This window comes from Dipteris shenzhenensis, chromosome 33 (genome assembly GCF_047967505.1).
Source record: "Dipteris shenzhenensis isolate YYH24624 ecotype China chromosome 33, Dip_SZ_1.0, whole genome shotgun sequence".
NCBI lineage: Eukaryota > Viridiplantae > Streptophyta > Polypodiopsida > Gleicheniales > Dipteridaceae > Dipteris > Dipteris shenzhenensis.
The window spans coordinates 29,703,423-29,847,601 of record NC_141628.1 but is presented as its reverse complement, the minus strand read 5'-3'; the positions used below and the strand labels follow the sequence as shown (position 1 = coordinate 29,847,601).

Below are 144,179 nucleotides of genomic sequence, written 5' to 3'. Positions count from 1 at the left end.
GTCTAGGAAAATCTTCTTCTATCAAAGATTTCTTTAAAGACATGCATCATCTTTAGGGCAAGGAAAAAGGGAAATGCAAGCAAAACCTTGGCACGAATAAAAACAAGGCATCTTCGTGCTCAAGCACAAATGGTTTGTAGATGTCCCTGAGCAAGCTTGACAGAGTATCACTCTACATAAGATGACTTTGATCATCATCTCCACTAGCCTGAACGCTGAAACATGAATGGTACTTTGATGTGACGGAAAGGTGCCTTCAAATTGATTGCCCATGATGTGGTATAGTCTTTGTAGCACCAGAGATAAGTTAAGCGTCACGATGCTTGGAGTTTCCTACGAACAGTGTTTTTTTGTTCAATTACAAATGCCAAAGCTAAGGAGCGTAGGTAGAAGATTAGGCCTTACCTCGAGTATTGGTAGCTTTTTGGAAGCCACAGTTATTGTGATAAAATCACCAGATTGATCAATTAAATAGCGATATCCAAAGCTCACCAGAACAAGTATTTGACACCATTTCCACAGATGCATCACAGGAGCACAAAGAAATGGATCCATCTGTGCCCTCTCAGGAAAATATTGCTCAGAGCCCATTGTTTTGATTGCTCCTGATCTTAGCTAGAAAGGTCAGATGGAACCACATGTGCCTTCTGAAAGCAATGTGGATATTGATCAGGAAGAGCTACTCAAGTCTCCAGAATTAACTGAAATACAAGGGAAGGAAGGCAAGGATTCTCTGGACTGTCCACAAAGCACAGAACGTGAATTTGCCACAACCATCTCATAGGAGAAAGAGGAATTAGAAGATTTAGAGTGTGATCTTTCAACAATTGCAGAGCCAGATTTGGACAGGGACATACAAACAGCTTTGAATGATGTGTCTAACAGCAATTATGAAATAGGGGAGACATCAGAGATTGGGGATATTAAAGATCCTCCAGACAGCAATATTGACGAACAAATTAAACAAAATGAAGAGAAGTGCTGAGCGCTTTCAAGAGCTAGGAACTCAGCCAGAAAGCTTATCAGCTCTTCAGGATGAAGGCGGAAAGCCATTGGTATTGCAAGACAAAACTTTTGAGATGTCACCAAAACAAGTCCAGATGTAAGCACAGTTCCTAAGGAAGCATTGGCAGATTCAGAAGTACAAGAACAACAGTTTCTGAAGCCGTGCCAGACAATGCCATGATCGAGGATTTGAGTTCTGTAGAAGTAGACAACAAGGTTGCTGATGGTAAGGATGATATCGAATTAGCTGCAGTCCAAGAGTTTCCAGATCCGACGAAAATTGCTGAAATGGTTGACCAATCAAGCCAGGTTGAAAATGAGTCAGAAGCAAATATGGATGCACCTACAGAGAAGATCCAGATTGAAGATGACATCGCGTATGATAAACAAAGGGAAGTTGACAATGTTGCTTTGATGGCTGAAAACTCAGAAATGTCTGAAGTAGTGGAAGCTGCTAGTTCAAAAGACTCAGAAGAACAAATTCAAGAGACATCAGCGCCAGAGGTTACAACAGAAATTGCTGAAATGGTTGACTAATCAAAGCAGGTTGAAAACAAGTCAGAAAATCAAGATCCAATTTCAGAAATCTCAAATACGGAAGCACCTACAGAGCAGATCCAGATTGGAGATGCCATCGTGTACAATAAACAAATGGAAATTGACAATGTTGCTTTGATGGCTAAAAATTCATAACTGTCTGAAGTAGTTCAGTGGCAGACAATCTAGAAAACTCCGGACTATCAGATGCTGCTGCAAAAGAATCAGACAAACAAATACAAATGGCACCAGGGCCAGAGATTGAAGAATCTTTTGTGCAAGGAGAACAGGATGGCCAAAACATAACAGATTTGCCTGAGATTCTGAAGGAGAGCAGTGAGGAGGACTATCACAATGCAATTGCAATCGAACCTCAGCAAGCACAGTCTTTGTTGATGAAAGACGACACTTGCATTGAACCTGTCAGAGCAAAAGACCCAGAGCTTGAGGAATCACATGAAATGGAATTGCAAAGTGAAGCTTTATCGAAGCCAAACTTGGTGGAATCTACAATTGAAGGCGGAGAGCTGGTGGAACAAGCCCTAAACGGAACACCCATAAGTGAACAAGATTTGGGTGAAATTATGGAGCAAGATGATACAAGCATGGAATCCAATGGAGGTGACGAAATCAAGATTCCAGAAGAAGACAAAGAAAAAGTTGAAGAAACTTTTGTGCGAGGAGAAGAATTGAAGGAAGAATGCACAGCTGGACTCCATTCAGATGAGCAAGAATCAGAATTTAGTGTCAAGAGTGGCAGCGGAAGATGTAAGCAAACTGAAGCTACAGAATCACACAGAGAATACTAGAGACAACAAGATGTGCCACAAACAGATCTGCTGTAACTTAGCCCATAAACCAGGGCAGCAACTGTAATACAAGGAGTCCTGAACAGGATGAGAAACAGGAGCTGCAGAAGGGGCTGAACTGGAGCAGAGGATCTGGGCACAAGGAGGCTGGAGCCTGAGAGCACGGAGGCTGGAGGAGCCTGGAAGAGCCTGGAGCGAGGAGGCAGAAGCCTGAGGCGAGGAGGCTGGAGCCTAGGAACGACGAGGCTGAAGGAGCCTGGAGCGAGGAGGCTGAAGGAGCGTGGAGCACGGAGGCTGGATGAGCCTGCAGCGAGGAGGCAGGAGAAGCCTGGAGCAAGAAGGCTGGAGGGGCCTGCAACGAGGAGGCAGGAGGAGCCTGGAGCAAGAAGGCTGGAGGGGCCTGCAACGAGGAGGCAGGAGGAGCCTGGAGCAAGAAGGCTGGAGGGGCCTGCAACGAGGAGGCAGGAGGAGCCTGGAGCGAGGAGGCTGGAGGAGCTGCACCAGAAGATCTGCAGAGGGAGCATGGGCAGCCAACAGAACAGCTGAAGGGAGGCTCCGGTGAAGATGGCCAGGAGCAGGCTGAGACAAGAGCCTTGAGGAGCTGCTGGAAGAAGTGATTTTTGAAGTGAAGGGAAGGAGGCCCTTTTATAGGGCAGGCCAGGGGGGGAGTCGGCCAGTCTGGCTGGACCGACCAGCCTGGTCGGTCAGGCCAACTGGGCCGACCAGCAGGGTGGCCAGCCTACCCCCTCTGGCCCCCCTTGCTGCATGGGGGCTGGTCGGCTGGCCACTCCTGGAGATGCTGATTCTCAACACCCCCTCTCAGCTCCAGGGTGTGGCACAAGACCCAGAGAGCTGGTATGACGTTGGAAAAGGGGAGGCAGTATATAAGAGCCCGAAAGTAGAGGTCCCCTTAAGATGGCGGAGGAGACGTCGAGCAACTTGCCAATGAGAAAACGAAGGGGTTTGCATGAAGGTACTGAGGGTGCCGACAGAAAAGCCGAGATCCAGTCGAGTGTTAAGTAGCCAGAGAAGAAGCAAGGAGCTGGGTGAGTCCGCAAGAAGCTGGTACTGTCGATGACGAGCCGGACTGTTGAAGGATGGTGAACGGGAGAGTCCCCCTCGAGAGTATGTTTCCGGTTGGGGCCATGTAAAGAAACTATCCAAGACTCGAAGTGTAGTGCAAATGAGGAAGATTTGTCGGTGAAGAGAATCCGGTAGATGGGAACCTGTACGAGAGAGTAAATGGAGAAGAGGATGTCTGTCCCCCTCTGAAACTGCGGCGATGTTATCCTTCCAGGTGTCATAGTTAGTACCATCAAACTTCTGAGTTTCGGAGAAGTGGGGAAGGATTGGGATCTGTATCTGGGTGTGGAGATCCGTACTTTTTAGATAGGACTTATGATTTCTTGAGTGGCTGAGGTCCCCCATGTGTTTCAATACCAAACAGAGAACAATCGAACCCAAAGATCAAGAGCCAATAAGTTCTGCCAGAAACCCCTGAATAAAGTCGTACGGGTGAAGACGGGAGCCGACCCGATGCGCGATGAAGGAAGGGAGGGAGAGGCTCTTGATGAAGCAGTAGGCTGCTATTGATAGTCCGGGGTACTGGGAGCAAAATTTCAAAATAAATTCACAAAACCGATTTTCAAGATGCCGACTGGTGCCTGGCTTCGGGGTAGGATGGATGCCGACCAAAATTGGTGCACAAGAGGTACTGCCGACCAACAAGACATGTGCCTAGGAAGATGCCGACCAGCAAACTAGGAGCCTGCAGTGATGCCAACCAGAGGGAGAAGTGACCAAGGTGCCGATCTCGGGGCAGGAGAAGAAGGCAACGGGCTGATCACAGAGGCAGGAGGAACATAGGCTGCCGACCAGCAAGAGAGATGCATAGAAGAAATCATCTAGGTGTTGGTGGATGCTACAGTAACCAAGAGGATGGGGAGCACCTAGTGCTCTGATACCATGTCAAGAGTGGCAGCGGAAGATGTAAGCAAACTGAAGCTACAGAATCACACAGAGAATACTAGAGACAACAAGATGTGCCACAAACAGATCTGCTGTAACTTAGCCCATAAACCAGGGCAGCAACTGTAATACAAGGAGTCCTGAACAGGATGAGAAACAGGAGCTGCAGAAGGGGCTGAACTGGAGCAGAGGATCTGGGCACAAGGAGGCTGGAGCCTGAGAGCACGGAGGCTGGAGGAGCCTGGAAGAGCCTGGAGCGAGGAGGCAGAAGCCTGAGGCGAGGAGGCTGGAGCCTAGGAACGACGAGGCTGAAGGAGCCTGGAGCGAGGAGGCTGAAGGAGCGTGGAGCACGGAGGCTGGATGAGCCTGCAGCGAGGAGGCAGGAGAAGCCTGGAGCAAGAAGGCTGGAGGGGCCTGCAACGAGGAGGCAGGAGGAGCCTGGAGCAAGAAGGCTGGAGGGGCCTGCAACGAGGAGGCAGGAGGAGCCTGGAGCGAGGAGGCTGGAGGAGCTGCACCAGAAGATCTGCAGAGGGAGCGTGGGCAGCCAACAGAACAGCTGAAGGGAGGCTCCGGTGAAGATGGCCAGGAGCAGGCTGAGACAAGAGCCTTGAGGAGCTGCTGGAAGAAGTGATTTTTGAAGTGAAGGGAAGGAGGCCCTTTTATAGGGCAGGCCAGGGGGGGAGTCGGCCAGTCTGGCTGGACCGACCAGCCTGGTCGGTCAGGCCAACTGGGCCGACCAGCTGGGCGGCCAGCCTACCCCCTCTGGGCCCCCTTGCTGCATGGGGGCTGGTCGGCTGGCCACTCCTGGAGATGCTGATTCTCAACATTTAGCAGATCCAAATAAGAAAGAATCTACAGGGGAAAGTGGAGAACTGACAGCAAGTCTTAAATCGAACATCTATAACTGAACAAGTTCTAAATGAAACACCACCAATGACCGTACAAGAGTTATCTGGTACAAGCATGGAGTTCGACAGAGGTGACAAAAGCAAGAGTCCACGGGAAGACAAAGACGAGGTGGTTTGTCAGTCGCAGGAATCAGGAATTTCAGAGAGCCAATCCTCTGAAGTGGATCAAGCAGAAAAACCTCTAAATGAGGACTTTAAAGCAGAAGACTCAGCTGATGATGGTGTTCCTTTGGAGGAAACAATGGCCTTACCAGAGGCTGATGTGTAAAGTGCTCAACTTGCTGAAGCAGACCTTGAAGAAGGTGATTCTGTGATAGCTAATGAGGTAGATCCACAATTAGACAGGTTAGTTTCTTTTGAGGACATTAGCTTCGAGAACCCTTCTTCTGATGTTGGTCAAGCAGAAAGACTTATGGTTGAGGAATCTAAAACACAAGATATAAGTGATGACAGAGTTCTTTTGGAGGTAACAACAGCCTTACCAGAAGCTGAATATCCTGAAGCACCTGATGTATCCATTGCTCAAAAAAGTGAACCTGAGCTTGAAGAAGGCAATTCTAGGTCTAATAATGTGGCAGAGCTAGAATTAGATGCTGAATCTCTTGAAAGACAAATCACATATGTATCAAATGCTGAACCAGAGCATGAAGATGGCAATTTTGAGGTAGCTATTGAGGCAGTCCCACAATCCAACAAGCCAAGCACTTCTGATGACTTGAGTTCTGACAAACGTTCCTCTGACATTGGACAAAATGAAGAACCTCTGGATGAGGAATCTTTGGAGGCAAGAATGGCTTTACCAGAAAGTGAACATCATGCACCTGTTCAACCACTCAAAAACTTGAACCTGATTTTGAGGAAAGCAGTTATGGGGTTGCTAATGAGGAAGAGCCACAATCAGAGATGCCAAATGCTCCAGAAGGCTTGATCTCTAGCAACATTTTCTCTGAGGTTGGTCAAGCAGAAGAATCTACGATTGAGGAGTTTAAAACGGAGGGTTTAGCTGATCATGGTCTTCCTTTGGATGGCAGAATGGCATTATCAGAAACTGAAAATGTCGAAAGTCAAACACTTGATGTACCAGATGCCCAAACTGCGAAACCTGAGATTGAAGAGGCAGAAGGCTTCGGCCTGTCTGAAGCCAGAGTGTTTGAAGAGCCTGCAAAATTGAATGCAGACGACTTGCCAAATCCTGAAAGTGGTAAGGTGAATAATTCGAATGAAGTTGCTGTAAGATTTGCAAGAATCAGCTACATCATCAGACAACTGTAATGTGGAAGAACAAACTGTTGCCAATCAGGATATCAAGGCAGCAGAGGATTCCGTCAAAGGAAGATTAGATGAAGACAATGCTGACTTATGTCGTCTGCTGAAAAAGGAACAGATTACGTATCACTAAATCCGGGAAGCAGGCAAAGAAGGTTTCTATCCCTCTCCCAAAACATATTGTGTAGAATCTTTCTCCCCCTTCCCTTCCAAACCTGTGGCGCTTCGAGGAAGTCGAGTGGCTATGGCTATGGCTATGGTGTGTATATGCTCCTCTTACTGATGGTCGCCCCCTATGGTATCTTTGTGGCCATTTTCGTGGCTTCCCACCTCCATTGTTGTCGTCCCAGACTCGCCCACTTGTACCGTAAATCTTGCACCCAATGCACGCTCCAAAAGGCAGAGGTGGAGTCAATGGAGTATTGCTCAGTACTGAAGATGCGTTGATTGAGGCAAGGGAATGGATCAAATATGGGCTATTCAATACAAGTGCAGCTGTTGGTATGGGGACACAGCCAGATTCCATAATCCACAATGAGATGATGCTACAGATGCACGAATCGACATTAGGGTTGGAGCAGGGGGAATTCATTTTTGGAAAAGGTTGTTTGATTTTCTTCCCCCCACGCCTCCCACTAATATATTCCAATTGGTCGTGTAAACTTTGGTTATATAAGCATGTGTCAATCACTCAGCTCTCAGTGACGTTGATGTGTGTCTGAGTTCCACAATGAAGCTATGGACACACTGCCCAATGCGATGAGCAGTGTTGCCCCTCAACAAAGCCATATGTAGGTGGAGTGCACTCGGGTGAGGTTTATAAAAAACAAAAAGTATTCAGCTTTTATGTGGCATTCTCTCCTCTCTCATTACACTTGTCTAAAAGATGCTAATATTGCATTTATATTTAAAGAGGATGTAATGTAATACAATAGAGCAGCTTCACATGCTTGCTTAAGATTTATGCATATCCTAGAACTTCATTGTCCAGGAATAATGCCTTAGTACTTAGCAGCAACATCATTTCCAGCCTGAACCACATGTTCTAAGCTCTTCGTAATCATATTCACATGCCATTATGATAGAACATGAGATTTGGATCCACCATAGAAGCACATATTAGAAAGTAATGCATCTAAATGCATAGAAATTCCAAAGTGTAGGATTTCATCATCCTTAAGCAATAGCTCAATACCATGCATTAATTTGCCACCTTAAAATCTCAACACGAACAATACTTTTCTATTTTGATCAATATAACTTAGTGTTGAATAATGCAACAATGGCATAATGTAGCTTCCTCTTGCATAACACCATAATACATGTTTCATGGGAGTAATTAGAATACTTCATGGAAACAACCCTCATTAAAATGGCCCTAGATGTAGTCCTTACAAGAATTTTGCATCATCGATGCCATGGGATCGAAATAGGAAAGAGTAGGAGAGTGTGTGTCCACTACTTGTCTTTCCGACCACCACCATTTCAATGGAGATTCAGCATTTCAATGAGGACGGGACACTTGCTTGATATTTCTATGAAATTCAACCAAGCTCACCTGTCGAGAATTCAGATTCACAATATGGAAGATTTGGTGGGATGGAAGAGCGCCAGTGCAAGACCCTTATGAGAGATGGGATATGGGAGTAACATAGGTGGTAAAGTTTAATAAAGCCAGTGATAATAAGCAGCTCAGAATTAAGAAAAGGAGCTTGGAGTCGGCACTGTCTCCTACAGTACATGCCCTCAGAGCGGCGGTGGTTGGCTCCAAATCCAGCTGATGAGATTCTACCTACACTCCTTGTGGAAACGCAGACGACACACCAAGATCTAGAGTTACAATCTACGGAAGCAGCTAGAATTAAGAGCAAGCAGCTATGCTTGTCAGTAGGAGACTGCCTATCTAAAGATTTCTTCCAGCTAATCAAAGAGGAAAGAAGCTTGGGAGAACATAGAAAGAGTCATGGATGCACAGGGTAATTTTGTAGTAGAATTTTGGCATGTGGCTCAAAATATTTTGCACACAAGAGTTGTCATATTAAGGCCTATATATAATCCAAACCATATTATCATGGTTTTGGTATGGTGTGCTTCAGCCCATCATTCATTAAGGTTTAATGCGCATCTAACTATAAAGGTACAATTTAATATCAATTAAAATTGTTGTGTGGCTCCAACCAATGAGGATCCACTACCATCAAGTGTGTGGCTCCAACCAATGAGGATCCACTACCATCAAAGTGAGTGGCTCCAACCAATAAGAAGCCACTCACCACCCAAGATGACAAACTGTCAAATCTCTCCACCTCTTTTATACAACCATGACACTCTAGGGGAGCACTTGCTTGCATCTTGCTTTATATTCTCCTTGTCTGATTGCCCTGGGCTTCTTCTCACATATATTCTATTGTATTAAACAAACCACCGCCATTCTTTTTTATGTATGAACTTAAATCTTTTTCTAAAACATTATGTTGCTAATAAATAATGCTAAATAATGTTACCTATCTTTGTCTTGCTTAGGAATGCTCTCACCTACCTCTCTCCCATGGGCCATACGGCATAAATTTTTGTTACACAACCTTAGAATAGTTAATAAATAATGTTTTCTTCCTTAAACTTAATCATAGAGACATGTAAGAGCATATCAAGAGTGAATCTAGCATTGTTGACATTGAAGTAGCATAGGACATGAATTTTTACTAAACAAGACTAGTCCATCGAGCATATCAAGAGTGAACCTAGCATTGTCGAAATTGAAGTAGCACACGACGTCTTGCATAGTAAGAGCAGACCTCCAACTTGGGAGTGTTGATATAAGAGAGCTTCTGGACGAAAACTGTAGTATTTGCTGGAACATTTGTAGGAGTCGACGGAAAGCTTTGACTGCATGCAGGACTGGACGTAGTGTAGGTGGATGGAGTAATTGGTTGTGTGCAAGAAGGTGAAGATGGAGTGTGAATAAGAGTTTTATATTAAGAAAAAAGAAGAAAAGACATACAATTAAACCCTAGAAAGGGCAGCATAAGCTACTCTAAAATCTACTACTAGTTTACTGTAGTAATGCAAACTGAAAGCAATTCATCCAGCACATGACAACAAAAATGCTCAGGAAAGGCAATCTGTCTAAAAACCACAAAATTATGAGTGAGCCAGATCCTATGAATAACCATTGCGTGAAGAACATTCCAAATAAATCTTTGACAATCTGTCATCTTCCCCCAATCACCTGATAGTGCATTCTTCCATCTATTTTCAGTAGACAGATGCCCACAATCCTAAACCATGTGAAAAATGTGTGCCATACAAGTCTTATGATAGCACAACCCGAAAACCAATGCAAGTGTGTTTCAAAAGAAAACCGACAAAGAGGGCAAATACGAGACATATCCTCACCCCAATTAGCAAGCCTATCCCGAGTCAAAAATTCCAATTAAAATTAAACCATCCTCCACAAAGTGAAATTTAGTCAAGCAGAGAAAATAGAAGACAAAGCATGCCTTGAGTGTAATCTCCATATGAGAATGCCATCATGTGAAGCATAAGAGATCAAGCCAAATCAAAAGAATCGTCATTGGAGAAATCCTAGAGTGCAAGATGAGGGATAGACTTAGCACCATCAGTAGCCACCCCAAATCAAAGATCTAAGGATGTGAAGATAAAAGAACTAGTGAACCAGTCATCATGGATTCGAGAAAGAAGGGTTTGCAAAAAGCCCAACTCTGTAGTTGTTGTGCCGATACTACAGTACCAAAGTATCCCAATTATGCCATTATGTAAACCTAGCATCCCAGAGGTCTTTGTTGCTGCCAATGATGGTTTTGTAATCATCTGAACTTGATTCTTAATTTATCTGAAATGTCTCTCTTGTATGAGAACAAACAATCTCATCTAGCTCTGAGCACTGAGTTTGAGATGACAGACTTAAGCTTGATGCACTATTGTTTGGGGATTGAAGTCTGGCAAGAGCAAGGCAAGATCTTCATCTCTCAGCAGAAATATGCAAGGGAGATCTTGAAGGCATTTGGTATGTCCGAGTACAAGGAGATAGCTACACCTATGGAGGTAAATGCAAGGCTGTCTATGGAGGATGCCTCACCACCAACAAACATTGGGAGGTACAAGAAGTTGGTCGGCAGTCTCATCTATCTGTGCAACACCAGACCAGACATCAGTTTTGTTGTTGACGTTTCGAGCAGGTTCTCGAATAAGCCTTGAGAGAATCATTGGAATGCAGGGATGCAGGTGCTCAGGTATGTGAAGGGCACTCTTCATTATGGTATCACCTATGGTACAGGCACTTCCTTGGCTGGTCATTGTGACTCAAATTGGCCTAGGGATGTTGATTCTAGGAAATCAGTTTTTGGATATTGTTTCTCTTTAGGTTCAGGTATCTTCTCTTGGATCAGTAAGAAACAACCAACAGTGGCATTGTCCTCTACTGAGGCTGAGTACAAGGTAGCATGTTTTGCTGCATGTGAAGCAGTGTGGCTGAGGAGGATCTTATGGCACATGGGAGTGCAAGAGGATGAGGCAACTGTGCTGAGACAATCAAAGTTGCATGGCCATTGCTAAAAATCATGTGTTTCATGCGCACACAAAACATATAGAGATTCAATATCACTATGTGCGTGATTTGATCAAGGACGGGATAGTGGAATTAGTCTACTGTCCAACAGAGCAAAATGGAGCGGATATCTTCACCAAGGCACTCGGGAACAATCAGCTTCAGGGTCATCTTCAGAGACTCAGCATTGGGCCGAGAAGGTAGTTCACCTACGGGTGGACATTGAGGGGGGGGTTAGATATGCTCAATGCCCCACCCTCTTGGTATCCACCAATGGTCCAAGGTGCTCAAGTTGTAAGGCCCCCATATGAGGAGAAGCCATGTGTGAGCCCAGGACATTGGATGGATCCTGACTTGCATGTCAGATGAGGTCTATCACAAAGAGACCGTTGATGGTAGTAAAAAGGTGATCTATGTAAGTCTAGCCTATGGGCTAGGTAGGGTAGGTAAGCTGGCAGCACAACGAGGCACATTGTCTTGATTGTGTGGGATCCCCTTGCTCTTGTTGGGGTCTGGGGGCCAGCTGGCCCCCAACTGGGGGGTCCCTGGGGGGCCAGCGGCCCCCCTAGTGGGGGTTCGGGGGCGAGAACCCCGTATAGTGAAGGTATAGGGAATATTCTTAGAATATTCGATGGACGACTAGTTGGTTCCATCGACTAGGTTGACTGGTTGGCTCCACCAACTAGGTTGACTGGTCGACTCCACCGACTGCATTGATCTGACTACCGCCCTTACAGCTATAAAGAGGCAACCCTCCCAGTCCATTGTATCATATCAGATTAGATCAGATCTTCCAGCTAGTAGCTCTTCACCTAGTATCTGTCTAGATCACCATCTAAGCTCCACTGTGGGAGTGCACGAGTGGACGGAGCCATCATTTGTACTACATCAGTATTGAAGGAAAATTTTGTTCGTCTCCAGCTTGCTATGTACTCTCTATTCTTTGTTCAGTTTCTGTTCCATTGCGCCGTGTAATTTAACACTTTCATTTCTCTTGTTTGTTTTGATTACTTTGTTGCTTAACATTGTTGCTTTTTACTCATTGCTTGATTTGTAGCATAATTTTTGGCATTCATGCATAGTGCATGGTAAGAAATTTGAAAATACACTTGCCCAACCATGAAATTGATGCCTGACCCCATCAAACTTTGAAAGGACAAGGGTTTTTATCTATTTGAAGCTATGTAAAGTATCTATTAGCTTAATCAATCTAAATGCTTAGGAACAACACGAGATGAATAATTCATGCAACTCAGAGAATGATAGATTCAAACCGACTCAATAACTTTCATAAGATAATCACGGAATCACTCACACACACTGATACATTTTGACCTTCTTTATGACTCTATTACTGAGATGCCCACCGATTGTGTACCGTCTCATGGTTGCCAGGCTCCTAGCCCTTGACTGTGTGAAGGAGCCAAGGCTCGTGCTCCCTCTCAGGACTTCTGGAGGTCGACCATCATCACCGCCTGTGATGATCCTGAAGCCTCTTCTATGTAGAACTTTCCATCCATGGAGTCCACATGGATAATGCCTAACCACACTTCCTCATGAGGGTGAGTAATTACCAACCCAACAATCCCCCCCTCAGCCAAAATGAGGGAGAAGACAAGACTGTGTAAAAACATGCGACAATGCTCACAAAGAGCAAGTATCTACTACCCATAAAAGACTGCTCACAAAGAGCTAAAAAACACATCAAATATGCTCACAAAGAGCCTAACATTGATTGCTCTCAAAGAGTATGGAAGTCGATACTTCCCTCCATAATTAGAATGCCCAGTCTTGTTCTTTGAGGGAATCCACCTCAACCATCAAAGATGACTCTTCTTTATCATTCACCTCTAATGCTTTGTCCTTCCCTTTATCTTGTTTCAAGATTGCTTCACACTGCTTAGTATAATAGAATCTATCGAGCCAATTGTAGTTGTTAAGATTGCGGTATCATTGCTAGCTTTGAGGGAGCCAATGGAGCCATGAATGATTATTGTGGCATAATCCAAGATATTATTAAGCTTGACTTTTGACACTTCTTTGTGTATGTTTTGGATGTAAAGTGGTTTAAGGACATGGTGGAAAGAGGCCCTAATGCAACAATCAAATGCCATGCAAGTGGCTTTATATCTATTGACTCCACAAAGTTTTGGCAAAGTAAAAAGGACACACTAGTACTACCGCAACAATGTGAACAGGTATTGTACACACATATAAGAATACTCACTTTTAAATATTTGATACCTTCGATGCAAGGAAAATAACATGATTGTATTTGTGTTTGAATAAGGTTGTCTATCAACCAATGCTGGATAATAATAGGTGGTGGCATGTCATACCTATTACGCCACGTTCCAAAGTGCTGTATAGTACATTTACTAATATGGAGCATATGGAGGATGATCATGGCCATGGAGGTGATGATGACTATGATACGAGAGAGGAGGATGATCATGAGATAGGAGATACAAATATTGATGCCATTACCTATGAGAATGAGCCTACCATTGGTGATGCTGATTTCGATGAGCACATGAGTAGCACAAGTAGTAGTGGGTTGAATGTATTTGTAGATCTCAACATTGGTTTGGATTTTGAAGTAGATAGTTTGGCAAGGGTTGATCTCATTGAGGATGAGATTGAACTGTAGCCCACCATCATTGATATTGGCAAAACTATTTTACATATTGTCTCATTCTCCTCACCTCACTTTATTTTTGTATATGTGAGTTTGCCAAAAAGCATTGATATTTTTGTTAAAATTACGTGCTTTGGTAATCATGGGCAATGTTTGAAAAGCAATGATGTACATTTATCAGCCTGTACCAAAATCTCACTTTCTATATTCTCTGTTTTGCATCTAAATCTGCGTCTAATTCACAATGCAAATGCGCTAATAGACGCGCAAATAGATGCGCTATTAGATGCACTATTAGACGGACCCGTATGTTTGCTATTCTAACAATGCCTATAGACACGCCCGCTATTTTGCACATCTATCAAGCATGTTTATAGTTGCTTTGTCTTGTTGTGCCTCTTTCAATCTATATTTGGTAGCCTCTGAAATGCATTGAGTAGCTTCATCTCTGTCTAGGTAGAATGTATTGACTACTAAATAGAAGTCATCCATGACCTCTTGTTCAGCCGCAGGCTACATATTCCAGTACTCAGGGTCCAAAAGATATCCTACACTATGCAACGGACTATGGGAAGATATCCACCTTCGATGGAAATATTTTAACAACACATTGCGTTTTCTCCTAGTCTATGGTATTCTCCATGTGGACACAATCGATTCTTTTAGTATTTCTAGGTCTTGCAGGCTCTATTGCACACCCCACCATGTCATCCATACCTTCCCCACATTAGGCATTTTTGTGTCAAGAGCTCTGATAGCATACATCATAGGCATCATTACATGGTATGCATCTCGCACGTTCTTCCAGAACAAGTCCTTCTCAACTAATTTTTCATTCCAGCACTCTTATTTCGTACGCTCTCCTTTTGAACCTCTTCCCACAAAGGGGCTAGTTGTCTTTGCACTATGTAGTTGTAAGAATCTAGCAACTTAGGTGCAAATGTTCGTCTAGTGTGTTACTTTTTACCGAGTTAATACAAAACGTTTGACAGCATGCAGAATGGAAGAGGTCATGCTTCTGTACGAGAGTCATGTAGAAGCTGCCAGCAATCTCTTAAATGCATGAAGAATGGAAGGGATGCATTATGGTCATGCTAGGAATCCATTAAATGCACAACCACTAAAAATCGGCTTTCTCATATCTTCTCTTATCTAATTGCTTACTATGATGTTTAGTGAGGCATTCAAAGCTTAATTCTAAACCTGACTCTCTAATGTCTAGGAAGGTGTTGGCCATGTAATATTCTTCACTCCAAGAGATGTTTGCTCCTTTATCAAATCCCAATAAAAAGGGTAGGACATGTCCATCTTGATGTTGGTTACATAATTGATATTTGCTATAGAATCACTATAAAAATGCACACATATATAATTGAGACATAGTCGGTATTTTGTTACATAGGGTTTGCTCGAGTCATCTCTATATATTGTGTCTTAGCTTTGTTAGTTTCTTACATCATGAATTTGTTAAGAAATCTTATGAATTGATTGATTTTTCTTGCATGACTATCATGAACCTACTTATCCTTGAGAAATGTCAAAAGAGCATTATACACCTCAAACATTTTATTTGGTGAGGTGTTATTTTGCATGAATTTTGAGATCCATTGTGCGTAAGGCATAGATTTTGGTTTGACAACATTGAGTTCTCCTTCTTTTACAGAGCATTGCTAGCAATTTATGTGCTACAACACTTGTAAGGAATCTTTAAGATTGATCACGTTGCGTTTAAGTTTTTTTTTCTTTGATTATGTTTGACGTAGTACTATTTTTTGGCACTTAGTCATTTAGTCAGCTTTTCGTGTCATTGTAGCTTGCATATAGAATGGATGCATATGATATCTAGTTTAAAATGCTTGGGTAGTATAATTAGGATGTATGAGTTATGATGTCTAAGTTTTAGTAGCATAGCTATTATACGATAGTCTTTAGATATTGATGTAGTGTCGTATTTGGCCATTCAGCACAATACATTGATCGTTTGATTTATCATGTAATATTTGAGTCATCTTTTGGGCCATGCACTTGTATGATGCTTATCTCTCTGCATTGGGTCGTATAATTTCGGTTGTAGGTGCAACTAGATAAGTTTACATTTCGACAATTGGTCGTAATACTCAACTTTTAATGTTGTTATAAGGGCTCCTTTCTCTTGTTCTAAAACTAGCTCAACATTTGGTCGTACCATTCGGCTGTATGTGTTGTTCATGATCCTTATGATCCAATGCTTGGTCGTTTATGTAACTATTGGTGTTGTTTTCTTAGGAATATATCTTGCAAAAAATAACTAGTCTTTGACACTTGGTCATTCATTTCGCTTTCAATGTCATCATGGGCCAATGCTTGGTTGTTTATTTGGCTTGTTTTCTTAAGTATATATTTTGAAAAATAACTAATCTTTAACACTTGGTCATGTATTTGGCTTTTGATGTCGTCGTAGTTTATATCACATAATAATTGTTTAAGCTTCGACACATGGTTAGTTATTTGGCTTTTGGTGTTGTTGTAGCTTGTCACAAAATCTAATAGTCTAAGCTTTAACACTTGGTTATTTATTTGACTTTAAATGTTGTTGTACTTTATATTGTCAAATGTGATTATCTATGTTTTGACACTTAGTCATTTATTCGGCTTTTGGTGTCATCGTAGCTTGCATATAAAATGCTTGCATATGTTGTCTAGTTTAAAATGCGTCTACTATGATTAGGATGTATGTGATTTGATTTCTATACTTCAATCGTAAATTATTTGAAAGGAAAGAGAGAGAGAAAGAGAGAATCAATTTAGAGAGAATCATCTTTATCATAGATGTTGAATTTGAAGGGGCAAATTGATATGTGTGTGTGTGTGTGCCTATGGGCTTGGAGTCCTATGCAAGAAGTGTGTGAGCGTAGATGTGCTAGAAGGTTCTAGTTAGGTGTCTCAGGTTGGTGTGATGAGTGAGTGATCATAGGAGGTGATTGATTGAGATAATCAGGGAGATGATTGTGGACTTGGGATCTACCTACAGGCAGTTGCCTATATATGTAACCACTCTTGGAATAAAGATTTACATTTGTGCCTCATTGCTTCCTCCATGGATTTACATGTGGTATCAGAGCTTGTTGAAGATCCTAGTGCCTTTGAAGAGATTCTTTGAAGATTCCCTCTAGATTCTCTTCTTTCCCAAATGGATTTTTCTTCTTCCTTCCTTCCATGAATTTCCTTAAGCTCATTCTCCTCCTACAAGCCACCATTGCTCCAGCCCTTTCAAGTGTAGATTCCCCTAGCTAGGGCATCCTTCCACCTGAGAGGAATTGAAAGATTATGGCCTCTATAGCCCATGCTTACACATCCTATCCCACACCATTTCTAATGATACAGCCTGCTGGAGCCACTATTTGCAAAATGGTCTAAGGTGCACTTAGGCGACCCTATGGGCTACCTGTTGGTGAATTTTGAGAGCAAATGGACCAAGGAATGAGGAGAAACTATAGAAAAACCAGTCGGGTTTTTCAAGGAGACATGTTTTTGGAGGTGGAGAAGATGCTGCTGCCCTTGGAGGTGTGAAGCTCTTTTTGGTCTAAGACTTGCATTGAGTCTTCTACTCCCAAGGATCATTAATTGCGCAGCAAATTTCCTTTGGTTGATGCCTTGTGGTGTGAGGTAGCAATCCTCCAAAGTTACTCTGTTTCTGTAAGCATTTCTTGACTATTTTTTTAAAAATAGATGCTACACTAAATGCTAAGTTGATGTTTGAGGAGTTAAAATTAAAATCAGAGATTCAAAATTTTCTTTTTCAAATCAGAGAATGCTCTTTGAAGTTCAGTTGATGTTGATTTCTTGGAAAAATGCCAAACTCTCAATCTTCTTCTTCAAGTGCCAAGAAGACTACAAAGACAAAGTACAAGGTAAAGAAGACCCCAGTTAAGATATTGTAGGAGAAGCCAACTGGTTATGAATATGCCAAACAATTAGGATTTTCAAAATTCTTATCTTGGAATTTGCATCTATATGGAGAAGGTGAACTTTTTGTTCAGAAAGATTGACCTTTTGTAAAGGGATTAGACACTACCATTAATTTGGTAAGACCTTCCCAAAATGGCTTCCAAACTAAAAATAGATAAGTTTGAAGGAGAGGGGTTCCATACTTGGCAAACAAAATTGAAGTTTATTCTCATGAAAAAGGGAATATGGAAGGTAGCAAATGGAAAAGAAACTAAACCTACAACTAGAGAAGGAGAAGCTTCACGGCTTCCAAAAGATGAAAAAGCACTTACTATGATTGCTCTTGGTTTGAGTGATTCCTTTATTCATCACATTGATGGATATGAGACTGCTCATGTTGCATGGACTCATCTTGAGCATGTGATTGGAGCACAGGGAAGATGCTCTAAGTTTAGCTTGCTTTATAAGTTCTTTGACTTAAAATTGGATAGAGGTGAGTCCATCTCTTCACATCTAAATTCAATGAAGAGCATTTTGCAGTTATCAAGCATCAAGTTTAATCTTGATGAAGATATTGTAATTGCCATCTTACTTAGAAGTCTCACTAAAGAATATAGCACTATTGTAACCACACTCACTAATATTCCAGAGATAAGTCTGGTAGAAATTGAAGCATCACTCTTGGAAGAGGACAGAAAGATCAAACAAAGAAGTGATTACAAAGAAGGGGCATATTACTATTGGGGTAAAGGGTAGTGTGCCCACCCACTTGTACAGTGCCCATGTATACTCATATATATATGATAGAGGAATAAGCTGGAGTAGCTTTTGCTCCACCACTTTTGGTGTCTCCTTATCCCTTTGTATGTGCTCTCCTCTCCCACAACTGGTATCAGAGCCCATGGCATTCGATCTACGAGGAGCTCGGTGAGAGGAGAACGGGCACTGCTTTGAGAGATCTACCAGGAGCTTGGAGATGGGTGTGGCATTGTATGCGTTGCCTGTTGCATGAAGATGGAGGTAGCTCGACTTGGTGCTTAGTCAGCTAGCGCCTGGGATATGCTATTGCGTATAGGCATTGCTTGACCTCCACTACTGTGTATGGGTGCATCACAACAAGAATGGAGGAGAAGATTGTAAGCTCTGCATGAAGAAGGATAGATGATAGAATTATTTGTTATTCTTAAGGAGCAGCCGCTTCCAACCATGGTGAGATCTTCAAACACATGAAGCTTGCATCGTCTGTTACTGCTGGAGCCGTTTGTTATTTGGCCTACGACGAATCGCCGTCGGTGGGTTTGGAGCAATGGACGTTGAGGTTGAGCATCGAAGTAGAGGCTGTGGCGCTGCTGAAGGGCATCTCGGGCATTGTCCTGAGCAATTTTTTGCTGATTTTCAGAGTGCAAAAGTGTTGCATTTCGAGCCCCCATTTGATGCATTTTTTGGATGCAATTTAATGTCATTTTGGGCCGGTTTGGATGCTGTATGCATTGATCATGCAGTGTAGTGGATTGCAAGGCTAATGCATTTGTTTTCAGATGCTCTTAGCACTGCTTATACTATGGAATTGAGTGGTTTTGGCTAGCAAGTGGTCTTCATCGACACTCTTCTTTTCGAGCATCCTGCATTCATACCATACAATCATCTCCCAAGCCTCTTTCATTCCCTCGTCATAGAGCTTGGATCTCTCTTTCTAGTCAGTGGGTTGCATATCTTTCTTGCAGGTACATCACTTTGGCAGTGGCAGTGACACATGCTTTGACAGTGGTACATGCCTGGTTGAGATGCATTGAAAGTTCGTTGGATGCATGTTTATTTGCCTATGTTGGATACATACGGTGGTACGGTGATGTATTGAGATCCTGTCAGATTAGCATTGTTTGGAGCTGTTTCAGGGCTGGTTTGTCAGCATTTTGGGGTTGATTTGTTACCGTATTCGGGGCTGATTTTATGGCATTGTGTTTGCCATTGGTCAAGACAACAATTGCTGTTGTTGCTGTTTTATATGACAAAAAAGTCATTTTCAGGACTGAATATCTCTTTTCTGGTGCAGAATTGCACTTTGTGTCGAACTGGAAAGTTGTAGTTCACAAAACATACTACAACTTTGCTTTTGGGAGCAAGTTAATCCGGTATAAGCTGCAGGAGTTACAGCCTCTGCAAAACCACAAAAAGTTGCAGTCTATTGTATATTTGTGACCAATGTGCAGGAAGCTGTTTTTCAAGTGAGAATATCTGAGAATCCACAAGGATTTGGCTCTTGAGGTCAACTAATAAGTTGTAGATCTTTTTACAAGCTACAATTTTTCTGTTTACAGCTTTGGCATCCGGTCTTTCAGTGAAAAGATATCGCTGTTCAAAAATAGGGACATCGTGTTATTTTGCCCAAAGTGGTTGTGAGGTATTATTGTAGGAATTTCTCTTGCACAACAGTGAATTGGGAACTCACAGTAAATTACAGAAAGTGATTGGGATCTCACTTCAATCCAAGGGCATTATTGGCATTTTGGCAAGTCACTTTGGCACATTTGGCAAGTGGTGAATGCTTGATTTTGTTGCCAAAGGATTGCACACTTGAGGTGATGCATTGGTGATGCAATAAATGCCATTTCGATGCATTATGGATTTGCATTGGTGGATGCCGTACTGATGTTTATGGATAGTTGAGCTGGGCTCCTATTGCCATTGGTTGAGCAGGCATTGCTTATTTGGTTCAATGCATTTCTTACTTGGATTGCCATGCATTGGCAGGTTACTGGGCTGCATACATTCTTGTTTATGCCTCTTTATGGCTGAGTGCTTTTGAGCATTGGATCAGCCAGTTTATTTGGAGACCTGATTGGTCTGGACAACACTATTGCACTATACTGCTCTTTGGTTGTGAGCTATTGTGCCACAAATATGGCATCTACAGCTGGTAGTGCCCTCTTTGATATTGAGAGGTTGGATGGATCAAACTTTCAGTATTGGAAAGAGCAGATTTATGATGTGTTAGTGCAGAAAAGGCAGCATAAGCCCATTCAATGCAAAGGTGTCAAGCCTAATGGCATTAAATAGAGTGATTGGGATGACATGGATGAGCAAGCATGCTCTATCATTCAGTCATCACTCTCGAAGTCAGTCTACTTGCAGGTACAGGATGGTGTACAGGGTGTAGACTGCCATGCATATGAGTTCTATACTCGTATATGCCGGATGTATGACCATGATAGTGTTATGTTACAGCATGATGGGTTGAAATGCCCTAATGTGCTGAAATACAGCCTTGATATGCACTCTAGAGGTAGATCATGTAAAGACAGTGGGAGAGAGGGAAGGAGTCTCACTTGAGGCTTTCTCACAAGCACAATGGGGGAATACACACAAAGGTGGAGGCTGAAAACAGTTTGCCCTCTCGCCACACCGTGAAGGGCGTCTTAATCTGAGACAGTGCACTCTTGCACTTCCGGCTGTGCTACCTGTAGAGATTTGCTCCCAAACTCGAAAAAGGAAAGCAACACTAGTCCTCTTACCAGGATACTGCGAACTTGGTTTGCTTTCTTGAGCTCCTTACCATGAACAAGGCTCTGATACCATGTAAAGACAATGGGAGAGAGGGAAGGAGTCTCACTTGAGGCTTTCTCACAAGCACAATGGGGGAATACACACAAAGGTGGAGGCTGAAAACAGTTTTCCTCTTCTTAGTTGTGAAAGCCAAAAGAACTCTAGTACAAAGAAATAGAAGAACCCTATATGTGGGTCTCAAACCAAACTCAACTAACTAAGGTGGCATACTAATTGAGCCACGAACTAGTGTAGATAAGGATAGTTGTCATCCAGCTATTATTCGTGGGCGGTGTACCAACCGCATCTGTAGCTAACAAGTTGGTGACATAAATGCACAATGGTCACCCTGGCATATCGCGAGTGGAGCTCGATATCTCAACAGATCAATTGGTAGAAACAGGTCATGTTCAAGGGGGAATTCCAAGAGCAAGTCTAGCTCTCGGACTTGTGTTAGATGTTTCTATTGTGGAAAGTATGGCCACATGAAAAAGTATTGCTGGAAATGGCTAAGAAAATGCAAGAAGAAGAGCAAGGTTAAGAATGATAGGAAGAAGGAGAAGTAGCATGTTGAGCTTCAAGGCATGGATGCCAGGGTTTCCACTGACAGGTTCAGTGATGAAGGCATTCTTTTGTCTATGTCTGACACCTCCTTCTTGGCCACTGATGTACCCATTCTCGGTGATTGGATGTTAGATCCATGTGCTTCATTTCATATGACCCCTCATAGGTCATGGTTCAGTGCATATCAAGAATGCATTGTGGAGAGTGGTTTGATGGGCATTGATCATTCTATGGATGTCTATGGTTATGGGGATATCCACCTTATTATGCCTAGTGGCTCTATTCTTGTTCTACACAGGGTTAGACATATACCAGTTTTTGCTATAAGCAAGATCAGTACTAGACACTTGGTTGAGGCAGGTTATCATGTCTCTTTGGGTGATCATGCATGGAAGATTGCTAGAGGCAATCTGGTTATGGCTAGGGGATCACGAGTTGGATTCTCTTATGCATTGCATGTATCAGGTGTCCAGGATAAGATGCTTATGATTAGTAAGCAGCCATCAGTTAGTTTATGGTATGCCAGACTTGGACATATGTCTACTACTGGTATGGAAGCCCTTACAACATTGAGATACATTCCTGTTATGGATGTCTCTCAAATTTTATGTCATGATTGTGATGATGATCAGCAGTCAGGATCCTCTTTTGTGAGGAAGACAGTCAGTGAGAGGTATGTTGAGCCATTGCAGTTGGTTCATAGTGCAGTTTGTGGGCCTATGCCTACCGTTTCACTGGGTGGTGCTTCTTACTTTGTGACATTTATTGATGCTGTTGGAATGAAACAAGAACTTGTAAGTTTAATAGTTTTCTTTCTTTTCATAATTCATGTTTTTATAGTAGTACTCTTTGATAAATTCGCATGTATGACAAATATTTTAAACATGTAGATCTCTCAACTTCAAATGTCTCCTTCATATTGAGAGGTGTTTTTAGAAGCTCATACCTCAAAAGGATATGGGATGAAAGGAAGAGGAATACTATCTGACTATGCATTGTCTAAAGAGACTAATGCTATTGTTTCATTAGAGGTACTTCATGTTCTCTTTGTTTTATGAATAGAAATTATTAATAAATGAAATATAATATCAATTTGATATATTTCATATTTTTTATTGTGTAGGATCCTAATCCAAATGCCAATGGGGATAATAACATTTCTGGTCCAAATCTGGTTGTACCTACTAAAAAGACTACTTGTGGCAAGAAATTTTTTGCAATCGGTGATTTAGACCAAGTGATACATGAGACAACTGGTGAGTTGTAAAGGAAGCTTCATGAAAAGGATAAGGCTATGGATGCCTTGCAAGAACAACTTAATAATTTGAGGAAAAGCATTTCTACTCTACCTTTGGTAAACTTCATGTCTACTTCATGATAATTTTCACAAAAAAGATGATTCATGCTCACACATACACACATACACACACACGGCGCACGTGCGTGTATTGTAGATATTATTTTGAAAAAGTTTATGGATCTTTGACTAGAGTAGAAAGAATTCACATGAAGCATTATTAAGTATCATATTTACTTTATTTTAAAAAGGTTCATCAATCAACAATTGGAGTAGAAAAGATAGCAGCACAAACAAATGACATACGTGTTTTTCAAGTTGAATTTATTTATTTATGTTAATTAGTATGGCAATGACCATAACGTTTTTGGATATTTTTCATAAAGATATTTTAAACAAATATTCTACTAATGATCTCTTGAATATATCTTTGTAGGTTGATGCTTTTCAAAGAGGACAACGAGTAAAGATCTTACATAAGGACTCAAAAGACATACTTGGAATAGGGACAATAATTAGTTTGGATCCTTCATTTATAGTTCATACTATACCAATAGGAGTTGGTTATGTAGTATTAAATAGAAAAGAATTCGAGACAAGAGGCTAGATGCTAGGCATGGTGACACTCGAGGGCCATATAGGAAAAGGGAATGTGAGGGGAGAAGCATTAACATGGGTGGGAAAAAGGGATTAAGAGGGGTGGGAATGAAGAGGGAGACTATGGCACAAGGGAAGAGGGAGAGGGGAAAGAGGAGCATGTACATAATGGGACGAGGAATGTAGAGATGGAGACACCAAGGGAGGAGGGTCATGCTTTATTTGAAAGGAAGGATGGGGGAAAGAAATCAAAGTACTAGCTAGGTAGCTTTACAAGAATGAGCGTGTTCCATTAAGGAATAGCCCCCTCATTTTATAGGCAAGAGAGGGGGTCTCTCCCAATAAATGCATCCTCCCACATGCATGGTGTGTGTGGAAAAGTCTCCCATGTAGGCTAGGCAGTTACGCACTCTCAATTGTGTGTGACAACCCTTGGCCTCATTTTTCCACATATATCAACCCCCATATCCCAAGTCTAAGATACTCCCCTGATCTCTTCCCAATTTTATAATATGTTCAATCATCTAGGAGGACAAGTGGAGGGTTGGCACAAGGAATCTTGCCACCTCATCCTACTTTCCCATTATTTAACTTGCATTCTTGGACTTTCTATACCCCCCCCCCCACATGGGCCTATCCTACATGGAGGGAATAATCCAATATAATATCCATCTCCACCTATTTTATATTACTTCTCCCATGGTCCTTGGGCCATATCTCACTAAATGCAGGCATGGGACTGCCTAGGTGGAGGGGTGGTACATGGAGGACCCATGCCACCTTATCATTTTATATTATTACTACCATGGATTATGTACAACACACCTTATGGGTCCTCTTATGTGGAAGGGTGGCACATGGTCATGCCCTACCACCTCAACCCTGGGCCTTATGCACACCATATTTTATCATACTATTGCCACACATACAAGCACACACACATATTTATGCCTTTTACTTTGGTCAAATTTATCCATAACAGTTCCCCCCCCAGGTAGGGAATGCATAGCATTTCCATGCCTGGGACCATCACGCACAAAGAAGGGCTTGAGATAACACTTGTTGATCACCTTCTTGCCATATGGCTCATGCAGCTCCTATACTTGTACAGACCCATTGCTACATTCCTTGATGACTTTGTATGGACCGCCGGTCCACAATGGAAGGAACTTTTTATCCATCTGGTGGTCCAATCTATTATCAAAGCATAGCACAACATCCCCCTCAGCAAAGTGTCTTTCCCATCCCTTGCAAATCTTAGCATCCATGCGGGCCTTTTGTCGGTTCTTTTGGATCTCTATTTGATGGAGTGCAAGGCGTCCGGTTTCATCTAGCTTCTCAAGTTGTACCAATCTAGCCTCTACATGTTTATCTTCTGTCATCCTCTGTTCTCATGCTAATCTCAAGGCCGGAATCTCTATCTCTAGTGGTAAAATTGCCTCAGTACCGTACACCAACTCAAAGGGAGTGCAACCTGTAGATGTTTTATGGGTGATGTTGTAAGCCCACACGGCTTCGGTGACCTATCCCACTGGCTCCTGTTCCCTGTGGCCATTTTCACCATGGTTTTACAAAGGAGGCCATTGGTCCACTCCATTTGTCCCCTGGACACTGGATGATAGATGCTAGAAGTGTGATGATCAATACCCATGCGATCCATGAGCAACTCCACTGCTTCATTTAAGAATGGACTCCCATGGTCAGATACTTTTTCCATGGGTGTCCCAAACCTTGTGCAGATACGTTCAAATATGAAATTTGAAACTGCCTTATCATTTGTAGCGGGGAGGGCGATAGCTTTAGCCCACTTAGTGACATACTGAGTGGCTACCAAAAGATACTTCTTTTTGTGAGCAGTCATGGGTAGGGGCCCAAGTTCACAAGTTCTACAATACATAGTGACATCCTTGAACAAGGTCGGCCAATAGTACCCAGCATGTGAAATCTTCTTAGCTGTATAGTCACCGACATAGTGGCCTCCACAAAATCCATCATGATAATGCTTCAATACCTTAGTTACTTCATTTGCATCAATGGCCCATCTTAGTACCCCATCCAGGCCTTGACAGTATAACACCCCATCAAAGAGAGTGTAGCGCCTACTATCTCTACGGATTTTCTTTCTCTCATAGCTAGTACTTTCTGGAGGAAAGGAGAAAGCGGTCAGAAACCTATAGATTCCACCATACCATGGATCCCTAACTTCTATGGCCGCTACAAGGGTTACATCGAGACACTCCTCTAAATCAATTACCATTTGGCCAACCGGCCCATGGGATTTGGTGATTGAAGAACCTGCTTTGCAAGACCATTGCTACAAATTATAATAAAGGACCTTCCAGCAACATAATGCTTAAATTTCTCAATGTAGAATACCAAAGACAAAGCATGCTTGTCAGCCTCAGAGTAGCATCGTTTAGTTTCGAGCAATTGTCGAGAAGCAAATCGAACGAGATACATGAACCGATCCTCCCCTTGCTGGAGAAGAATACCTGCCAGAGTATGCTTACCAAATCCAGGATTGATATAGAAAGTCTTTGATCAATCAGGATTGCATAGAATGGGTTTTGAAGCCAGAGCACTCTTGATTTTTACAAACCCATGATCACAATCCTCATCCCAAGAGAAATCAACTCCATCTTTTAATAGCATAGTCATGGGTCACGTCAAAGCAGCATATTGATCAATGAAGCGGTGATAATATCCTACTAGATTGACAAATGAGTGTACCTAACATTTGGTTGTTGGCAGGGAGAGCTTGAGGATAGCTTCTACCTTCTCGAGGTCAGGCTTGACACCCCCGGATGAGACAATATGTCCCAGTAACCTCCCTTGAGTGGCTCCAATGGCGCATTTATCAGGGTTGAGGCTGCCATTCGCATCATTGACCCTTTGGAAGGCCAACCTAACCTTCATGACGTGCTCCTTACGTGCCAAGAATATACAGAAATCACCTAAAAATACCTCTAAGAAAACCCCCAAATATGGAGCAAACAGCATCTGCATAAATCTTTGAAAGGTAGCAGGAGCATCGGTGAGGCCAAATGGCATTACTTTGAATGCAAACGTCCCCCAAGGTGTGGCAAATGTGGTTTTAAGCACACCCTCCTCAACAATTCTAATTTGATAAAACCCGGAGTAACCATCACAAAAAGTATACATCTCATGACCACTTACCTTCTCAAGAATGAGGTCTTGAAAGGGAAGAGGATGATGGTCCCTCTTGGTGGCCGCATTGAGTTTCTTATAGTCGATGCGGATCCGCCACTTGTTGTTTTTCTTTGGGGTGACTACCACTGGTGAAACCCATTCAGTATTGTGAACTGGAACAATAAACCCAGCTTCTACAAGTTTCTGCAACTCTGAGTGCAAAGCATCGGCCTGTAGGGGCCCTAATCTCCGATACTTCTGAGCCACATGCTTCGCATTAGGCTTCAGCTCTATCTTGTGCTCTATGGCAGTCACATGGCGAAGGTGGCGGTAGCTAGTTGCGAAGAGGTCAAGGAAATCTTTGAACATTTCTAGGAACTCGCCTTTCTCACTTAGCGTAAGGTCTGGGGAAAGCATAGATTCAAGCTATTGAGGACTAGCTGTTACCTTTTCTGCAAGTGGTAGGGTCAAAGACACCCCCATCATGTAAACTTCCTCCTCTAAGAACTCCTCCACTTTAGTAGGAAGATTTTGTGTCTTTCCTGATTATGTCTTGTCTTGCTTAAGCTTCACATTGCCTCCGTGAAGTCTCATTAGTGAGAGTAGTTCTTCAGCTTTTGCAATGCATTGTGCAGATACTTGCTATGGCCTCAAATTCCAAGCATAAACTAGATGGAGATAGAGTGACTTGTCAAAGTATATGCAGTTCAGCATGCAAAGTACACACCTGTACCCACTCCAATGGAATTGGTAGAATGGGGTCCCACTTAGGATCCTTTTTGTGACGATCAGGGGTTGCATGTTGGTTGCAAGAAAGGATGCCATTTTCCTACTGTAGGCTTCCCTTTTGCATCTTCTGAGAGTGGGTGCAATACAAGCATGCCCATTTTGCATCTGCACTTGTATCATAACCATACAAGCACTTGAGCATCTTCAAATCACCAGCTAGATGCCATTCAACTTGAAAACGTTCCATGCCCATCCACTATTAATGTTTGCTCTACCTCTTGTCTTCGAATAATCGATGGGATGCCGGTTCTCTCCAAAACCCACTTCAATGTCTCGTGGCACTCCTTTGGGGTCTCAAAGGCTGCAAGCCACCATATGTCCTTCTCATATTGGACTGAGAAACCATGCTCAACTTCCTCATCCCCTTGAGAAAAATGCAAGGCATCATTCATAATACAAATGCTCACCCTCTCTAGCTTGTGCTCTTTTACCAATTGAGCTTCATCCATTTTTATAACAAATACTAGCTTGTCATGTGTACAATGAAAGAGAAATACAGTAAGGATATAGAAATGAGAAGAAATAAAGTTGAATGCGAAGAGGGAATTTCTCTTACCTTCTTCTCTCATCCCATAGAATTTTACCATGGCTCTCTGCAAATTCTCTATATTCATGTAAACATTATTGAAAGCATTCATCTCAAACGTTTGGATGCCAGATTTCTTTGTACTCTTCTAAGTCATTGTGCCACTTACACAATGGTATCCTCCAAGCTTTTCTCTAGCACATTGGTTTGTTTCTTAACGTGCAAGCCTTATAGACCACGGTGTTGGCAATGGCATTGTAGATATCTTATACTTTTCCTCCCATTGAGTTGGGTGATGATTCTATTGGATTTGGGTGATGATTCTATACCCTTTCTGCTGCAAAGAATAACCAATAAAGGAGCAATAAAGATGTACTTCTCAGCTTTTGGATCCAACTTGGATCTCAACTCATCTGGCACATGAACATAGGCAATGCAACTAAAAACTTTCAAATGAGAAATATCTAGTTTCCTACCAGTATACCTCTGGCATCATGCCATGTATTGCTACAGTGGGAGTCATGTTCATTATGTAGACTACTATAGCAACTACTTCAGCCCAATAATAATCTGGCAAGTCTTTTTCGTTGAGCATGGCACGAGATACCTCTCCAATATGCCTGTTTTTCCTTTCTGCAAGTCCATTTTGCTGTGGGGTATGACTGCATGAATATTACTGCTTTATGCCATGCTCCTGCAGGAAACTTGCAAACTCATTTGAGAGGTACTCTCCCCCTCCATCTGACCTTAGGCATTTTATTTGCAAGCGTGTTTCTTTTTCAACCATAGCTTTAAAAGCTTTGAAATGCCCAAACACTTCACTTTTCTTTTTCATAAAATACACCCAAACTTTTCTACTGTAGTCATCAATAAAAGTGACAAAATAATGATAGCCTCCAATAGATGCAGCTTTAGTAGTCCACACATCAGAGTGGATAATTCCAATGGCCTCTTACTCTCTTGAACATGTCTAAGAAATGGTTTCCTTGCGTGTTTTCCAAATTGACAGGCTTCACATACCTTATGCATTTTTGCAACCCTGAACTTAGGCAATCCTACAACAATATTTTGGGCCTGCATTAATTTAAGTCACTGTACATTAACATGACCAATGCGTTTATGCCAGATATCAATATCTGCAACTACACCGGTCCCATGTGCAAACATTGCTGCATTCAATTCGGCCATGTCTGCATCCAACGTAAACATCCTGCCCTTCTTCTTCCCTTTTGCTATCTAGCGACCTTTATTTTTCATATCCTCAACAAAGCATCCATGAGGATTAAATCTGACCTGCAAGCCCTGCTCAACCATTTGACCAACAGAAACCAGGTTCTTGGTGATATTCGGGACATGAAATACATCAGACAGGTATTTCTTTTTTCCATCCTGCATAGACAAAGGAATTTTACCAATCTGCACAATAGGATGTGCAGTATCATCACTAGTCTCCACAAATCCTGGTCTTTCCATTTTCCTTGCATCCTGCATCCATTCTGCATGACCTGTCATGTGGTTTGATGCACCTGAGTCAACATACTACACATCATTGCTTTCTTCTGCACTTGTCACAAAATTAGTCATGTGCTGCACCATAAACAGATGCTCATTTCTGTCATCACCCTATCTACTAGAGGATGCATAATTGCCTTGCTGTAATTTTCTAGTCATGATGTCATTCTACTTTTTATAGCAGTCTTTAACCATATGACCCATTTTACCACAGTAGTGGCATTCAACATTGTTGTTTGCATTTTGGCCTCTCTACCATCCACCACGACCTCTACGGCTCCCCCTACCTCAAAAGTTATCACGTCCTCCTCCATAGGACTTGTTTTCTTGAATTTGCTGCATATTCTGATTGCTACCACAGCCTTTAAATCGGCCTGCTCTACCTCTGCCTCTACCTCTTCCAGCATTTGAGTAGAAGACGGCTTCTTTTGAAGTTCCTCCTGAAGAAGATGCACCACCATTTCTCTACTCTTCAGAAATTAGAAGAGCAATCAACTCCTCAAAATCAGGAAAATTCTCACGGACGGCAATGGATGTCCGGAATTGTGCATAATCCTTTCCTAGACCATTCAAGGTCATAGAAACTAAATCATCATCTTCCACTAGTGACCCAATAGAAGCAAGTGCATCTGCAATCTTCTTCACCTTCATGTGGTAGTCATTGATGCTCATATTTTCTCTCTACACATTATGCAACTCCTGCTTGAGCTGCATTTTCCTGGCTTTTGTATTTGTGCTATACATTTTTGTCAAAGTATCCCATGCCTCCTTCGGCGTGCTTGCATCCTGAATATGCACAATCATAGAATCTGAAATACTGATAGACAGCCAGTACATAACTTTTCTCGCTCTCTCATGCCAGCCTTTAAATGCATGCAACTCCTGTTGATTGGGAACATTAGGAATAACTGGTTCTTGTTCAACTCTAGTAATGAACTCCCAATAGCCTTTTTTCTTAAGGAAATTCATCATTCTAAACTTCCATGCTTGGAAGTTGTTCTTATCAAGCTTTTCAATGACAATCTGTGAAAGAGCATCAAATGCCATTACAAAACACTGCAAAATATTTTGTCACTGCAAAAAAACACAACTTCTGCCTCACAAGGGCAAATCTGCAAAACTGACGAGAGTGGTATTTGACCACACAGTCACTTCCTAGTGACGATTATGCATCAACAGGAAATAATAATGATTCTGTCACTCCCAATATCTTTGCGCATAGGCATACAATGTAATTTCTATGATAACTTTTAACCGACCTGCAGAACAGTGGTCGCACAACAAAAACAAGGCACTTTCCTTAGTGCCTACACAAAACTTCCGCCACCAAAATGGGCCCGGAAATGGCCTTGAATCAAAAAAATAATTTTACCAAGAGCTTTGCCCTTGGCCATAGCATATACTGCCCTCTTGCCACACCACAAAGGGCATCCCAATCTGAGACAGTGCACTCTTGCACTTTTCGGCTTTGCTACCTGCAGAGATTTGCTCCCAAACTCGAAAAAAAAGGAAAGCAACACTGATCCTCTTACCAAGACACCGCGAACTTGGTTTGCTTTCTTGAGCTCCTTACCACGAATCGAGCTCTGATACCATGTGAAGAGAGTGGGAAAGAAGGAAGGAGTCTCACTTGTAGCTTTCTCACATACACAATGGGGGAATATACACAAAGGTGGAGGCTAAAAACAGTTTTCCTCTTCTTAGTTATGAAAGCCAAAAGAACTCTAAGTATAAAAGAATAGGTGAACCCTATATGTGGGTCTCAAACCAAACTCAGCTAACTAAGGTGGCATACTAACTGAGCCACTAACTAGAGTACATAAAGATAGCTGTCATCCAACTATTATTCATGGGCAGTGTACCAACCGCATATGTAGCTAACAAGTCAGTGACATAAATGCACAATGGTCACCCTGGCATATCATGAGTGGAGCTCGATATCTCAACAAGTCCATCCCATGTGTAGAGAATCCTCAGATAGAACATTTTGAAGTGGGTGAGGTCAGTGGCAATGTTTTATGTGGTACAAAAGGACCCCAAGGAAAAATATAGCTTTTGGTCCCAATCAGTGAAGTTCTCATCAACCACATTTTTCAAAACCTTCTAGAGGAGTTTATCTGTCGACACAGCTTGGTCATTGGAAAGAGAATAGTAAATGGTGCACAATTTGTGAATGATCATGTGCCATTTGGAAATCTTTAACATGATGGCACTAACAAATGCCCGCCTTAGTCACTAGCAATTCCCACTAGATAGCTGAACTAGGTCATGATTTATTCATACAGGAATTTATCCACAAAGTCTGTTGAGTTATAAAACATTTCCTATTCCTCAACCCACTTTGTGCAATAGTCGACGATGACTACAATGTATCGGTTCTAGATGGGCAGCCAATTCGAATAGCTGTATGAAATCAAGGCCTCGTTTCTAGACTCATTTGAGGGGGAGGATAGGGTTGTGTGGCATTCGATCCTGGATGGCTATATGACCCAACTGCTAGCATGGATCCCACTACTTGGCAAAGGAAAAGGTGTTGCTAAGAACTATTGGCCCCCATAGGCCAACGTGGAGGATCTTCCAAACAATAACACTCGGTGATTTATGAGAATGTCAAATTATTGACATACAAGCACAAGGAATGCTTTGGGATTAGGAAAAAATCATCCCAAAGTCTCTTCTTTATAATCATCTCAAATGCTTCTTGAGGGGGAAAAGGTTGATATTTTGTTTTGGTTAGAAGAAGAACTAGGAGTTGGCACATTTATTGGCTATACTGACAATATACTTTGCATGATCAAGAATATTAAGTTGATAAGTGAAGGAATTATTTAAAGTGCAATGGATTATAGAGAATCACAAATATAGGTGCAGAATACTATCACATGGGGGGTAGCATTTGGGAGTTCCCATGTGCTTAAAGAAGTATCTTTCAATGTGATGGATGACACAAGCCTAATGTACTACCAAAATAATAGAGAGATAATAGAAGACAAGATTGAAAGGGCAGCCAATCTAAAAGTAATGTGCTATCAAAGAGCAATGACAATAGTCATGAAGTGCTTACTGGAATAGAGTATATTGATGCTATTTGTGTGGCAAGTGATGCAATAACAAGGGTCAATGATAAATTTAGTGATACTGGTCATGAAGTGCTTACTGAAACAAAGGATATTGATGTTGTTTGTGGGACAAGTGATACAATAACAAGAGTCAATGATAGATTTGTGATACTAGTCATCATGAAGCACTTACAAGAATAGAGGGGATGCCATTTGTGGAATAAGCAATGTAATAACTAGGATTGATGATAATAATGATATTGGCCATGATAGCTCTTACTGGGGTGGAAGACATAAATGCAATTTGTGGGACTCACATTGATTCAGACATTGATGATGATGTTCGCATGAAAATGGATTCGATTCAATGACATACTTTTGAATTCAAACTATTGGCTTCAATGAACTCAATGTCTAAAAGATTGCCATTTCCAGGGTATTACAAATCGTCAAATAGTTCCCAAGGCCATTCAACATTTGACTTTCCAAATGAAGATGCAAGAGAAATGCAATCTAAAATGGACAACGATGTCATGTCCAATAGGAAAAGAAAGTATATAAGTGTTTAGAGGTGACAAATCATGGCACCAATTCCAAAACCCAAGAGGCATGTAATGCTATTCGAATAGAATAAATGAGAAACTATGATGAAAGTTTGTTGTAAGAAATTATGCCTTAGAATAGTTAAAAAGGAAGATTTTGAGGCTATATGTGTGGGTATTTGGAGCAAGACATGGCCAAATAGACATAATCATCTTCTTTAATATTTTTCTTGCTTCCTTTGACAACTTGAAGGTAGCTTAAAGACAACACTATGCAAACCTGGATTGATGCCGATGGTTAATGGACTACACATTGATAAGGTGATTCATAGAGTTCATGGAAATGTATGCAAGTTAAAAGGACAAAGAAGCACCTTGAATGCAGTCGCAACTTTAAAGTGAATCTTTGAAGACAATGCATTTCCACAATCTCATCTTCCACAAACAATGCCAAATGGAAGTATCATGTGCCAACGCCGTCTTCCTCTAGGAATGACAAAGAAGGTTGTGCTATAGTCAGTTAACAAAATATTACAAGATAGAGAAGAGAGAAATTTCTAGAGCTACTTTTTACCCCCCAAAAAAATCTAGCACGGGGAGACTTCTATCAGAACAAGTCATATTGAGATAGAATGGGTGATAGATAAGTCAAAAGAGTTTAGCTCATCTCTTCCTTCTGAGCCATGTGAGTAATAACTCTAGTCAATTTCTACAATGTGAAGATACCATCAAAGAAAAGAATGTCAAAATGCAAAACATGTGATGAATTGAAAAATGCCATTAAGCACAGTAAATGTGAGAAATGTCAAGGAATATATATATATAATATGGAGAGAAAACCATTTACATCATGTGCAAGATGCTACAATGGTGTATGCTTCTTGGAGGAAGGAATTTATTTCAGATATCAAGAAATCTATGTGCATCACCATTGATGGCATGGATTAGAATACAAAAACTTCGCCTACATTTAGACGCCCCCCAGCTCCATTGGAGGGTAAACATGGACTAAAAACACACTTATGTGGAGTATTAGTACATGGATTCTGACTCTTTTGTGATATATGGGATGATAGCTTCCATAAACATGATAATAACCAAGTGGCAACATCCATCATGAAAACATTACCAAAGGTCAAGTATGCATGTGGATGTTTACCTCGCATCTTGCGTAAACAGGCTGATAAATGCTAGAGAGAAAATAAGAATAGATGCATTTTTGCTTTGTGCTCTATGTTGGTTGGTTTGAAAATATTTGAACAAGTGGAAGCCGATTTTCTTCTTGCGGGCCATACACATGAAGACATAGATCAAATATTTAGTGTTAGCTCTGGAGAGTTGAAGTCAAGGGATATTTTGACAATGGATGACATGAAACGTTGAATTGGAAAAAAAATCAAAGGTTGTTGAAAGGAAGAGTCAGAAGTGGCTATCTTGGAGAGGATGGTAGATTGGAGATCATTCATAGAGCCACATTTAAAACGAGGAGATGATGCACTATATGGGCACACAAATCCACACTACTTCCGATTTAGCATGCATGATAACTCTCTAGTGATGAAATGGAAGTACTACTCAGTGGACACAGATCAGTTATGGAGTGGGCCATATGCTTTACTAGAACAAATAATCCCCTTGGAGGAGACTACATTAGTTCTCAAAAAAAACAAAGCACTTGACATGTATGAAATGAAAGGATTGCATGCATTCATTTCTCACGTTAGGAGTATGATGCAAAAATACCCAGAGGAGTCTATGAAAAATATCGAGATAATCATGGCAAATGAATCTCTTGTCAAATATCTAAAAACGAGCATAGAATACTCAGATCTATTTTAGCCACAACAAATTGAGTCAAGAGAAGATTCTACATTTACTAGAGAGTCCATTATATAGCTGAATATATGGAAGAAGCTGGGCAATGCCTTTTTCATCATAAATTTTGTGGTAGGATGAGTGATAAGCTGTTGCCAAAGTTTGTACCATCCGATGAAATCCAAGAGGGCCTTTCTGTTGTTGTTCGTGCAGCAGATCCAAAATCATAGTTGGAGGACCAAGGGAAACCAATTTGGGTCGCAAAGGTTGCTTAGATAGCAAGGGATGAAATGGGAATTCCTAGCACATTCATAGCATTATGGTATGAACCCAAACCATTAAAAAATTGCCCCAGGAGGTGTACAATGAAACAACTATATGAGGGTTGTTTGCAACAGAAATGGGAATGGGTTCCAAATAAAGAGTGCTTGGCTAAAGTGGAAGTGAGTAGCATCATCCATTGTTGGAAATCAAGGACTCAAAATCTTAAAAAGAAGCATGCATACAATGTGGGAAAAAGTATCACGATCCCTGACAGTAGACTCACACATATTAAATATTGTTTGGGTAGACTTGATCCGACTCAAGATGCAGTAACAGAGTCTGATGACTCAGAAAGCGATTTTGAAGCATAAAAGTAGATATGGTCCCCTCTCGGTGATCTTATACATCATTTTCAAAAATGGTGCATCTTTACACCACCTCTATGTTTTATGAACAACTCTTGAATTATATCTATTAATAATTAAGTAATTAAGAAATTATTAATTAATTAATTAAAAAAATAGTTAGTAATACAAGTAATTCATAATATAAGAATTGATACAAAGTAAAAAAAATAAAAAAAATATTTAGTAATAGAAAAGGATTAGTAATAAAAATTACTTAATAATTAAGAAATTAGTAAAAATTAATAGAAATTAATAATTAAGTATTTTATTTAAAAAGTAAAAATGTAATTAAAAATTAGCTAGTAATAGAAGACTCAAGCCTTAGGTGGGCACGTAAGGATCAAGCCCTATGTGGCCACATATTAAGGGTATGTGCCACATGTGGCCCCTTACATTCTCTTTCCCACTCACACTTTACCTCCACTTTTGCTTCTACATATCATCATTTGTGGAGATGGATATATGTAGTGTCACAAAAACACCCTTTTTTGAGTCTACCAAGTGAATATCAAGTGGAGATGATTGGTTTTGGAGAAAAATCCGAAACAAGAAAAAAGTCCAAAAATTATGAATACAATGTTTTTTTGTGTCCTCTATTGTGAACTTCTCCTTTCTGACATAGATGGGGGAGGAGACTAGACTTTGTGAATTCTTAGAGAGGTAGGAGGAGTCAGCACATGTTTCTCAAACTCGTCCTCCGAAGATGAGGCAATAGGGATCATAAAGGGTTCCTCGGGGATCATCTTTAGAGTCTACTGATGTAGGCAAGTCCTGGTGGACCAAGTTTTCCTCAAGAAATTGGCAGTAGGGTTAGGTAATGGACCCTCTCCTACTAAAGTTCATGTCACTTCTACTTCTAACTCCACCGCCGTGCTAGTTTCTATTTGTCTTACTAGACCCGCCCACTTCTATCGAGCCCATCTCTTTCCCAAAACCTATCAAGCTGACCCACTCGGCGTTTGACTGATCATAAGATGAGGAGTTGGCCCTTCTAACTTTGAAGTACCTAGCCATCCAACTACCCTAGACTCTAGTCTATGCCAAATCATGTAGAGGTGAGGCCCCAACTTATAGTGTTCCTGGTTTGCCATGCACACCCCTTCAACTACTTGTCGAACATGTAGGTGAAGATGTCTAGCCAATCAATCTATACTTTTTCTTCATAGGTTGCCAGAGCCTTGGCCACAAACTTTTGAGCTACATGTCTCGGGCTTTTCTTGAGTCCAATGTATTCATCAGTGAGAAACCGGTAGAAGTCAACATCAATAACCTTGCTGATCAGGTAACCCTGTGAGTGATGGAAATTATTCTCTTTGATTTGTCTATTACAATGGGTTGCCATAGCCACCTGCTCCTTCTTGGTAATCCTTCTCCCCAAGACACTAACACTATGAGTGTCCATCTCGTATGGGTTCAGCATCTTCTGTGCAAGGTTTTGAACTCCACATGTCTATCCATGGTAGGTTTGCCAAGTCCAAAATCCTATTCTACTTGAGAATTTTCACTATAAGTATTGGCCGCTCAATAGTGTATTGCCCCTGCAGGTACAAAGCTACACATTACCTCTTGGCAACTTGCTCGCCTTTTTCAAACACAGATGATGCCATAGTTGTGTTGGTACTGGAGAGACAAGGAAGATGAGGAGTACTGGTAAGCTGATTTTGCAAGAGAAAGTGTGAAGATGTGAGTGTGAGAATACAGAATGAGAGAGACAAAGGTTACACAAGGCGATGTCATTCATGAGCCAACGAGTCACTACTGATGACTCATAGCTAATTTAAGTGTCCCATGTGATTTCTCAATCGACAAACCCCACTAGTTGTAATCCTCATGATTAGTGCCCATAGTGGTGAGTTTAAAAGACTTGATCCCACATGCCATTTGATTAAGCCTCTGTCCACTGTCCACTCTCACTAAACTCATTGTAAGATTGTGGTACAGCTTAACTCAAATCCCATTGATTAGCACAAGAATCACCTTGACTTCCAGATCAGCCAATTCAATAGTTCCATTCTCATGAACTTCCACCAATTTATATAGGCCATTCCAACCAAATTTAAAATTGTGCTTCATCTTATCATCTTGTATGTTGTATAACAACACAATCATACCCTTCTTCAAATTTTTAGGCACATTGTACCTATCAGGCCAAGCCTTCCTCCTCCTTTGAATTAACTGTTGTGTCCACACAGCTCATAAACACAATTCATTGATCTTAGTGAGATGTTCGAGTTTGCACTAGATTGACTAAGGTTCACCCAATTTATGTTCTGTATAAATCCATAAACTTGGGACCAAAAACTTGACTGGGATGATAGCTTTCAATCCAAATGCCATGTAAAATGGAGTAAAATTTGATAGGCCCACAATGTTGCATGCAATTGGTATCCCAATCAGTGTGATTAGAATTAACGGTCTTTGTGAGTATCACATTCAAAGTCTTGTTGGTAGACTCCGCTTGTTGGTAGACTCGACATGTCCATTACATCTAGGGTAGCAAGTAGTAGCAACTTGATGAATAATGATGAATTCTTTTGTCGAAATCTCAAACACATCATTCATGAAATGAGTGCCCTAATCACTTGCAAACTCAATTGAAATACCATATTATCTACAAATCATATTCTCAACAAAGAAAAACTTAGCTATAGTGCGAGCCGCGTTATCTTGGATAGCTTTTGCTTCAGCCCACTTAGTACTTAATCTCTTGCAACAATCAAACAATTATTTTGATTTTGATTTTTCTTTAAAGGACCAGTAAAGTCTAAGCCCCATCTCTAAAAGGCTTTTCAGGGCTCACTCAGTTGTTGCAAAGGCATATGATCTGGTGGAAGCATCCTTCCTGTACGTTGATAAGCATCACACTAAACTATAAATGCATGGGCATCCCAAAATATTGTACTCCACCATAGTCCTTCCTACAAAACTTTTTGAGTTGTGAGATCACCTACTGCAAAATGACCTCCAAGAAGACCCTTGTGAGCCTCGGTGAGCAAGGTCGCTCATGGGGTAACACCCATCGGTGTAATATACCATCAAAACATTGGCATTACATATAACCACCAATCAAAGTAAATTTCTAGGATTTAATAGCAATCTGCCTACACTTATCTTTGGACATTTGCTCAAGAAAGGTACCCTGAGACAAATATTGCAAAACAAGTCATCATAATCCATTTCACTGAAATCAACAGCAAATGGATTAGCATCAGGAAGCTTGGGAGAAACTCCTGACTTCAATGTTTGCTGTGGAAGATGAGATAAACCATTTTCTCCTACATGTAATTTACTAGGCTTGTGTATAATTTTGAAATTAAATTCCTGCAACAAAAGCATCCATCTTATCAACCTTCCTTGAATGGCAATTTTGTTGATAAGATATAACAAGGCCTAATGTTCCACATAGACAATGAATAGATTGCCTAACAAATAGTCTCAAAACTTATAAACACTATAAACCCTTCCCAAGGCTTCGCTTTTAGAAGTGCTATAATTGAACTTGGGCTCGGCACTCATCAATCTACTAGCAAATTAAATATGATAATCCATTTTACCATTTGGCTGAGCTAATATGATCCCAAAAGCATAACCATAAGCATCCACATGCACATGGAATATGGCATCCCATCTTGGTTGTTTGATAACTGGTGTCTCAAAAGCCTTTTGCTTCAATTCATGGAAAACTTTGGACAACCTCGGGATTCCACTAGAACTTGACAATCTTCTTAGTAAGCTCATATAATGGAGCAGCAATTTTAGCAAAGTCCTGAATAAAACACTTGTAAGAATTGATGAAGCCAACAAAAGATCAAAGTTGAGTCACACTGGTCAGTTGAGGTATAGATTTAATGGATTTAATCTTACTAGGTTCACTCCTGGTTCCATCTTTGGGTATGACAACTAGTATACCAACTCTAACACAGAAAACACTTTTGGTTGGATTTTGTAGCGTCATAAATACGCACAGACACTATGGAAACAATAGACAAACGATACGCATAACATCCACGAGAATTGAATATCGATATGCAAGAGAATGATAGACGCTGAAGAACACTGTATTCCGGAGCAATAGCTTGCACAACATCTGTGTACACAATGGCTTCGAAATGCTAGTAATAACATGCGTACAGAACCGTCTGACGGTTAGAGAAGCAGTCATTGAAGACTACAACCGCTTAGAGATCTGAACCGTCAACCCTTGCGGCTAACCTACCCTCGCACACCCCTCTAGTTCACTGCTACTATGCTAACCCATATGGTTATGCAATAACACATGGCACTCATGGTGGATTGTGTGAACCACACATGCACATCCCCGAACTGAAGTCAGATGCCTAACACAGTGCAAAGTGTATGTACAACAATCATTTTAGGCATAGCCTCGGCAAAGAACCAGGTGCGGCAAGTTAAATCTCACCCTTCACTCAATACACAAGAATCACAAAGCATCTCATTCCGAAAAAAACATCCACTCACTCTAGTCGCAATGCCTGTCTAAACATCCTTTTTTTATTTCTCCTCCCTGTCCAAAAGCATCCTTGCATTTCAGACATCTTCGATGTTGCCTGTCCAAAAGCAACCACTATAGTGATGTATGCGCTTAGCTGCACAACGACACTTTATTCTACAAGGCTCTTCCACAGCCATCGCCATAGTTCTACTCTTCATTCGAACTAGAAATGTACTAAACAGGTGCAACAATGCCACCCCTCTTGCTCAGTCCTGCATCACTACTCTCAGGCAACTCTGTCGGCAACTGCATCGTCGCTCCACTCGTATTAGCATTCGTAGTCATCTCTAACTATCGCTTCCACATGAACATCTTCAATCTTCAATCTTGCTCCAGATCCATCAGCCATTGCAACGGATGAGGCTTGGATCTATCCACTACCTGCTGTTCAAGCCACTGCTCTATGGGTAATACTTCATCTATCCATGCACCTGGTGGTAATTGTTGCTACCATTGTTCCTGTGCCGTCGCAGGCCTTTGAATCACCATTGGCTCATAGGAAGGGCAATCTAGTAGCCCCAAAAAAGGTGTGTGCTTACTAAAATACTTCCCCAAAAACTTATCTGCCTCTTTCCACCAAGGAGCACGAGGAGGTAATGACAGACTGAGAGAATGGGTGCACAATTCCAACCACAGACAAAGTGAACGCCTTTTCCGCTTCAACGCATCTATTCTTTTGCCATTGTGGAGAATGGCTTCCACAATGCCTTCTGCTAGCTCTTCATATTTGGCTTGCCAACCCTCTTCAATGTGTACTGACTCTGCAACCACTCCTTTTCCCTTATCTGTGTAAGAAGAAGTGCTAGAACCTTTTGGTCCAGAACTAGTCGGCACCTATGGACCAGAACCCGCACCATCTCTAGCATCACCATTTGTCATGGGTTGTTGTTCGTGCAGAACCAACTCCCGACAGGTCTGCAAAACAACCACCGCACTCCATTGTGCCACCTGCCTATCCCATTCTGCCCTCACATCACCCTGAAGAGCTTCCAGGAGTGCCATCTACTCCATGTTAACACTCACATTCCCCAAAAAAGCCTGCAAATACTCCGCCAGTGCATCAGTAGTATGTCGGCGTAGCACTACTCAACACATACTCCGCATGCAGTTGTTGCGTGGCCTCTGAATGTGCTTCCGCCACTTGAACTCTGGCTTCAAGGACTGTCATCTCGTCCTCCAGTTGTCACACCCGCTCTTGCTGACCTCGCAGAGACTAATTTTCCCTACGCAACTGTGCGACTTTCGCCTCCAAACCGGTCACTCTAGCAGGTTCTCCCCCCCCACCAATTTGTGAAGCTATCCACATGAGCAAATGCAAACAAAACTGCAGCTATACGTGCATAGGTTGCGATCAAAAATTGAACCTGGTAGAAGACACTGGAAATACACCTACAGACTCCGAGATCGCCATTAACACTTCTGCCACCGACACCCTCGTTGCATCAGAGACCGCCACTGATGTAGTAGTCATCGCTGTCGGTGTTGCTATACTCTGCTGAAGCTACTCCATCCACCGTTGTGTAAGGGAACCTCCCACCACCAGAGTACCGCCTAGGACCACCATTGTAGTAGACACTAGAGTCACCATCACCCATTCTGCCATGACTAGTAACTCCATCGGTGTAGACACAGCAATTTGCATCATCGCCACCCCACTAGTGGAAACGCTTCCCACACCACCAGTAAGTAAAGGAGTTGACGGTGCAAGAGGAGATACCACCCCTTGGCTAAGGCGAGGCTTCTTTCATTGTTGTTCCGTAGCCACTCCACCAGAAGATCCCTCAGCTTCATCCTGTGCAGGCCCCTTAGGTGCAAGAGTGAGCACCAAGACAGTCGACCGTCAAGGCGATGTAGACTCCAGATGAATGGGAAACAAAATCTCCAGGACCTGCCTAATCTTGGAATTCCTACTTGCTTCTTATCCACAAGAGTTGCCACCCGTAAAGCCTTTGCATGAATCTCCTCCTTCAGGATTCAAGCCCATGGCACCACCCTCTCTTCAGCAACATCTATCATCCCTCGAGTCCGAGGAGTGATGGTATACATTTTGGCCTGCAAGAACAGCGACTCGAGTATCCAATGATACAGGTCCCTCATCTAAGCATCCGAACACCCACTCAGCTTGTATTCGCCCCTGGTAGGAGCTCCAAACTCCGCATCCATCACTGCCGGTGTACACGTTGGTTGCACGATCATCCCTCCATCCATAGGTAAAAAGAGACGTTGATGAATAAATTGCACTGTTAGCTCCCGATGCTTATCCAGAAACTCCACAACACTTCCTACCACCAACTGCTAGCAAAGTCCTGATGCTGACGAATGAACAGCCACCCTCTGCCAATCGATACTGCTGAAACTATGAATCCATAGCCACTGAAGACGAGCATCAATCGATTGGGAATCTATATACACCAATGGAAGAAGAGGAAGAAATTGAGCATGAGCCATCCCCATGGCGAGGCGAAGGAGAAGAAACGAGATAACAAGGAATGCCGATGAGAGCTGGAAGGCGAATGCACTCAAGAGAACTGCAAGTGCGATGACAAGCAAATAGCAAGCAAGTGGTACATGTAAACAATGGCTCAAGAGTTGTAATTCAGATTGCCAATATCCCGCCCTGATGACAGTGAGTTGCATGGCGGCTAGGCTAGGACCTCGCAGAAGACTGCTGTCATCATGTCGTGAACCCTTCTGCCATGTGTCTTCCTACGATAGCTCGAGCGCCTCCACCTCAACCCAAGAAATCTATGCCTCATTAGCAATGGGAAATGGGCATTGAAGATTGCCATCATGATGGTATGGACAAAGCCGAAACCCATTAATTGGATGTGGAAGTACGTGCCCTTGCAAATCCGCAAGATAAAACGATGTCGACCTGCAATCATGAAGAACCCAAAATGGACCCGACGTCACAACTTCAACTTCCTTGGCATTTTTCCAAGGCGAGTGTTGAACAGAAGAACTAATTGACCGCACTCAAAAGATTTATTTTTGGACACCAAATCCACCCTCCACTTGCACCTGGCTTGAACCTCCAAGGTGAGATAATAGCTCTCCAGCCGCAAGTCATCCAATTGGTCTAGAACATCCAACCAGAATACCATAGAGTCCTACGGAAGAAGCCCGTCCTCCACCGCATTCCTCAGACTCGGAACAATATGCTCGATCGGTGTGATTGCTTCCAACCCAAATGCCAATTTAAAAGGAGTCAACCCTGTGGCCCCCTTGAATGATGTGTGGTATGCCCATAGTGCTGCCAACAACTTCTCATCCCAATCTGTGTGGTGCTCATTCACCAGTAGCAACATGATCATCTTGAACGTATGATTGGTAGACTTGGCCAGTCCATTTGCTTGCGGATAGTAGGGGGAAGACTTCTTGTGAATCACCATATAAAAAGCATTCATCTGCTTGATGACTTTGTTGACAAAATGAGTCCCCCTATCGCTGACAATCTCAATTGGACACCCAAACCGAGTGACCACATCGCAGTATAGACACCTTGTGACCGATTTTGTGGTGTTGTCCCGCAAGGCCCAAGCTTCCACCCATTTGGTGCAATAATCATTGGCTACCAGAGTGTAGCAATTCCGTGTACAGACAGCTGCAGGCTTGAATGGACCCATAAAATCCAGGCCCCATTTCTAAAATGGTTCCAAAGGCAAGATGGAATTAAGTGGCATGCGATCTCGATCAGTGGGCTGTCCCAACCATTGGCAAAGGTCGCAACTTTTTGCAAACCATTGAGCATCCTTCTATATGGTCGGCCACCATAACCCTGCCTACAGAACTTTCTTTGTGGTGACTTCGCCCGCAAAATAGCCACCCGAAACCCCACAATGGGCTTATATTAGCACTACTTCCTACTCATGAGGTGGAACACACTGCGACAGTGTCTCAGTCAGATGTCGTCGGTACAACTATCCCAGGACTACTTCAAAGGATCGGCTCCACAATGCCAAGCATTTCCTCTGATCCCGATTCATGTACTTGGGCATGATGCCAGTAGAAAGGAATGAGAGCATCTCGTCATACCATGACCATGGTCCTTCTAGGATGACTTCGGCCTCTGTCATGATCGCGGATCAGCCCCAAAAATCGCTGCTAGCTCTGCATCAGTCGTCCTCCACTCCCGTTGGCAGCTCTCCAGACTCCAGTCAGGAAAGGTCTGCAACCGCATGCTGCGAGCTCGAGTAATGAATCACATCAAAGTCGTAATCCTGAAAGAGCAACACCCATCGGGCCAATCAGGCCCGTAAGACTTTGCTGCTTCATCAAATATAATAATGCAGAATGATCAACATGGAAGACAAACAGTCGGCCCAACAAATAATGCCGGAATTTCTTGACATAATAGATCATGCCTAGTCCTTCCTGCTTTGTAACGGAATAATTCTTTTCGGCCGTTGAGAGCCATTGGCTCACGTAATAGACTGGGTGATACCACTTATTCGCATCTTCCTGCATCAAGACACTCCCGATAGCTCTATCCGAGGCATCCACGAACACATGAAAATTCTTCTCCCAATCCGGAGACAGCAGCATCGGTGCTCTAGAAAGCTCAATCTTCAGCTATCGGTATGCTTGGTCGCACTTTGCGGTCCACACAAATGCCTTCGGTTCCACATGTGCCAATGCATTCAGGGGAATCGCCATGTGAGCCAGGAACCGCAGATGTCTACCATGCCATCGAATTTGGCCCAAGAACCGCAAGCATTCCCTAGGCGTTGCTGGTGCCGAGGCTTGCATAATGACTGCCACTTTATCCAGATCCACCGCAATTCCTTTCGTCGAAATCACATGCCCTAGGAGTCGCCTGCTACAGACTACGAATGCACATTTCATCAGATTCAGACTAAAGGAGACTTTCCTGCATCGTTGGAAACATTTTCACAAGTGCTCCAGGTGCTCATCGAATGTGCCGAACACACTAAGGTCATCCAGGAAAATCCTCATGAAATCTGTCAAATAGGACCCGAAGATCTCTTGCATTGCCCCCGCTGAAAGGTCAACAGAGAATTCCGTAATCCGAACCACATAATTGTGTAGACATAGACCCCCAAGATGTGATAAATGCCATTTTGGGCTGGTCTTCCGAAGCCATTCGGATTTGGTTGTACCCGCTATATCCATCCAAGGAGTACACCTCATGCCCTGCCACTTCATCGAGCATAGAATCCTTATAGGGCAAGGGAAATGGATCAGGAACTGTGGCAGCATTCAATTTGCGGTAGTCAACACAAATCCACAATTTCTTGCTTTTCTTTGGCACAATGACAGTCGAGGAAATCTACTCTCGATTTTCAATCAATGCGATGAATCCCACCCACAACAAGCACTCCAGTTCTTCACGCACTTGCTTAGCCACGTGCGGATTCATACGATACCTCTGTATCTTCATCGGAGTGACATTTGGTTTGAGGTTGACCCAGTGTTGGTAAAACGTTGGATCCAGACCCTTCATATCCGCATAGTCCCAGGCGAACACATCGAAAAATTCCCGCGATAGGGCAATCAATTCGCTGCGGAATTTAAGTGCTGACTTTGACTGGTTTAGATGTGCCATCCACTCTGAGATAAACCGTATCCAGAGCATCCTCCTAAATGCGCATGACTCTGGTCATTCATTCTTCGAATTCATACGATACCTCTGTATCTTCATCGGAGTGACATTGGTAAAACGTTGGATCCAAACCCTTCATATCCGCATAGTCCCAGGCGAACACATCGAAAAATTCCCGCGATAGGGCAATCAATTCGCTGCGGAATTTAAGTGCTGACTTTGACTGGTTTAGATGTGCCATCCACTCTGAGATAAACCGTATCCAGAGCATCCTCCTAAATGTGCGTGACTCTGGTCATTCATTCTTCGAATTCCCTCTCCTACTACAGGAGATCCCGTACATCCGATTCTGCTGCTACTTGCTGGGGCTTAGATGACTCCTCCAAAACAGGGCTGACCACGTCCGCCAGGCAACTTTGATGCATGTAACTATCGGTAATACCTTCCACATCGATGGTGAAGATAGGAACCAACTCTAGATTTGCCTTGAGAAAGGCTTCCTCCTCATCATCCTCCAATCCGTCTGCCATGTTCAACATCTCAGGGCCAACACAAGTCGGACCGCATCCGCCAATGGTGCTACCACTCCCATTGTGACCCGCACTTTCTTCTTTCCTCTCCGCACTGAAATGACGTTCTGCTCCCAATTTTGCTTGACTTTCGCTTGCCGCAAGCAAGGCCTACCCAAAAGGATGCTATACTCCCGTGTTGTAGCTTCCATGTTGAGCACCACAAAGGACACCATGAATGATATACCCGCCACCTTTAGAACAACGGCCCGCAAGATTCCGAGTGGTCGACGAACCCGGCATTGATCAGCCATGTGGACTAAGAATGGCGTTGGCTCCCAAGACATCTAGCCCATTTCTTGGCAGGTCTTCAAAGTGACAATATTGACCCTCGAACTGCCATCTACCAGCACCTGAGCAAAAGTCCGAGCTTGTGCCTTTGCGAAAATCACCTGAATTCTCATGTCGGTCAAAGGGACTGCCGGAACTAGGCACGGATCAGCTTGGCATAGCTCCACCTCTTCTAGTTCAGACTCCGTGTGCAGGGAATGCAACAATTGCCAATGGAGTCCCAGAACCAGATTAAGCAATTGGCCCAATGAAATTTGGATAGGAGCCTCCAAAATGCACTCCAACCCCGGCTCCCTTTCTGGAGAATTCACCCATCTGTTGGCTTGGTTAGCAACCAACAACAAAGTTGCTTCGGCCGCCGTCGGACCATTTCTTGGTAAATGTAATTTGAACTTGGCTTGAGTCTCTGCCTCTGATTGAACAACTAGTTCCACAAACTGCACCTTTCGTACCTCGCTGGACGTCATTGCGGACTCTGGCAGAGACATCAATGGTGGCTCCTTCGTCACCAACTCATAGACTTGGTGTCACACATATTCCTAAGCTGACCAATCCAACATCTTGTCACTGTTCTTGGGAGTCGATCCTCACAGCTTGGTACTAGCATGGGTGATTATGCTAATCTCCGGGCACACCAATGGATCATCATCAACAATGTGTACGGAAAGACACAAATGGTGACAACGTATAGTAGGCCTTTTGACTGCGACTTTGGAGTAGATACGATTTTACATTTCTTTTGTTATTTTCCTTTGCCAACGAACCTTTTGTCCATCTCTCAAAGCTAGTCTCCCCAACACTTCAGGATGAACTTGTGCTTGCCATTGAGACATCAAACCATTGATCACAAAACCACTAGCTTGAAGCACTTGTATCTCATCTTTACTTAGTGATGTTCCCCTGCTCACTGGCCATCTAGCAAGGGCCTGGTCCTGCAAACCCTCAATAGCCTTTGTGGGGCTCCAACAATGGTCCACAATATCTCCACAAAACCATGTCATTGACTTTGAACACCAATTGGAGTGTTTATTCTTCCATAGAAGCTAGGGGCAGGGACACTAAATGATCCAGACCTCCCTTTAAAGTCTTTCAACTTGTCACACTTGTATCGCATGTCCTCTATGAAACCCTAACACCTTACTTTACTACCAAGGTTTGTGCAATGAATTGCCCACTTTGTTTGATGAAGATCAAATTCCTCCAACACACATTCATTATCATATACGTTAGCTAAAACACGAGATCCACTCTACCTGGCAAGGAGGATCTTCGCTGAGCTTCGATAGTTACTCTTTGAAACTCTAGGCGATGTGAGTCATTCTCATGAATCGTATCTGACATGGATTTTGGCCATTTCTTTCTGGAGGTCTTTTCATTGCCCATTTCATTTCCACATGGTTTTTCAACCTCGATCTTCTCAGCCTCATCATTTGTCAAGTCAATGAATTCTCATTTGCTACTGCAATGCATGGTTCTTATAGTATCCCTTTGCATCAACTTCTCAACACATGGTCCCTTTCCAATATGCTTGCCTCTCAAGTAAGATGCATGCTTTGTGCTTTGCAAAACCGCACTTGTCAATTCTAATGTGCATGCATCATAGTGACATATACTTAGCACCATTGTTTGAAGCTAGCCAACTACCATGGATGGACTCTGCTGAAATAGTTCTTGGAATAAGATATCTTTTATCTTTATCCATACCCTGTAGAAGATATTTTGTAGTACGATATCACACCATCAGAGGTAGTATCATCTATCTTGGTTCAATGCTGTAAACGTAATTCATATTGAAATATCCAATGTAAAGAGCAAGGCAATACTTACATTAAGCATATAATCACTCCAATGAGAAACCCTTGCATGCCACCAAGCCAACCATGTTTCTATCATCTTCACCCTTTCCTTCAGCACATGCCAGCCATGAACATTGAAGACTTGAATTCCACCTCAGAATTTGATTTGGATGGAGCATTTTTCCAACGTCGGCATCTCATCTTGAACTCTTGTTGATCATGAGATGATGGCACACTTAGAATGCTTCTCTAGATTATCCTCCCAATGCCACAAGCAAGACCTTTCCTTGGTTTCCATCACATTATCTGGACCACCATCGAAAGTAGTCCTTACTATCCTCCAATTTACTTGTGCTTCATCACCCAAGAAGCCCTTAAACTCTGCCATGCCATATCCTTCTCTTTCGATGACTTTATTAAGGAGAGTCCAAAAAAGCACTTGAGCATCAATATCCTCAACTTTAAAGTCACATGTAGCTATGGTTTCAAGTTCCTGAGTAAATGGATTGTAAACATGACATGCCATTGTTTCCCAATCATGAATCCTTTTCACAAAATCAAAACAAGCCCAACAACCCTCAAGCCCTCCCCTAGGGCGCATCTTGTTCACCAAATCAACACCTAAACCTGGACCTTGGGTTTACATCTTAAACACATGACACCTATTGAAAGACAAAAAAGTTAATATCCCTGGGAACACAAGGCTCTAGAAGTAATCATACTTGCTCTTTATCTTTAACTGCAAAATTTTGTCAAAGCTAGTTTCCATGCCTCCACCATCTTGCAATGCATCCTTCTTCCACTTAGATATCCAAAGAAAAACTCACTCTACTTAGAAAACATACAACTTTGGAGTCAAACTATAATCATAATTGAGAGAAAGTGGTTTAGCTCTTTGTGTCCAATAATGGAGAAAACTTTGTTAAGAATGACTGTCAGGAATGATTGCATCAAGTATAATATCTTTGGCCATTATTTTTTGAATATATTTGGGTCTCAATTGACCAACACTTTTGACAAAAGTAGTAACCTTGTCCATCACCTTTCTAGATGTACCCTCTAAGATAGCATGTAAATGACATCCAATATGAATTATGTGTCTTGTTACCTTTCTTCCATCTATGTCATTCGGGTAACAAATATACATTTTACATGGGCAAGATGCTATGCAGTGTGGACTTTTTCCACAATGGTAACGTTGCAAAGCTCCAAATTCGTATGTAACCTATCCATTACCAACCACTTTATAAAGCTTTGTGCCACTAGATGCTGTTTTCTCTCCGCAAGCCATCCAACTCCCCAGGTACCTTTGTTTGCTCTCGACTCTCTTCCTTTAGTAGCTTTGTAAACTCTAACCATCCGTCCCCTTCACGATGACTTCTTTGTTTTCCCTTCTACTTACAGTAGCTTGCTCTGCTAACCTTACCCCAAAGAAGCTTTGGCGTGTTGCCTCCAGTTTCGTTTTTCTCTTTGGACAGCTTCGTGTTGTCACCTCACTAGTTTGAAAAAAAGAGCTGTGCGTCGAAACCGTCGCCTAGCTTTTGCTTGTCACTCACTTACCTAGTATATTCATGTTTGCAATTCACTCGTGGTCTGAGTCCTTTTGCTTTTCCTCTCTCCTTTAGCGACTCAGTGGCATCGCCATCATCTTGCTTGGAAGAGCCGACTACTTCTTTCCCACTCTCTCCACCCCGGATTTCTTCGCTCATTGCTCCCAGCAGCTCGCGGGCTTCTCGGATCCCTGCCTGATCACAAGTTGGTTAGGATTGTAGTAATCGCGGATAACGCCCTCTACATCGCGCACGATCGACCCAATCTGAAATTACGGGTCCCTCCCAGCTCTTGATTTCATATCTACTACATAGTGAATGAGTACAATAGTCTTTTGAAGCGTTCATCCATGAACTCAGGCTCCGTTAGCAGCAGCTATGAGAATTGCATTCTTGTTAATCAACGGGCACGCAGCACCTCGCTCGGATGTAAGTAACTGCCAGTACGCAAGCCTGACTGTTAGGATGCTTTGCAATGACGAACAGCTACAGTAATGCCTAATACCCCAGCCTTGAAGCTTCTATAGCCATGACCATCCACGGTCAGAATCTTTAACACGGCAGAATCTTCAACACCTCCACTGTGTGCCCAATGACATGGGAGAAATGACCTGCAAAGCCCATTTGGTCACGATGCACTGCCCATTGATCGTTGTTTGATTTTGTCAAATCTGTCACGCCCATTGAGCTGCCGAATTTATTTGCCGCTGCTGTAGAGCAGATGAGCTGTATAGAATTCTCGCCCTTGATTCACCTCCCTCACTGGTACTGATTTTGGTCAATGTCGATCCAAAGCCAGTGATATCGAGCTGCCATTAGATTACTTCGTTAAATCTGTCTTGAATAACTTCGGTAAATGCTACGGCCATTTGTGATCTAATAAAGCCAAAATGCTAGTCGTAATTGTTGTCTGAAGTCGCTAGGAATCCTTACTTCCAAGACCCTTGCGGACCCTATCGCCAGCGAAAGGGTCGTTGGAGCAGCACATTCCCATGCCCTTCCTAGATGGGGAATTTCATCATCTTCTTCCTCTTCTTCATCTTCATCTTCATCTTTTTCCTCCAAATTCTTCACCTCCATCTCTAGGCTCTATCGCCTCATCCCCCTCATCCTTCACCTCCTCAGATCCCCCTCACACCGTTCCCTCCTCAGATTTTTTTCATCAACAATTTCCTGCATTGGCCACCGCCCGAATGCATCTTCTGCAGCTGTGACTATCAAGACTGCCTTTCCTCATTGTTGAGGGTAAAGAATTCAATAAGTATTAGCAACTCTCTGTTTATTTAAGTGTGGTGTAGCGTCCTAATGCCTAAAAACAAATCTACAATCATATTGCATTCTACATAGAAGCCTGGACGAATTACAAAGGTCTGAAGGCTTCCTTTCAAGCAATCTCTCTTGCCTTCTATGTGTGTGTGTGTGTTGGTCTGGGTCTCGATTCATCAAATCTTCATGTCTTTGTAGAATTGACTATTTCTTGAGATTTAAGATATATCTGGTTGTAGCCCACAATCAACCAAGCTCATGATGATTTGTCATCTGGAGGTGTACTGAGCTGGTTAATCAAAGCTCACTATTATCGGAGTACAAAATCCTAAATGGACTGGTGTTCCTTTTGCTTTAGTGTGAAACTTTTCTCATTAATCTCCTGTCAAATTTTTTAATAAAAGATTCTGACATTTGTTGCCAATCCTTAAAGTATCCAAAAGGGAATTGGTTGAACCAATGCTGAGCTATCTTTGCCAATGTGCATAGAAAGTAGTTCATATACTCTTTTTTTGTCACTACACCGTTGATATGACAAACACGCAAGAAAATTTGCAAATGACGGTAGGGATCCTTGTCTTTAGTCCCCTTAAAATCATGGAATTCGACCTTAATGGAAATATCTCATTTAGCCTTGAGAGTGGGCAACTCGGTTGAAACTTCCTTGGCTCAGGTTCCATTTCCATGGTGACACTCTCCTGTATGGACATACTCATGGCGGTGTCCTTTGGTTGCTGACATGGGGGGCTCTTTATTCCAATGAGGTATGGCCTCAACCAACTCCCCTGCTGCAGAAATCAACTCCTCCGCTTCCACAGGAAACGTCGCGTGGAGGTAGTCAATGTCACAAAGAAATTCTGGAGAAGCGAAAAAGGCTTCAGAATCATGCACAGAAGGTGGGTACGGAGATTCGTTCTTTCTGGCCTGGGTGTTTGTGCCAGAGTAAAGCATATGCCTGTTACTATAACATTTTGGAAGATGTTCGATTTAAGGCATGGGGACACATAGAGAGTGTTAAGGGGACACATAGAGAGTATTACGCGGAACACCACTTCTTCCCCACTTATCCCAATTGAGGTGAAAGTGGAACTTCGCCAAGTAGCCAGTGGAACTTTTGTTATTGCAGGCCTCAATCTTTGATGAAGCACATGTCCACATCCTTGTACTTGTGTCAGACTCGGTGTTCCACAGGACTGATTGTCTATCATCTTGACGATGACGGTTGTCGTGATGACTTCGTACTGGTTCTAGACTCGATGTTTGGTATCTAGACGACGGAGCAAGGCTACCTATCCTACGTCCTCACAATGACAGTTGTCGTGACGCTCTGCCAACATAACTTCGCTCCAAGTCTCGATCAAAAGCTCAGCCATGACTATGTTGGTCTTCTACTTCCGAGACATGTATAGACCTCTGTCGTTGTTCCCTGCTGGAAACATGTCCAGTTTCAGACCTTGATTCAGAGTGTCGGCTTGGAAAACTATGATCATAGGTCATTTTGCATCATGACCTGTTGGACTCCTCAAAATGGAGACTTTTTATGGATTACTGCTCGGTTTCTTCTTGCTAGTGCCTGAAAAGTTTGTCCCTATAGAAAGGATCAGGTCTTCTTGGACGTATACTTGGAATTTGTGAGGTATCCTGGAACATCTCTCCATTTCTCGTGGCCCTGTCCCAAGTTTGTTGTCACAAAAGGTTCTTTGGATCGTCTTTCGAATTCCACTAGTCATCACGTACGGCTCCGATATCATGGCAGCTTTCTGGTCTTCCATATTCTACCAACCTCGACGACCTCTCTCACAAGTATTCTTCCCGTCATGCCACATATCTTTCTCTCCTCACAGATCGCGTCTTAGACATCCTGGCAGCAATTGAATAATATGTAGGGCTATCTAAGAGCACTCCTCATTCCAGTTCCCCATTATGAGGAGATAAGATCGTAAGATATTGATACCCTCAGACTGTCCTAAGAGAAACTATTTATAGTAGTTTATCACACCGAGTAGTTGTAACTCATCTCGGGTCATCATATACTGTTATTGTTGCAACTTGTACACTCAAGTCTATAGACTTCTATACTCAATTCCCCACTCAACACTTCCAGCATGTCACTCCCCAACAGGATCACGAAATATTAATGATCTTTTTCAATGCCCCGAGTTGACTAGTTAGATGCTTCGACCGAGTTCCTAGCACACATTCTCATAACGAAGATGCTCACTCTTGCAATCTACAGGTTGTGTTGTAGGGCTGGAGGTTGTTACGGAAGTAAGTGAATAGACATCAAGAAATTAACAAAAGGGTGACATACCAAGCAAGCAAACTGTATGAAGACAGGCAGAGATTGCTCAAGTGGAAAGAGGCAAATAAATGTCGAAATCATTATAGTAAAGAGCTTTCTATTTGCAATAGCTTATAGCTGCGAAGTCATAGTGTTTCACTCAACAATCCACTTGAACTCACCCTCTCCATGCCTCGACTAGGGCTAAGATGCTCTATGAATCCCTACACAACAGTCTATCTATCTCTCGCTAAAGTCTCACACCAACAACAACCACAACAACTCAATCTATGTTAGAACGGAAACCTTTTCTAAAGGAAAACTTGCCAACTACCTTGGGTGAGTTCACCTTCTTCTAAACTAGCTTAACTATCGTGGACTGCATTTTTCCATTGGATGGTCTTGCTAGATTCCTGCCTTGACCTTGAATATTTGGAACTCGACCTCGCCACATCAGTGCCTAGATCTCTACTGCTGCTTATCCGTCACCTGCCACTTCAGCTCCACCGTCCGAGTTCTGTGTTCTGAGTCCCTCATAACCCGAGTCGACTGTTAACCACAGGTTAACAACCTTGCATGCAAGAGCTCTATCCTAGTCTTCCACCACATGCATTTGATGTCTTTCATCATACAGGAGAATTGCAACCATCTCATCCAAGATCATGTCAACATTCACACGAAGGATTTTCACCATTTCATCATAGGTTGGGGGGAGGCTTGTAAGCAAGATGGCCTTTGAGTCATCATCTTCGACCTGGATTCCCGAATTCGCTAGCTAACGAAGAATGGTCTTCATCCAAATTCAAGTGCTCTCCAAGTGTCGCTCCTCATATGCGGACTTAAAAATTCCTACTTGAGGACTTTCGAGTTCTTCAATCCTGCACCAAACAAGGTCTCAATAGCAATCTCATTCTCGTGGATAGTCTCCTGAGATCTAGATGACAATGGAATTTAGATCCCAAAGCGCAGCCCAAAATACTGAGAGCTCGTTCATTTTTGCTCTCCCACAACTAGATCTTTTCCGAGCTGGGTTTCTTATCAGTTCCTTCAACAACGGCCCACAAACCTTTTTCCATGAAGTAAAGCCTCAGGGTGAGCTGCCATGCAGCAAAATTGCACCAGTGTAGACCACAATCTTTGCAACTCACTCAAATTTCATATCCATGATTTCTCCCGCTCTGATACCAATTGTTGTATCTAGAACTACACTGCATAAAATAACAAAGTCTCACTCAAAAGCAATTGCACAAGAGCACGCAGAAAAGAGCACACAAAAAGAGAAGTCTTACAACTCAAAGACTACATCTTTAAAACTCCAATTTACAACAACAGTGCCATAGATAAAGAAAACGAGATGCCCACGAGCATCAATCATGGACAAGCAGCACACAGCTGAGTCGATCTTGCCATAATTCGAGGGAGAATGAGCTTCAAAATTGTTGCCAAGGAGCTACCTACAATTTCGCCTTGCATCACCACCAAACAACATACAATACTTAATGTGGCACTTCCATGCAAATAGCCCACAGTTAGGGGAAACAGAAACGGGGAAACGGGGAACGGAACGGAAACGGGAACGAAAACGGAAACGTTTCGGGATTTCTGGGAGGGCTGAAACGGGGAAACGCCACATCAGCAAGGGGGGTTTAGAAAAGGGGGTTTTGAGATGAGAACACACACATTTAGAATGCTACAGCCTACAGCTTGAAAGAGAGCCAAGGGTTGAAAGAGAGGGCTGAAACTTGAAAGTGGGGCCTGAAAGAGGAGGGAACAGAAGGCTGAAAGAGAGGGCTGAAAGAGGGGGCTGAAGGAGGGGGCTGGAGGGGAGTAGATGATGATGGAGGGCTAAAGCAGCTTGCAGGAGAGAAAGGAGAGGAAAGGAGTGAATGGGGCTCAAGGAGGGCTGGAAAACCTTGAGGATGGAGAGAGTATAAGGCTGAAGGAGTGGAAGGAGGCCAAAATCGAAAGCAAAAAGACAAAAAATGGGGCTGGCAGGCTTCCATGACTGGGCCATGGGGCTTGAGGAGGTGCTCACGTAGCGACATGAGGCATGTATTGCAAAGTTTATTCCCATGTGCTCATGACGCCCCATATGATCTACCATTACCACACTGCATTAAATGTGACCGCCCACAGACGGCCAGGCCATCAATCAAAGTAGACAAGGCTAGGTTCACACACACAAACGAATCAGCTGCCATGAGTGATACTTCTCGCAGGTGCCGCCACAAGCATGGCAAATTGCCACCATAAAGTCTGTCACACCACACAAAAGCCAATGGTAACGACCACCACACATCCCATCCCACACAGAGCTGCTGCTATCCTCCACCCCCTGTACGCACAGTTCATAGCAAAGCAGTCACCACCATGCCATGCATCATCACTTGTAGAAAGGTGGCCACCCACCGTCTAGTTCAGTCCACAGTACACCCTGTAAGCAGAGAACCTACAAGCAATGTAAAGTTAGTACCATACACCAGGTGTTGCTACATGAGCACGGCGTGTGGCAGCAAGGCCTCCCCTTTGCCTAGCCACGCCAAGCCTTTGAGCATCCCCAAAACAACCCACAGAGGATACTAAGAGGATCTTCATTTCAACCTTATAATTAAGCCACATGTATGTAAATGGGACTAAGTGTCCCCAATTCCACGTGTCATCAGGATGGTATCCTAGGCCCCTTTGGCCTTCAATTTTCTTTAGCCACGAGGGGTGAGGCCAATGCCTCAACAATATCATTCTAGCCATGGCTTTTCTTCACTGCTCATGCAGGACCATCATCTCAATGTTGCACTTAAGTATGCTTGCAACAAGGTCTGCCATTAGTCCTTTTGTAAGAAGTTCAAGGCATCCTTTTAGTCATTGGATTAGGAACATTTAAAAAATCTGGGATCAACCTTGGTCATCTACTCTTGTACCATTTTCTGAGCATTTTCTGACTTTTTAAAGTCTTCAGGAAAGCAATTAAATTGATTTATTAGTAATACAAATTCCTTTACAGTAACTCACTCCTTTACAGCATTTATCACACTCATAGACAGTTTGTTGAAGAAAAAACCATTTGGAAACGTATCACAAAGCAGCAGTAAAAATCCACCAAAATCATTGAATATACAGCATTCGTGCATCTGTGCATGTGAATGTGTGCATGTGCTTCAGTGAGAGGGCACTGGTTCGCATAATTCTGTCGTTGATTCTAGTTCAGCTAAAATCTAAAAATTCGACAACATAATTTTCGAAGTCCACTTTGTCAGGTCGTTCTTCCTCTGTGACTATACATAACATAGAAAGAGTAAGCCATGTAAAGGATGACCGCGAATGTCACTAAATGCTTAACTTCCCAGCCTAGTTTATGAACCTGTAAATCAAGTAGAAAAGACCAAGGGCCTCTAGTTAGCCTCAGAGTGTAAAAGTACATGAAAAATAAAATTAAAATTTGCACCATATATGCTGTCAGTTATATGCCAAGACTTCAGAGATGCACCCAAGTACTTTATTACGAGAGCCACACAAAAAAGGAATAAATAAAATCAGAGGGGGCAGCAGTTTATTTTGAAAACAGAACAAAGAATCTTACCTATATAGGACAGTTAGGACAGTTAGTTGATGGCGCCTCAAATCATCAAATATGGAGGAAAATTTTCACAAGCAATGTGAAGCATCATACGATCTCAATTATGAGAATGGTAGACATGCCCAAATCATAGCTCACTTGCCCATGCAGTGCAAAATATGGCAGACCAACTGCTGTACAGTCATGGTATTTCAAAAAAAACTCTGGCATACAATCGAACTTGCATCTGCAGCCTTGTTGAAGGATGCCTAAAATCGTTTTAAATTCTTCATACTGAGAAATCTAATTGCTAAAGCTGTGTAATCCAATGGTTTAACTGACCAAAGAGAGCTTACAACTGAGCAAAGTAGGAAATAATTAAATTGTGAGTAATAACTGAGGGAATATCCCCTTCTTCACTGATTCATGATAGAACCTTTCTCTAGGAACTATGTCAAAAGCCTTCAGAAAGTACACAAACGGAATTCTTACTACTTCTGTACTTCCTTAAATATATGACCCTAAGGCCCCTCAGACAGTGCCCCCCGCCCCCCCCCTTTTTCCATGTACCTATGTCATACCAGACGATGGCCGCTCTCTCCAGCCCAAACTCGCACCACCATCCTCTATAGTATACGCCTATCCATCACAGCAGTCCATTGCCCAAACAGTCATCCTGTAGCAGCTACAGCAGCTCTTTACGGAAATGCATCACATGCGACAAATAGACGCTCTCAGAAGTGATACCATCACAGCGTAGCCCCGCGGTAGACCTCCAACTGGGTGGATGCCATAGGCCTGCAAGGGCAACCGCTTACTTGAGCAGTCAATAATGCTCTCAACAGCAGGGTTCGTGGGGTTTGTGCAACAGCTCCGGCGTCCGCTATATCAGATGCCACTGCCTTTGTGACCTCAGAACATGGCACAGAGGGAGCATGGCAGGTCTGACAAAGGGATCATCCCCTTAGTAAAGGAGAGTCGAACCCTCCAGCAGCAGCGAGATGCTGCCCATACGGAGGGGAAGAGGGCAGCAGTACGCGAGGGTCGAATCCTGACAGGAATAGACGAGGACCTGTTGACATGCCTGCAATGGGAGAGAGGGTCACAAGATCAAGCACTTGACCTGCAGAGTTTGGAACTGTAATGGAACCTTATTGTCAAATCCAGGGAGCTTCTCAAAATATACACACAACACAATATTGTATTCTACACACAGACTCGCTAGAGCCCAGAGCGCCCACTCCGATTGTTTGTAGGTACGCATGGGAGTCAGCCTTACGAAATGAGACCAAAGAGGCAGGAGTACGTGAATCCGGTGGGGTCACAGTTCTATATCGATCATCGCTCATCGGGATGATCAACGTGGAGCTATGCAATCCACACACCAGATTACTCTAGGAACACATCATCGAGAGATACTTTCATCACACTTAGCTAATTTCCTCGAAAGAACTCACATTTTGCCCGCGAGCCTGCAAGGAGGGGGAGGCATGCCCATATGGAGTCCTATAGCTAGATATCATGGACTTTTTGAGTCGTCGGGACATCTCCTTCTTGGAGACTTCAAAGCCAAGACAACCGGCCACCAAGTAGTGGTTATTGATTTTTAGCACAACTCGATTATCTTGCTTGATATTGATTTAGATGAGGCAAGTATCTCACAGAACAGCGATCCCTAGTCAGTTCATACGAGCACACCTTCATAGAGATGGGCAAGATGCATAATCTGATCATCTACAATGGTCTAGATATATGGCCCTCTATCAGTGGGCTCACTTGTTTCCCACATGGAGGGTGGTCCAATGTAGTCTATCTCATGGGATCCCCTGCCTTGCATCCCATATTACAGACTTCCCTATCCCTCCGCCCCCACCTAGAGCTGACAATACATACCTACTTTTCAGCCTATCCATCCCGCTCACACCACCCAGCACCACTTAGACCACTTTCAAAGAGATCCCCTTTGACCATAAACTAGTGGTACAGCCTTCACGGAGAGCTCGGAGGAGACGGAGACAGAGGGAGAGCCAACAGCACGAGCAGCCCCAGGAACGAGCTCAGAGATGGCAGAGAGTTGAGACACATGTGCAAGAGACCCCGGAAAGGGGAGATGTAGAGGACCATACGCAGGCAGGTCATGACACTGTGCAGGAGACGGTAGCCCAGGGAGCTGAGACACCTGTGCAGGAGACCCCAAAAAGGGGAGATGCGGAGGACCATCCGCAGGCAGGTCATGACACTGTGCAGGAGACTGTAGCTCAGGATTTGATGACTCTTGACACTACTACCCCGGACGTTCAGTTATTTGTTCCTGAGACACTTATCCAGCAGGAGACTGCTCAGGCTATTGTTACTGTGATGGATGCCTCTTCCCAGAAGTCGATCGAGAGTGTAGTATTTTACGACACAGGTCAGAGTCAGAGCCCGTTTCAGGATCTCATGTACTTGTACGAGGTTCCCTCGAGACCTCTTTCTCTTCCCCGTCGCACAGTACCTTCCTTTGTTGCTATGCGGAGCGTCCTTTTAGACACCCCTCCCAGTACAGCCTCGTCCTCGCAGCTTTTCACTCTTGGTTTATCCAAATCTTTTGCGAGTGCGGTCACAGATTTCGCTCAGTACCCAGACAGGCATGAGGATTGGGAGATCCTAGCAGATCAGATCGAGCGAGATTATCAGTCACCCATGCTGACAGACACCTCGTCACAGATTCTTCCTCTTCCTCTCACCTATTCCAGGAGCAGAGTTAGGACGGCTCAGCCCTTTTCAGCTCTTCTGGCTCCTAGACCTGACCCCAGGATGGTTGATAGAGATCTGCCCGTTGAGTTTTGGACCTTCTTGGCTCGAGGGGTTACCACAGACTCCCTCACCCGATTGGAACTTCTCCCGGTGTTTTGCCGATGGTCAGAGGAGGTAGAGGAGTACTTGGGATCTGTTACTCTTTCCACAGAGGGGCACATTCTTCATTTCTCCGCAGGCAGCTTCCGATCTCAGGGGAGCGAAAGCTGGTCAGCTGAGTTACTTGACAGCGAGATTGCTAGACAGCTCATGAGCATGACTCAGTTCTCACCGGTTCACTGTATTGTCGGCTCGCAGATTCATTCATGCCCTAGGACTCTCCGACCTGGTTTCGGTGGCAGGGCCTTTCTGTTTCTGTTCTTTGAGGTTCACGGAGATTTTGATGTGCCAAGGAGTGCTGGTTGGTTTGACTTTCAGCTCCTCAATTCGCGCCAGAGTACTATTCCTTTGGATGGAGCCATTTTACATGAGTTGGGGCAGATTTGGAGTTTGATCAGAGACCGACTTTGGATTGTGCTGTCAGAGAGAGAGATTTGTGTCGGTGCCACTGGCACCCCCTCACTTCCATCCGATGTCTAGGTTGTCCGTCATTTCATGGAATGTGAGAGGACTAAATGGCCGCAGATCGGGTGTTCCTAGATTGCAGTTGCTTAGGGACTCCCTTCGGTTTATTTCCTCAGGGTCCCCTCCAGACATTGTGCTTATCCAGGAGCATAAGCTCTCCCAGGACAGGATTGATAGATGCAGATCCTTACTCAGAGGACAGAGCCGGACATATTGGAGCCCAGCGGATGGCACAAGGGGAGGAGTTTGCATTTCAGTTTCAGCCAGGTGGGCCTCATAGATCACCCAAGAGGGTACACTAGTGGAAAGCAAGGCATGTTACGTTATTCTTCAGATTGAGAGCACAGCAGTTGGTGTTCTCAATGTGTATGCCCCCACGGATCCAGCCCACAGACGTGCTTTTTGGAGACAGCTCAGAGAGTCCCTTCCTCAAGCCGACACCTAGATTGTTGGAGGAGATTTCAACATGGTTGAATTCTCTGAAGACAAGTCGGGAAATAGAGGGTGGCCTTTCTGACAGGGAGAGAGTGGAGTGGGATGGTTTTGTTTTGCACGTTCGACTTCACGATGCAGCTCGATTGGACGACTTTCGTCACTTGGCTGACAGTCTTCAGTTCTCTTGGTCCGGGGTTTGCCATGGCTCTCTTTCTTTGGTCAGCCTTGACAGGTTTTATGTTGGCCAATGGGGCCAGGCCAGAAGAGGACAGATTGGGATCCGCCCGGGTTATGTTTTATTTGACCATGCTCCAGTCCTATTGCAGATTCTCCCTACCTCTCGTTTGGAGAGCACAGGCTCTGTGAGAGTTCCGGACTTTGTTTTTCAGGACGCAGAGTTCGTGGAACGGTTGAGAGGGGCTTGGATGTCAGAGGACACTCCTGTGGATCAGGGCTGGTTGATGTGGGTAGAGAGGGCTTTGGCTAGAGTCAGCATGGCCTGCCAGTTGAGGGCAAAAGAGGAAAAGGAAAAGCTCAGAATCAGATATCGGAACGCAAGAGCGGAGGTATCCAAACTTCAGAGATTGATTCAAAGTTTTCCTTATTCTCTTTTCATCAGAGGGTAGCTTTCGGAGGCTCATGAGAGACTAGAGGAGATTCAGGGCAGGAGGGCCCAGTTCAGGTTTACTCCCAGCAGACGTTCTGGATCCAAAAGGGGGATAGATGCTCTAGAGAGTTTTTCAGGGCAGTGGGTCAGAGATACTCTTCGGACAGCCTTCGTAGACTTGTGGATGAGGCCGGGTATCTTCAGACGGACCCTCACAGTCTTGTTGAGATCACTTCCGATTTCTACTCCACTCTTTACACTGCCGATCCGGTCACCGAGGAGATGATCAGAGCCAGAGAGGAGATTTGGAGCCATGTCCCCCAGATGGTCTCAGACAAGATGAGTCATGTTTTGGATAGCTCACTATCACTCCTGGAGATCAAGGACGCGCTACATGAGCTGCCCAGAGATAGATGCCCGGGGGAGGATGGTTTGTCGCCACTTCTTTTCAGAGCTCTTTGGGATACGATTGGGCCTCATCTACTCTCTGCCTTTTCAGAGGCTCTTGATACAAGATCTTTGGGCGAGACATTATGCACAGGTTTGATTTGTCTCATCTCGAAAGGGGGAGACAAGACAGTCCTACGCAATTGGAGACCCATTACACTTCTAGGGACAGCCTACAAGATCCTAGCGAAGACCTTGGCTCTTCGCTAAAAGCCTTTGCTGCCAGATATCATCAGAGCTACTCAGATAGGATTTGTCCAAGATCGGAGTATCTTGGATAACATCTTCACCTTTTGGGAGGCCACTCACTGGGCGCAGGAGAGTCAGCAGGAGATTGCAGTTCTTCTTCTCGATTTTGAGAAGGCTTATGACAGGGTGGACTCGGGTTTCTCGGAGGGCACTATGAGGAGGCTAGGCTTCAGTGATAGTTGGATTTCTTGGGTCTCCTCACTTTACTCTCACTCTTCCAGCAGGATGGTGGTCTGTGGAGGCAGAGGACCGGCTTTTCAGCTATCCAGATCAGTACGACAGGGATGTCTGCTTGCACCTTACCTTTTCCTTTTCGTAGCGGAGGCTATGGGATACTTTATGCAGGCTACCAGTCATGGCACTTTGGGCCTTCATCTCCCTATCCGGCAGGAGCAGGAGCTTCTGGACACTGAGTTTGCTGACGACACGGCACCGACAGTCAGAGGAGATGCATATAGTCTTGCTACTGCTGCGGACTCAATTGACAAGTTCTGCCTAGCCTCAGGGGGACTTGTCAATTGGAACAAATCAAAAGGCATCTGGACTGGAGCTCAGCAGGATACCCCAGCATGGGGAGGAGACAGAGACTTTGTGTGGATACCACAGAGGCACCTCCACGAGATATCTAGGCTTCCAAGTTGGCATTGAGGTGTCCCCGACGCAACAATTTGCCCCAGTTCTTGAGAGTATTCAGAGGAAGTTAGCCTACTGGAGTACGGCTAGACTTTCTTTGGCCGGAAGAGCATTGGTACTCAACCAGGTTCTACTTGCGACTATGTGGTACGTCGCGTCATGTTGGTGCTTTCATGCTGACTCGATTCACCAGGTGAGGAGATTGCTTCGGAACTTTCTGTGGAGTGGTGATGGTTTTGAGGACACTAGGGCCAAAGTTTCATGGGATACTATCACTTTACCCTCCTCGCAGGGAGGACTTGGGGTTCTTGATCCGGAGATGCAGAGCAGAGCCCTTTTAGTCAAACTTCTTGTTAGAGGTTTGACTCCAGGAGATCAGCCGTGGAAGCAGTTCCTACTGCATGGGATTCATCAGTTCACCCCCAGAGCAGCAGGCCAGTGGACAGGTAGAGTCAGTTGGATCTTCCTGGCGAACCAGCATTCTCAGCCTTCCTCACCTCTGGTAAAAAGACTTATTCAGATCTGGGATCTTTTTCGACAGCACCTCATCAGAACAGTTCCCTCCTCCAGAGAGGAAATTGCCCGACAGCCACTTTACCATAACCCCCTGGTTCGGTATCAGGGATCTTCCCTTGGTACAGAACTTAGGACTCCCTTGGCCAATTGGCATGCTCAGGGGGTTGTGACAGTTTGAGATTGGTTCAAGGGAGGTGTGGAGATGTCAGAGGAGGTGATCAGAGATAGACACGGGCCACTTCGACAGATTGCTGCTACCAGATTACTGATCATGAGAGCTATTCCTCAGCAGTGGAGGGATATACTCACAGATCCTGCCTATGTTCACCCCATCTCTACTTGGTCAGGTTGTTTTAGTGAGGCTGGGCTATGCATCGGAGTTCGTTTAGGACCGGCACCGTTTATCTATTTTGAGGCGGACTCCTCTCACAGATTGTATCCCACTCAGCCCCTGGATCGGCAGGAGCTCTTTTGGCAGAGTCAGGGTCATTGGTTGCCTGGGTAAGGAATGGGCCACAGATCCTTCCAGGTTGACCATTGCAGAGGATATTAGATGGAGACTTTGGATTTTTCAGGGTCGACCTCTTGCGGAGCTTGATTGGGACCCAAGTGAGTGAGCATGGCCTGCTCCGGTGGCAGGCGATTGTCCTCTTTCCTTTTTCCAGTACTCGACGAGGGCAGGTTATAGGCTTCAGCAGAGAGACTCTCATCACCTACCATCTGCCTCCCAGCATTGGCGCGCACAGGGACTTACTGCAGAGCTCTTGCTGAGCTACTGGACTCGCTTTTGGGGCATCAGTAGAGCCAGGAAAGTCTCCTACTTTTTTTGGCTCACTATACATAGAGGCATACCTGTGGGTACTTGGCTTCAGCAGGTGGGTAGATCCTCCTTGTGTATGCATTGTCAGCTTGCAGAGGAATCTAGCAAGCATTGTTTATGGAGTTGCCCCAGCTCTAGAGTGGTCTGGACAGGTATCTTCAGGTTGTTCTCATATGTTACATCCGAGTCTTTTCTCATGACATGGGGCGTTGCCCTTTGGGGGAGAGGATCTGGAGCCTTTACTCTCTTTGAGTCAGAGCCAGGAGACCACGGTTTCTTCATGCAGCGTCGCCAGAGACGGGGTCCCACAGAGGCCAGCATCATGGAACCACAGGATTTGCTTTTGGTACCTGTACCAGCTCAGGATTCCCTACCTACTTCAGCTGCAGGGTCAGCCTGGGAGGTCACTTCCAACATTACCCTATGGCGGATATGGTGTTCGCGATGTTCTTTTGTCCTTGGGGGCCATTTATGCATGGAGGCTGACACTCTCGCTTCCATTTCGGCGGAGATTATCTTCACTCTCACGAGTCAGTGGGAACGGTGTACAGGAACCTCTTTGGCAGCTCGTAGGAGACTTATATCCTTCATGAGGACATGGGACTGCTCCTTGTTTTTTCATTTGACCCCTTTTGGGATGTCGTGGCATTTTAGTCCACCACCATGGCTTTTTTGCCACATTGTTGAGGCTAGGGATAGAGTAATTTCTCTCCCACCTGTTGTATGATTTGTTTTGAATGGAATATATCACTCTTTTCTTAAACTAGCCCCCGCTTATACCGCCCATCTCAACCTATCCATCCTCTGCTCACACCACTTAGCAAACCTCACCCCACTTTCAAAAAGATCCCCTTTAGAGCCATAGGCATGCCTAGAGAGCAACGGATCTACAGTCTATGCAAGCTGGGGGAGGTAGAGACGGAGGAGCAATTCATGTGTACTTGCCCAATTTAGGACGATACCATTCTCTCTTTCAAAAGGGACACGGTTTTGGGCCTCTCTCCCGTTTGATTCACTTCCAAGACCAAGTCTGTGTTGGCCTCTATCTAATGAAGATACGACAACACAGAGAGACCCTATGTCAAAGATACAAGATATTTTTGCAGCTCACAGAAGAGCCACAGTGGTACCTGGTTATGTATTTTGACTTTGAGATTGAGTACTAGTTTTGAGCTTTGAGCTTTGAGCTTAGTTTAGTATGGCACTCAGCAAAGGACCTTAGCGAGCCCTCTACTTCAGCCCATAGTGGGTTACTATGTGATTGTACTTTGTCTCATGGGCCCACGAGACCTCCCGAATTCATCACACCGACTCAGCATGGAGAGGGAGTACCCAGGGAGAGTCGCATCTGCACCTTGTGTGATCGATAGGAGATCGAGTCAGAGGAGCACTTTGCCTTCAACTGCCCTATATACTATGAGATTTGAGACCGCTATCACTGTCTCTTTGAGGATGGTTCCGGATCCCTTTCCAAATTCCTCTCCTACCCAGATCAGGGATGCCTTGACTGTTAGCACTTAGCCCTGGTATGTGCCTTGTATGTCAGGTCAACTCATAAAGTTGACTTTATTGGTCAACCATATGGTTGACTTGGGGGCCATATAGGCCACCCCTTTGTACTTTTTCATTATCCATTTGCAAGTACTCACATTTGCTTCAGCTTCTTGTTCGCTTCCTTGCACTCCACTCCCAACAGTGGTATCAAAGCAGGTTCTATTGGTAGGAGCCTCAAAACTGAATTGCTTCCAATCACGAAGCTGCTAGCTGAATTCGCCTTTAACCAAGAGCAGCCTGATTGAATCACATCTTGATTGACTCACATGCCTACCAGTGTTGGGCAAATTGATTTAATTAGGATAGAGCTATGGGACACATGAGTGTGTATATGATATATGTGTGGGATCTAGATTTCTTTTGCTTCATAGTCATGCTATTCTAACATGGTATTAGATCTTCTAAAGACATGTCCCTATACCTGCCTACCCACAACTACTAGATGTCATAGTCAATAGATGGTGGAGAGTTGGTTAAGTCTTCAATGACCTCACGCATGAGCTCAACCTCTATTGAACTTTGGCTATATAAGGCTACTTCTACATGGTAATATATATGCTATTTCGTCTTTTTTGCAAGCCCTGGATTCCTACCTCTATCCTCCTTGAGCTCTCCCACTCCTCACCCACCAACTCCAACAATTGGTATCAGAGCATGATCCTACAATTCCTCCATCCTGCAACCTCAGCTTCTAGTGAGCCTTAGTCAGCCGTGTATCATTTTATCACCTCGACTTTGTACAGGTCGCCATTCTCTGTTCATCTTGATTGCCATTCCTATCTTTGCTTCATACTGATCTGTGTTTCTCTACTGCTACAATGCTCTTGAACGCAGACTTCTCAAGGTGACTAGCAGCTTGACTATATTATTTGCTAGCCCGACTACAACGACGAGATATTAAGCCGCCTCCTTGCATTCCATGTGAGCATATGCGCAGCGATTGAATTCAGATTAATTGAGTTCAGTTTTGGGCAAGAGATTTAAGAGGAAGCTTTGGTGCGAGTCATGAATGTCTATTTCAACTAACAACCAATGTGCAATATCGAATCATCTCGCTTCAATCGAGCGATTTCAGATCGTCAATTGTGACGGAGCACAAGTGGCAAAAGTACTTTTCAAAAAACAAAAAAAGTTCCGGGCGGGGGCGGGGGGGGGGGGATTTATATAGAGCTGGATAGACTTCAACCCGCGACCTCCTTCCCCACATTCAAGATGTCTATCTTTATGATAGCTCAGTGGACTCTTGAAATAAGTTGTAGGTAAGCAATACTTAATTCTTTTCAAGTGTATTTAATCACCTTTTCTTTGGTGAATACTTTCACCATTTTCTAGTGGGGCATTTTCTTGACCACTCAGCCCCGAGGTTTCTGCATCTGTTCATGCACCCACAACAAAATAAATATTTTGTGAGGGATTAGACACTGCCATTTTATAGTAAGACCTTACCCTATGGCCAATTCAACAAAGTTAGGCAAATTTGATGGGAGTTATTTTCACACTTGACAGACCAAGGTAAATTCACTCTTATGAGGAAGGGACTTTGGAACATTGCAAATGGCAAAGAGATAAAAGCAAGTGTCATTTTTGTGGAAAACTAGGCCACTTTGAGAAAGACTGCTTCACTAAGAAAAGGTGAAGGGGCAAATTGATGAATGTGTGTGTGTGCCTATGGGCTTGGAGTCCTATGCAAGAAGTGTGTGAGTGTAGGTGTGCTAGAAGGTTCTAGTGACTTGGCAGTTAAATATGTCAGGTTGGTGTGATGCAAGAAGTGTGTGAGTGTAGGTGTGCTAGAAGGTTCTAGTGACTTGGCAGTTAAATATGTCAGGTTGGTGTGATGTGTGGATTTGGAGTGATCATAGGAGGTGATTAATTGAGATAATCATGGAGATAATTGTGGATCTGGGATCTACCAATATGGAGGCAGTTGCCTATATATGTAACCACTCTTTAATAAAGAGTTGTTCATTGTGCCTATATATGGAGGCAATTGCCTATATATCTTTGCTTCATTGTTCCATCTATGAACCAACATGTGGTATCAGAGCTTGCTGAGAATCCTAGTGCCTAGGAAGAGTATCCACAAGATTCCAAGAAGATTTCCTCTTCTTTCCCAAATGCTTCTCATCCTTCCTTCTTCCACCGTGACCTTGGAAAGCTGAGTTCTCTTCATCCAAGCAATGGATTCAGAAATCCTCTCATCTGGACTCTCCTTATGCAATTTGTTGCCATTCTCATGCACCGCTTCTCTGTCTCCTCTGCGAAGTTATTGCAATGCTGGTCACTGTAGTCTCTCACTTCGCAATTCCTCTTAGCCATGTCTTCTCTACTACTAGAGCTACCCACAGTAGAAATATGGAGTGATTTGGTTCAGTAACAAGGGAGAAATCGACGAAAAACCAGTCGATTTAAGAGAAGACATAGCTTTCACAGTTGAAGAAGATGTTGCTGCCCCGGGTAGTGTGACGCGCCATTTCGCCTCAGATTTGTACTGAGTCTTCTCTTACTAGGTACCTTTGATTGCGCAGCAAATGCCCCAATCTTGATGCTATGTGGAGTGAGGTAACAAGCCTCCAAGGTTCCTCTGTTTTCTGCAAGCATTTATAGACCTTTCTTGAAGTTTGATGCTACACTAAATGCTAAGGTGATGCTTGAGGAGTTAAAGTACAGTTCAGAGATTGAGAGATTGCTTTTTTAGTTCTGAGAATGCTCTTTGAAGTTCAGTTGAATGCATTTTTCATCTTTTATATTGAGGATTAGAGTTATGGTACTTTGAAGTGGATTTCAAGTCATACTATCTAGTTGACTAGTTGACTAGTGTGGGTTGACTATGACAAGAGCTTACATGAAAAAAGAGTATATCATGACTTACATGATGGTTTCCAATCATGACCTCCTCTCGTACAAGAGTAGACATTGCCCTTGCATGACAAGTGGTAAGACCCTCTTCAATCCATATGATTCACAAAATATTTTTAAGGCTTGGACACTCAAAGAAGGTAAAGGACTACAAAGATCTTGTATTGCAGAATATGGACAAGATGCATTAAAGAGTGTGGAGAAGGACAAAGAGCAAAAGAGTTACATCAACATTGATATGTTTGTGCTCTTGGAAACTATGAAGACCAGGAAGAAAGAACCACACCAAGATGTTGCAAAGACCTCTATCAATGAGGAGACTTTCATCCAAGAGGGCAATGGCCCTAAACTCTTAGATTAGGATTGTGTGTTTGGAGTAAATAATGGTTCTCTGCCATGGATAGTCCATCCTTAAATGATTGTTAGTCTTTTGAGATTTTCCTTGTTGGACTCATTGGGCTTTACATACATAGACAATGTCCATCTCCCAGTTGTAAACCAAGAATCCTATGAGTGAGTCACAGGTTGGGGCCATGAGTGTTGCCACATGATAGTGGGCAATCCATCGAGCATCCCATGTACTACTGCTGAGGGATGAGGTCATCAATTTGTGAGGGGGAATGAAGGGGCAAATTGATGAATGTGTGTGTGCGCCTATGGGCTTGGAGTCCTATGCAAGAAGTGTGTTAGTGTAGGTGTGCTAGAAGGTTCTAGTGACTCGGCAGTTAGGTATGTCAGGTTGGTGTGATGTGTGGATTTGGAGTGATCATAGGAGGTGACTAATTGAGATAATCATGGAGATAATTGTGGATCTGGGATCTACCAATATGGAGACAATTGCCTATATATGTAACCACTCATGAATAAAGAGTTGTTCATTGTGTTTCATCTTTGCTTCATTATTCCATCTATGAACCAACAAAAGGCTCTCTGCAAACCTTGTCGAAGACAATGAAGATGAAGAAGAAACAAAAGGCGTTGAGACCATAGAGGAGGCCAATTTTATCGAACATGAGGCTTTTTAAAGCTTAGTGTGTGTTGGAATAAGGGTTCTTTGCCTTCGGTGGTCCCCCTAAAATGATTGCATTGCTTTGAGTAATTCATAGTATCTAGGGCTGCTCCTAGTCATTTTGCAAAAGAAACCCCCAGGGGATTATAAACCAATAGACCAAATTCAGAGTGAGATCATGTTGGGGTGAGGACACCTAAATGAGTCTACTGCCAATGCAACTAGAGTGAGTGTCAGTTCGGGATCATGAGTGTTGCCACTAGAGGTGGGCAAGCCATGAAGTTTCACATAGAATTCTTCTAGGGTTGAGGTCATCAATTTGAGGGCGTATGTTGGGAAAATTGATGTAATTAGGATAGAGCTATGGGACACATGAGTCTGTATGGGGACATATATGTGTGGATCTTGATTTGATTAGTCATAGTCAATGGACGGTGGAGAGTTGGCTAAGTCTTCAATGACCTCACACATGAGATCAACCTCTATTGTACTTTGGCTATATAAGGCTGCTTCTACATGATAATATATATGCTATTTGGTCTACTCTTGCAAGCCATGGATTCCTACCTCTATCCTTCTTGGGCTCTTCCACTTCTCACCCACCAACTCCAACAGCCAGGAACCTCCAAATCGACTCGTCTTCATCTAGGGCCAATTGTTGGGTCTAGTGTTGTGTGCCAGCTCCGGACAACAAAGAGTTGCTTCCAGAGTGCTCTATAAGACAGTTTGCATGGAGCGTCGCCTTCTTTTCTCTGTTAGCCAGAGTATCCCCAAGAGGGCAGCAAAGGTTTGGCACCAGTGACAGCCTATGAGAGCTATATGGCTGAGATACATTGCTAGTAACAGCTCCATGCTGTGTGCAAACCTTGTGTGTTTGAGGGATTGATGCTTGGACAGCCAGAAAGAGGGTGATTCTGCCTTGTAGGTGAAATTATTTTTATAGAGGAAGAGGATGAGGTACTAGATGTAGGTTTGGGTTTGCTGTAAGTTTTTCCCCCTTTTCCTTTGCCCCTATGATCAGTAGCAAAGGCTTGATCTACATGAGTAGAAGCAGCCCTATTTTGACGACTCTGCTCCTGCTGCAGAAGTAGGGAACCAAGCTAATCAAAAGAATAGTAGCCACGGTTACCCATGGCCACTAGTCTGAGTGTTGTAGCAAAACAATGATATGAGTCATGGAGTCCATCAAGTGTGGTGGATGCAACCTATGAGTCTGGTACAACCTCATCAACATTGGTGAGCTTCTCTCTGAAGTCCTGGACCTATGTCAAATGGGCATCCATGCTGCCCCCTTCTTTCATCTTAACATTGTCAAGCAGCCTGCGCAAATAAGCAACTCTGGCCTCATTATAGATTGGCCAAAGTGTCCCATGCAGCCTTGGTTGTTTTGCAAGACCGAATGTGAGGTATAACAACTCTCCTGAAATTCATGGCAATCACTGCATGTGCCTGTGCATCTTACTGATCCCAACGAATCTGTTCTTGTGTTGGAGGGTCGACGGCAGGCATGCACGGAGGGAGAAGTAGTAGATGAACCAGAAGTGGCAGAAGTAGTTGCGGTGGCAGCAAGTGCCTGTGATGAAGAGACAGGTCTAGTCTCCGATCCAAATACAATTCCCCAAAAGTTCCTAGACACCAACAGGTGGCGCACCAAGTACGACCACATGCGATAATTGGTACCATCAAGCTCGTCCTCAGCAACAAATGTTTGTTGTTGCAAAAAACACATAGACTTTGACCTGGCGCGGCAAGCTATGAATGACTTGACATTTGGTCGTGTTGGAGCATTGCTCCATGGGGATCAATGCCCATGCCTCCCCAATGAATACACAGCCTGTAGGCCACCTGGATCCTCATCGTGTGTTGCAACTTGCAAGGGAGGGCAGGTTTTGTAGCCTAAGGTCTCTGTGGGAACCAATGGTTTGTCCAAAGGGAGACCGTGAGTGGCACAGGATTGAATGCATTCACGACACATGCAAGCATTGCAGTTTGAAGCTGAAGAAGAAAACATTCAATGTCTATCCAAATGAAATGAGGGACGACAGCCATGTTGCTCTAAAATGGAGGAGATTTGAAAATGTCAATGTTGAAGGATCCGATAAAAAGAGATGGCTATTGTCATATAAGAGCACCCAGCCAAGGATTCATGGTTTGCCATTGCAAATGAAAATCCCCAAAAAATAAAAGTGCTCTACAAGTGTCAAAGCCTCAAGGCTACAATGCAAAGAGCTCGATGTCTGCAAATGTCAAACAAAAATGACAGCAAATGTCTGCAAGTGTCAATGCCAAGATGGCTACTCAAACACTGAGCAAAATGCACAAGTTGTTCCCAAAACGACCTACAAGAAAATGTATGTCCAATCAAAGGACCCCCATGCAAATAGTTGTCCTGTAAATGACCAGCCCAAATCAAAGGGCAAATGTTTGCAAATCTGTCCAATGCAAATCTGAGCTGAATCCATCCCAAATGGTGGCTGAATGCCACAAATGTCAAAGGACAAATAGCCCAAATCAAAGGGCAAATGCAAATAGAACCCAAATTGGGCTGTGTCAAGCAAAGAATGCTGCAAATATCAACAAATCTGGCACAAGCCCCAAATTTGGAGAGGGCAATTATGCCAAAAAGATGGCAAATTAGTAAAAGCCCCAAAATAAGCTGTAATTTTGCAAATGTGACCAAATTTGCTGCAATTTCTTGCTAATGCCGCTGAAAAACCCCCACATTTCATATCAAAGCAACCAAATGTTACTGCTATTTAGGAAAATGTGACAAAATAAACTGCAAATCTGAAAATATCCCGCAATTTTCCAGCAATAGATTTAAAATCCCCAATTTCAGATTTGAAATGGAGTCAAAATAGGGCAAACACTACAAAAGCCCCAAAATGTGACCAAATAAAGCAAATGTCACTGCAAAAGCTGCAAATGTGACACAAAAGCCCCAATTTCTAGAACAAAATCACCTCAAATGTCAATGCAATGTGTGCAAATGTGACATAAACGAGGGTGAAAAGCTTCAAATCCAACAGTACCAAGCAGATCTGAGTCAAGAGGGAGAAAATCCCAGCAAAATGGTGCTAGAGCAGGGTGGAGCAGTCTGAGGAAGGCCTAAAAGACTGAAAAGAGTCCAGATCTGATAAAAAACCTCAATGAACAGCCCAAAAATGCCCGAAATCAACTTGGCAGGTCGTACAGATTCGTCCGTACAGGTTTGTATGGGCGTCCCTACAACTGTACGGGCAGCTTTCTTTTTTGGCCGAAATGGTGCGAGACAAGGTCATTTGTACGCAAGTAGCTCAAAAATTTTGAAAGACGCCGAAATCGGACCTCAAAAAGTCAAAAACACGGGCACTAGACTGTGTTTCTGCTCGAAAACAGGTTTCTGACGACAAAATGAGGCACAGGGACTGAACGGGAGTAAAATGGCAGGTAGGAGCAATGGGAGGCTGAGTAATGAGCACAGGGGGATGCAGGTAGGAACAAGAGAACCCGCTCTGATACCATGCCTTGGGTGCCTGCTTCAAACCATAAAGGGCTTTTCTTAGCCGGCATACCTTGTTTTCAGAGCCAACAACCTCAAAGCCAGGAGGTTGTGTCACATAAATTTCTTCTGCAGATCCCCATGACCCACTAGAGGTCCTATATACTAGGGTCACTGGTTCCAAGCACTAGGGTCATGACTTTTAAAGTGACCCCCTAGGGGCATTAAAATCCCACACCCTATTTGCCATGTGTCCTGTGTGTGAGCATGTGTGGGCTCTTTGCTTGACTTGTGGCACCTGTGTGCCCCATTTGGAAGCACCTGGAAGGTCTTGGAGCCCTTCCCTAGTCTACCCTGCTGTTCTGGGTCTTCTCCCCTACCAGAGGAGTCTTTAGCAAAAGATGGCAAAACCAGCTCTCTCTTGGCTGGCTGAAGACGTTTTTGAAGCTTTCTCTGTGACAGATCTTTTCTCCTTGGTGTCTCCTGCTGCTGGCATGCTCCCTTGTCCTAAGTGTCCCCATTCTGGACCTTTTCTGAAGCTTTTCTTGACATTCTTCGTGACAAAATGCCTCCTTTTCTTCGTCTGAGGCCATATTCTTGGACGCCTCTCTCTTGGCTCTTGTCTGGTGCAAGGCGCACTGAATTCTAAGCTTCCTGTGAGCTGAAATCTTCATTTTGGTGGACGAATTCATCTCGGATTTGCTGCTGATTGCTGGTCGCATTCTTCTGTGACCTTTTCTAGTGTTGGAAGGCAGTCAAGGACAGCTCCCTTTTGCCAGAGTCTGCTATCTGCTGTTTGACCATCTTCTCAAGCTGTTTCGAGCTGAAATAGGCTCCATTTGCTGGCTGAATTCTTGTCTTCTCCTTCTGCTTTGTGCTAGTGCCACTCTAGCTGAGTTTTTGGAAGGTTGGATGCCCTGCCGTTGGCCCGGGAGAGGATTGGGGCACTGGTTGTGATACTCTTGTCCTTGGGAAGCAGTGGCAAGCCTTGGGCTTAGTCATGGCTATTTGTGTGGATGCATTGCTTGGCAAGATGTTGGGTTGTTCTACTTGAGATATGCTTGGCTACTGAAGGGAACCAAGAGGATAGCAGTGGGAGTTGGTCACTTGCACAACCACGGGTTGGCATTGTACTGGGTTGCACCAGCGGGTGAGTTCAAGAAGGGAGTCCCTTGTAATTGAACTAATTAATAATAAATAAATACCGCAAGGGGTGCCAAGTGTTGGTGCCAACAGGTGTCATTGTGTATGCTATTGAGTAGGGGCATTCTAGCCTCCCTTGTTTTATATGGTTCAGTGATGCTATGCTGTGAAATTGTATGCTCTAAGTATTGTGTTTGGGCAATGGCAATGAAACATGGTGGTTGTAGTTTGGTATTGTGAGAAAATAGAGTAAGATATACTGCTCTTTGTTAGTCAAAGGCTGGTTACATGGTGGTTGTATTTTGGTGTTGTGAGAAAGTAGAGAAAGATATATTGCCCTTTGTCAGTCAAAGGCCGGTTACAAGCTGGAACTGCTGTCGGCTGCCGGTGGTCCTCTAAAGAACCAAAGTAGAGAGAGAGAGAGAGAGAGAGAGAGAGAGAGAGATTATTAAAGTCTTTGGAAGACCGATGGGTCTATGAGACTCTGAGAATCTTGATACAAGTAAGCGGAGCTACTAACCGAGCATCAACACCCATGCAAAAAGCAAAAAGCTAAATGCATAGTCATATTTGAATAATCCTCTACATCATCACTATCATCATCATCATCAAATCATTTGCCATTTGAATACAAAGGGAAATATGCTACAGTATCACGACTGTAGTCCACTCTATCTCCCCCCGTCAAGGGTGAGGGAGTGGGAGCATGAAATCAAAGATAGAATGCTGCCGGTTGCCTGGGGTGTAGTCCCACGCTGTCTCTTGGTGATAGCTCTATGTCTAACAAGGAGGGAATGTCCCAAGTGACCCTTGTTGATCGCGCTTCAACTCTGAACAAGGAGGGAATGTCCCCAAGTGTAATCCATGCGTCAACCCTGTGCCTGAGTTGTGTCACTGGATCTGGTCACGATCGTTTCTAGGGCCTAGAGGGTGGGAGCCTGCATGGTCCGGATGGAAAAACTCAGTGATCATGCTCTAAGAAGAGTCTACTAGGTTACTTGTAGGTGCAGTCCCACGCTATCTCGTGGTCATAGCTCTACGTCTAACAAGGAGGGAATGTCCCAAGTGACCCTTGTCGATCACGCTTCAATTCTGAACAAGGAGGGAATGTCCCCAAGTGTAATATGTGCGTCAACCCTGTGCCTAGATCGTGTCTAGGGCCTATAGGGTGGGAGCCTGTATGGTTTGGCCAGAAAAACTCGCTGATCATGCTCTAAGAAGAGTCTATGAGGTTACTCTCCTCCTGTCTTTGTGATCAAAGTAGGCGCTTACGATGTCTGACTACCGTGTGAATGAACGCAGCCAAGCATCTCTAATCTGGAAAGGAGAGTAAATGGGATAACAACTTGGAGCTATCTCTGAATAGACAAAAAGTGCCCCCGAATCTCATGGTACACTCGGCATTTGAAAATGAAATGCTAAAATTCATGCACTTACTGTCCCTTGGTTCTCAGAATAGCCCCACAGAGCCCCTCATTATGTCCGTTGGAGTGGATCTGACTTTTTAGTGCTGATTTTATATGTGGATGACATGCTGATCGCGGACCCTCATACTCAGCATATTGCAGCTTTCAAGGCTGATTTGCAGCAAGCTTTTGAAATGTCAGACATGGGACAGCTGCACTATTATTTGGGCATTCAGTTTGCTCATGTTGAGAGGGGTATTATGATGTCATAGTCCAAGTATATTGGACAGCTCCTTGATCGTTTTTAGTTTGAGGATTGCAAGCCAATCTCTACTCCAGTGGACCCTGGCTTCAAATTTTCAGCTCATGATGGGAGCCCACCATGTGATATCACTCTTTACCAGCAGGCTGCTGGATGTCTCATTTACTTATGCCACACCAGACCTGACTTACAGTATGCAGTTTCCCAACAGCAGGTTCATGCACATGCCCAGTTCACAGCATTGGCAGGCAGTGAAGAGAATCTTCAGATATCTGAGAGGCACTCAGGATTTAGCCCTCTTCTATGGTGATCAAGGTTCACTTACCATGCATGCTTACACGGATAGTGACTGGGCAGGTTATTCCGACACCAGAGTGTCACATACTGGCAACTGTTTTTTGCTTGGCAGTTCATGTATCTCTTGGCTCAGCAAGAAGCAACCAACAGTTGCCACACCCAGCTGTGAGGCTGAGTACAGGGCAGCCTTCACCACTACAATAGAGTGTGTCTGGCTTCGACAGTTACTTACAGATCTTGGTATTCGCCAGACATCCTCCACTATGGTCTACACTGACAACCAGAGTGCTTTGGCCATTGCGCGTAATCTAGTGTTTCATGCGCGTACCAAGCACATTGAAGTTCACTATCATTATGTTCGAGAGCGGTTGTCAGCAAGAGACATACAGTTGTCCTATCTTCCCACAGAGGAAAACATAGCAGATATGTTTACAAAGACACTTCCTCGTCCCAAGTTCGAAGTCTTTCGATAGGCTTTACACTTGGTTCCCTTTGTTACACGATCTGGCATACCTTGTACATTCATAGGTGGCTATATGCCTTTGGATGAACATGTGCCACCATGACCAAAAAATACAAAGTATTCTAAATGTTTCTAAAATACTTCAGCCCATATCATGGAGGGGGGTTTGTAGGCCATCTTCTCCCGGTTGTATTAATGCCCTCTGGGCCCTGGTATGTGCCATGTAGCTTTAGTTATTGGCACTTAGGTCACCTAGTACTTTTAGTGTCTTATGACACCTAGTACTGGTGGTACCACTAGGACATTAGGTCCCAGGGTTCTCTTTTATAGTACTTTGTACTTTCATTTTCATTCTAGTTGATGTGACGGCTTCCACTCCTTGCTCCACTCTTTGCATCCTTTTGCTTCTATGAGCCTACAACTATCTCAACAAAATGGCGTATGAAGGGTCTGTAATATGAACACAAGCCAACAAAACTACGAACTTCATCTTAGTTCTTCAATGGAGGCCAATTCTTGATTGCCTCTATCTTGGCAGGGTCCATCCTTACTCCATCCCGTGAGATGATGTGTCCCAAGAAATGGATCTCTAGCATGAAGAACTCACTCTTTTTAGTGTTGACCAGCAGCTTGTGTCTCCTGAGCTCTGTAAATACAACTGCCAAGTGTTGCCTATGCTCCTCTTCATCTTTCGAGTGCACAATAATATCATCAAAGAATGTTCCCACAAACTTTCTGTGCTCTCTGAAAATCCAATCCATCATGCGATTGAAGATAGCAAGAGCATTGGTCAGACCAAATGGCATAACAAGAAACTCATAAAGCCCAAAAGCAGTCCTGAAGGCAGTCTTGTGTACATCTTCGGGCCTCATTCGTATCTGATGGTAACCACTCTTCAAGTCAATGCGACTGAAGACAAACCCAGCTCTTGCGTGCGGCACTACCCAACAAGACACTCATATTTGAAGTACCAACATCGATAACGTTAAAGGATCTCCACGTAACGCAGATATCAAAACACAGACTTCTTTTAAGTGGTTCATCGTGGATATCTAGATCAGTTTCCCTGGCCCTAGGCTAGCTGCAGATTAACGAACGGAATCACAATAATTATAAAACTATCCCGTACTCACAGGCTCCTGCAATCCCGTCTTCCACGCCTTCAATCAATGACGAAAGATACCAAAATATTATAGTCAGCTAGTCCTGAAGGTAACCACCCGTAAACCAGCGCATGCGCCACTCTTAGCCTTTTTCTCTGATCTCGTAAGACAAGATCCCCGCTCCTCTATTGGCTTCTCGATGGTAGCACGCTAAGGCTTAACGAAAAATCGGATCAACAGCTCGACGTTCCGCCACGCTTTGCCTGCTGAATACCAAAGCCCAAGACCTCTCTCGATCCCCCTTTTCCCAATCGCCTGCTGCTTTGATACCAAATATCACGTATAAACATTCAAAGGCCTAACTCTCTTTTCCCAATCACGAGCATAGGCACATATTTTCCTCCTAGCCAACCTCGATGGTAGCAAGCTGACAGGATCTCTTATGTGAAAGTTCTTGCTTGTCAAATTCCAACGAGCCCCAATTCCCTAGATGGATCTAGTATGCCACATGTCTACATTTTAGGGTACCTCCTGAATGCATCATTTACCCCTCTCTTGGGATATCATTGAAATCATTTGCCCCTTGGCACATTTAATGCATTTATACCCCTTAGCCTTAGATCCACCTAGTCTAGTGCCATATCACCCTCACCAAGGACCTTGACTTCGATTCCTTTCTGGTCCTTTACGTAAAGCCCAAACAAATATAATACAAACATTGATCCTTCAAAAGAAAAGGTCTACTGACCCTTCCGAGGTCATGTCACCTCAACTTGAGCGTAACAAAGCACCAAATGGGAATGAGCATGGTAGCAATGCTCAAAACATGCAGCAAGGGTAGCAAGCCCAACCACAGCATGTCGTTCAGCCAATTCACTTTAGGATCTATATTTCAGGCCATGACCACACAGCCAACCCTAAATCCTTTGTATGCTAATGTGGGGATACAGCCTGGAATGCAAGGAGGCAGTCCCATGGTGTCTCACACTCAAGCAGTACCACCTGTGCCACCAAATCTAGCTGTGGGGAGTGCTATACAAGCTCCAGAAGGACCCCCAGGACAGCAGCCTCCTTATTTGCAGCCCCTTGGCTATCATCATCTGGAACCTAGGCAGCAGTGAAATTTGAGACCTTCAATGGACATGCAAATAGGATGAGGGCTCTTACCTTTTTGCAACAATATGACTTGGCTTATGCTGGAGGCTATTTCACAGAGTCCTAAAAAATTAGGAAGGTAGCCGCATTCCTCAAAGGTAATGCGATGCAGTGGTGGTCCAACCTTCTTCTTCAGGGGCAAACACTTGCTACATGGGGTTGATTTCAAGAAGCTATTCTCAGCCACATGGCTCACCAACTACATTTGAAGTGGATGTCATGACTCAGTGGCATAATCTGAATGCTAGGGAATGCAAGAATCTAGAAGACTACAATAAGAAGTTTTGGGATGCACTTCTGCCTGTTAGCTCCTAGAACAGTCCCAGAGCAGGTTGAAAAGTATTGTTGTGGTCTTCCTAAAGAGTTGAGGGACTATTGCACAAAGACGCACATTTCCAGCATGTCACAGTGGATAGAGAATGCAAACACAGCTTACTCATGCAGGGCAGAGTATCAGGCTTTAAAAGCAACTTTGAAGAGGAGCACAAGAAACCACAGCAAGCTGGAAAAGTATCTTTCAAATCAGTTTGTGGCATGCTAGAGAAGAAAAACATACCTCTTCCCTCACCTTTGAAGAAAGGAATAAATTGTTTGTTGAAGGGAAGTGTTTCCTCTGCAAAGAGACTGGTCATAGGGCAGCGGATTGTCCTAACAAGAAGAGAAAAGAACCTGCAGCAACTCGGCTGAGTCTAATCAGGGCACAAGAGAGGACCCTAGAGGCAAGAAACCCAAGCCAAGTGCTGGCCACATTCTTGATATCATTGGGGGTGAGCATGATGAGAAGAAGACAGAGATGTGCAGAGCATGGGGCAAGCTATGGGATCAGAATTGTTTGTACTTCTTTGACTTAGGGGCCAAAGAAAATTTCATAACTCTTGAACTTGCAGCTGAGTTGGGTCTTCGACCAGAGGAGATTGGCCCTCTTTGTGAGGCCAATATGGCTAATCCGGAGCTCAGTACCCCTGTCACTCCTATCATAGGGAAGCTATGGATACACATTCAGGGCTATTGGATTATGAGGATTTTTATGTGATGCCTTTACTTGAGTGTGATGTTTTGCTGGGGATGCCTTGGATGTACCATGTTCATGCTATCATTGATACACATGATAAGAAGCTTACATTGACTTATAGGGGTAAAACCCAAGTCATAGATGTAAACATGAAAGGGGAATCAATCCCAGTTGTATCCGCTTCGGTGATTTCCTCCATAATGAAAAAGCATCTTTCAGCGTACTTGATATTTGTAAAAGAAAAGGAACCAGTAGAGGATGAATCTAATTTCTCTAAGCTGGAAAAACTGCAAGCTGAGTTTTTTTTTCAGTTTCTCATATGAACTTCCAGAGGAGTTACCCCTTGAAAGGCCTTCTTAAGATCATACCATTGACATGATTCTTGGCAGCTCTTAATCGAACTGACCACCATACAGAGTTAGTGCAGCACAACAGGAGGAGATCATGTGCCATGTGAATAAATTGCTACAGAAGGGGCTGATTCAGCCAAGCTCTTATCCATATTGTTCTCCCGTCCTACTAGTGCAGAAGAAGGATGGATTTTGCAAGTAGTGGATTCGGTAGCCAGTAGAGCTACGTACGTTGCTGTGGACCGCTATCAGACGAAGCACATAGTCTATTAGATGGTGTCGTGACTGGTTGGTGGAGCATTGGTTAACACCAAAGGCTGGAGCGTAACAGAGGTTGTGGGTCAATTACTCTGCAAGGTTCGGGCGTTATGACAGTGTGAATGGCTTGTTAGTCGTGGACTCAACTATTAGGCCTGATAGCCCGTAGAGCTAGGCCTTCATTGGTTGCACTTAGGCGCTGAACACGAGTTAAGACTGCGCTTGGAAGTGAGCTCATGGAAAGGGGTAAACAGTACAGTATGTTCGTGGTCACAAGGCAAGTCATAAATGCTTGGAATAACCTTACAGGGACAAGTTAATCTCTTCATGCAGCAAAAATATGACCAGGGAGCTTTCTATGCCTTCTAAGTATTGTTGGAGTATATGCTCGTTTATTTGCCTCGGTGTTTGAGTTATTTCTGATTGCAGATATTTCCCTAGTATAGGGAAGAGATATTCGGTTTGGTTCTCAATTACTTTCAATTGATGGTTACGCCTGGTTAGACACCTTTTCGGGTTAGGAGATTGAAAAGCCGTTTCTAAATACCGTTTAAGGCGGTTTTTTTTTTTTTTTTAAACACCTATCGACCTAAATGGAAGTAGAAGAAGAAGCTTCTAGGGTGGATCCCGTAGAGTCGGGAGTCCGGCCGACCCCACAGGTGTCGCGCCCAACAGGCCATACACTATCTGGTAGAATTGCATTATTGGAGGATGCCTTGCAACAGATTTTAGCGCAACAATCACAAGCAAATGTAGGGCAATCTGAGCTCAAGAAAATGGTTCATAGTATGTCCGCTAGACCATCTCGTGAGGACAAAGGTAAATCTCCAATGGAGGATGCCTTGCTAGACCATCTCGTGAGGACACTATCTGGTAGAATTGCATTATTGGAGGATGCCTTGCAACAGATTTTAGCATAACAGTTACAAGCAAATGTAAATGAGCTCAGGAAAATGGTTCATAGTATGTCTGCTAGACCATCTCGTGAGGACAAAGGTAAATCTCCAATGGAGCCTGAAACTAGTGTTCATACGGTCAGAGCCTAGAAGGACTAAGGTGCCTAATATTGCAAATTATAGGCCAGAAAAGTATTCTGGTCGGATGTCTGACCAAAGTTCCGATATCATAGAGACCTGGTTACACAAATGGGATGAAGCCTTCGCCATTTGTGAAATCATGAATGATATGAAGAAAATCTGCGAGGCCACCCATATGTTTAATGAGGCAGCGGATAGGTGGTGGATAAAACAGCAAAAAGATGGTATGGCATCCACTAAATGGGAGGGGTTTAAAAAAGAATTTAGGAAACACTTCTTACCTCCTGACCAAGCATCCCGAGCTTGGGATCAGCATCGAAACCTTCGTCAGAGAAATTTATCAGTGGCGAAATACACTGATAAGTTCAGAGAAAGTGTAATGAAAGTTTATGAACCTCTACCTCACTCAATCCAGGTAAAGGATTTTATCTTTGGATTGAATGATCGGATTAAGATGGAAGTTGCGGCTAAGTATGCGAACACGCTAGATGAAGCAATTGCCATAGCCCTGAACTATGAAGATGCCAAAGGGAACAGACCAAGTGGGTTTGTGCAGGACCCAAGTTGCGACTCGGTATGAGTACCCGAAGAATACTGGGTTTAAGAAGAAGTGGATTAGCAAAGGGAGTGCCTCACAGCCTAGTGGTCAAGCCAAGCAGACGAAGCCAATCGAGACTCCTAAACCAAGTACCACCATTGGAATGAAAAGAAAAGTAACACCAATGGCAGCCCGGGCTTGGTCGAAGTCTTCTTTGAACCCAGAGCAAAGAGAAAAAGCGAGGAGAGAAGGCTTGTGTTTTGGATGCCTTCGGCCTCATCAGTGGAAAGACTGTCCACGAAACAAGGATCATCGGATGGCTGAGATGGTGATCTCAAAATGCGACGTGGAAATGGAGGAAAGTCCCAGAGCAGAACAGATGCAGATTCAGCTAGCGGGATCTTCTCAAAGTTCAATACCTGTTTTGTTATGTGTGTCTGTTGCTAAGCTAGTAACTAGTGCACGTGATAACGTCATGTCAAAGCCCGCAACAACGGGGTATACAACCTTTAACGATACGGAGTTAATTAAGATGAAAGGGCAAGTAGTCAATCATCATGTCATTGTATTCTTTGATTCAGCGTCAACGCACAATGTAATTAACTCCAAGCTTCTAAAGAGGCTAAAATTAAAGACTAGCCCATCTGACTGCATGCATATACAGTCAGAATGGCAGACAGAAGTTCAACTGAAGTATGGGACCAAAGGGTTACCTAGTTGGAACTTTGAATTCATGACTATGCTGAGAAGCTCCATTTTCAAATGACAAAGCTTGCTCATGCAGACATAGCCCTGGGTAAGGCTTGGCATTCTAGGAAGAATCCAGCCATAAATTGAAAAAAGCACATTTATCAATTTTCCGTAATGAAAGTTCGAAAAGCTCAAGAAGAGTTTTTGTTTCTTTGTACAACATCGATAGAGCCGATTGATGGTGCTTCGGCTACCACTGATGTTGCCCAGAATGGAGAGATGGCCAAGCTGGCTGATCAAATAGCAGAGGAGTTCTCTGATTGTTTTAGGGATGAGTTACCTTGTGGGTTACCTCCAGAGCGGAATGTTCAGCATAAGATTGAACTAATCCCAGGGGCAGAACCTGTAAATAGGCCTCCCTATAGATTAAGTTTTACCGAAGAAGCGGAGGTACGAAGACAACTGGAAGAATACCTCAAGTTGGAGCAGATTCAACCCAGTTTCTCACCTTTTGCTTCGCCAATGATATTTTAAAAAAAGAAAGATTACAGAGCATTGAATAATATCACTATTAAGCACAGGTATCCGATGGCTCAGATCGATGATTTGCTAGATGCGTTACATGGGGCCGTAATTTTCAGTAAGATAGATCTTAAATGTGGCTACCATTAGATCCGTATTAGAGCCGAGGATGTGCATAAAACCGCTTTTAGAAGTAGGTTTGGACATTATGAGTTTTTGGTAATGCCATTTGGACTTACCAATGCTCCAACTACATTCGTCATGCTTATGAGCGATTTACTACGTCCGTATATCGGGAAGTTTGTAGTACATTTTATTGACGATATTCTTATGTTCAGTAAAAGTACTGCTGAGCATTACGAACACTTAAGAATAGTGTTCAGTACTTTGAGGAAAGCCAGTCTTTATGTAAATAAAAAGAAAACTGTACTGTGTATGGTAAGACTTGAATATTTAGGATTCATTATTACTCCTGAGGGGGTAGAAATGGATCCAAAGAAAGTGGCTGTGATACTGACTTGGCCTATCCCTCAGAGTTTGACCGCTTTGCGATCATTCTTGGGATTTGTCCAATTTTATCGAAGGCATATCAAAGGATATTCCGAAATAGTATCGCCATTGACTGAACTGACCTCAGATAAAGTATCTTTTATATGGGGACAGAATCAACAGGAGAGTTTTAACACCATAAAACAAGCTGTGGTCTCAGGACCGGTGTTAAAAAAAGTTGATCCCCAGAAACCGTTTTTCCTTTAAACCGATGCAAGTGGCATTGCGGTAGGAGCAGTTCTCTCCAAGAGGGAAGGCCAATAGCCTTTGAAAGAAGAAGCTTTCTCCCTCTCAACGAAATTGGCCAACTCATGAATTGGAGTTGTATGCTGTTATCCATGCTCTGAAAACATAGAGACATTATTTATATGGATCAGAGTTTTATGTTGATGTTGATCATCATACTCTGAAACATTTTTGTAAACAACCTGACTTAAGAGGCCGCCAAGCTAGCTAGGCAAAACTCATGCAGGAGTTTAACTTCACGATTCGGTACCGAAGACGAAAAGATAATAAGGTTGTTAATGTGTTGTCACACATTTTGCATAATATGAGTTTCACGGTCTTAGAAAATGCTCTAATGACCAAGATAAGAGAAACTCAAAAGAGGAACGAGTTCGTCCAGAGCCTTTGGCCTAAGGCTCATGTATTCAAACCCGGGGAAAAGGGTGACCTGGCATCTAGAAAAGGCCAAACTTATGCAAGATATACCATAAGAGATGGTATGCTGAAAAGAAATGCCAAGGTAGTAGTACCTAATCAGAATGATCTCAAGCATAGAGTCATTCAACAATGCCATGATAGCCCATGTGCGGGACATCCAGGAGTCGAGAACACATATGATCTCGTGAAGCGAGATTTCTTTTGGCCAAAAATGAAAAAACATATTCATGAATATGTGACACGTTGTTTTTCGTGTCAGGTAAGGAAGGAAGAGCGGGTGAAGCCACCCGGACTTTTACAACCTTTGGAAATACCACTAGGTAAGTGGGAGAGCATTTCCATGGACTTTATTGTAGGTCTGCCTACGACACAAGGTGGATATGATTCTATCCTTGTGGTAGTTGATCGTCTTACCAAGATGGCTCACTTCATTCCAACTAGAGAGTCTGTTAGTGCCCCGCAAGTAGCGGACTTGTTTATTAAACATATATTTCGTTTGCATGGATTACCCAAATCCATAGTGTCAAACATGGATGTCAAATTTACCAATCATTTTTGGACTGCAGTGTTTGAGACACTAAGGACTGAGCTGGGAATGAGTAGTGGGGATCATCCAGAAACGGATGGTCGGACGGAAAGAGTCAACCAAATTTTAGAAGATATGCTTAGAGCATATGTGTCATTGAGGCAACATACATGGGACAAGTGGTTGCCACTATTAGAATTTGCCTACAATGATAGAAAATATTCCTCTACAAGGTTCAGTCTGTTTGAGCTGAACTATGGTTATAGACCAGCAAATCCAACTACGGTTGGAGTACCCTAGAAAGTGCCTAGTGCCGCAAACTTTGTAGTTCAGATGCGGGAGATGCTAGCACTTGCAAGAGCTAACATCCGCCAAGCTATGGATAGAGCTAAGGCGTATGCGGATGAAAGCAGATTCGTTAGAGAATGTAAGGAAGGAGAAAAAGTTTTTCTCAGAGTTCTTTCACACTCTAAGTCTTTGACTGCAGGAGAGTGTGCTAAGCTATCACCTCGATATTGTGGGCCGTGGTTAATTCTAAAAAGAATAGGCAAGGTAGCCTATAAATTAGAATTACCACAGGGTTGTAAGGTGCACCCAGTGTTTCATGTTTCTCATTTAAAGAAATTTTTGCATACAGGTGACTCACTAATCGAGGGTGTTGTTTTATTTCAGGAGATAGAGAATAATGCAAGACGCAAACCAACAAGAATCATGGACCGAGGAACAATGCAAGTACGCAATCGAAAGATACCCACGGTGTTGGTTGCATGGCATGGTTTACCTCTATCAAAAGCTACCTGGCAATCCGTATACCAGTTACGGAGAGTGTTCCCAGACTTTATCATCGAGGACGCTGATGCCTGAAGAGGGAAGGAATGTTACGCTCAAGTTGAGGTGACATGACCTCGGAAGGGTCAGTAGACCTTGTCTTTTGAAGGATCAATGTTTGTATTATATTTGTTTGGGCTTTACGTAAAGGATCAGAAAGGAATCAAAGTCAAGGTCCTTGGTGAGGGTGATATGGCACTAGACTCATTGAGAGTGGGCGAGCTGAGGGAGTACCTAGGGAGCGGCGCATATGCACTTTATGTGAGCTACAGGAGATTGAGTCACAAGAGAATTTCATCTTGAGGTGTCCAGTTCACTACGAGCCGCGTGGTCGCTTCTATTGCCTCTTCAGAGATAGCTTCGAGCTACATCCGCGCTTCCTCACCTTTCCAGACCAGAGATGCCTAGCCGCTTTCATCCATGACGTAGTTAGACAACCGATATCACTTGCTCAGATCAAAGAGACAAGGACGGGAAACACTGGCAGACTCCTCTCAAAGCATGATCATAGAGTTCTTCTAGCCAGACCGGATAGATTATCACCAACGAGACCAGGATCCACTGTCTAGTCATACCCAATAGAGGATGGATATGCATATTACACTTAGAGACATCCCCTCCATGTTCAAGGTAGGGGTACAACTGACTGTTATCGCACAGGTCCGACGCAAAGCTTCTACCATGAGACCACACCGGGCAGCGCCCACGGATAGTCGACATGTTACGGAATTGTATTTTTTATATTTCTTGCTATGAAAATTATTTTATTTTAGTCAAGTGTGACTATGACAAAGTATTCCATGGGAGCGCACCGGACGCGGCGAGGGTCCTAGTGGATGCTTTGTGGGGTTCAGTTGGGGACGCCTAACAACCTGTGTTTTGCCAGGCTAGATGGTTAGTATTGTGGGTGATTTCATGTAAATACTAATGTTGCTAGTGTTACTGGTATTATTGCAATTGGGCATAATGTGTGTATTTTGATGTTTGTATATCAAGCGTGCAATCGTGTTGGGATTAGTTGGTGTGATGATTCATCAATTGATTGTAACAATTACTACATTAGCGGCTTGAGTACAGATGATGAGTTGGATAACGAGAAACGGAGAAGGTGAAGGTGATTTAGATTAATCGAAGTATGAAATGGTTGCCAAAGGCCATGGGCCATATTGTAAAATAAAACGTGGGCTAATTTATTTTATTAGTTGTGGATGAGGGCATATTAAGCCTTGGAGCTCGTGGAGCTATGTTGAGCAATCCCTCTAATTGTTGACAATGGATGCTTTTGGATGTACTATTATTGGCTCTTTGCTTTTTTGGAATATACATTATAAATGCTCAAGATGGGAAGCAAGAGCCACCATCTAGAAGCAATCTTTGGATAGGAAGATGGAGAGCCACGATCAAAGATGACTTAATCTTAGCGCGTGAGGACAAAAAAAGATTCATATTTTCATAGAATGAATGAAATTTGAAGCAAAACTAGCATCATGTGATTTCAAGCATGGAAATTGTACGGAAATCGCAGCAGGGATGTCCCTCTCCTAGGCGAAAGACCAAGGCTACTTAATTTGGAAGAAATAGAGGAGGTCCTAAAAGAATTTCAAGGAGAATGTGTTTGCACAACTATTTTGAATCACCAGACTTGCGAAGCTGCTGCGACAAAGTATTTGCTCAATGAAGGCGAAGAGCACAGCTGAAGACTCAAATCAAGGAGGAATTCAAAGCCACAAACTGGCCGAGCAACGAATTGGAAAGCATGCTGAACAACTCTTCGTGACAAAGGAGATACGCATTCTTTCCTCCATATTTTCATTTTGTTTGCTTCTAGTATATAGGTTTTCGTTCTCTCTTAGAATTATTCATATAGAGACAAGAAAGAATGGTGGCTTAAGGGTGATAAAGAGTGAGAGATCATATTAAAGTAGGATTATCTAGGTGATTGATGATTAAGTAATACTTCTCCTTTTAAATTTGGAAAAAAAAACACTTGAGTTTTCAAAGGAAGATAAGGAAATACTATATGTGGCGATTCAAAATACTCATGGTTTGTTTGAGCAGATGCCAATATAGAGATCTTTAATTGTTTTAGATAATAAAATTATTGCTACGTGATACTTATGGTATACTTGATGAAATTGTTCTACTCAATTGAGCTGGATTGGGGAGAAATTAAATTGAAGAGAAGGCATATACATGATGACGTTTTTGCTAAGCAAGAGGGAAGGCATGATTGTTCGTTGGCAAGCTTTTTGCTCTAGTAATTTATTTACGATATTGCTTTTATGGATAATAAAAAATAGCCATAGGTTGTGCACAAGAAGAGGAGTAGGACTCAAACCTACAGCAGCTACTAAGCCTGTATGAGGCACAAGGTCATCTAGGAGGAGTCTACAGCAGGAGGTTCAACAAATAGAGCCTGCGTTTGGTGCACTACACCAGCCTATATTTGCTGCAGGTGTATACAGATTTGGAAGGTCTCCTACTTGGATTTGGCATCTACAAGAAGTGTTCTCTTTTTATATATGCATGCACACAGAGTGAGTTGGAATTGGACGTGATATGTGATCTCTCCCAAATCTCTATTCTGCTGTGACTATAGCAAGCAACTATTCTCTAACATGCCTCACAAGACTAGGCTGCACCGCACATCCACAAGGTTTGCGTACCCACTCATACACAAACTTCCTAGTGCCTTTGGACTGGACCTTGGGTGTGAGCTTGTGTGCTAAGCCATAATGCTTCGTTGACGAGGAGAAAACCAGATTATATAGTTTAAACCTATGACACAGACATAATCTTCAGACACAAAAATCTTTGAGTATTTTAGAGATACCCTTATCACTCATATGCACGATAGCAGTTTGGGTCAATAACGTATTGGAGTTTGTACCATAACATGGCCCAATGGTGAGATCAATCTATTAGGAATCGTGTGGTATATGCCAAATTTGGTGCATAATTTGCTGTTTGGTGGATCTTTACAGATTCACATATGAATGTACACTTCCTGAGTTGTGACCCTAGGAATTCTAGGATTTACGATTGTGCTAGGCCTATTGTGTAGTTGATTTTATGCATGGGTAGAAGGGTCATGGGGTAAAAATTTTAAAAGAAAATTTTAATTTAATTAATCAAAATCATAAAGCTGTTTTGACCTTTTCATTGCTTTTTTCTTAGCTTTTCTTGCTTTCAATTGTTTAGAAGTAGTGTTTTCCTACTTTCTTGTTCATTCTTGCTTATTGCATGCTTGAGTTCTTAGATCTTCTTGCTCCAACCAGCCAGCCATTCCCTCCTTCCCCATAGACTTTACCCCCTAATGTCAGGCCAAACTCATCCTCTAAAAACACAACATAGTGCAGTTTCAATCTCATGATAGTCACTCACAAGGTTGAAAACCATAAACTCCATCATGCATAGCAGGGACTAGCTACTATGACATCCCCACTGACGTCATCAGCGCCCAACAATGGGTGTAGACCATAGTATAAAAATATGCTCTCACACATACAAATCCACACACCCACACATACTTGAGCATTCATTTATACAAAGTCTTCGTACTGAGTTTCTGTCGGCACTCCGGAGGTGAAGGGCAGACTCAGCCATGATGAAGGCTAGCACTAAAGGAGAAGGCTAATCAAAAGGTAGTCCAAAATCTCTTCATTCAAGCTACAACTACTTGTGAAGTCTAAACATTTTCATTTTAGTCTCTCCCCAACGAGCATCTAATTCTTAATCTAGCTGATAGGGCAACGCACCATTTAAGATAGAAAGAATTATCACAAAACCAGCAAGCCGCAACTTGGACGAAAACTTCACAAGGTGAAATGTGCATGTCCGCTAATACGGCAGAAGCATATACCTAGATGAATCGAGGAACATTCCCAAACTCATCCTCTAAAAACACAACATAGTGCAGTTTCAATCTCATGATAGTCACTCACAAGGTTGAAAACCATAAACTCCATCATGCATAGCAGGGACTAGCTACTATGACATCCCCACTGACGTCATCAACGCCCAACAGTGGGTGTAGACCATAGTATAAAAATATGCTCTCACACACACAAATCCACACACCCACACATACTTGAGCATCCATTTATACAAAGTCTTCGTACTGAGTTTCTGTCGGCACTCCGGAGGTGAAGGGTAGACTCAGTCATGATGAAGGCTAGCACTAAAGGAGAAGGCTAATCACAAGGTAGTCCAAAATCTCTTCATTCAAGCTACAACTGCTTGTGAAGTCTAAACATTTTCACCTGTAGCCCACTGTCCACATAATACACATGTAGCAAAGACTTGGTAGGAGGAAACGTGGCCAATATTGTGCAGGAAAGGCATCATCAACATGATTCAAATGGACCTTAGTAGGTGCCACACACTCGACAAGAGTGCACTCTCTAGGATTTTCAACCTTAGTATAAGGAGTCCACAATACCAAAAAAACAGTTCTAATTTTTCAAGACGAAAAGCTTAAAGCCCGAAAACCATCACTAGATTGTAGAAGAAGATAAGATTGTTCAAGAACCTAGACAAGATATTCAAGCAAAAAGTAAGATCGTATTTTCAAGAATCTTCAATGTTACATGCATGATACCATCCTCTGGCATGTGGATTATAGAGGGCATACTACTCTAGTCTAGAACTAGCAATGAAAGGCCACTAGTGGCCACATACAACGAAAGAGGGACAAAATTTTAGAGATTGATTTATTTTCATGAGCCAACGCTTTGACTATTTGAACAATGCTAAATCTTGATACACTTACTCAATGCCAGTGAGGGATTGCGTAAGCCAACCCTCATTTCTTCATTCATCACCTCACTCCCTCCGATGTTAAGCCTTCGGGGTTCATCACACTCTTGTGTAGAATTGTTCAGTGTCTTGGGCCACAGAGATGGAAGACTTGTGAACACAACATTGTCGCCAAAAGCCACAATTCTCTCGGAAAGTCTACTTCAGCTTGTACTTTACCCATTGTACATTACCAACTTTTGATAGTCTTTTGAGTATTGCACTCTCCACAATGGCACCTTCCACCATGCCAAGCTATTCATCTCATAGACATTTTTAATTTTTTAGAAACATTAAAACCCTTTTCTTCTTTCCTCTAGAAGAGTGTTAAAAAAGTAGAGGGAGGTTGCTTGCTGTCGCCAACACTCCTGCAGCAGAAAATTGCGTAAACAATTGCCCAGAAATCACACAATGCTAGCTCAAATATCACTCCTTTCCTTGATGTCTACACATGTGAATGTAGATAGATGCAGACAGTTATTATAACTATGCTCAGAAGTAGAAACAGTATATATATATATATATATATATTGCTCCAAAGATGAACAAAACCTTGTACAAAGGTGTGCACAGTGTGCCACGATCTAGCAGCTAAGGAGCTGCTTAGGTGTGGACCCCTGGCACTGCAAAACGGTTCTCCTAACTCCTCCTGGCACCTTCAAAAACTGTCAGCCTGTGTTCTCTCCTAAGGCTTCAGTGGGCTGAGTAGATGCCCTGCAACAGACCTCCTTGCTGCTCTGATGGACAGCCAAATGTGAGGTACTGTTTGCACCCTGATCCTTGACCTTCTTGCTACATCCATCTGCAGCCAATGGTGAGGCGCAAATATGATTCCTGTCCTCCTTGATGCTCTGATGGCAGCCTCTTGTGAGGCTCTGATGTGTGTATCTCTGGACGTCCTTGCTGCTGGATCTGCAGCCCAAACTGAGGCACCAAAGACCCAAAACAGTGAATGAATGATCTGCCCCTTGAGGGGCCTCTATATACAGGCCAGATGCCCCCTGCATGCAGACAGTCAAGCCGATGTGGCCGCATGGCAGCCTGCCACTGGCTCAATTGCTGCTGCACCTCCTGCTGACCCTGTCTGCAGTGTACCCATGCAGTCTGCCGACCTGAACTGCTGTGCTGCTGCCCTGGAGCCAGGCCTATAGATGGCCCCAGCCCCCCAGTAGCTGCTGCTGCTTTCTGGGCCTCTGCCCCATCCCAGCGCTGGTGCTCCTGTTGTTGTCTGCAGGGCCTTCATCATGGCCCTGGCAGTGCATGTGTGCTGCCCTACGCGCAACACTTGCAGGGCCTTCTGCTCCAGCCATCTCAGAACATCTCACAACCTCCTGTCTGCTCCAGCCCCCTTTTTGAGCTGCTGGCAACCAGGTACCGATCCTGGAATGACCCTGTAATTGCTGCTGCCCTGCAGCAGTCCTTCCTCCACGCAGCTATATTTGCTGCTAGCATGGCAACCAGCATGCTGCCCATTGGCAGCCCTGCTATCCATGTCAGATCTGCATCTGTGGCAGCCTCTCTCTCTCCCCATGTGACTGGTACACCTACCTATGTCCTCCTCATATGGAGGCTCACAAGTGGAGAGGTGACCATGATAATCCTAACAAAGAGCCCCTTTGTTGATGGCTATACTTTTGGTACAGCCCCTACCCACTTGAGTTATTGGCCGACCTGTACCTGCATTTACCTCAAAGCTTGGCATGCCAATGAAAAATCTAGCCTGCTATTTGCGGGTGCTGCTTATTGATCTTTTTATGCATAAGATATAGAATATGATAAACTGCTTTTAAGCATCAAACAGCACAACATCAGCCCTTTCCTCAGAAATGTTGAGAGACCACACTCAACATCATGTGATTACATGTGAATAGCACTAAAACATATAGAGTGCTATAAAGGAAAGGGTTAGATTGTTACGCTCAAGTTGAGGTAACATGACCTCGGAAGGGTCAGTGGACATTTTCCTTTAAAGGATCAATGTTTGTATTATATTTGTTTGGGTTTCACGTAAATGATCAAAAGGAATCAAGGTCAAGGTCCTTGGTGAGGGTGACAATGGCACAAGACTAGGTGGATCTAAGGCTAAGGGGTCTAACTGCATTAAAGGTGCCAAGGGGCAAATGATTTCAATGATATCCCAAGAGAGGGGTAAATGATGCATTTAGGAGATGCCCTCAAATGATTACATTTGGCGGACTAGATCCATCCAGGGATATGTGGGCTCTATGTGTAACATGCAGGTTTTTCCTACTTACGTATTTTTTAGGAGGTTGCTACAGTAGGGGTTGGTTGGGTCGAACATAGTTGTGCCTACGCCCGTGATTTGCAGGAAAAGTTTGGCGTTAATGGTTTAGTCGTTTCATTCGGTATCAGAGCGGTCAAAGTGATCGTCGATCCAAGATTGTGGTGAAGCGTTCTTGCTGCTGTTGTAATTCTATTGAAGAAGTGCACAGAGCTATCACGTACACGGAATTGGGGCTTGGAGGAATATGCAAGCAGGAGCTTTCACATTATATGTTAGTGATCGTAATAGTTAGTATCAGAGGCGTCGATGCATTACGCGACGGGTAGTTAATATCCGGATTCATGCCTTCGTCGTGAACGTGGGTGATATTATGAAGAAAGGTCTGTTGTTGATCATGGACGAACCGGAGTTTTAGGAAGTGACGTGAACGTAATATTCATCCATACAATTCCTTTTTACCAGCGCACGTCAACCGACATGGCAAAGCTAGGCGTCATCTTTCAGCATCGGCAAAAGCTAGAGCTATTGTAGTGTATGTGTAAGAAGCTGTCGAAAGACTGTTAGCGTTCAAATCGTGGGATCAACTGCTATGCGTTATGATAGTGGTTGGCTTTGCTAGTCGTGGGATCGGGATCTGGCAGTCAAGCGGAGCTACATGCATGGGGAGCTTGGTTGCAATACAGTTTGCCCAAGAGAAAAAAAAATTAATTGATTAAGGAATTTCCGTCGATCACTGACGGAATCCCGTTTTTTTCCGTCCGAGTATTGACAAAACTTGACGGAAAATCAGTTTAGAGGCGCTTTTGAGTGGATTTGGATGTATCGAAGTGACGTGGTGTCGAATAGAGGCGATCAGGAGCCTGAACACTGAAGTTTGGACCAAGGAGCTTTCTATTTCTTTATGCCTTGTGTTGGGATATCTCAAGGTGTATGCCCCAACCACACCTTGGGTTCTATGTGTGTGTGCTAGAGGCACAGTTAGGTGCCCATAAGCACTGTTAGGTGGTAGATGCCACATAGGATGATTGAGAGATTCTAGGAGCTGATTGAGGAGATGATTGTGGAGCTCAGAGGTCATCAGTGATGTCAGTGATCATGTAAGAGGTGCCTACATAAGGACCTCACCTTTCTTCATTCCATAATCAAGCATTCTCATTTTGTGTTCACTTCATGCTTTCCCTTTAGTTCCCCAACATGGTATCAGAGCCCTATGATCCTCCTTGAGCCCATTTGTGCCACATCATCTTCTTCTTCTCCATCTTCTTCTTCTTCTTCATCTTCACCATTTCTTCCCCTTCTTCCCAAAACTTGCTAGAGCTTGTTCTCCCTCGTCGCTTCACCATTCTCCAAGTCCTTCTGGCTGGAGATACCCCTCGTATGGGCGAACTTTCACCTGCAAGGAATTGAAGAAAGGTCGTCGCTGCTGGTCGCCATTTCCCGAAAATCGTCGAAACTCTCTTTTTGTGTATTCTCTGTTTCTGCTCCACCTTTCTCTAATTCCTTTTAGGGGAAGCTTCTCCATACCTTGGGCTATCTTGTGTTGAAATTTGAGCAGCAATGGCTGCATATTCAAGGAGAAAACACGGAAAAACCAGTCGATCTTCAAGCTGCTAGCTATGGCGTGACGTGGAATTGCGCCTCTCCTCTTCAGTGGCTCTTCTATGGTATATGAGCTTTGTTTCTACCTAGAAAGCCATGTTTTCTTTGCTCTGAAGAAGGAGATACAAGCCCTCCAAGTTCAGGCCTCTGTTTTGGACAGTTTTGACAAGGTTGTGAGTTTAATGCTACATTAGATGCTACTTTAGCATTTCTGAAATTTTAAAGTGTTGAATAGCATCAGTATAACTGTGGCTACAACTTTGCTTTAAGTTGCTATACCTAGATTTGTTTGGAATGCTTTCATTTAGCCACTTCTATGAAGCATGGAAGATGAAGCATCATTTCCATTATGATTTTTAGTATGCAATTTGGTCACAAGTCCTTGCTACATTAAATGCTTATACTTTGAAGCTTTTCAGCTTTTTTTCTAGCCTTGTAAGAGAGTAGAGACAATCCATTCTAGGTTAGACCCTCTCATGGCTACCATCTTGAATATGGATAAGTTCAATGGTAAAGGCTTTCACACATGGCAGATGAAGGTTAAGTTTACATTGATGAGGGAAAACCTCTGGGGGCTTGTCAAACCAGCTTCAACTTCTTCTTCAACAGCCTCTAATGCTGGAGAATCCTCAGCTCCGACACGCCCGGAGAGAGATCTTGCTAGAGAGGAGAAAGCCTATGGCATCATTGCTCTTGCCTTAGGAGATGACTACATTCATCACATCTCTGACTTAGAGTCTCCTTCAGAAGCTTGGCAAAAGCTTGACATTATTTTTGGTGCTAGCTCTCACATCTCAAAATTGTCACTTAAGATTTCTTTCTTTGAATTGAAGATGGTTAGTGGCACTCCTCTGGCAGGCCATGTCAATCTTATGCCGAGTCTCATGACTCAACTTGCTTCTATCAACTCTTCAATCACTACAGATGATGCAATGGCAGTATTGCTCAAAAGTATGCCTGAAGATTATGATCGTGTTGTTACCACTTTGAAAAATCTTCCTAATCCTAATCTTGAAGGTCTTATTTCTGCTCTTCAAGAAGAAGAAAGGCACATGGAACTCCGGAGAGGCAATGACACAGCATACCAGAGAGGCAATGACACAGCCTATGCCATAAAATTTCAAAAGGGTAAGTTTTCACCTTGCAAACATTGTGGGAAGACTAATCACCTCTCAAAAGACTGCTTCAAGATCAATCCATGCAAACACTGTGGCAAAAACAATCACCATGAAAAGTATTGTAGAGCCAAAAAGGAAGCAACTACAAAGTCAGAAACTACCAATCTACTTTCATTTGATGAGTCTCCACATGATGAAGATTATGCTTTTTGAACCATCTCCATATATGCTCCAGATCTCTCTTTTTATGTTGAGTCAAGGTACTCAACCTGGATAGTCCTCCAAGATGAATGAAATAAACTATTGTGTTCTTTGTAAACACCTCTGGTCACCATATGATGTAGGCCATCTATATGTGTTTTGCTCCATAATACCTACTGCAGACATTGTGTGCATGTACATGCAGGGGAGATAACTATTGGAAGGTCTTATGTATCCCTTTTGTTTACCTCACACCCTTGGGAATCCTTGCTAGCATGAGATCCTAGCCATAGATTAATCCTTGACCACCATGAGATGGCATGAGAAACTATGAGACTAGATGAATCCTCGACATAGCCTGAGGCATTCCCTTGAAGGGGGGTTTGTTGGGATATTTCAAGGTGTATGCCCCAGGCACACCTTGGGTTCTATGTGTGTGTGCTAGAGGCACAGTTAGGTGCCCATAAGCACTGTTAGGTGGTAGATGCCACATAGGATGATTGAGAGATTCTAGGAGCTGATTGAGGAGATGATTGTGGAGCTCAGAGGTCATCAGTGATGTCAGTGATCATGTAAGAGGTGCCTACATAAGGACCTCATCTTTCTTCATTCCATAATCAAGCATTCTCATTTTGTGTTCACTTCATGCTTTCCCTTTAGTTCCCCAACACCTTGGAGTTGTTTGAGTTTCGAAATTTTATTGTGGGTTTGGTTATCTCACGTTACTAAAGATTGCTGATATCTCCCCAATATAGGGAAGGCGTGGTTCTTTCAATTGCGAAGTTCTAGTTGTTTGGATTGCAGGCATTCCATAGCATAGGGAAGTTGTGACAGTTTGTACTTAACAGTTTATTTAGAGTGCTATTTTTTTATTTATTTTTTTAACCCAATCGACCTAAATGGAAGTGGAAGAAGAAGCTTCAAGGGTGGATCCCGTAGAATCGGGAGTCCGGCCGACCCCACAAGTGTCGCGTCCAGCAGGCCATACACTGTCTAGTAGAATTGCATTATTGGAGGATGCCTTGCAACAGATTTTAGCTTAACAATTGCAAGCAAACGTAGGGCAATCCGACCTCAGGAAAATAGTTCTTAATATGTCTACTAGACCATCTCGTGAAGAGAAAGGTAAATCTCCAATGGAGCCTGAAACCAGTGTTCATACGGTCAAGCCTAGGAGGGCTAAGGTGCCTAATATTGCCAATTATAGGCTAGAAAAGTATTATGGTCGGATGTCTGACCGTAGTTCCGATATCATAGAGACCTGGTTACACAAATGGGACCAGGGCTTCGCCATTTGTGAAATCAGGAATGATATGAAGAAAATCCGTGAGGCCACCCATATGTTTAATGAGGTAGCGGATAGGTGGTGGATAAAACAGCAGAAAGATGGAGCCGCATCTACTACTTGGGGGGGTTTAAAAAAGAATTTAGAAAACACTTCTTACCTCCTGACCAAGCATCCCGAGCTTGGGATCAGTATCGAAACCTTCGTCAGAGAAATTTATCAATGGCAGAATACACTGATAAGTTCAGAGAAAGTGTAATGAAAGTTTATGAACCTCTACCTCAGTCAGTCCAGGTAAAAGATTTTATCTTTGGATTGAATGATCAGATCAAGATGGAAGTTTGGGCTAAGTATGCGAACACGCTAGATGAAGCAATTTCCATAGCCCTGAACTATGAGGATGCCAAAGGGAACAGACCAAGTGGGTTTGAGCAGGTTGGGACTCGGTATGAGTACCTGAAGAAAACTGAGTTTAAGAAGAAGTGGATTAGCAAAGGGGGTGCCTCACAGCCTAGTGGTCAAGCCAAGCACGCGAAGCCAATTCAGACTCCTAAACCAAGTACCCCATTGAAGTGAAAAGAAAAATAACACCGATGGCAGCTCGGGCTTGGTCGAAGTCTTCTTTGAACCTAGAGCAAATAGAAAAAGTAAGGAGAGAAGGCTTGTGTTTTAGATGCCTTCAGCCTCGTCAATGGAAAGATTGTCAACGAAACAAGGATCGTCGGATGGTTGAGATGGTGATCTCAGAATGCGACGTGGAAATGGAGAAAAGTCCAAGAGCAAAACAGATGCAAATTCAGCTAGCAGGATCTTCTCAAAGGTCAGTACCTATTTTGTTATGTGTGTCTGTTGCTAAGCTAGTAACCAGTGCACCTGATAATGTCCTATCAAAGCCCGCAGCAAAGGGGTATACAACCTTTAACGATACGGAGTTAATTAAGATGAAAGGGCAAGTAGCCAATCATGATGTCATTGTGTTGTTTGACTCAGCGTCAACGCACAATATAATTAACTCCAAGCTTGTAAAGAGGCTGAAATTAAAGACTAGTCCATCTGACTATGCATATACAATCAGAATGGCGGACAGAAGTTCAACTGAAGTATGGGACCAAAGGGTTACCCAGTTGGAACTTCGAATTCAGGACTTTTGAAATGACAAAGCTTGCTCACGCAGATATAGCCCTAGGTAAGGCTTGGCATTCTAGGAAGAATCCAACCATAGATTGGAAAAAGCACATTTATCAATTCAAGATGAATGATGTGTTGTATTACGAGATGAAAAAGAGATACCTCAAGGAGCGTTGGTTTCCGTAATGAAAGTTCGAAAAGCTCAAGAAGAGTTTTTGTTTCTTTGTACAGCATCGGTAGAGCCGATTGATGGTTCTTCGGCTAGCACTGATGTTATCAAAAATGGAGAGATGGCCAAGCTGACTGATCAAATAGCAGAGAAGTTATCTGATTGTTTTAGGGATGAGTTACCTTATGGGTTACCTCCAAAGCGGAATGTTCAACATAAGATTGAACTAATCCTGGGGGCAGAACCTGTAAATAGACCTCCCTATAGATTAAGTTTTACCGAAGAAGCCGAGGTACAAAGACATCTGGAAGAATACCTCAAGCTAGGGCAGATTCAACCTAGTTTCTCACCTTTTGCTTCGCCAGTGATATTTAAAAAAAAGAAAGATGATACTTTTCGCCTCTGTATAGATTACAGAGCATTGAATAATATCACTACTAAGCACATGTATCCGATGGCTCGGATCAATGATTTGCTAGATGCGTTACATGGGGCCGTAATTTTCAATAAGATAGATCTTAAATGTGGCTACCATCAGATCCGTATTAGAGCCGAGGATATGCATAAAATCGCTTTTAGAAGCAGGTTAGGACATTATGAGTATTTGGTAATGCCGTTTGGACTTACCAATGCTCCAGCTACATTCGTCATGCTTATGAACGATTTACTACGTCCATATATTAGGAAGTTTCTAGTACATTTTATTGACGATATTCTTGTATTCAGCAAAAGTATTGCTGAGCATCACAAACACTTTGGAATAGTGTTCAATACTTTGAGGAAAGCCAATCTTTATGTAAATAAAAAGAAAACTGTACTGTGTATGGTAAGACTTGAATATTTAGGATTCATTATTACTCCTGAGGGGGCGAAATGGATCCAAAGAAAGTGGCTGCGATACTGACTTGGCCTATCCCTCAGAGTTTAGCCGCTTTGTTATCATTCTTGGACCATTGACTGATCTGACCTCAAATAAAGTGGGATAGAATCAACAAGAGAGTTTTAACACCATAAAACAAGCTGTGGTCTCAGGTCCGGTGTTAAAAATAGTTGATCCCCAGTTTCCTTGAAACCGATGCAAGTGGCATTGCGGTAGGAGCAATTCTCCTCCAAGAGGGAAGGCCAGTAGCCTTTGAAAGCAAGAAACTTTCTCCCTCTCAACGAAATTGGCCAACTCATGAATTAGAGTTGTATGCTGTTGTCCATGCTCTAAAAACATAGAGACATTATTTGTATGGATCCGAGTTTTATGTTGATGTTGATCATGATACTCTGAAACATTTTTGTAAACAACCTGACTTGACAGGCTGCCAAGGTAGGTGGGCTGAACTCATGCAGGATTTTAACTTGACGATTCGGTACCGAAGAGCGAAGGATAATAAAGTTGCTGATGCGTTGTCACGCATTATGCATAATATGAGTTTCACGGTATTAGAGAGTGTCCTAATGACCAAGATTAAAGAAACTCAAAAGGTGGACGAGTTCGTCCAGAGCCTTTGGCCTAAGGCTCATGTATTTAAACCCGGGGAAAAGGGTGACCTGGCATCCAGAAAAGGCCAAACTTATGCATGATATACCATAAGAGATGGTATGTTGAAAAGAAATAGCAAGGTTGTAGTACCTAATCAGAATGATCTCAGGCAGAGAGTTATTCAACAATGCCATGATAGCCCATATGCGGGACATCCAGAAGTCGAGAAAACATATGATCTCTTGAAGCGAGATTTCTTTTGGCCAAAAATGAAAAAACATATTCATGAATATGTGACACGTTGTTTTTCGTGTCAGGTAAGTAAGGCAGAGCGGGTGAAGCCACCCAGACTTTTACAACCTTTGGAAATACCACTAGGTAGGTAGGAGAGCATTTCCATGGACCTTATGGTAGGTCTGCCTACGATACAAGGTGGATATGATTCTATCCTTGTGGTAGTTAATCGTCTTACCAAGATGGCTCACTTCATTCCAACTAGAGAGTCTGTTAGTGCCCCGCAAGTGGCGGATTTGTTTATTAAACATATATTTCTTTTGCATGGATTACCCAAATCCATAGTGTCAGACATGCATGTCAAATTTACTAGTCATTTTTGGACTGCAGTGTTTGAGACACTAAGGACTGAGTTGGGAATGGGAATGAGTAGTGGGGATCATCCAAAAACGGATGGTCAGACGGAAAGAATCAACCAAATTTTAGAGGATATGCTTAGAGCATATGTGTCATTGAGGCAACATACATGGGACAAGTGGTTGCCACGGTTAGAATTTGCCTACAATGATAGAAAACATTCCTCTACAGGGTTCAGTCTTTGAGCTGAACTATGGTTATAGACCAGCGAATCCAACTACAGTTGGAGTACCTCAGAAAGTACCTAGTGCCGCGAACTTTGTGGTTCAGATGCGGGAGATGCTAGCACTTAACATCCGCCAAACTATGGATAGAGCTAAGGTGTAACAGATCCGTTAGAGAATTTGAGGACGGAGAAAAAGTTGACAAGGTGGCCTATAAGTTAATTCTAAGAAGAATAGGCAAGGTGGCCTATAAATTAGAATTACCACAGGGTTGTAAGGAGCATCCAGTGTTTCATGTTTCTCGTTTAAAGAAATTTTTGCATACATGTGACTCACTAATCGAGGGTTTGTTTTGTTTCAGGAGATAGAAGATAACGCAGGACGCAAACCAACAAGAATCCATGACTGAGGAACAATGCAAGTACGCAATCGGAAGATACCCACGGTGTTGGTTGCATGGCATGCTTTACCTCTATCAGAAGCTACCTGGGAATCCGTATACCACTTACGGAGAATGTTCCCAGACTTTATCATCGAGGACGCTAATGCCTGAAGAGGGAAGGAATGTTACGGTCAAGTTGAGGTAACATGACCTCGGAAGGATCAGTGCACATTTTCCTTTAAAGGATCAATGTTTGTATTATATTTGTTTGGGTTTCACGTAAATGATCAAAAGGAATCAAGGTCAAGGTCCTTAGTGAGGGTGACATGGCACAAGACTAGGTGAATCTAAGGCTAAGGGATCTAAATGCATTAAAGGTGCCAAGGGGCAAATGATTTCAATGATATCCCAAGAGAGGGGTAAATGATGCATTTAGGAGATGCCCTCAAATGATGACATTTGGCAGACTAGATCCATCTAGGGATATGTGGACTCTATGTGTAGCATGCAGGTTTTTCCTACTTACGTATCTTTTAGGAGGTTGCTACAGTAGGGGTTGGTTGGGTGGACATTTTCCTTTAAAGGATCAATGTTTGTATTATATTTGTTTGGGTTTCACGTAAATGATCAAAAGGAATCAAGGTCAAGGTCCTTGGTGAGGGTGACATGGCACAAGACTAGGTGGATCTAAGGCTAAGGGGTCTAAATGCATTAAAGGTGCCAAGGGGCAAATGATTTCAATGATATCCCAAGAGAGGGGTAAATGATGCATTTAGGAGATGCCCTGAAATGATGACATTTGGCGGACTAGATCCATCTAGGGATATGTGGACTCTATGTTTAGACATCAAGCATGACAAATGGTGATGTTCCAAGGCCAGCATGTGAGTATAACCTGAAAGGTGGAGGCTGAAAATAGTTTTCCTCTTCTTAGTTGTGAAAGCCAAAAAAGAACTCTCTCTTAGTACGAAAGAATAGGTGAACCCTATATGTGGGTCTCAAACCAAACTCAGCTAACTAAGGTGGCATACTAACTGAGCCACTAACTAGAGTACATAAAGATAGCTGTCCTCCAGCTATTATTCATGGGCGGTGTACCAACCGCATCTACAGCTAACAAGTCAGTGACATAAATGCACAACAGTCACCCTGGCATATCATGAGTGGAGCTCGATATTTCAACACTCCCCCTCGTGCTCAATCCCAATCCCTGCACATCAAGCAGGTCTCTAAACTTGTGCAGCTTCTCTATGCCCAATGCCTTCGTGAATATACCGAGCAAGAGCAACTTGTTGTGTGCTTTCCCAAGCTGATGCAGCCCTGTGAGAATGAGCAATAGGTTCAACTAATCAATGGCATACATGTGAAGAGAGTGGGAGAGAATTAAGGAGTCACTTGCAGCTTTCTCATTAGGTTGCTAGAGTAGGGGTTGGTTGGATGGAACATAGTTGTGCCCACACCTGTGATTTGCAAGAAAAGTTTGGCGTTAATGGTTTAGTCGTTTCATAGATGCCCTAACCCTAACCCTAAATGGGTTTGTATATATTCTACATTTTCAGCTAAATCTAGTGTACAGTTAGTCATTTGTGGTGTGCTCTCTAGTTGTGCCCTCTGTCCTCATCTCCACTCTTCTCCTCTCCCCTCTTCATATTTTGTCATGGTATCAGAGCTCCCTTGCTTTCCGTTGAGGCATTGCGATCCATGTGAGAGTGATTGAGAGATTGAGAGCTTCTCGAGTGTTCTTGTGAGAGTTCACTTCCGTAGAGAAAAGTTTCCATTCATTTTGAAAGAGAGAGAATTTCCCGTCTATTCATTTGAGAAATTTCCGTCGATTTGTTTGAGAGATTTCATTGTGTGAGAGAAAGATAGGCTTCATTGAGAGCAAGTTATCTTGAGAAAGAGATCCTTAACTATGAGAGGGAGAGAGTTATTTTCAAAAAATTTGAAGTTGGAGACCTTCATCTCAGCAAGCCCTACAAGCTCCAAAGCCACCATCGACTCCTCCATAGGGAGTCGCCTCCATCTCCATGATCCACAACTAACAGCAATCGGCACAGCTGCAAGCTCACGGCTCCAACAAAGCTCCTATGACCCAGATCCTATCTACAGCGAGCCAGCAAACGACAAATGACCTACACGACTTCAACGAGCAGCTATAGACCTCCACGGCCTCAACGAGCTGCATAAGGCAACCAGCATCAAAGCTACCTCCAGCAAGGCGGCCAATCAACCTACAGCCCTGCAACAAAGCCAGGTGCAATGGACAACAAGGTCGATGACACCTGCAACAACCAACTAACCACCGACGTGCTACTCAGATGCTAGTACAGTCTCAAAGCTTAGCTGCTCTCTCCATCAACGCCAGTGACCCGACGGACTCTATCAACGCCTACAGCCCAAACTCTTTACACAGCCGACACTTCAACGACTGCAATTGGGAGGCATCCAGTGGGTGGGAGCGCCCTACGCCATCTCCAAGTCTAAAGCAAAGACAACTCCAAGGCCTTCTGCCATCGACCGCCGCTTCACCACCTCCAATGTCCTACCTAGTTCTACATCATGCTAGAGCCTAAGTGCCATACTCCAACGTCAACGTCCTACCTTTCCAACATCTGGCTGTCAAGCTCCAGCTCCAAGGCTCCTGTGCAATGACTCTAGCACCCAAGCTCCTCACGTCCTACGGCTTCACAACTCAAAAGCTCCTCAACCCGGCTCCTTCCATCAACGGTGGACTAGTCTCCAATGCCTTGCACGATTCTATAACGTCTCAACAAGCTCCTGTGCCTACAGCCAAGCTCCAAGCGAGCTCACGACGAACAACCTAGCCTAGGCTCCTGCACGCTGCATGCAACTCAACCAGCCAGCGAGTATCTATGAAGCAACACCTCCATCAATGATGCCATACAGCTCCAACGATGCAGCGCGCCATTGACATAGTCGGCACCTCCAACCCATCAACGAAGGTCTCCACCGCCCGACTCTCAAACGACGACTTTTGACTGACGAAATCTTCAAGAGATTCCGTCCACTCTTATCTCTACAAGACACGTGGCAGCCATAGAAACCAAACACGTGGCACCTTATCTGCCACCTCTCCAAGCGCCTTATCATCAGCTTATCTGCCACATCAGCCTCACCTGCCACGTCAACACCGACACGTGGCACCGTGCCACGTCATCATTGCTGCCTGCCATTGCCACTGAGACCCTGCTCAACCTGACCCTGGGTTAGTCAATCAAACCCTGGGTTAATTAACCTGACCATGGTTAGATCAACCTGACCCTGGGTTAAGTCAATCAATGCCACCTCAGCATTGCCACATGGCAGTCCCCTATCAGGCACAGTTACCTCTTACAAGGTGCACACAGTCACTGCATGTGCACGCAATTGCCACATCATCACTAGCTCCACTAGCACATCCCTTAGCTGGCACACCCCTGCATGTGACCATGAGTGCCACTTCATCACTAGCACTCCTTTTTTTGCCTCTCCACCTAGATCAAGTCGTATCTCTTGATCCAGGAAGCATTTGAAAAAGAAAAATCGCTCGATTTTTTGTGCTCTGCACGCTCGTCACATCACGCGCACATTTCGACGCAAGTATCACTCACTTTTGAGCCTCGTCGACAAATCCACTTTCTACACGCACATCAGCCTCTACATCAACGCATTTGACCCAGTACATAAAAACAACAAAAGAAAAAGAAATTATTTGCTGTTCTTTTCATTGATCAACGGTTAGTATAGATCTACATCAAAGTAGACTAGATCACCATAGAGGAGACGATTTGAATTTCTCCAAGTTGCCAATCTAAGCCATGCCCAAAATTCCCGACTAGTTCCTACTCGGAGTCAATCCCTACGCTCACATAAGGTTTCACATCATCACATTACCTGAAACCTGATGTTCATCAGTTCCGTAAGCAGACTTCAGAGTGTTCAGAGACATCGTCGATTTATCAGTGAGCAGATAGCACATGATTTGATTTCACACACGAATGCCATCATTGTAAAGCCTATTTGGCTATTTCACGGCATTGTGCACATCATTTCAGCCTTGTAAAGCCTCTTGGCTATTCCCGGCATCATTTGCCACAAGCCTTGTAACATATCGGACTATATATTACAGTTCTACCTTCACCAACAGTTCAAATTTCACTTGATACACTCACTGTTTTGCAATTGATTCAGACAGTGATTATCACAACACTTTGAGTACATTTCTTGCACCATGTCTACGACTAGCAACCTCAATCTGGAGGCAACTGCTAAGTTAGACAACTCCAATTATGGCACATGGAAATACCGAATGCAGACCATTCTTGTACTTCAGGACAAATGGGAGTATGTCAATGGATCTACACCTAGACCATTGGACGATCGAGCCAGCCTTCGGACAGAGGCAAAGACAGATCATTCCAGAGAAGTCATCATCAACAACAAAATCATCAGCAAAGTCAAAATCAGCATCATCATCATCCTCAGCAACATCAAAATCAGCAAAGAGGAAATCATTCCAATCGAGGAAGATTCCAAGGACGAGAGAATGCATCCACCAACGTACCAAACATCCAGTGCAACTACTGTCATAAGTTTAAACACTATGAAAGAGATTGCCGTAAGAAGCAGTACGACCAAGGCGATCAATCCAGCAGCAATTGAGAGAATTTTTGCGGAAGAGGAAATCATCGTGGTGGACATTGTAGTCAAAATCATTACGCAAATGAACATGGGAGTATGTTTCTTGCAAACGAGGAAATGCAGAAGAGTCATAAGTTTGAACACTATGAAAGAGATTGCCATAAGAAGCAGTACGACCAAGGCGATCAATCCAGCAGCAATCGAGAGAATTTCCGCGGAAGAGAAAATCATCGTGGTGGACATTCTCGTCACAATCATTATGCAAATAAACATGGGAATATGTTTCTTGCAAACGAGAAAATGCAGAAGACTGGTACAATGTACCTAGACACTGATTGCAATTCAAAAGAGGATTTCAGCTATCAAGTTGACCAAGCAGATCAAGATCCTTGATACATTGACAGCGGTGTATCATCTCATATGACAAATCATCAGGAATGGTTCACAGAGATGAAACCATTAGAAGGTCAGAAAAATGTCATCTATACAGCAGATAATACACCGAATCTAGTTTAAGAGACAGGCATTATCCCTATGAATAATTTCACTGGTACGAAAAGGATTGGTGCAAGATGTACTCTAATGTTCCGAAGCTCAACAAAAACCTCTTGTCAGTAGATCAAATGACGGAACACAACTACCGAGTCATCTTCGGCGGAGATGAATGCACTATCAAAGAAAAATCCAAATGATTTCAGCTAGTAGGAAAAGGAGTCAAGAAAGGACACTTATACAGAATGCTATCTACAATACCAGATTTGCATGCCATGTCAGCTCAACCGCAACAGATGCCACTATCCGCAAAATGGCACAAGAAATATGGTCATGTCAATTTCGAGAGCTTGATAGAGCTCAACAATCAAAATATGGCAATTGGGATTCCTAAACTACAGTTTCTTGGAACAGTTTACGAAGCAAGCTGCTTCGGCAAACAAAAGATAACTAATTTCGACAGAAGTACCTCTCGAGCACGAGGTATTCTTGATTTGATACATGCAGATGTATGGGCTTATGCCCAAACCCGCAGCATCAATGGTTCACTTTACTACTTGACTTTCATTGACGACTACAGCAGATATTGTTGGGTCTACTTTCTGAAAGAGAAATCTGAAGTGTTTTCTGGATTTCAAGAATTCAAAGCCATGGTAGAAAACCAGACAGGCAGAAAGATCAAAGTCATAAGATCAGATAGAGGAGGTGAATACATGCCTTCAGCATTCATGAACTTTTGCAGAAGTCACGACATTCGAAGACAATTCACTTGTGCAGATACTCCTCAGCAGAATGCAAGAGCTGAAAGGAAGAATGGTACTTTAGCAAACAGTGCAAGAGCAATGCTTAGTGAGAAGCATCTTCCGAATGAGTATTGGGCAGAAGCAATAGCCACTGCAAACTACTTGCTTAATCGGCTTCCTACCGAACCGATTCAGGGTATGACATCTTATGAAGCATTCACTGGACACAAGCCACGCATTGGGTATCTCCGCATATTTGGTTGCATGGCATATGTCCACACACATGATGATCATCGCAGAAAATTGGATGTGAAGTCACATAAATGCATCATGGTTGGCTACATTAAAGAAAGCAAAGATATAAGTTGTATGATCCCATCAATCGAAAGGTCATTATCTCGAGAGATGTAATCTTTGATGAGGAATCAGAATGGAAAACCTCAAACACACACGAGATAGAGGCACTGATTTCACAGTCATCTACAGAAAAGGTTGATGAAGAAGAGCAAGAATTGCCAGAAACACCCCAAGTAGAGCCACAGCAGCTCAGACGGTCTACTAGGGAAAGCAAACCTCCAGCCAGATTGACATATGCTCAGAAAGGCAAAGCAATTCAGGTTGAAACTACCAACTATGCTCTTATGACTACCATCATGGCTACAGAAGAGCCAGTGTACTTCGAAGATGCAGTAGACAAGCTAGAATGGCAAACTGCTATGAATGAAGAAATGGATGCTTTGTACAAGAATAATACTTGGGAATTATGTGATCTTCCACCAGAAAAGAAGGCCATAGCAAACAAATGGGTATACAAAGTGAAGTACAATCCAGATGGCAGTATTCAAAGATACAAAGCCAGACTAGTTGCAAAGGGATTTGCACAGCAATATGGTCAGGACTATGATGAGACTTATACTCCAGTAGCAAAGATGGATTCCATACGGTTCTTGATATCACTAGCAACAATCAGCAAATGGAATGTGTTTCAGCTTAATGTCAAGAATGCTTCTCTAAATGGTTACCTAGATGTGGAAGTCTACATGCAACAACCATCCGGTTATGTTGAACCAGGAAGCGAGAATCATGTTTGCCATCTTAAGAAGAGTCTCTACGGCTTAAAGCAAGCACCCAGAATACTTGTCAATTCAGCTTACAGTAGAATCGACAAGTATTTTGCTGATCTAGAATACATGAAATCCAATGCAGATCATACTCTCTACTACAAAGTTCAAGGGGAAGACATTACTATTGCTCTTTTGTACATAGATGATCTGATTGTGACAAGAAGCAAGGATAGCTTCATCAAGAAATTAAAATAAGACTAATTTGCAAAGTTCGACATGAAAGATCTTGGACTTATGCACTATTATCTTGGAATTGAGTTCTGGACTTATGCACTATTGTCTTGGAATTAAGTTCTAAAGAGATTCAGACAACACCTCCATGAGTCAACTGAAATATATTGACAATCTCCTGAAGAAGTTTCATATGACAGATTGCAAGATTGCAGCCACTCCCATGGAACAGAGTTTGAAACTTTACTAAAGATTCAGAAAAATCTGCAGTCAATGACAGGTACTACACGCAGCTCATAGGATCTCTTATATATCTGACTATCACACAGCCAAATATTTGTTATGCAGTAAGCTCACTTGCACAGTTTATGGCAAATCCAAAACAGTCTCACTGAAATGCAGCCAAAAGAGTCTTGAGATACATCAGAGGTACAAGACAATTTGGGATAGAATACAGAGGAAGTCATCCACGGTTACATGGATATTGTAACAGTGACTATGACAAAGATCATAAGACCAGGAGATCCACACATGGATATGTATTTTTTCTTGGTCAAGGTGCTATATCATGGTTGTAAATCTAGTGTACAATTAGTCATTTGTGGTGTGCTCTCTAGCTGTGCCCTCTCTCCTCATCTCCGCTCTTCTCCTCTCCCCTCTTCATATTTTGTCAAGAAATGTGGACAAAAATACTATTGAGCATAATTGACAAGCTTACAGGTTGAGAATCTTTGAAAGTACCCTGTTCATTTGGCATGTCTGCTTGCCAGCCTGCGAGAAAGACAAGAAAAAGAGAGAAAAGCCCTCACTTTTAGTGTGGCTAACAGCTTAATTTGTGGCATCTACTTGAAAGGCAGGTTTGATGCTAAAGAACATTATTTCAAATTTCAGACCAGAAATAAAAACCCTAAAACCTACCTCCTATCCCTAGATATTGCAAACCTACCACGAATTCAAGGTCTTAAACAAACATTCAAAAGTTGCATCTCTTACTAACCACGTATGACCTATAAGCTTTGTTCCAATCTGAATCACAGTAACTGCTACTTGTTTCAAAAAAACTGTGCCAACAAACAGTAATTATTACCTTTTTCAGTCAATGAATATTCAAGTCCACAGCTCCCCTCCAGCACCAGTTCATCTTCTGCTGAACTGTACCCCTGTAATTTCGAACAAGGTCTTCATTTTGCAGGTAAAGAGAAGCATCAATTTGCAAAGCAAAACCAATTTGTTTTCAATGCCAAAGCTTTACCTCGCAGATAACTTGTGTTTGCACAAATCTGAGATGTGATGGCAATTCTGCTTCACAATGCCACAGTACATCTTTACCAATCATTCTAATATTCTTGCAGTGCACCACATCTGTAATTAGGACAGAAGTTTTGAAACGTCAGACCAAAGTATGAAATTTTTCTATGAAACTAATTAGCCTTGAAAGTTTTCTCAATTGTCTAAATACTTTAGTTAGTCAATGCTATGAGCAACAAACCAAAACCAAGCGTACATGGACAGCACACAGACCTTGAGAAATTAAGTTGTTTGAAGATGGTAAATTTTGCAATAGAGCAACTAAACTAACAACTGCATTATTCTATCTCTTGCACGCCTGACGGAGTAGAAATTAGGCCTCTATAAAGAAATAAAAGATGTCTTTCCAAGAGAGTGTCATAAACAGCCATATAGATGACAAGTTTGAGCAGATAGCTCTGTAGCATCTCTATCACTGTAACTTCAGAAAATTAATAGAACCAAGGTGTTAAAGAAAACCAATCAAAATAGGAACCTCTGAAAAGAAAATATCAATCAGCTGTTTAATGGGACACTGAGCCCTTGAGAGCTGGTCCTACATGGACAGCTGCAAGCATATACATACATACATATATATATATATACATATATATATATATATATATATATATAGAGAGAGAGAGAGAGTGTGTGTGTGTGTGAGTGTGATTAAAAATGAGGGCTAGAAGGCACACTAGGCTACCATCCTTGCATGCATTTTGAGATGCGGAGCTCACCGTAGCTGACTGAACTAGGGTGTGGGACCCCTAGTACCTAGCTATTCCACGAAAGGTAAAGCTAATGTGGAAAAAGCTAGGCGTTAAGGAAAAGCAGGCTATTTGGGGCATGGCTTCCATAGTTGGAGTCAGATGCCAGTGATAAGTAGAGCGAGCCTTTAAAATACAAGCCAAGGGCTCACTATTTCGTGTCTGAAAACGGGTGAGTCCCGAGGACACTAGGCCTATTGGGAGAGAGAGAGAGAGAGAGAGAGAGAGAGAGAAGGGGGGGGGGGACGTTTATTAACTTCTACAAAAGGCTAAAAAGGCCGATGAGACCAAAAGCTTTCATGGTGAAAACATGGGGAATTAGACTATCTAGTACACCTCCACAAATGTAGAAAGAAAGAAAGAAAGAAAGTTTATTAAAGTCTTCGGAAGACCGATGGGTCTATGAGACTGTGAAAAAACTGATACAATGAGCTGTGGTAGAGGAGCTACTAAACGAGCATCCACACCAATGCAAAATGCAAAAAAATGCAAAATGGCAGTACTAAGTCCTAAGTACAACATAGTCATGTCGATAGTCAACTATATATCAATCTCAGCATCATCATCAACATCATCATAATCATCATCATCATCCTCATCAGCAGGACATCAGGAGGACATCAGGACATCAGGATGGATGAGGCAGTGGAGGCAAGAGGTCGGCAATAGAGTGTTGTCGGTCCCTCAAAGGTGCAATCCCGGTAGGTCTCCTGGTCGTAGCTCTGCATCTAACCAGGGCCACTGTGACCCATGTCGATCAGGCTCCGACTCTAAACAAGGAGGGGATGTCCCCAAGTGTGATCTGTGTGTCAACCCTCTGTCTGAGCTATCGGGTCATAGGCTCCAAGTCACAGTCATCTCGAGGTCTCATCTCGTGGGGGTCTATGTGATCTAGCTGAAAAGACTCCGTGATAGAGCTCTGAGAGGTATCAGTCGAGGAAGAGGTCTGTTCCTGTCTCCGTGCTCAAGCCCCTCTGTTGAGGAAGACAACAGAGCCACGTCATCTGCGTAAAGCAATATCCGGATCAGCGTGCCTACGAGAGAGCAACCTACCCCTCGTGTCTGCATCACTGTCTCGAGCTCATCAATGTAGAGGCCAAACAAGGTAGGTGATAATGAACACCCTTGTTTGATCCCGATAGTGCTCATGATCTCGTCTATCCATCTAGATCCTACCCGGACTCTGCCTGTAACTCGCTCATAAAGTGCCATGACAGTCCAAATGATCTCCTGGTCGTAACCCAAATCTTGTAGGCGGCGTATGAGGAAGGCTCTCAGTACCGTGTCAAATGCTTTGCGGAAATCCACAAAGCAACAATAAACCCTCTGCTTTCATACCCTCGCCTCCTCGATGATACATCCGAGCGCAAGAATGTGATCCATGGTCCCATGATCACGCCTAAACCGGCCTGTCTTGCTGCTCTAAGTCCTCGACACTCCGCAAATCTGCTAACCTCATAATCAAGTACTGCATAAATCTTGGACATGACATGTCCAATCATAATGGTCCTGTAGTTCTCTGGGCTCATGGGATCCCCTGCCTTGTGAATGGGTGAGATAGTGTTGATGGTCCAGATGGGTGGACACCCCAAACAAACAGCTTCATTAAAGAGCTTTGCTAAGATCGGGGCTAGGAGGTTAATCCCATATGCAATGAACTCAGTGCATAGTCCTTCATGATTCTTCGCTCGGCCATTATGAAGTTTCATTACGGCATCCTTTACCCCCCCCCCCAATGAAGAGGGTGCAGGATTGGGGGCATGGCATATGTGAGGTTAGGGATTGGCTGATTTGGGATATCATAGAGTGTGTGTGCATAATCAAACCACACCTGAGTGTTAATGAGTGGTGAGGGGGACCGTCCCTCTAGAAATCTCCGCCAAAAGTCCTTAGAGTTGTTACTGAACAGAATGTTCAGTAGCTCCCCCTCGTTTCGACAAACAAAGTCAAGTTTCTTTCTGCGTCACCCGACGGTACTCGCATACATAGTTTTTTCCATATGTTACCATACGTATACGTCATACGAGTATGAAAGTATGATTGGAGTATGGTTCAGCCCCTAGGGTTGAAACATATGTGACCCTAATTTTACTCAAAAACATTTAGAAAGATATACATTGTACACATTACATTAACATAGAGCTACAAACTTTCTCCAAAGACCAAAGTCATTTGGAATCTGGATTCTGATACATAGTGTCAATGATAGATCAATACTACAGTCTACAGTAAACATCATGATCAAAGGTAGTAGGTAGTAGAAACTTGGAAGTAGGTACTACACCAAAACATCAAAGGCAAAACATCATAGAAGAAAAGGCTGCCACAGCCCGGAAATAAAGCTGAAATTGAAATGCATCATGATTCACAACCGATGAGGCCAAGCCTCAAGCTGCAGTGTGCATCCTCATCCTCATTCTCTTGCTCATCCTCATCCTCATCATCATCTGCATTAGTGCCATCCTCCTCCTCCTCATCCTTCTCCTCCTTGAGACCATCCTTGAGGCCAACCACAAGAATAGTGCTAAAAATGTGTTTTCCAAGGTTTGGGCCAGGCACAAAATCGATCCCCCCTCCCAAACAAAACAACCCCCCCCGGGCTCCCCCACACACACACACAACAAAAAAAACAAACCACCCCCAAAAAACAAAACCCCGCCCAAAAACCAAAAACAACCCCACAAAAACAAAACAAAACACTTGTACGAAAAGCCGTACGGACGTCCATACGTACGGCCATACAGAACACGTATGGAAAAAACATCCGTACGCATACGGATGCAACTATGCTCGCATATCGTCTCTGGTTCCGTCTCTGGTTCGCTCGGAAGACTGTTGGGTTTCAATCTGAGCTGACGGTGTAAAGCCTTGCACTCATCATCGTACCAACTATTACAGGGTACGGTCCCAAGTGGTGGTGGGCGGGTGGAGCGCGTGGTGTGGGGAAAAGTGTGAAGAGCAGCCTTGTGTAGTGAGCGGGTGACTAGGGTAGCACGATTCTCCAATAGGGGTATAAAGTCAATATATGCGAGAAGTATGTACACACGGCCAGAGTAGGTAGTGTGTGATCGCGATCAAAGCGTATATCATGGTAGGTGAGGTAAGAACTCAACAAGGTGGAAAGTGTTGTGCGACGGGGGGTAGAAATGCTAAAGAAAAGATGGGTATGATCAGCCGCTGGAGGGAGAGGTGCTATGGTAAAGTCAGTGATGCGAGATGTGAAAGCAAGGGATCCCATGACGTAGCCCACAACACTGGAGCCTCCCCCCTGTGGAAAGCATGTGAAGCCGCCTGATGCGGGCCATCTGTCAAGACCATTATAAATAATGAGATCATGCATCCTGCCGAGGTCTAATAGGGCTTACCTATAAGATGTGAACGGTCCTCGTCTTAGACCCCACCACCCTATGCGGAAGGAGAGGTGGGTGCCCGACGGGAGCCTGTAAGGAGTCGTCCATCTCGTACTACTGCCCACTTCCTCTCCTTGCAGGCCTGATCCCGCTGCTACAACAGAAAGCACCTCTCCTCAACCTGTAGTGAAGTGAGGTCCTCATCCATGGAGATCGCTAGCTGGTCTCATAAGGCAGACCTACGACGTAAAGCCGAAAGTCGTGCCTGAGCGTCATGGAACCGTATGATAAGCGACTACTCTCGGTTGGGATCCCTCCCTACCCGCCATGCTCTCTCAATCCTGTGTTCAGTCGCCCCTAGAGTAGTGGCCACAAAGGCCGTCGCATCTGCCATCGGTGTAGCCTCAGTACGTGGAATCCCATGTACTCTGATGTTGAGAGCCTTGCTGGCTCTCTGCTGCTGCTCCAGGAGGGTAAGCCGAAACGATTACCTTTACAGGTTCCCGTTTGGCTACGTCGACCCATCTGGACTTCTCCTTGATGGCAGATTGCATGCTCACAATCTGTGCCTCCACAACTGGGATGCTCCTTGGGCCTGCACATGTAGCAATGACCTCCTGTCACAGCTGCGAGATCTCTTGTCTGAGCCCCTGAATAAGATCAGCCTGGTCTCGGATAGCCTGAGACTGCTCCTATATGAGACGCACCTACTCCTGGGTGAAGCGTGTTTGCTCCTATGCGAAGTGTGACAGCTCCCTCTCACGCTCTCAGATGCTATGTACCTCCATCAGCAAGTTCTCCCAAGCCTCTGATGGGTTAGCTCGTACGTGCTCTAGCAAAAACTGAAAGGACTGTGGCATGAAAGTGTGGAGATGAGACTGGAGGCTGGGTGATGACTGCATGAGATCGGTGCGGTATGGAGATGATAGTGGCTTGGAGGAAGCAATCCCAGCAAGGTGTGGGAACGTGGGCTGACTGAGAGGCAGAGGGGAGAAAAAGGTCAAGTAGTGCGGAACTGTGTATGACCCCTCCAAAGTAGGTGTCATAATTGGAGAAAGAACTGCAACGGGAGAAGAAGGGAGAGATGGAAGAGATGGTGTCAGTGACAACCCCTCTATCCTAGGGGAGGGTGGAGCAATCGATGTCATGGGTAGGGGTATATCAGAGCCAGTAGCTATAACTGTAGAGGTTGTGGATGGAAGTGGAGCTGAAACTGGAACTGGAGCTGACGCTGAGGCTGAAGCTGAGGATGAGGATGTAGCTGAGACCGAAGCTGAGACTGAAGCTAAAACTGAAGCTGAGGCTGAAGTTGAGGCTGAGGTGGACCCTGCCTTTGCTTTGCTATCAACTCCGAGCCCACTGAGGTTGTAGCGTGTGTTCACATCCTCAAGTTTCAGCTATGTTTGTTTCTTGGTTTTGTTGTTGTCTTTCTTGATGACTTTATCCGTATCTTTGTCACCTTTCCCCATTTTGTTTGGCTGATCCCATGTTCGGTGTAGGTCTTAGTGCAGGAGCAGGAGCATGAGCCCACCCCCCATGACGGGAGGTACACCCAGGGGGCTGAAAGAAGGTGGGGAGCGGGAGGGCTCAATGGAGGGGGCCAAGATCGGGGCTGTAGGTCCGGGCGGAGGAGAATGGGTGAATGTGGAGAGGGAATGGAGGAGGGAGGAGTGGCCAAGTGACGGGATAGGATAGGGCGGGGAGGGCTGAGGGGTGGCAAAGCTAGGTGGAGGTAGGGGGGGAAGGTTGAGGAGTGGCGAGGCTAGCTGAGGGTAGGCGGAGGGGGGCTGAGAGTGGCGAGGCTAGGCAGGAGAGACCAGCCGGGAGGGTGGCGCTGCACGGGCGGAGGAGGCAGCGGGAGGGCGGAGCAGCCAGCTAGAGGGAGGAGCTGCAAGAGGCGGGGAGCTGGGAGGACGGAGCAGCCATCAGGCTGGCGGAGAAGGCAGCGGGAGCTGCAGGCGGGCAGCAGCAGCAGGCGGGGCGGCAGCAGCGTGCAAAGGTTGTAACTAGAGAAAAGTTGTAAATGCATCTGAGAGAGGTGAAGGTGGCCAAGGATTTGGGCTGTGTATAGATCAGCGGGCACTCTCTATATCTCATGTTCTAGGGTTTGTACACGAGTAAATAAGTTTAGCTAGGGTCCAATGGTTAGAGAGAGAGGGAGAGGGAGAAAAAGAAAGGGGGGGGGGGGGGGGCACCTACAAGGTTAGCCTTAAAGCATATAAAGCAAAATGTAACCTAAAACGTGTAGAACACAATCTTAAACTGTCCACTTGTGACATATATGGCAATCCAGATTAGCTAGGGTGTAATGTATCATGAACTAATTCTTGACTCTAATTGTTGAGTTCATTTGACTGGTCCTTTAAAAATATTTCCCATGACCCCTGTAATCTTACATCCACTAGTTTGTTCTTCATAGTCAAACTTAGGGGTTGATTGGGCTTTCAAAAGCTCACACATCTTCTTATTATAGGAAGTTAAGATGATCTAGACCCTGAAAAGAATTTGGCTACACCTCATCCTGCAATCTAAACACCAGTTCAATTCTTCCATGCTGAATTGTTGGCAATTGTCATGAGCATATGCAGCCATGGCATGGTTGCCTAGATGGCAGTTCTAGCCATAGCAGCAGGTCAGTCAGCAGGTTGCAGAAACAACAGGATGACGCCAACCTGTACAATGGCTGAGGTCAACAGCACAGGACAGCAAATCGGCAGGTGCAATATGGCAGCCTGTACAACTGCCACATGGATGCAGTCTGCAGTACCAGTCAGGTCAGTATGTGGCATCCTGCAGGCCACAGACTGGGTCCGCCTCCAAAAGCCCTATTCCTATGTAAGGGGCATTCCCCCATTCAGTCCATCATACCCGTAACCCCAGAGCGGCAAAAGACTCAAAGCAACAGCAGACATACCAGACAGCACCACAGCAGTCTGCACAGTCTCTCCAGCAACCACCATCAATGCAGCAGCAACAGGAGCCCATGCAGCTCCAGGAGCAGCAGCCACAGAAGCCTCTTCAGCATAGCCTCTACAGGATCCCTCCTCTCATGGGGACAGTTCTTCCATAGCCTCTACACCATAGCCTCAGCCATAACCTCATCCATGGACAGTCTCAGCATAGCCTTCCAGTAGGGACTCAAATACATGCCCTCTTTAATGAGGAAGACAACAGATGTACAGAGAACTGGTGATCAGCAGGCTCCAACATAAGAATGAAGATAGTAGTTAGCATAACTATGATATCCACAGCCAGTCGCACAAGCACACATTGTCTACACTCAGTCCACCGGTGGAGTTGGTCTCATATACAGCATACACAGGTCTAATCACTTGGATGGATAGTTCGTCTGATGGCTGACAGCAAGGGTCGTGTCGCCCTTTACATTTGGGTTCTATCTCTCACAGCGACATCGAGATGTATTTATTTTCCTGATTTTAGTGGCCCCACCCCTAGGCTTTCACTGTATCTAGTGTTTTTTTTTCAATCTCATAGACCCTGCAATCTTTCGTAGGCGTTAATAAGTTCTCTCTCTCTCTCTCTCTCTCTCTCTCTCTCTCTCTCTCTCTCTCTCTCTCGCAGCCCCTCCACTCAGCCCCTCCTCTCAGCCTCTCCCTCTCCGCCTCTCCTGCTAGCCCCTCCACCTCAGCCTCTCCCGCTAGCCCCTCTGCTAGCCCCTCCGCTCAGCCTCTCCGCCTCAGCCACCCCTCACCCGCTCCGCCTCCCCTCCGCTCAACCTCTCCCAAGCTCGGAAGATGCCACAAAATTATTGGTATGATGATGAGTGCAAAGTGATGAGATCTCATCTTATATGAGAGCAAGCATTGGGACACTTGACGAGATCTAGGCAAACCGGATCTCACGACGCTTGACATGGTGTAAGATGCGATCTTTCCTCTCACATAGGATGGATGTGATGATCCGACCGATCATTTCGTGCAAGGGACCCCACTTTTGAGTGGGGCTCTTATCTGAGAGGAAACCACCTACACCTATTACAGATCTAGAGGTATGGCACACTTATGCAACATCCATCTATGATGTCCCCGCTCAAACACCACCTGATATGTCTGCTCTTCCCATGGCCCACCACATGCATCCTCTTCACCCCACAGAACGCCAAAGCTGCATATGTCGGCTCCATAACAGGGGAGCACAAAACCATGAGGGTTTAAAGACTAGGTTTGATGACACAAACACAGAGCCGCGAGGGCTCGGACAAGAAGACAGAGGCCATCAACCCTACAAAACTATGTAGGATGAACGACCACCACAGTTCACCGCCAGTTTTGCCTGACTTATAAAAAATTCTCAACACATGCAGCACATTGAAAGGAGTAAAAACTTGCCAACGGAATATATCAATTACTAGCGCAGCTTTACAAGCCTTCCGCGACTTATAGCAGTTGGATGATCCTTTCTTGGTCATCACATAGACCAGTAATGTGACCATCACGGGACAATATTACAGCAGGATGATAGAGCCATAGCTTACTACAGTCAAAAGTGGAATAATGCTGAGAAGAATTATTCAATGTATGACAAAAAGTTGCTCGAAGTTATTGAAGCAACTTGTATATGCTGGAGAACTAGTTAGGAATTAGGATCAACCTAGGTTCATAGTTAGAACTTAGGAGGCAGCCTTAAAGGCCAACTCTAAGCAAGCCACAAGGGCCACAAAGGCAGACTGGTCGAAGAATACCTGGTCAAAGACTGACTGGTTAAGGTTGACCAATCAAAGGCTGATTGGTCAAAAGCTGACCGGTCAAAGACTGACTGGTCGAACCAACTATGCAACCGACTAACCAGCCTGACCCAGCCCTATATAAAGGGCTCCTTGGCCTGGTCGAAGAATACCTGGTCAAAGACTGACTGGTTAAGGTTGACCAATCAAAGGCTGATTGGTCAAAAGCTGACCGGTCAAAGACTGACTGGTCGAACCAACTATGCAACCGACTAACCAGCCTGACCCAGCCCTATATAAAGGGCTCCTTGGCCAGCATTCAGTCATGTACCTACTCAACCGAAACTCATAGCATGCCTACCTCCTCAAGGTCAATGTCTGACAGTAGAGTGGAATCATCCCTGAAATCGAGGAGTGGTGCCTGACGAGCGCCTGTCCTCGCGTTGAAGTCTCCAACTAGGAGGACTTCTCCAAGGCTAGAGAAGTCAACAATGGACTGATAAAGAGCAGCAAATGGAGATGTCTCATCCTCCCCTCGAATGCCTTGCAAAGTCGGGGGGGAAGTAGCAAACTGCAATAAACAGATCCCGGCTGTCCATGTGCCGAATCCGGATCCAAAGAAACCTGGAATGTGTATCTCTTTGCTCCATTGAGATGGCCCCCAAAAGTGTGGATCTGTAAAGGACTGCGACTCCTCCTGACCCTCAAACCCCTCCTGTATCCCTCGTCTCATCTCTGTAGGCAGACTCCCATGTATACCCGCTCCAGCCATGCCAAATCTGCTCCAAGGACAACCATACACATAGCTGTACCATCTGTGATTGGAAGCAGTCAATCAACCTAGCATTCAGTCAGGATTGGACCGCAAGCAAGCAAGCAAGGTGATGGTTTGGGCAGTTCTGTTTCAGCAGTGTATTTCCGTTTCATTTCAGCACAGTCTTTCCCACATTTTCTCAGCCTCTCATTCCCTTTTGTCCCACTCTCACGCAGTAACCCTGCATGCCCGTGGACAGCAAAAGCCTCACAAAGTGTCCATCATCAGCGTGGACAGCATTGAGGGCTTGGTATTGGTTGGAGCTGCCTCTCAGGTCTTTTGGGTACACTATACATGTTCACAGCGTTCTGTTCACAGCTGCATTCTTTGCGCTCTAGAAGAGTGCCTTTTATATTTCCAGTTCTCCAAGTTGAAAGCAAATTCTCCCCTAAATTTGGGGAGGGGGTCCTCAGTGGATGCAGGGACCCAATGGGTTGTCCACACTCTCTATCTTACCCTTATCTCCTACTCTCTCTCTCTTCGTGGTACATAAGTGAAGATGCTTCCCTAAAGATGTAAAGAAGGTCTTGCTGCGATCACACAATCATTAACCGTTGCATGTTACAAGTATCTTGTTGGATGGCAACAGTTCAAAGGATTCATTGAATGAAGTCCTCGCCACCAAGCTCCACCTTCCAATAGTACAACCGACAATGGTGTAATAACTACATAGTGCTTTTGGGGGTGCCCAGCCTCCAATTCATACCAAAACGATAGCACGAGACATCCGTCATGGAGTTAGGCCCAGCAAACATCATCTTGGGTACACCGTGGCATGTTGACTACCGCTCAAAAGGCAGTTGGTAAACCCACACTATTTCAATATAGCATACACATGGGAAGGGCCCAGGGGTGTGTTATATGTTGCCTAGCCTGACCTGCCAGAAGTTAAGTCGCTGGTCTATCAGTTGCTCGGCACTGGCCACAGGTTCAAACAATTCTTGGAAAGGGTTCTTCAACTTTTCCCTCAATTGCAGTTTCACATGGGCATCTGCATCCCATGGCATGGCTGCCTACGTGGCAGTTCCACAGCCCTCCAGCGCACAGCAGCAGGTCAGGCAGCAGGAAAGATGAGATCAGCCTATACGGCCACCAAAGCCCTGCAGCAGCATTCAACTACCACATGGACCAGTCCGCAGTCTGCAACACCAATTGGGTCAAGGTGTGGCATATTGCAGGCCACAAACTAGGTTCGCTCACTAGAAGCCCTATCCCTATATACAAGGTCAGTTCATCATCCCCCAGAGAAGCAGACGCACTAGATCAGCCCCGCATCATATACCTAGATGAATCCAGGAACATTCCTAAACTCATCCTCTAAAAACACAACATAGTGCAGTTTCAATCTCACAATAGTCACTCAAAAGATTGGAAACCATAAACTCTATCACGCATAGCAAGGACTAGCTACTATGACATCCCCACTGACGTCATCAGCGCCCAACAATGGGTGTAGACCATAGTATAAAAATATGCCCTCACACATACAAATCCACACACCCACACATACTTGAGCATCCATTTATACAAAGTCTCCGTATTGAGTTTTTGTCAGCACTCCGGAGGTGAAGGGCAGACTCAACCATGACGAAGGCTAGCACTAAAGGAGAAGGCTAATCAAAAAGTAGTCCAAAATCTCTTCACTCAAGCTACAACTGCTTGTGAAGTCTAAACGATTTCATTTTAGTCTCTCCCAAACGAGCATCTAAATCTAGCTGATAGGGCAAAGCACCATTTAAGATAGAAAGAATTATTGCAATACCAGCAAACCGCAACTTGGACGAAAACTTCACAAGGTGAAATTTGTATGTCCGCTAATACGGCAGAAGCATATACCTAGATGAATCCAGGAACATTCCCAAACTCATCCTCTAAAAACACAACATAGTGCAGTTTCAATCTCACGATAGTCACTCATAAGATTGAAAACCATAAACTCCATCACGCATAGCAGGGACTAGCTACTATGACATCCCCATTGACGTCATCAACGCCCAACAGTGGGTGTAGACCATAGTATAAAAATATGCTCTCACACATACAAATCCACACACCCACACATACTTGAGCATCCATTTCTACAAAGTCTTAGTACCGAGTTTCTGTAGGCACTTCGGAGGTGAAGGGCAGACTCAGCCATGACGAAGGCTAGCACTAAAGGAGAAGGCTAATCAAAAAGTAGTCCAGAATCTCTTCATTCAAGCTACAACTGCTTGTGAAGTCTAAACGATTTCATTTTAGTCTCTCCCAAACGAGCATCTAAATCACTCTACACACGCTCTTCAGCAGCCACAATCAATGCAGGAGTCCCAGTAAAGGCCACCTAAGATTAACCAATAGAATGGTAACATGTGATACCTGAATGGAATGTGTGGAGTTTGGACGCATATCCATTTACGCTTGGCAAAGATTGACCAATAAAATGGTGGCACAAGATACCTATCCTTCCACATGATTGAATGTATGAGGGTCATATGTCATATCATGTGACTGCTTAAGAACAACTAGCCTTAAAGTCAAGGCATGTAAGCTTTAGGGCCCTAAGGTCTCACCTACGCATTTCTTCAGCAATTCTAACCATCTAACTACCCAAGGATGAACCAATGAACTAAATCCATCGTCGATCACACACTCATGTAACATAGAGCTCAATGGCATTGCAGGCACAACTCCAAACTACAAAGACCTTCCGCCACCGAACCACGTACAGCCCTTGTCCAAAATTGGTTTGAGATTCTGAGAGAACCGTTCACTCGAAATATCTTGATCTCAAACCAGCTGGAAAGGAACCTTAGACGAAGGAGACTTCAAATTTCCTCCGCCAGCTTGTCCTCCCCCTTTTCCATCTCCTCATAGCTCCTTTTACTTCACAGGACTCCATCACAGATGACATGATCTCCAGGCTAAGAAGCAGTACTATCCTCATCAACTTCCCCGCCCTGCAACACAAGATCTAACTAGTCTATAGCCCCCTCAATTGCATGGAAACACTCGTAAAAGTAAGATTGACTTGCAAATGAAGGAACCAACAATTAGTAGATTTATCTAATAACAAGAAAATTCGTTTTTCTTCTTCCTAAAGCATTGCCGACTGTCATGAAAGCTTTCTATCAAGCAGATGCCATTGGGCGTTAGCAATACCAGGCTCTAATACGCAGCCTTTTAGGCACGATAGCTGCGGGATGGCCCAAGAACGACGGTAAGCGGTGTCCCTGCCTTTGGTGAAGGTGAGGGATTTGACGGAATCCAAAGCGATAGCATTGCCGTAAGGCGTGTAAGTGGCAGAGACCTTAGAAATCAGAATCAAGAGAGCCAAAAAGCTTCCAAACATTTCAATAAGTCCAACAAAATTTAACCAAGCCAACACTTTGTGTAGAGCATTCCTAGAAGTTTTAATGGTCATAGGACTACCACATAGGATGGGTTCCCACTACATTGAAAAATTACAATTAATTTGTTCACCGCTCTAGGGCAAATACTCTATGGGCCGAATAGCCCCCCCCCTAGCGAGAAGATAGGCACAGTTAATTAATTTGTGTAGTGTGCAGGGGAATGGTTCCAAAAAATTAACGAAGGTAAGGCTTTATGATGCGCAATCAATTGGCCGCGTGATGAAGAATAAGATTCTAGAGAAGGGGACGTAGCTTCCTGGAGAAGCTTCTGCTCTCCAGAGGCAGCTATAAAGAGTAGACAAAGCTGAAGGAAGAAGGGTAGAGGAGAAGGGGGGCTGTGAATGCCTCCCAACCACTGCAATAAGAAGCAGAGAAGAAGGAGGAACACGAGGGGAGGGCTAAGTGGAGGGAGAGGGAGGGGAGGGAGAGGAGAGGGAGGGGGGGAGAGGGAGGGTTGAGCGCAAGGGAGCGAAGGGAGTGGAGAGATAAGAGCGAAGGGTGAGGGAGAGCTAAGCACAACGGAGCGAAGGAAGAGATAGAGGGGAGGGCAAGCATGAATTAGCATAGGTTAATTCAGAATTGCATGAATCGCACATAGGTTAATTGTTGCTAATAAGAGGCGCGATAGATTAATTAATTAATGCGAATAGGGAGCATACGCCGATTAAGGTAATGTGAAGCAAAATTAATGAAACTCTGCCCCGTCACTCGAGCCTAGGTCTCAACTACCGCCTTGGAGAATTCTAGAATCTTTTGCATCAGCTGCTATAAAGAGGAGGGTAGGGAGCCACAGTCAGCAAGCCAAAGAGCTAGAGGAGAGGAGGCAAGGGCCAGAGAGGAGGCAGGGAGGACCAAAGAGCAAACACAAGTTTAATTTTCGTCATAAGGATATGTTAATTCATCACAGCAGTTCGAGAGAGTGAATAGGGAGATGTACGAAAGCAATAGTTAAGGAGTATTCATATAAGTGTGTATTACAACTCCCCCAAAAGAGAATGTAAGTTAAGGGTGAGGAGTGGGAATGCCAAGAGTCTTGTTAAGATCAACTCGAAACTATATAACATGGGTACTCATTTGAAAGGTCTTGAAAAGATGAATCCATGGTGACCTTAACTTTAAAGAATGAACTTTGGATTGATGAAATAAGCCATTTTGCATGAAAAAGCCCCAAAAGTTCTAGTTAAGACTACTTAATGCATAACGTAGTGGGAATGTAATTCCCTTGCTAAGGTTATCTGTATTATTTCTCTCTATTTGTTTCTAATTTGTGTGATACTCCTTGCCCTATTCTTCTTTCACACATTGCAATCCATCATACTTGTTTGCTCAGAGGCAACTAATCACATAGCCATCTAGAACCAACAATCTATCATGCATACCTAGAGTGAAACGAAAGGGCGTAGCACGATAGGATAAAGTGAAGCAATAGGAAGCAAGGCCACAATTTGGGAATCAATATGTGGCAATCCTTCTTGGGAATCAAGTGGCTTGTCAGTGAAGCCAATGATGGAACCAGTGCAACTCGACTCGCAATGAATATAAGAAACTGTGGGCACAAAGTTCCAATGCTCGCAAAGATATTAATAGTAAAAGGAAGAGTGGATAGCCAAAATTGAAGTTCATACAAGAGGACTATGTATGATCACCATGAAACATAGAGTGAAGGGAGTGAGCAGGTCAAGCAATTCACCACAATTGACACTAAAATAAGGGAGAAAATGGGGGAGGACCAAGAGAGTCAAGAAACCCAGCCTCCAGTGGATATCAGACAAGTTTTGGGAAGAATAAGAAATTGGATCCTCACATCTATAACAAGGGAAAAATTTGAGCTCAATAGCACCAGCAACAAGTGATATGCCTATGGTAAGCCCACCAGAAAATCCACTAAGAGATGCCACAGAAACAAGAGAACTAGAAATAGAAATGAAATTCAAAAAATACATAGGACCAAAAGGAGACTCCTCGATCTCATCTGCAAAGTTTTCTACAAATGGTAGAAATATTGCAAGCTATTACAAAGGATGAGTACCTACTTCCCCACACCGAGCCCTCACCACATTCATAGACAAAGCCATGGAATGGTATAATTAGTACCCATACGAGCTCTTTGCCACATGGGATAAGTTGAAAGCTACCTTTCTGGTTCTAGCATGAATTTTGTAATAAGGGAGATGTCTTATTGAAGCTCTACCAACTCAATCAATGGGCGGGTGAATCTATGAATGACTTTGTGACAGAAATGAGCGAATGCACAAGACAAAATCAAGTTGCAATCTTCATTGTTAAATGGCTCACCAATGGTCTAGAGCTATGCAATTTTCATCTACCCAATGAAGATGTATGACAAATCACCCCATAGAGAAATTTCGATTTCCATCTACCTAATGAAGACATATGGCAAATTGCTCCATAGAGAAATTGCACTCTATAAAGGGTGGCAAGGAATCTTAATGAAAAAAGAAGATTCTATTCTAAGAAGTGGATAACAGGGAAGAGGATGAATATGAATTACTGATTAAAAAAGGCACCAAGTGAAGTTGGAAACATTTTTAAACGAATGGGAATCAAAGGCATCCTAAAAAATGGAGGGAGTATGGTGCAAGTGCAAGTGGATAGCCATATGGTGAATGAGTGTCAGTTGGGTAAGTAATGCAACATTTGCAATCACTCAAGCCCCACAACCAAAGAGTGCTAGTTCAACAAGCACAAAGGACTACCAATGTCCATTTAAAAGGCAAAGAATCCAAAAGACCCTACCAAGGGAATAGATGGAAGAGTACAAACATGGCATGCTACTTGCATAGTAAGGAAGAGTGCCAAAAGAGTGAATTCTGGCTGTGGAAGAAACAACTCAGCAAGCTACAACGAGCATGTGATCAAGATGACCATGCATCAAATGACGAGAGTAGTGCTAGTAGAGGTGTTCACAAGATCACAAAGATCATGCCAGATGAGTCCTAGGAAGTTGGGTTGTTTGGAAAGAAGAGAAGAACTTAAACAAAAAATACTCATGATCTAGATAGGGAAGTCATCCAGGCATCAAGCAAGAAATGACTACCTAATCAAAGGAACAAAGGATGGGAATGAATCAAGTAGTGAAGGCAAAGAAAAACCCAATAGCAAACCAAATTAGCATGGCTTGGGAGAAATTTTGGAACTAAATGTTCATTTATCCCATCACTATTGTGCCTAATCAAAGCAACCATTTTGAGCACTGTTTTGTGTATACCTTATCATGACTTGGTCCATTAAATAATCAGTATATAATGCTTTAAAGGACGTCTTGAAAATTTTGACATGAATTGGAAAGTAGTTCTCAGAGTAGCACATACTGAATAGATGATCTAGAATCAAATCTGCTTGAATCCAAGAGTGCAAATGAAGATCCTATGAATCATCATCAATAGCCTCACCCTATCACAACTTGCCAATGATTATGAAAAGGAAAAAAAGTGGAATACTTTACACAAATGAATAATTTATACCTAGAAGTATCTCGAGTTTCAAACCCAGCTATAGTGAAGCAAAGGAGCATCAAGAAAACATACATGAGCAACAAGACTCCAAAAATCAAGTTTGTATGTGCCAACAGATCGCTCTAGTAGCAACCAAAGTAGCACTTAGAACAAACAAACCATAAACAAGGTCTTTCAAACCATAAACCCAAAATCAAAGCTAGGCAAAAGCAAAATTTAGCCCTAATACCATATGAGAGTAAGGGAGCGCACAAAGAAAAACACACACACACACACTTGCATGCGCACGCACACACCTACACCCACACCCATGCCCCCCCCCCCACACACACACAAAGAATTCAAAGCGCTTCTAGAAAGTTAGAGTTGCAAGTAAATCAAGATCTTCTAAGGTGACGATCAAGGAGGACAGAGATCCCATGAGTTCAATGAATTTTGTAAATTCATAGATTAAAAGATATTTCATGCATATATATGAAATTGAAAAAGTAATGAATGGAGTCATGAGAGATCTCAACAATGGAAGCGGAATGGAAGAAGGTGAGAGAGAGGGAGAGTTGTTGAGAATGCAAACTCATGGATGGTATAATGTAATGGGATCGCATCATGGTTGATCATATGTGAGAGCATAGGACTAGAAGTGTGGTAGTAGGTGTGCTTGTGTGCATGATCTAAGCAGTGAGGTAAGCAGTATGCCAACTCACCTGATTGCTAGATTCTACGGTGTGTCATGTGGTGTGATTGAGAGAATCAGGGAGTGATTATAGGATCTAAGGATTCCATCCTAAGATCATCGATGATGTTAAAGATGTATACTCTCTTGCCTATATATTGGGCATTCTCCATGAATACAGTCTTTTGTTTTATGATCCATTGCTTCCGTTGTGCTCCATTTCAACATGGTATCAGAGCCAAAAGAGTGTAGGTATGACATAACTTGGTCATCCATGATCAATGCAGAGACTTGTCCACTTGTAGTAGCTCAGAGGTACAACGGGTGTGTCTACCAAGCTGGCTCAGAGGTGTGGAAGATGTAGGAGATGTGGGCTAGAGGTGTAACCATGACTCAATACAAAGAGTTTACTTTGGGTTGATTGCATCATCATGAAGAGGCAAATGCTAGGGAATACATCATTTCAAAACAATCTATCATCGAAAGGGATAGAAGGAGCTTTGGAAGCCCCCTTCTTCTTCACTGTCATGCTAAGATTCTGGTGTTGTTCTTCCTCTTGATCTTGATCTGCATCATCTTCCTCTTGGTCTTTATTGTCGATGTAGCTCATGAAGTAAGCTCTCTGTGCTTTCTTGATCTTCAAGGTTCTTTCCTTCATGTTCATCATGGGATATGCCACCAAAGAAGAAGCCTCAAACAACTTGGCCTCACATGTATAACCAAATGCATACCATATTTCCATATGTTGTAATCCAAGGAAAGTACTCTTGGGGAAGAGGGTCTTACGCCTTATCATTGCTACAAGGGCAGTGGCTACTCTTGTACAAAGGTAAGGCTCACACGACTCATAATATGACCATCCAAGTGCAAATAGCCTTCAACTATCATGATAGAAACTACATTCATCACTGAGTCACCTTCAAGCATCAAATAGGCTACATCATTGTTGTCAAGCTCATCATCCAAACATTACATAGTCAAACATAGTCAAACTGGATAGCAACCCAAAGATCAATCTTGAATTGATGCTAGAAGACATTATATGAGCAGATGACCAAAAGAAAAAGGAAACTTTTGATCACCTTGCCCCTTCAAAATTATATGATAAAGAAGGAAACTTTTGATCACCTTGCCCCTTCAAAATTTTGAATTTTGACCATACATTTGACTGTTTCCCCCAAACTAAGCATTTAGCCGCTACGGGCCAAAATTGAGGAGCTCATGAGTAGCTTTCAGATGATATCTCCCTCATCTATGGTCGGATTGAGCTCAAATTTCAAAAATAGCTAGCCCTAAGTGTTGTCCAAGTGCGGCTAATAGGGCAGGTTGAAATTGTGACTATAGAGGCAGAATTTTGAGGAAGTTTAGTGACCAAAGAATAGGGTGGCACAGTAGCTCAGAGTACAATTCTGTCGATCCCAACGGTGGAAAGGTGCTACCTAGTGTGTGAAAGCTAGAGCCCAAAGTATTTTGAAAGTTAATGGTCGGATGTGGAGAAATCGATGTTGCAAGATTCAGGAAGAATTGGGGAAAATGGGATAGACATGGAAGAGGTGGAAGAAGGTTGAAGAGGATGATGAGGTGGCACTAGGACGTGGGTGGAGGCTCAAGGAGGGTGGAATTTACATTATGAGTTTGAGAGGGGGTGTTGAGAATGCAAACTCATGGATGGTATAATGTAATGGGATCACATCATGGTTGATCATATGTGAGAGCATAGGACTAGAAGTGTGCTAGTAGGTGTGCTTGTGTGCATGATCTAAGCAGTGAGGTAGGCAGTATGCCAACTCACATGATTGCTAGATTCTACAGTGTGTCATGTGGTGTGATTGAGAGAATCAGGGAGTGATTATAGGATCTAAGGATTCCATCCTGAGATCATCGATGATGACACTATAACAAATCTTGCAGTTTCACAAGATTTTGCCCTCGTCTTGGGTTTGATGTTGTCATACCCTATTTTCTCTCTCCACCATGATTGTTGTCCATGTAAAAGATATAAAAAATTTCGTGTCATTAATATGTATTAGTAATTCAAGACCTTTCAAGTAGTTATGCTTTTCATGATATTTTCCTAATAGGTGACATTTTCCTAAATCCATTTGCAGAGTATGGAAAGCCGGATTCTCTTTGTCTTGGTTGGATTCTACATCAAAATTTAATTTGTTTTCTTCCTTGGATCTTTCATCTAAATTTGTTTCTTTTTCTTTGGATCTTTTGTTCGAATCTGTTTCTTTTTCTTGGGATTTTTTGTCCAAGTCTTTTCTTTGGCTACAAATTCTTTGTCCAAGTCTTCTACTTTTTCTTCAAAATCTTCATCCTGATCTTCTAATTTTTTGTCGCTATTTGTGACTATATCTTCTACTGCTTGTTTGAATCCGTTTGCTGCTACCTCGTCCCCAAGCTCTTTGAGTTCTGGGAGATTTGGTGGTAGTTCATCAACATCTTCCTCATTTGTTTGGAGGAGGTCAAATGGCAGTTGGTGATTGATTCTTGTTAAATTAAAATGGCTTGCTCCAAGAATGCTTGAAATTTCAAGATTCCCCCTTGATTCATCCTCTGGCTTCTGACATCAGTTTCTTCTATGTCACCATTCGGATTACACATTTCTTCCTTGATAAATTTGCTGGTGCCATTCTAGCATTTAATTTCACTTCTTCATCATCTTTTTGCTACTCTTCACAGAGTCAGAGTTGCAAGCACATTCTTTGGGATATATGGGGTTGTCGTCTTGGCGATGTGCAGACATTCATTCTCCTACATGTGCATTGCCATGCCAAGAAGGTTAGCATAATCAATTCAAATCAATTTGCATTGTACTTGATTCCAAATTGGTTCGTGATTGTCGGAGCCTACCTTATTTCAAAAGCATCAGATTGAGACAATCTCATCTGCTAGATTGAATTTTTTGCTCCACCCGTTTGGATTGGCATAGAGACGACCGCATTGTCATCCCAATAGTGCACAATTCTCCATGTCACAAAAACTATCAACTTTGGTCTTTGATTACCGAATACCTTGTTGGGTATTTGAACCCACAAGATTGCCAGCAAAATACAAGACTCCGATGTTTTTGCATGAATAGATACGCCAAAACTACCAACACATTGTTGAAGTGAAATGCTGTTGTCTCTGTGCCAACATGGACTTAGGTAGAACAGAATGTGTGTGACGGATACCTTGCTGGGTATTCGAACCCATAAGATTGCCAGCAAAATACAAAACTCCGATGTTTTTGCATGAATAGATACGCCAAAACTACCAACACATTGTTGAAGTGAAATGTTGTTATCTCTATGCCAACATGGACTTAGGTAGAACAGAATGTGTGTGTAGGGTAGTGGCAAAGCTCTGCTTGTACATGCATAAGGCTAGAAATAATCCCTCTTAGAAATCCAACTTGCATGTCTTACATGCAAGTTCTACATACGATTCCTACATGCAACTTCTACATGCAAGTTCTACATACGATTCCTACATGCAACTTCTACATGCGAGTTCTACATGCAACTCCTACATGCAACTCCTACATGCAAGTTCTACATGCAACTCCTACATGTAACTCCTATATGCAACTCCTACATGCGAGTTCTACATGCGAGTTCTACATGCAACTTCTATATGCAAGTTCTACATGCAGAGAGAGAATGTCTTACAATTCCTACATGCAGAGAGAGAAGCTCTCCAACTTGTATAAATACCCCATAATGGAATGAAGCCCACACTCTTTGGGGCATTGTGTTGAGTTCTACTTTGGTATTCCAAGCAATTGTCTCAAGTGTCCATGCTTCCTTGCACTCCACGTCCAAAAGTATGTCCTAACCTTGCAACTCCTCCTCCCCTCTCCTCCAACCTTGTAACCCATCCTCCTCCCTTCTCCTCCTCCTCCTCCCTCCTCCTCCTCCCTCCTCCCTTCTTCTCCTCCTCCCTCCTCCTCCCTTCTCCTCCTCCCTCCTCCTCCTCCTCCTCCTCCTCCCTCCTCTCTCTTCTTTCCCCCATGCTCTTACACCTTCTTCCTCTCCCACTCCTATGCTCTCCCTAAACCCTTAGTTCCTCAACCCTTAACCTCCATAACCTATGAGGGAGACAAGCTCTCCACCATGTACTCTATCCTGAACCTTGGATCCTTATTCTAACCTTGGAACCTCTTCTAAACTCTAGAACCTACTTCTAACCCTGGAACCTCTTCTAAACCTTGGAACCTCTTCTAAACTCTGGAACCTCTCTCTATACCTTGGAGCTCCTTCTAAACCTTGGACCTTTGTTTAAACCTTGGAACCTCCTTCTAAACCCTAAACTTCCCTCTAACCCTTAAACTCCTCCTAAACCCCTCAACCCCTAATGAAGGCGAAAGCCTTCATTTATCAACCATGATGATACACGTTCCTTTTACACATGCATGCACTATGTTTGCTTACCACAGTTAAGCCTACGTCTCTCACTGGAACACGACTCGAGGTCCTAAGCTACACGTATACTACAAACAACAACCCCGATATATCTATAGGTCACAAAAAAGCCTCGGAACCTTGCATAATGAGAATACCCTGCTCTTCCTATGGAAGCCATGGGAAAGAGCCAACAAATGCTAGTATTTGCAAAACATCTAAGATCTCTTGATTACAAAGTAAAATGGACCTTACTATCTCTTATTTCAGATTCAAAAGACAACGCACAAGACATTGCATCAAAGCAGAAATAGATGAATACTGTATAGAATATAAGATTGCTAGATCCAAGTCTTCATTGCTCAATAGAATAGATCATTATAAGAACGCGTATTGCATATTCTCTTCTCATGCTCTCTTTTTCTTGCTCACACATGCTCTCTCTATTACCCAACTTGGTAGGTGTATATACAGTTACAACTTCAAACTGTTAAAACACTTAACCATTTCGATACTAACTTTGGGTTGATTAGTTAACCCCTTAACACCTCTAGAAGCTATTTTGTATGGTGTTTTTAAGTGTTAATAGAACTTTCCTTTTTCTATGGAAAAAAACAAGAGTTTAGTCTAAGTAAATATTTAGCCATAGCTAGATACTAGAATTGTCCCAAACTTTTGCTTCAACCAACAACCACCTCCTTGATCTGCATTTATTTGGGCAAGAGGAAGTCATTTGAAACAATGGCTAAGCATTTGATAGGAAAGCTAAGTAAACCTAATGATAAACGGTTAAAGTGCAAATCTAAAATCAAGAAAATCCATATAAAATTGTTTGGGATTTTGAAGAAGGCATCTACAAATTGAAAAGAGGGAGCATAGCTTGCTATTTTTACATCCCAGATTATCAGTTCTCTTTTCCTTGATGACACCTAGATTGAGAAGTTGTTAACATTACTAAAGCAAACATGCAAAGCTAGCCTAAGATTTCACACTTGTGTTGGTGCAGTCTAGAATGAAAAAAATAGATGGAGGGGTGCAATTTAAAGCACTTGGACTTGGGATTTTGAAGCACAAGGAGGACATCACTCTTACACATGCCTTTGGGCAGTTGTTGGTGTGGATGGTTCCTTTTGGAATCGTAGTAACATACCAACAAAATGTCTTGGAGAGACTATCAAATCTACATCTTGAAAGGAAAGATTGGAGGTTTTGTAATATTATTGTAGAATGGGATGGACAATGGCACCATAGAATTTGGGCTATGGTGCACAATGGATATAATGTGAACGTGATATTGAGGCCTTGCCAACCCTTTTACAATCAATAAGGAATTTATGGTCACAATTGTACTTGAAGTAGAGCCTATCAACTAAAGGTAGACAAAATATAGCATTCAAAACATTGGAAAGAGAGCAAAGATATAGTTATGGTCTAGCTCTAACTTTACTAGCTTTGGCTAGAGAGCTATGAGGATTTTACTCTTACCATGTCAGATGTTTTGTCTTTCAAGAAAGAAAGTACAGTGAACTGGGTAAAGTCATCTATGAACGTGATAAAATAACGACTTTTGGTAAGTGAACGTGTAGGTAGAGAGCATAAATCATTGTGGATTAGTTCCAAAGGCTGAGTCATTTTTGTAAATTTTGAGAAAATTTAGAGTTGGCTAGTTTACCAAATATGCAACCTTCACACAATGTAAGTCGACTGTGCGAAGACAATCAAAAGTTATGGGCTAATTTGTTTTTAGCCATGAGTTTCACGGTGTTGTGATTTAAATGGCCCAGTCGATAATGCCAAAGCAATAGGTTGTATGATGGAGTTATCAGGACTAGTTAGTTTGCTGAGCGAAATCATATTGTAAGATATGTTTGGAACATAGTAGATTTGATTCATTATCACAACATTGCCATCAGCAGGCAGTTCTATGCAGGCATTGCCAACACCAATGGGGCAGATAAAGAGCCATTGTCCTTGAATGGATTAGTCTAGACTCCATGCATATGCAAATGCTTAGCTTTTTTAATTCTATTCACTCTTGGAACAATTCAATTACTATGGTGGAAATAGAGAACTTGATTGCATTAGGGTTTGTCTTTGATACTAACGATGACTTGGCAATGAAACATACCAATTCTCTTATAAGTGATGTGAAATTAGTGTTAGTGGCTATGCATATTTAACCTTCTAGCATTGAGGAAATATATGGAATTTTGAATTATTATATTTTTTTGCTACTTAAATAGGGAATTTGTAAACTTTTTTATTGTTTTGTATCACTCGCTTGCTCGTTTTTTGTCGCTCGCTTTTTGGTAATCCTCACCTGATGAGAGATGAACCCCTTTAATTTGTCCATCTAAGATAGCCACCTTTAGGAAATGAATAAGGGGCACTATGCACACCACGAACAATAGAGGGGCTAGGAGGCACCCTTGTCTTATAGACCGCTTTGGCTCATACATTCCCACCACTCCACCATTTAGACAGACGATAGCCAAAGCGGTCCCAAATAGAGTGGATACCATCTTGACAAAATCAGCTGCAAAACCCAACTTGAAAAAATCAGCTCCAAAACCCAACTTTCTAAGAACTACAAGAATAAAGTCTCACCTTACCCTAGATAAAGTCTCAACTTACAAGAATAAAGTCTCAACTTTCTAAGAACTACAAGAATAAAATCTCACCTTACAAGAATCCAAATAGAATTACCTTTTGAATGGAATTGCATGCATGATCTAATGCTGTCCCTTGACAAATCATCTATAGAGGTCAACATGAAAGATCTTAAGAACTATGCATTATTGTTACTAAGTTCTAGAGAGACTCAAATAGCACCATCATGGGTGAGCAAAAATTATGTGGGTAGTCTCCTAGAGAAGTCTCTTATGGAAGATTGTAAGATTGCATCAACTTCCATGGAGTAGAAGCTTACCAAATATTCAAAAAATCCTATAGTCAATGACAAGTATTATTAGCAGCTCATAAGATCTTTTATATATCTAACTATCACATATTTGTTATTCTTATGCTCACTTACATAGTTTATGTGGAAACCAATCTCATTGGAATATAGCCAAGAGAGCCTTAAGGTACATTAGAGGTACAATACAATTTAAAATAGAATATAAAGGAAGTCATCCAAAGTTGGATGGATACCGTGATAGTGATTATGTAAGAGATCATGAAACCTAGAGGGCCACACAAGGTCCTATATCATGGTTTTCAAAAAATTGATCTTCAATAGAAGAAGAATATAGGGCATTCACAGTCAAGTGCATGTGAGGCTATATGGCCTAGAAGACTCCAAGTGTGTGAAACATATACTTTGATGAGTTAAAGCCAAATCTAACAATATATTGTGATAATCAATTGACTCAAGCATCAACCAAGATTCTAATATATCACTCCAAGACAAATACACACTGATGTTAGAGAGCGATTCGTTAGAGAAAGGGTCTCACTTGGTGACATCGCATTGCAAGATTGTGATAGCAAGGAGAATGTTGCATATACATTTACAAGGGTATGAATGTTCTAAATGTATGTGGACCATTAGAAATTAGCCTCTATATCTAGAGTGATGGACTAAGGAATTCTCCCCTGATGTCGCTACATCTATGAGAATCCCTGTGTGGGTGGAACTCCCTGACTTACCCTTGTATATCTATGCAATCAACTACCCTTTCTTTGCTATGGCTTGGGAGAAGTGCTGGGAGTAGAACATGAAAATTTTATAAATCCTAGAGGTAATCCTAAGATTTGCATTAGGATGGATATAGCTGAGGAGATGCCCAAGACTCTTACCATTCTTAATAGAAATGGTAGCATATATAGGGAGCAACCTTTGACTTATAAGAACCTTGGTGAAAAATTGTCCCTTGGTGAAGAGGGGCAAGACCAAAGAGATTGAACCCTCTATGGTCAAGCAAGTTGCCCCTGCTGAAAGGTGGGATCCTAAAACTCAAGCACCTCCAGTGAATAATCAGCATGAAGATCATGTTGTGATAAAAAATAGTGGAAAAGACAAGGGTGCTAGTATTCTAGATTCAACAAGCAAGAATCCTTTTGAACCTCTAAGAGATAAAGAAGATACCATTGAAAATAGTAGCAAATTCAAGGACAATATGGTGATAGAAGCTGGGTGGTCAAAAGAATTTGAAGAGGATGTCAACAGAGAGGATGCTATGGAAGAGATTGAAGAGAGTGAAGAGGAATTAGAAGAAGATCAATTGAAGGGTACTCCTGTCAACACAGTTAATCAAGATGATTCTAGCCAAGGTAAGGCCTTCAATGTGGTTCAACACAAGAGGAGGAAACCAAAGCTGCCACTGTCCAAGTCAACAACCCCAACCCCAAGGCTAAAAAGGGGCAGAAAAAGAATGCCAGATAAATTTTTTACCTTCTTGACTCTTAATGTTAGAGGGTTAATGGACCCTGGTAGGAGTGAGGAACTAGCTTTTTGGTTGAGAGGAGCTAACTCTTTATCACCTCACTTTCTAGCATTACAAGAAGTCAAGGCGTTTGGGAATATTATAGAGACTAGATTGAAAGCTATAGATAAAAGAAGAGTATGGTTTTATGCTTCACATGTGGAGAGTAAAGGTGGGATAGCCATTGGAGTCCTATCTCACTACAAGGATGGTATCACTCAAGTCATTATAGATGATCACAAAGATGGGTAACACTTAAATGTCTCATTAAGGAAAACTAAATTCTCTCTATGCCCCTAACTGAGCAGTGGAGAGAAAAGGATTATGGGAATCTTTACAATGTGCAGATGGTAGCTGTTTTACTATGGGAGATTTTAATATGGTGGAATGCAAGGCAGACATGTGGCTTGAAAAGGGGACATGCATTAGAGGTACTGAGCTACTGCCTTGGGAGGATTGCATGGAGCACTCGAAATGGGTAGATGTGAACAACTGGTGGTGATTTCACTTGATGCAACAATCAAGTAGGAGATAATTTAAGGGAGGCTAGACTAGACAGGTTTTATGCTTCTCAGGGACTGTTGAGCAATCATTTATCCTTCAAAGTAGAAACCTTCTCTAAGTTTGTCAGACCATAAACTTGTCTCACTTAGATCTAGCTTTGGGCCTAGTGTTAGGGGCTTGTCTCGATTTAAAGCCCAAAGCTTTTCTTATTAAAGAGTGTTAAATCTTTGATTGGGAAGGCTTGGCAAAATGCTTTTTCCAAGCACACTTTTGCTGCAAAAGCTTGGGCTTGGGCTGTCCATGATACTCAAAACATACTAAAAATAGCTAGAAAGAGAAGGGCTAAGATTAGGGCTTAGAGAATGGATCTCATATAGAATAGTGTCAAAGTCTAAGAACAAAAAGCTAGAACAAGAGGTACAGATGCCCAAAAGGATCTTGTTAATGCTAAAAAGGATCTTATGAGGTAGGAGCAGGTCAGATTAAATGATTGGAAAGAAAAGTATCGATTACAAGCTCACTACCAATATACTTAATTACTACCCCTTATTTGTAGAGTGGTCAAGATAGAAATATGCCTCTAGAAAATGAACCTTATGATCTAGCTTATGATGTTAGTGGTATTGATCAAAACAACTTTACAAAGAGCCAAATTGGGCTCTAGTACATGGGCACTCTATAGACAACAATAGATTGACACAGTAGTCCACCTTTAAAACCTTTCAATAAGTTGTGGGTCATAATAACAATCTTGTTGGTGAATATTATAAGCTTTACATTTTGTGCAAATGAGATAGCATGTGGCTAGCTATAGTGATAAATTTTAACGCTATGATTTACATTTCAAATAGACATTCTCCTTGAAGAGGTCCAAAATAGACAATTTTAGGAACCATTCAATTTTGACAAGACTCCAAAGTCCTATCTTGAGTACTTCACAGTGCACCTTATTTCCAGTTCATTCAACTCATCTCAAAAATAGAACTTGAGCAAGTAATGTCTTTGCAAATTGCAATTCTTCCATGATGTGGAAAATCATCCAAAATCAATCGCCTTTGCAATTAGTCCAACTCAAGATGATTAGTCATACTACTTAATCACTGCTACTAGTACTTTCCTATACCATTCAAAGAATTCAAACCCCAGCTTGTAAAGCTAGACAAATGACTCAATCCCCATCTCAAGGTTGACTCTACCTACAAAGTGGAACCTGATGATTGGAACCTCTAGGAAGACTTGCTATATCCATAATATACATCTGCTCCTATCTCCTTGGAGGAATAAAAATGCATGTGAGTGGTAGCCTTTAACATCGCTTGGACAAGAGGTTTTTATGCAGGATCCACCAGATGGACAATAGGCATTCCCAAATCGAGCAAAGTCCCTCCTACTATAGAAGCATTAGATTAGAAAAGCAAGACCTTGGGATGTTCAAGAGTTGGTCCCTTGGCTGGTTCCTTGAAGATTGAGGTAGTAGTATGTTGGATATAAGACTCTAATCTCCATTCACACATTTGCACGGTGAAGTGAATAGGCACACCTACTCATAATCATCACCATATTCCTACATAGTTGTAACTTCTCTTATCAATACTATAAATTGATTCATGCATTCCATCTCTTAGCTAAGTAGTCTATATGATGTCTTCTAAATTTCCTCATAGTAGATCAGAGCCATATGCTCCTGCATGATTGTTTTCTTTGAGCTACTATATGTATGATGTCTTCCAAAGTCCCTCATAGCATCAAAGACATATATTTGTGCATGACCATTTTGTTTACCTGCCTCCAACAGAAAGCTCTCTTCAAGAGCCTAGGAGAAAGCGACATCAAAGATGGAGGAAACATTGAAGACCCTCAATATGACCACAAAAGTCATGAGGGCAATCATGCCATAAAACCTAAAGACAAAGGTTTGGGCAAAGCAATGATGTCAATCAAATCTAATAGGTTCTCTATGTGATGGAGAAAATTGCAAGGGCGATTCAACAACAAACTTATACCTACTATAGATGATCAAAGCAATAAACAAAGTTGCACTAGAGATGATCGATGCAATAAACAAAGTTGCACTAGAGATGATCGATGCAATAAACAAAGTTGCACCAGAGATGATCGATGCAATAAACAAAGTTGCACTAGAGATGATCGATGCAATAAACAAAGTTGCACTAGAATTGATTGAAGCAACATCAAAAGAACCTATTCCAGTGCCCAAAAAAGAACTACTGGGCAAAAGCCATCACGACAACAAAATCAACAGGACCCTCTGTGAGCCGTCTGCCCATACTATTCTAGGTGAAAAACATGGACCTGAAGAATACAATCGACTTAACAGAAAAACAACCTATGCTAAATACAAAAGAAGTAGGGATTGTTTAGATTGAGATAGTTCAAAACATCATATCAATGCAAAATCAGCTAGATCAATTCGATGAGGATAGAAGCATTGCAAAATGTGGTAGCTATTGTACCACCTTATCATGCTTCTACCCATGAAGGTTACTAGTGGTGGTTACCATTGCAAAATGTAGTAGCTAGTGTACCACATTATCATGCTTCTACCCATGAAGCTGAGCAGCTTGAGTCGATTTCATCTACTCATGACTTCACTCCTCCGCCGTTAATATTCCCATGACTCTAACAATTTCCTCATCCGGAGGATCAGGATGTAAGATGAGATTTTATTCATGCACCTCTTCCAATGCTTTCTTTACCCCGGCATATGGTGGCATAGACTTTTCCTGCACAAGGACCTCCGGCAGATGGGAAGGAAAACCTTGGCATGTTAATTACGTATCACGCTACTCAATAATTCTATTGTCAGTGTCTCTCAAGAAAATGTTCTAGTGCAGTTCTCCACTCTCGTAGGTCAATGGTATGGTTAGCCCCAGCCTTTCTTGTAAATCAACATTACTACTTTTCTCAGTAGTAAAATTAAAAATCGAGAGCCCCTCCACGATCATCTCACTCACATTATTGCAAACAATTTAGTGCATTGTGACGGCCTTGCTTCCCAGGAGCAAAATGACACTCCAAATGCTCAATTATGGGGCGGTTCATACCCAGCTCCTCATATGCAGGGGCTCTCCAGCAAAGTAGAGGGGGCTTCTTCTCACAACCTCCTTCAAAGAGGGTAATTGAAAAAGAGAGATAGAGAGAGAGCGCTAAAAGTATGAGAAAAGAAATATTAAGTGGATCATAAAATAACTCATGATTTTCTGAAAATCTCTTCTTAAGGCCAAAAAGGTGAAATGTGGCTAATAAAATGCAAGTAACGAGATTAGGAAAGAGACGTCCCGAATGGGTAGGTTGCGCTAATAATAACGTGGTTGGACATAATTAGAGGCCGCTTTTACCTTTGTCACGTTGATCTTCGTCGAGATATAATGTCGGCAGCTGCGCCTCAGATTCTAGCTATCCAACGGGCTGCCTTCTTCGAGGTATTCTCTCTCGCTCTCTCACCTTCGTTTTTGCCTGCCAAGGGCCTCGGCGCTGTCGGTTTGTACGATTTCAGATTCATTCGAGGATGGCAGATTGAGCCATCGAATTCCGGCCCCTTAGCCTCTGTGTGTGTGCGCGCGCGCGCGCGCGTGTGTGTGTGTGTGTGAGAGAGAGAGAGAGAGAGAGATGGGTAGAGTTTACGGGCCTCTTGTCGCCTTGAGCGTATGCTGCCTCGCTTAGCTAATCAATTCCACCCTGCACAAAGCTCATCAAATTTATATCATGAAGCACATTGCTTCACGGAGAGCTTTACTATTGTTGATGTAGTGATAGCAATCGAGATTCAAGAAATAGGGAGCGTTTGTGAGAGCAGCAGAAACTCGCACCTGGAAAGCCTTAATAGTTTTAGCCTGGCAATTTAGGCACCAAGTGTCAAGAACCTCCACAGCCGATCAGCCTCGAAGGAAATGTTGTGACGAATTGCCATAACATGTATGCGGTCTATAGGTTCTGCTTCGTTGTTGTGATCCTTCCATTCCACTCAGTTTCAGATTTGGATGCCGGGAAAGTGACGAATTTCATTATTATCGGAATCCCGTGAGTAAATTCAAGAAGAAAATTTCTGTAGTTTTGGGATTCACGTTGTCCAGCTCTAGAAGTCTCAAAAGCGATTAGGCTTCATATACTACCCATCCAACTTTGCGAGCAAAAGTCAGGTTTGAAAAGTTTTGGCGATTCCAACTGTGTTTGTTTCAGGCTTATCAAATGGTAAAGTAGATGTGCTATCTGAGCAAAATTGTTTTAGAACCTTTCTGATGCTATTCTTCAAATTCGACAATAAAATTCATTCTCTGTTGTGGAATTGGATCTCCATTTTTTTAAAATGCACGGCGCTATTTATTAGATCCCAGGCGGCTGCGCCTATGAAGTATCTCTTTTGTTCCACTCTTTATTAGCAGATTTATCAATCTCTCTGTGTACATTTTCCTGTCAGGTTTATTGGCTATGAAATGAGGTGATTTCTATTCTGCGGATACAACATCAGCAAGATATTAGCATTGCGGGTGGTCAAGAATAAGTTCACGATGACCAGGCAGATTATGCATTTGATCAATACACTTGTTCTTCTGTTGTACCAGTTGGGTCTTGCCCAAGCTCAACTGACTGCAAATTTCTACGACCAAACATGCCCAAATTTAGCTTTCATTGTAAGCTCCACGTTCAGATCGCTAGCAGAAAATAACAACGTTGTTGCACCTTCGACATTAAGATTGATAAATCACGATTGCTTTGTCCAGGTAAGAATTGAATTTGAATTTCTGCTTTGTTTGTATCTGCTGCCTCCTTGAAGATCTTGCCATGTAATCTTAAAGTCATTACATTGAAAGAGTATCTAAGCTCTTGCTCTTATTTAAACTGTTTTAGTTATGTGCATGCAAATCATAAGTGACCTTCATATCTCATTGGATGAGCAAGATGATAATAGTGGTTCTAAAACTATACACCTCTTGTTATATATTTTGTGTAGGGATGCGATGCTTCAATCATGATTTCTTCAACTCCAAGAAACAAAGCAGAGAGAGATGCACCCGATAATGACATACCTCAACAGGCCTTTGACACGATCAACACAATCAAAAGAACTATTGAAGCAGCCTGCCCAGGAGTTGTGTCATGTGCAGATATCATAGCCCTTGCTGCTCGTGAGTCAGTGGAATTTGTAAGTTTTCTACAACTTTAAACTATCGATGGATATGAGATCATTATTTCCTATCAAAGTTGAGACGTTTTGTACTTCTAAAGATGGTCAAAACCCATAGACTTTGCAAGGACTCAACCATCACAGTATGCAATGGACCATATTAGATTTGCATGGTTTGTTTTATTATTGCGCGCACGCGTGAGAGAGAGAGAGAGAGCGAGAGAGCGAGAGAGAGGGACTAAGAACAATGATCTTTTGAAATCACAGCTTGGTGGACCGAGTTGGCAAGTACCATTGGGTAGGAGAGACAGCTTAGTTTCTCAAGAAGCGATGGTACAAGGCAATATACCTACGTCAAATCTGAATGTTGCACAACTTCTTTCAAACTTCCAATCCAAAGGCCTGGCCTTAGAAGACTTGGTTGCATTGTCAGGTATGTTCTCCTTGGGTTCATTCACAATCCTTGGACATATTTAGGCAATCTCATTTGTCGTATTCTATATAACATTTGAATGTCCCCTCTAGCAAGTTCTAAGCAAATCACTTTGTGTGTTACAGGAGCGCACACAATTGGTTTCGCAAAATGTAAGCAATTTGCATTTAGATTCAACAATTCGCTAAGTGTTGATTCTACTATTGACCCTGCATATGCCCAACAACTCCAAGGGCAATGCTTTGCAAGTGGGGGACAAAATCCTTTACCATTTGATCCTTCTTCTCCTTTTGGGTTTGATAATTCCTACTTCAGAGATCTTCAGGCTCATAGAGGTCTCCTCTTCAGTGATCAAACTCTATTCTTTGACAATTCAACAAGAGCTTGGGTAAACTCATTTGCTTCATCTCAGAGCATGTTCTTTCAATTCTTTGTCAATTCAATTATCAAAATGAGCACTATTGGTGTGCTGACGGGGAGCAATGGAGAAATAAGGAGAGATTGTACTATGGTTAATTGAAACCTTTATATTTGACAAGGGAGAAATATGCATAATGAATAAATAATGTGCAAGTACTACTAGCTACTTCAATGACGCATTTTGCAAATTTTTCTTAAGATTCCACATGAAAGGCATTGTTGAAGGGGAAGTTTAAGAGGCATGTGCATGGACTTTTGAAGAGCACCTTGGATCTAGTTTGAGCCTAGATTCATGTTGGACAAATGAATTTGATGTGAACTTATTTCACCTGTGTTGGGTGTTAGCATACTCTCCCATCCTTGTCACCTTAATTTGGGACATTGGTTTCTACGTTTTATCTCTTAGAGATAAGAAAGGCTACTATGCATAGCTTCAATTGGACTGTGTTATGATAATTATATGTAATGGACAAAAAGGCAAGGAGGATAGCTAGAGTTAAAGAAACAAAACACTAGGAAATCAGGAAAGGTCCCATCACTCTCGAGTTTCTCTTTATATTGATCTCTCATCACTGAGTCATCACTCGAGATTCTATTTAGTTGTGGTTTTATTATATCTACCTTTCTCTTTATGTTGATCTCTCATCACTCGAGATTCCATTTGGTTGTAGTAGTTTGTTATAAGATGTTATCAACCATTTGACATTGTATCTTCCTTGTAGTGCATTGTTGTTCACTCCTAGCCCTTTAATCTCTAAGATTCCCACATAAAGCCTCACCTAGAACCCCACCAACACACCTTGCATGATTATCCTCAAGTTCTTGTTTTGAGATATATTTGCAAGTTTGCATGTACAAGCATACGATACATGTGAGCCATGTAACAACTTTATAAAATTGGGAATTTCTTTGTGATAGAATGAAAAAGAGAATTTTTAAAAGTCATTGAACACATTTGTAAACTTTGTCCACAAAATCAACACAGATGTAATTTTTTGGTATGCATGTCTAATGCTCATGTTGCACCAATGTTCTTGGGAAATACATTTAAAGCTCATTCACATCTCAGAAACACTCATCATTTGAAGCAACATCAAATACATGAACTACAATCCTGCTTATTGGGTTAAGATTAAAAAACCCATGCAATTCAAGCTTAGGATAGGACAATCAAGTGAACAAGCTTATGCGTATAGATAGAGGAAGTAGTAGATCAAATAAATAGAAGTCACCATCAAATCCTCAGCATCAAATTTCAAAAAGAAGTGATTAAAACATAGGAAATAATGTAAATAGAGGAAATTTCTAAGGTAGAGGAAGTCATCAAGAAATGTATCAAGCAAGAAATTATTAAAACATAGAAAATAATAGTCATCAAGAAAATTATCAAGCATTCAGTGAAACATTAGGATTTAAGTGAGATTGATATATCAGGCATGTAATGTAAGTATGTCTCAAATTGGGGCATTATGAGAGAGATTGCACAAAGAAATAGTATGATCAAGGTGGTCAACACAACAATAGAGGAAAATGTATATGTTCATGGAAGAAAAATATTCTATTATAGAAGCATGTTAAGGTGGACCACTTTTTTGCCTAAATAGTGGGTGTTGGCTAGTGGTTGGCACTAGTAACTGAAGTTCAAAACTTTGAAAATTTTGTCAAGCATCGTAATTGAAACTCGAGCCCATGCAATCATGAATTGAACTATGAGTGTGCATGGAGGATGTGGCTTGATGCGTACTCACATGCTTGAGCTTCCTCTTTGTGCATGCCCTTTCTCTTTCTCTCCATCTTCCTCTTTGTGGGGACACCGAGCTTTCTCTCTCCCCCACATCTGTGTTTGCTTCTTCAACAACTCTCCAACATTGATCATCTGGTGACACTTTCTCCTTGTTGATTTAGGTTGGCAACCACTTATCACGCAGCTTAGATTGAAGGTTTCAATGTGTGTAGTACATGATTTTTAGCTCGTTGCCTTCATATTTTGTCTTCCCGATTTCCTTAGTTGTGATTTAGCTCAATTAACGTCGAAGTTTTGAGCTCCCTATGTTTTTTCTTGTTGTGTTGTATGATAGCCATGTTGAAGCTCCACACACTCCAATTTGAAAATCTGCAACAAAAGCAATTTTGCAAAACAAAGGAGGACTTTAATGCTGAGTATGGGCTCCGCTTAACAGGTGTGAACCCCCACCA

At 43.1% G+C, this 144,179-nt stretch overlaps 2 protein-coding genes across 4 annotated transcripts; one reads left to right on the top strand and one right to left on the bottom strand.

Annotated features, from left to right (window-relative positions):
• Positions 1-53,691: 53,691 nt before the first annotated feature.
• On the bottom strand, positions 53,692-122,555 carry LOC147879939 (uncharacterized). Of its 3 annotated transcripts, XR_015540675.1 has the most exons (6): positions 122,266-122,554; positions 109,475-109,584; positions 109,310-109,382; positions 108,941-108,993; positions 56,663-56,877; positions 53,692-54,252 (listed from the first exon to the last, which is right to left on the bottom strand). XR_015540675.1 is itself a non-coding variant. In XM_087372032.1 (5 exons), the coding sequence occupies exons 1-5, from the start codon at positions 122,525-122,527 to the stop codon at positions 56,770-56,772; spliced, it is 606 nt and encodes a 201-aa protein (XP_087228158.1). In that variant the 5' UTR covers positions 122,528-122,554; the 3' UTR covers positions 56,606-56,769. The 3 variants fall into 3 exon arrangements, 2 of the variants coding, with proteins under 2 accessions (XP_087228158.1, XP_087228159.1); XM_087372032.1 differs by lacking the exon at positions 53,692-54,252 and having other exon boundaries at positions 56,606-56,877; XM_087372033.1 differs by lacking the exons at positions 53,692-54,252; positions 56,663-56,877 and adding an exon at positions 90,673-91,006 and having other exon boundaries at positions 122,266-122,555.
• A 17,958-nt stretch (positions 122,556-140,513) lies between these two features.
• Positions 140,514-142,083, top strand: LOC147879938 (peroxidase P7-like). Its single transcript, XM_087372138.1, has 4 exons — positions 140,514-140,726; positions 140,957-141,148; positions 141,398-141,563; positions 141,689-142,083. Exons 1-4 carry the CDS (start codon positions 140,514-140,516, stop codon positions 142,081-142,083), a joined length of 966 nt encoding a protein of 321 aa, XP_087228264.1.
• The last annotated feature ends 2,096 nt before the right edge of the window (positions 142,084-144,179 follow it).

Bases quoted from the DNA above. Each gene is read 5' to 3' on its own strand.
- LOC147879939 (XM_087372032.1), bottom strand. From the start codon at position 122,527: ATGACCATTAAAACTTCTAGGAATGCTCTACACAAAGTGTTGGCTTGG. The intron at 109,383-109,474 runs GTAAAGCTTTGG...TCGAAATTACAG, and splicing joins AAACACAAGTTATCTGCGAG to GGGTACAGTTCAGCAGAAGA. The intron at 108,994-109,309 runs GTAATAATTACT...TCTTTCTCGCAG, and splicing joins ATATTCATTGACTGAAAAAG to GCTGGCAAGCAGACATGCCA.
- LOC147879938 (XM_087372138.1), top strand. From the start codon at position 140,514: ATGACCAGGCAGATTATGCATTTGATCAATACACTTGTTCTTCTGTTG. The intron at 140,727-140,956 runs GTAAGAATTGAA...TATTTTGTGTAG, and splicing joins ATCACGATTGCTTTGTCCAG to GGATGCGATGCTTCAATCAT. The intron at 141,564-141,688 runs GTATGTTCTCCT...TGTGTGTTACAG, and splicing joins AGACTTGGTTGCATTGTCAG to GAGCGCACACAATTGGTTTC.